Source organism: Nannobrachium achirus (assembly GCF_963921795.1).
Source record: "Nannobrachium achirus genome assembly, chromosome: 8".
Lineage (NCBI taxonomy): Eukaryota > Metazoa > Chordata > Actinopteri > Myctophiformes > Myctophidae > Nannobrachium > Nannobrachium achirus.
In genome coordinates this window covers 49,916,056-50,020,186 of record NC_137817.1, presented here as the reverse complement: position 1 = coordinate 50,020,186, position 104,131 = coordinate 49,916,056, and the positions used below count along the sequence as shown (strand labels likewise).

Below are 104,131 nucleotides of genomic sequence, written 5' to 3'. Positions count from 1 at the left end.
CGTAAAAAATGCAGACGACCGTATGTAAATGAAGGGGAGGAGCTTAGTCGACGTATGAAAATTGGGGGCGGTGCATGGTTTGGAAATGTGTGTGGGTGTGGTTTGCATAAATTATGCTAATGAGGCTGTTAAGTGGCGTTTCCCAGCGCGTAAAAAATGCAGACGACCGTATGTAAATGAAGGGGAGGAGCTTAGTCGACGTATGCAAATTGGGGGTGGGGCATGGTTTGGAAATGCGTGTGGGCGTGGTTTGCATACATTATGCTCGCATACATTATGCTAATGAGGGCGTTAAGGTGGGTTTTCCAGCGCGTAAAAAATGCAGACGACCGTATGTAAATGAAGGGGAGGAGCTTAGTCGACATATGCAAATTGGGGGCGGGGCATGGTTTGGAAATGTGTGTGGGCGTGGTTTGCATACATTATGCTCGCATACATTATGCTAATGAGGGTGTTAAGGTAGGTTTCCCAGCGCGTAAAAAATTCAGACGACCGTATGTAAATGAAGGGGAGGAGCTTAGTCGAAGTATGCAAATTGGGGGCGGGCATGGTTTGGAAATGCGTTTGGGTGTGGTTCGCATACATTATGCTCGCATACATTATGCTAATGAGGGTGTTAAGGTAGGTTCCCCAGCGCGTAAAAAATGCAGACGACCGTATGTAAATGAAGGGGAGGAGCTTAGTCGACATATGCAAATTGGGGGCGGGGCATGGTTTGGAAATGCGTGTGGGCGTGGTTTGCATAGATTATGCTCGCATACATCATGCTAATGAGGGTGTTAAGGTGGGTTTCCCAGGGCTTAAAAAATACAGACGACCGTAGTGAGCATTCGTTCCACGAACGCATTCATTCAATGAATGAATGAATAAATAAATAAAGTGCAAACGAACGAGCGAACGAACGAACGCACGTGCACGCACGCACACTTTATTATTTATTCATTCATTCACGCACGCACGCACGCACGCACGCACGCACGCACGCACGCACGCACGCACACTTTATTTTTTAATTAATTCATGAATACAGCCTGCGATATGCGTGAAATCTTGCAAGCACATTCCCACTAGGTCAAGGAACAGATGCCTCCCTTCTCACATTGGCCTGTTATAGCGCCACCAGCGGGTCAACTTTTGCATAACACATTTTTGGAACAAAATGCCTCAAATCATGCATGCAGCTAATTTCAGTAACGTCAAAGAGAGCACTGCCTGCGATCTTGACATTTTGTACTTTTATAGACATTGTTTTCTGGCTTGAAGCGAGCCCACAATTGTTTCGAAGGAACAATATTTTCTAGTTGTTGTTGTTGTTGTTGTTGTTGTTGTTCAAGCAATAAAAAGGTATTGCAAGTAAGAAATGACAGAACAATATGTCATGGTGTGAAAGAAAAAGACTGGGTGCTCAGAAGATTAAACAAAATGTGATGAAGGTGCTCTTTGGTAGAGAATTGAAGATGCTAAAGGAAAAAAAGGAAACCAAGGCACTCTTCTTTAAAAATTAAAAAGCCTTTATTATTTTGTGGCTAATTAGTAATTCATATTTCAAAATGAATGGTGGGATAACCCACTCTTTTAGGATGACAACAGCCTTCCTCAGGGTATGTCATGGTGTATTGAAGAATGTTATGTGTAGACTTGTGGAGTCAAAGAATATAGCCTATTCGTCCCCATTTCTTTCCTCAACATTGGAGGCAATGTTTGTTTTTAATTCAATGAAAACAGTCTGGCTATCTGTGTTGTGGTTGTCTGTTTTTATAGGCCTACATGTTTCTTTTTATATGGACCTATTCATTTGTGTCTGAAATAAAGTGGATCAATATATAATATTAAAGCAGTTATGTAAAAGAAAATGCACTACTTTATTTATTATGGGCAAGTAGCCTAAACATAATAATAAAGAAGTGAGCAATATACCAGGAAGTTAATTATACACCTTATCAGGTAAAAAAGAGAATGTACAAACCCATGGGGTGAATAAAACATGTAAAACAAATAGTTCTTTAAGTTACAGAGACATAACTCAAATCTGCAAACATTACAATGGTTTGTTGTACTTTTTTTGAATAACTTGAATTAAGCCCTGCTGCCCTGAGGTGTTGAAGGCTGACAGATCACTGACTGTGCAGTGTGCACAAAAGAAACACATTTGATTTTGATAGATAAAACTGTCCCGTAGATTACATTATACTGCCACCTCGTGGCCAAAATTGGTTACTTTTTTCAACTGTGTAAAGTGCAGAAGAGTGAAAATAAGGACACATTATACTGCATGAAAACAGCTTGTTGCAGTTCACAGACTTTATTTGTATGACAGTTTTGTATGTCAAAGCTTTTAGTAATAAAACCCTGTAAACATATGTTCTATATACATTCACGCATCTCTGATTCTCTGAACAGAAATGTACCCTCTTAAACAAGAAAAATAAGATCATTCATAATTGGAAAACATTTCCACATGATTAAAACCAGACAACTATTCCACAAAATGAAATTCACATTCTTCTTATTTTTGGAGCGGCTCCCCCCATAGTGGAGCTGGAGCAGATGTTTTTAGTGTGAGCACAGATGCAAACCAAGGACTTTGTAAAATTGTATGGCATGGCAAGATTCTCCTTTCAGAAAGCTTGGGGGAGCACTCTGTCTGGATAATATCCTGCATAAAGACTGTAATAAAGAAAGCAACATGGTTTCCTATTCCTACTGGAACACTACAAATACATACTCAGGGAAATGTCACATCTCATATCATGTCCCCTGCACAGTCTGGCACGAGTGACTAGATTGGCCAAAGTTGCTCCATCTCCAAACTGCACTCAAGTCTTCCTTAGTTGGCCTGTATCTTTAAACATGTCTGAGACAACTGACTCTCAAACTCTTATGACACCAAATTTACATTTTCTTTATTCTTAGACTTTTTTCATATTTCCTGACCTCTCAACTTTCAGTGCTTTTTCTGTAATCTGTAGTTTTATGAATAATTAGGCTCAGAAAGGTGAGTTCATTTGTCTCTGGATGTACGCATCATCATCCAGGGGAGGGTGTGGTTGTAGGGGAGGTTGTATCACTTGCTGTTACTTTACATTGTGCTTGCATCGGTCCAATGCACCATTTACCATTCACCACTTTAGTTTTGATAGTGAGCATTAGATACCTTTTATTACTTGACCACAAAAAAGCTATGGGATTGTATGTTGTTGTGCAGTTAAGTGAAAATGAAAATAAACACACAACATGAGCAGTTATAATGTAATAAACATTGAATGTATGTGTGATCAGAGCCACAGGTGGTACAGGGTAAATATCCACCCTGCACATGTGAGCAACAGGGAGCCATTGATTATGACTGACAGAGATACCATGATTCTGGTCCCACGAAATGATTTCTTTGCGACGATCCACTGTTCCAGTCCTTCTCTCACTGGTATGGTATGGCATGAGCATAGACATAAAAAGTAAGGCTGGGACTTTAACTGATTAATTGCGATTAATTAATTACAGAAAATTAACGTGATTAAAAAAATTAACTCATTTTAATCGCACATAGTTTTCGCACCACAGAACCTTCAGTTTCGGGCATACCGATCATAGCGATGCACCAACCAAGAAGAGACAACAAACGCAAAGGGAGAAGTAGCCGATCAGAGCGCTTTGCTTGGCCCAGTGGATGCAAAATTTAGATTAAAAAACCTCACTCGTTGATTCACTCGTACAACAAAAAGTGTTTTACTTGAAAACAATGCTTCTCAGGTCAAATATCGATGTGCGATTAAAATGTGATTAATTGCGATTAATTAATCACAGAGCCTGTAATTAATTAGATTAAAACTTTTAATCGCATCCCAGCCCTAATAAAAAGGTACGGTAGATGCCTCCTCAGACTCTGGGGCGTCTGTATCGCGTGCGCCATTTTAGGGAAGTCAAGCTTCCGAGTGTGTCACAGAAGGGGACTTTCTGTCGGCCAATAAGAGGCAGGTGGGGGTGGGTCTTTTCGTAAACCCAGGTTCGGAGACAGCCAGCAAGTGCAATGCTGTGCCCTCTGGTCTTTTGTTTATTCGAACGCACCCTAGATTCTGAGAAGTCCCGGAAAAGTGGTGCGCTGTGATTGGCCAGTAGTCACTTTGCGTGGCTGCGTGTCTTCCACTGGGATGGCAGCTGCGATATATCTTTTCGTATGCAGTCAGCCTCTAAGAACAGCTGAGCCACCCAATGCTGTGATTTGCCAGTAGTAAGTTTGACTGGCTTGGAGTTGTTGCACGTCGCTCCAATGAACTGCAGCGGCGGATGAGGTATCTAGCTTTTTATATCTATGATGAGAACCATGATATGATCATCAGCAGGTGGAGTGGAAGACCCCGCCCACCTTGACTCCCTGGCCGACAAGGTCGTTGTATTCGGCCACAGCCTTCTCAGTCTGCAGGACCCGGACCTCCACGCCTTTCTGTCTTACAAAGTCCAGAGTGAAGGAGGGGACCTGGAAGATCAGCAGACAGACCATTTCATTTCAATGAAACAATGTAGCTGAGGTAAAGATATTGGTATTTGTGGGAAGGTCAATGCCTCAACATCAATATTAACATAAGACCTCAATGTCATCACAGCAGCCAGTAACGACAGAATATGATTCAACATTTAAGTCTACACAGTTAATCAAAAATGCTTGTCTTAAAGGTGATACACCATGAAATTTCACTTTTCCTATTTTAAAACCTTTTTTTGGGGTCCCACTAGCACCTTCTATCCTCACAAAGTCCCATTTCTGACGGTTGTGTCTTTCTCTGGTTTTGAGAAGGCGAAGGTTAAAAGTATCCCACGGGTTCTCAAAACAGGCTATCCAGATTTGATGCCGATTGTGGCATCATCATTTTTTCAAAAAGATTTTGGGGGGGTGGCGCAGTTCAGGCCAAAGGTGGTACTGCAGCTGAAATGCTCTGAGAGCCATTCAAAAATGAGAGAGGCTCTCTATTCAGGAGTGGTAATTTAGCCTCAAACCTTTTGAAAAACGTTTTTGGGACATAAACAATATGACATAAATACTTTTTAAATGCATGGTGTATCACCTTTAAAGAATATAGAGCAAAACCCCCAAAGAGTGAAGAGATGAATTCCATTACCTGAAGCACCTCGTTCATTCCTCTGCCAATAACCAGTGTGTCGATTCCCTTCTGTAGAATCTCCTCCACATCAGTTGGCTGCACTCCTGGGGTATGCTGGGAGTGTGGGATAAAAATAAAAATGATTTATTTCATTATTCTTTTAATAATACCATATTTACTTATATAAATATTTTACACTTTGTCTATCAGTGTCATGCAACAACAATACAATAGATTAGCTATTAAGTCACACTTTTTTTTATGATTTCTGCCTATGACATCCATCCATCTTCAACCACTTATCCGGAGTCACCATGACCCGCCAGGAGTTCACTTCTGTTGTACCGGCTCATCCACCATAGTCCTTTAATTCTATTGCACATTTATGATTATGTACACAGAAAAAACCTGGAGTTACAACACAGGAGGAGATGCTAAAGTACTGTAAAATAACTGTTACATAACTGACAACATAACTGCCCAGAAGGTAATTAAGCAATATTATGATGTTGTCTAACCCTCATCACATTTCGTATTCCTCATTAATTCCGTACAATTTAAATGTGTGTTTCTTTTAGAGCTATGCTCCTGAAAGGAGCTAAGTTCCAATATCTGGCTTTGTCCGAGACGCGAAGCTTGGCCTAGATCTTTGCACAAAGCACCCAAAGTTTGTTGTACGCCCAGGGTCACAATTGCCAAGCTTTGCGGGATGCTTAATGAAATTAACTCATAAATAGCACCGCTCACTTCACACTAGGTGCGATTTTTTATTCCTTTTTTTCTCCTTTGTGATGTGTGAGCAAATGTAATGCCAATAGAACACCATTCATTCACATCCCTTTGAAATAGCTATTTATTTGTTGTAAAGACACAAAATAAATAATAATAAATAACCTTAAAACATTTAGCTAATGGGAAAAGGTTTTGAAAAATAATTTAGAAATTAGAAAATAGAATTTCACAAGGCAAATGAGAAAATACACAGCCAATAATCCATGTTCAGTTGGGAATCTGTGTGTATCCATCCTCTTTTGTGTCTGTCTGTCTGTCTGTCTGTCTGTCTGTCTGTCTGTCTGTCTGTCTGTCTGTCTGACTCACTCACCCGAGTTCCAGTCTCTCTCCAGTCCCATGCACGGCTGCCTCCAGGCCACAGCTTACAGTCCTTGTAGGTGGAGGAGCATCCCTTCACCTTCATCTGGCCCCAGGACAGAGACAAGATCTCTGGCGAGGACATGGTCCAGTTGCACCACCTGCTGGACAGATACGGCGAATAGAGTTGTAGCCAGGTTGTACTTTGTTGTTGTAGCCTCGTTTTGAGCTGACTAGGAACACTGACCATTGATAAAAACCCCTGGCATACAAACAGATTTCAAGCCAAATAGTCAGCTCAAACCCAAAACCATATGCAAAACTGATCAATCGCTTCACTTATTGTCACTTGATCAGTGATCATCATGGCTAGGCTACGTAAATGTTAGCTGGTTGGCTAAACAAGTTACAACCCTGGTGGTAATCAAAATGGAAATGGCCCATATTTAACAAATGTATTTGTGTCAGCCAGGCACCGAAAATAATAAAGTATTAAAAACACTTCAGACTTCAATAAGCACCATAGCTGGATTCAAAAAATCTGGACAGAAGAAAATGCAAGTTACTCACCTCAACAATGACGTCGCTGGTGTCTAGCCACGCCCCCCACAATTAATAACTCAACTCAAGTTATTTCAAATATTTTATTTATATAATATTCAAAGATGAAGACTGACAGTGTACGCAAAAGGTAAAGTAATATCATTTTATCACAAACACATCAAGCAGCCGTTTCGTACAAATATCCAGTTAGCTGTTTCTTACAAATATTGTTTTTAGAAATTCACATATGTCCACAAAAAGTAAATACAACAAACACAACGCTTTTTTTTGTTTGAGATGTTAGCTTAAACAAATGCACAAAAGGAGACCCCACAATATTCGACATCAACCATCATATTTGGAAAATACATGATGCAAGCATGGAAAACTGGTCTCTCTCACACACACATACAGTATACCAATGTAAAGAGTGCACCACATTAGATTGAGTATAAAACGTAGTCATGTAACATGTATTTCACACACAGGGCAACTGGAGTCTACAGCAGGTATTTTAAATGCATTGATATGTTATAAATCTCCCTGAGATTCCCAAGTAAACATCTATGTACAAGTGATAATATGTTAGTAGTTTGACATGAGAAAGAATACAGGCCTCAATACTGTAGGGCCTTTCCACAGCACCATAGAACGGCTAATAAAAGTGTGAAATTGTGTTTCCATTTGTGCACCAACCCCGCATTTATGGATTTACAGTATGGTGCTCAAAACATAGTGTGCCTGTTGGCGAGCTTAATGACATAAGTATTCAATAACCAAATAAAATCAAAGGGCATCCTCAGCATCAGACACCAATGCTACCTGACTAAGCAGCAAACTATGGTTGACTAATCTCTCACTTTTCTCTCTCCATCTCATGGATATTCTCTTGCACACACACACAGACACACGTCTCTTTCCTAGCACTACTTTCGTCATTCAAAAACTCAGGTTCACAGGAAATACCACACACAAAAAGAAAACAGTTGGAAATCTCACCCTGCATGCCAATATAGTACAGAGGATTTAACAGTGTAAAGTACCATGAATTAATTGTTACATTTTGTGGTATTCCCCTTTAACATGGTTTGAAAAATGGCAAAAAATTACATTTTCACAAATAACTAGTAGTGCAACTTGATGTTAGTACCTAGAAAAGTTCTATACAACGTATTAGCTCATGCAGAGTTTTTGCTTGTGCAACTAGTTTAGACAGCAGTTCAGAATCACACCCAGTATCACTGGGTTGTATTGGGGGCAAGTCCCTGTGACATACTAGCATCATGTCCAGGCCAGGGTGTACTAGCATACAAAGCTGCCTCAAGCTAAGGACCAGACACATGGCTTGTATACGGTTGGTTCCTTGGGCTAGTCAACTTCAGTGGATCACTTAGATTTTGACCAAATAGTTGCAAAACAGTGCCAATAACTTAACATTCTGCAGAATGCAGAATCATGGATCTATTCAGAGAACAAATTAAAGCAAAAAAAAAAGAAAGAAATCAGGCAAACTATCTCCCAACACAAAAAGGGTGGAAAATAAAATAAACATCCATAGCAATAACTGTGCAAAAATATTTAAATCCTAAGAATATTTTAGGATAAAAGAAAAAGAGAAAAACAATACATGCTGAAATGCATTTAACATTGTATGACAAAATATTTGGTTTCTGGATATCTCCCCATGTGGGCAACTGCCATCACATATACTGCAATGATTAAGGACAATGGGCAAATCAATCCGTTAATCTCTTCTATTAGTGCTCTGTTATCGGTCCGAGTCCGGTCTTCCTCTAAGGTGGATGTTGCGCTATGCAACATTCACAGAGTCAAGACAGGTCTGTGTCCAACGCTTGGCCAGCAGCCAATCAGACCACTCGATGGCGGACCTCTCCTCCTACTGCAGCCAATCAGACCACTCGATGGCGGACCTCTCCTCCACCTGTAACGTCACTGTTTCCTGGCAACAGAGGAGATAATTCTGGGGGCGAAAAGAAAAAAGATTTTTACACACAATTAGTCTTTGTTTTGAACTATATTATATTATATAAACCCTAATTAGGGCTGTCACAATTATTACATTATCGTCTAATCGTGATTTTTTTTTGACATAATCGTGATTATTTTTCATAATCGTCATAATCGTTTCCATGTTGAAAAATGTTCATATATTTTAAAAAAAGGTAAAAAATAGTGGAAATAGCAGATCTACAAGCTCACAACGCGTCGCATCGCGACGCGTTGTGAGCTTGTAGATCGGCTATTTCCACTATCAATGTTCTTTTTTAAAGTTATACTATGTAACTTTTTTTATAAAACATATCTTAAAATTGTCCTAACTATTAAATCGCTAAAGTTTTAGAACCCCCACTCTGTTAATTTCAGCTCCCAAAGCCTTTTCTTTATATGTGTTCTACTGAGCCCTGGTGGCCGTGACCGGGGCTGTTTTTCCCGGCAAAATTACGTCATATGCATCATTCTGTACACGTGTCTCCCTACCGGCCAATCAAAGCCCAGATCATACACTGCTGAGCTCTTCAGGAAGTACACTGCAGTGTTTACACTGGGCTAGGAGTCTAGCATATAACTCCCCAACCGAGGCTCGTAGAGGGACACGAAAGACCTCTATGGATAGGTCTCGGCGAGGCGAGGCGGACGCGGTGGTCTGAATGCCCGGTCCGCGGCGAAAAACGTCCGAAAAAAGCAGACGCGACCGCGGTTTGCTCTACTGCTACTGACCACTAGTTGAGCAACTTACACAGTATAGCTTTAAGTATAAAGTTGTCAAATATGTCTTCAATTTCTTTGTATATTTAGGTTATGTGTCATCTACCATGTACAACTTCAAAGCCTAAAAGCCAAACAGAAATGTAATTATCAATGACAAAAACACAATTAAATCGTTAATCGCCAATTATTTGAGTGACAATTAATCGTCTTGTAAAATGTCATATCGTGACAGCCCTAACCCTAATGTTCCTATTCTGGGCATGTTATAGTAAATAAGCCAGAAATCTGCAAATATAGGCAGACGTTCTGTGAAAATAGCAGATCTACAAGCACGCATTGTAAATTGGATTCCATAATGAGCCAAGACAGAGGCCAGTGTCTTAAGCAAAGTTTAGACCAAAGATTTTACAATTCTTATAATTTTAAGCTCAATTTATACTTTGTTGTACGACAGTCTAAGTACATAATATTCATAAATAAAAGGTTACATAGTGCCGCTTTAAGCATCTAAACAATGTTGCAAAGACAAAGTCCGATTTACCCCTTAAATACTGTGCCATCAACAGATACTCACTCCAAAACAAAAGCACAGATTTTCTGGGAAACTTCAACAAACATGAATATGATGAAATATAAATTATGTTGCATCATGCCTGTGCTTAGCAGAACATGTAATGATCCATGATGAGTTTTGTAAACCACATATTCAATATAAGTTCCTATTATAATTAAGTTATTACTGTCCTTCTCCACACTCACCCCTCGTCATCATCAAGCTTGTATCCGCCAGAGAAGGTGGCTTTGCACCATCGCTGCCATCTTTTGCAGCTCCAGTGTGGGCAGTGGTAGGACTCCCATTGGGGTTGGCAGGTTTAGCTTTAGACGGCGTCCGTTTCTTCCCATCCACAGTGTCAACCTTCACCTGGCAGAGGTTCTGCAGCAGCCCCATGAAGTCAAACTCCTCTCCTGAACACTCGCCTTGCCTTTTCAGCAACTCAAGCACCTGTTGTACACAACACAGAACAGTAGTTCACAACTGGGTTCCACACTGGGACACACGTTTAACTGTGGCTACAAGATGTAAAATATGCATGTATTCTTTTTGTAGAAAAGAATTGACATTAGAGCAGCTTGGACAATTAAATATTTGTTATTCTACAACTGCTGTTGTCCTGCTCCTGTGATGCACCAGGCTTGCCCTGTTTTGCTGAGGTGAAGCAGTAGACTCCCTTTCTTCTCATGTATTGCTTTTGTGTTTCTCTCTTAATCATTGTGAAATAGAGCCACTTGTGACAACACATAAAAAGAAACGTGGCCCGGGTGGGAAATCATCACTATCTACTTAAAACGTGGCTGACGATGTGTCTATTGAACCAGCCACACTGGCAGTCAACCATCATTCATTGGGCGGTCCTGCTGTAAATCCCATTTGGTATGTAAAACGTTGTAAGCGTGTGTGGTGAACTGTAAAGTCATACGAGCCACTGTGGCCTGTGTACACAGTAACGCCTGGATTTCTGCCCTGAAAGCGACACTGAGTAATTACGCGTGTTTCCTAAACCCACCAGGCTTGAGCTAAGACCCTCCTCGCGGAAACGCCTCTCTCAATAAGTTTCCGCGAGGCGGGACTTAACTCAAGCCTGGTGGGTTTAGGAAACACGCAGTAATTACACAGCCCATGTGTCCTGATTTTTAATCACTTTTAATCTGGTGTCCGTATTTTTGAGCATGTCATTATAAGTCGGTGACGTTTTTCAAATTTTATATTTTTTATTCATTTGTTTGCTTATAATCTGAGTGTTCTCGAATAAAGATTTAATCAAATCTATGTTTTTGGCGTGAAGATTTTGCACGTGGATACACAGACACACACCTTCATGTACTTGTAGGACTTGAGTTCGCTGAGGTTCTCCTGCAGGTAGAGCACGTACATGGCGAGGTCGTCCCATTGGCCGCCAGGGTGGGGCAGAACGTCCACAGTGGGCAGCAATTCGTACATTTTCAGGAAACTTGCGTAAGAATGGCAAAAGAGTGGACGGAAGCTGGCATAGATGACCACAGGGACGAGCGTAAGGTACACCACCAAGTTGACCAGGCTGAACATCAGAATCAAACAAAAGAGAAAGATCATAATTTCAACATCACCGTATATATCATATTGTTTGATTTTTAAACACTTTCAATCTTTTTCCTTTTCAATTTATTTTTTCAACATGTTTAATTAAAGTAGTAGTTCACCCCCAAAATTACCTTTTTTCTATTGATTAGTCACGCCATGGAGAGTAGAGTTATTTTTTGGTTTTTGTCACATTCCTAAGACAAAAATTTAATTCGAGTAGATTTACCCCCATTGATTCCGGATGGGGACCCGTTTCGAAACGGGTCCCCATCTGGAACGAATGGGGGTATATGTATTGTTATCATCACATTTTTGTCTTAGGAATGCGACAAAAAACTAAAAAATATTATTGAACTCTACTCTCCATGGCGTGACTAATCAATAGAAAAAAAGTCATTTTGGGGGTGAACTACTCCTTTAAAACTAATTTTGGGAGGGTGACTTGAAATATCACATGAGCAAGAAGACCCCAGACGAAAATGTTCAAACATTTGCAAAAATGCGCTAAAAGAACTAGCCTTAAAATGAGCAATTCTTCGCATTTTCCAAAAATGATAAAATAGGTCTCAAGTACCTGAGCAATGAGAAGACCCCGACAGCGATGAGCTTGCACTGGACCTTTTCGGGAACGGTGGAGTCGTTGACGAGCAGTCCGGTGCGCAGCGTGCATCCAAACTCATCGGTGACTGAGGCCAACTGGAGGTAGTAGCCCAGGTAGACACAGGCACACAGGAGGGTCAGCAGGGTCAGGCCACGACACAGCAGGTATCGAACCAGCAACACCCGCGAAAAACGCTTGGTCTTCAGGTAGTTCTCCATCAGGGGGTACATGAAGCAACCCTCAGTAGGGTCACTGGCCACAAGAGGGCAGGAGGGAGATGGAGTAAATTGTAAATGGTAAATGGTGCATTTATATAGAGCCTTTATCAAAGGCGCTTTACAGAGCTTGTGCATTACATTCACCCATTCACACACACACACACATTCATACACCGATGGCTGAGGAAACCATGCAAGGCACCAACCTGGTCACCGGGAGCAACTAGGGCTCACTCTTCGACACTAACTCTGGTGGAGCCCGGGATCGAACTCTGTGTTCTAATGTTTATCTACCCCTGAGCCACTGCCACCCGTGTATTTGAAGAAAACACAATTTGGCATTCTCTGTCATATTTCTGTTATGACTAACTTTACAAATACAATGTTCTTTTAAACAATAGAATATAGAAAGTGTGAAAAGCGAAACACAAAAAGTGTGATTCAGGGGTCTTACCTAGGGCTGTCACGATTATGATATTTTACATGACGATTAATTGTCACTAAAATAATTGCGATTAACGATTTAATTGTCTTTTTGATGTTGACAATCACGTTTCTGTTTGGCTTTTAGGCTTTGAAGTTGCACATGGTAGATATGACACATAACCTAAATATAGAAAGAAATTACTGACATATTTGACAACTTTATACTTAAAATCACACCCGTGTGAACTGAGCGGTGGTCGTGGAGGCTGTGCAACAGCACTACTGAGTGGGTGCAGCGGGGTTAGTGTGCTTTACAATGCTGTAGTTTCTTCACACACTCTAATTTATTTGACCCTAAAACATTCAGTTTGTTAATAATAATACTTGACCACACATGCTGACCCACCCTTCCCCCCTGTGTGTGTGTGTGTGTGTGTGTGTGTGTGTGTGTGTGTGTGTGTGTGTGTGTGTGTGTGTGTGTGTGTGTGTGTGTGTGTGATTTTTTCTTAGACATGAACGTTTTTCCAACATGGAAACGATTATGACGATTATGAAAGATAATCGCGATCATGTCAGATAATCGCGATTAGACGATTATGTAATAATTGTGACAGCCCTAGTCTTACCTGTCTAAGTGCGAGCTTGTAGATCTGCTATTTTTGAAAAATCGTGAAAATGAGTGCAAGTCTTTGAATATCTTTGACCCGATCTTTGACCCGACTTCTAAATCCTTCCTCTAAATCATGCTGTTCTCAAACCTTTTCTTGTCAAGGACCCCCAAAATTACAGGTATTTGGCCACGGACCCCCCATCTCAAAATATGTTGTCCCAGGGACCACCCAGAAGTAAATATTTGAGTTACAAATGTTCGCTTTTAAGTAGATATATTGAAAGACTTGGCAAAAAAAATCATGATTTTTCAAAAAATAGCAGATCTACAAGCTCGCAGCGCGGCACTCGGTGCCGCGCTGTGAGCTTGTATATCTGCTATTTTTCAATAGTTAAAGCAGTCAATAATCCTAGGCCTAAATGGGCCAATAGATATAGAAAGTGTGAAAAGCGAAACACACAAAAAGTGTGATTCAGGGGTCTTACCTGTCTAAAGAGGCAGTGGACAGGCTTGTGGTGGCCATGCGTTTGGCCAGGTTGACGGCCCGGTTGTAGCAGCAGTCCAGTTGTTCCATGATGAAGCCCAGGTCAGACTGCAGGATAGGAGCGGTGGAGAACCTCCAGAACAGAGCCGGGCCGTACATCATCACCGCCACCAGAAGCAGGATGTAGGGAAAGAACTGACAGGATAGTGGGGCCGAGGAAAGAGGGGTAGGCTGGGATTACTGGGGGAATTCAATACTGTACGTGATCAGGGTTCCCCAAAATTAGTTTTCCCCCAAGGGCCGAATCATGTCTAGGGTACCAAGCCGAGGGCCACAACATTGCTGGGGGGCGACGGTGGCGTTCCCACGACAGTTCAGATATCGTCGTTGTCGGGTGAAAATCTTGTATATCCAAAAAACGTTCGTTTTGCATTTATCATTTTAAAAATGATTTAAACTAGTGAAAACAGCCGATCTACAAGCACACAACGCCCGTTGTATGCTTGTAGATCTGCTGTTTTCACTACTTTTGTGCAACGGCCTTGTATGATTTGCGAAAGAACGTACACAACTACACATTTGGAGATACGAGATTTCCACCCAACAACGACTATATACTAGTGTTGTTGCTGCTCTTATACCACCATTATTACTGGGGTTGGTGGGGGCCAGACAGTAGCCCCCCGCGGGCCGCAAATGGCCCGCGGACCGCCTATTTGGGAACCCTGGTTTACTGTTTCTGATCATTTACTTCTGTCCCACCTTGAGATTCTGTTGGCAGATTATAAAGTTACACCTTGTCAGTGTTACTGAGTTTCTGTTTCAAGGAACAGGTTGTGGTCTCTTCATTTCCTGTCACAATGCTGATGTTCACAGACACCGCAACGGGAAATAAACATTACTAATTTAAGACTAATTTTATTTTGTCAAGTGTGGAAAAAGTCTACACCACCTCCTTCACTACAGCACACTATCAAGCATTGTAAAAAAAAAAAAAAAACCCTACCTGATTAACATGCCTGAAATATGTAAGAATTGTGAAATTTCATTTTGTCAAAAACTGTTACTTTTCAGGAGTTAAATTCCTAAGATAACCTGATGAAGGTCTAAACCAGGGGTGCCCAAAATGTAGATTGTGATCTACCAGTAGATCACAAAGGCTGTGCAGGTAGATCACATGAGATGCCCCTAAAATAGAATTTAAATATAAAGAAACAAATTTATAAACAAAAATCACAAAACCCCTATTTTTTGCAACTACCACTTGAATTAAGGTGACATGATTGATTGACATCAAAAATGACCTGTCAGTTACCTTCATGGTTTCTAAAGGCTACTAAAAGTAGCTCTCAAGTCAAAAAAGTGTGGGGACCCCTGGTCTAAACAGACCGGAACGTTGTTATTCCCATTGAAGCTTTATTCATTGCATTTGAAGACAGTATGAAGGAGCTTTCTCTTTCAGGATTCAAATGCCAAAATAGCAAACGAGGCAGATCAAAAAGCTCAAAACGCGGCGCGGCGCAAACTTTTTATGCTTTTGTGCAACGCTTTAGTATGATTAGGGCGTTAATTCACAAAAAAAAAGACAAAAGGTTAGAATATAGAGAAAGGAGGTTTCTGCCCGAACAGTGACTATATTACTGTATTGCATTAAAGAGGTGGTGCCATAGTTTTGTACTTTTTCTGTTTTTCATGTGTCTAGGAGGTTGAAAGTACTTCATTAGACCCCCTGATGTGTTTTTTTTTTTTTTTTTTTGGGAGAAATTATGTATTCTCTTAGTATTTGTTTGTTTTCTCTTGGAGGCTGCCTTGTGGCCAAAAGTGTCAGTTAAAAAACACAGATACTAAGGGTGTCACAGTATCAACTCCTCCCCAGTTGCCATTCACCCAACACTGTGGGGTGTGGCTATATCAGCTGGGTCACCACCCACCATGCCATCCATGCATACTTAATGAACTGGGGGTGTGGCCACATAAAAACCCAATTTTAACTCTTTCTGTATACTTTTTTGGAAAAAATCTTCCTCCTAGTATAATCATAATACCTGATAATCATGTTTTAGAGGGGGGGGGGAAATCATGGCACCACCTCTTTAATTCTGTATGAAGGCCACAGATCTGTGTCACTCAGTATCTTGTGGATGAGCAGATTGTTTTGGAACAGATTATAGGATGACGCAGGGTTTCATACAGGAGGAATAAGCCCCGTCATCCCAGCTCACAGGTGACTTTGCAGTATAATTACTCAACCTTGCGCAAGATGGACAGCAAAGTGCTCACTGCTAGCTGGAAGTACTGAGGCGCTCATCCAGAATTCATAGAGAGCACATTTATATTGCTGTTGGGCAAAAAACCTTTTATCTCCACATTGAAACTTTTCATGATTTTTTCCTGTGAATGAATGCCCTATACTTTGTCATACATTACAAAAGGGTCATGCAAAAGTAGCCCAGAGGTGAAAAAAGAAACTTCTGGGGATTAGATAAGAGGTAGTAGATCTGCCATTTTCTGAACATGTTTGAAAGTGGAAGTAAAAGGTGTTGTCTGTGATTGTCTGTATTATTTAAAATCTTGTGACTACATAAGAAATACATTGGAACACAAGTTCTTACTTCCATTTCCAAAGTCAAAGTTTGGACATGGTTTCCACCCTACAATTACTTGTTTTCCCTACAGATAACGTTTACAGGTTGCAAGAGGCCTGTCTCATATGATATCAAAGACCACAACATTACAGAAACACTACAAAAATATGTTTTAAAACGGACAAAAGATGACAGAAAAATAACTTTATTCAACAAAAACAATGACAAATATCATCATATCTTTCCTACATGGAAAATCCTTTGATAACTTAGTTTGCGGGTTGGGAGCAGATCAGTGAAAGTTGTATCGTACAGCATCACCTGGTAACTATGGTAACATTCCTCCCCTGGTCGCTATGGTTACTGGCTGTTTAACTGGGAGAGGGCGACAGAATTGCTCTGCACACACACACACACACACACACACACACACACACACACACACACACACACACACACACACACACACACACACACACACACACACACACACACACACACACACACACACACACACACACACACACACACACAGGTCCCCCCCTCTTTCTTCCCAGGCTTTAAACAGCCATAACTTCAGTTCCCAACATGCTACTGGTCTCAGTAAAATGAAAGAGAGCATTGCCTGGGACCTTGACACTTTTACTATTATTTTTTGGGGTTGGAAGCGAGCCCACACTGTTTCGAAGGAACAGTATTTCTAGTAGGACTTGTTATTGCATTGGGTTCCGCCCTCTGTTCAACTCAGTGAGTTGAGAATGGAAACACTGCCCTCATGTGGATTCTTTCATATCACACTGTAACACTGTTAGTGAACAAAGACTCGGTGGGAACGATTCCTGTCACAATATAGAGCCGTTTAACACTGTTACTGAACAAACACTCTATAGCAATGATTACTGTGACAACGTGGAGCAGTTTAACCCTGTTAGTGAACACACATACTGTATATAGATGAGTGATTCCTACCTCGAGGCAGCAGCAGCGCACACAGACTGGTGCACTGCACTTCCTGGTGTGTCAGGTGAGTGACTGGGGGAGAATTCCTTGGCTACAGCGCCGTCTATGGATGGGGACCTACTGATAGGTTCTAGAGGCATGCAGTCTACCGCACTTCCAGGGGGTTGGGGGGGGCAGCGGCCTTTGGCCGCTGCCTGGGCTCGCAAGTCCGGCTTGGTGCCGTCCCCCCACCTCGGCGCCTGACTCTGGCTGGAGCTTTACAAAAAAAAAAAGCCAGCTGCTGAGCTGACCTGCGCAGCGTGCGTGCGTTCGTTCAGTGCAATGTGAATGCATGTGACTTAGGAAGATAGATAGATAGATACGTAATAAACATGATTTGGTACAAGCTCAACTAAAAGGAGATCCTAGTAATGTTTTTGGCTTATTTCCACAGGGAAGTCATTCACGAATGAACTAATTATAGATATAGGACTGTCATAGGTATACAGTGTCATTGACAGTACAGTTCACTGGTACAAGCTCAACTAAAAGGTGATCCTAGAAAAGACTAAGTCAGGGGGAAAAAAGGGGGAAACAATTTAAAAACTAAAACAATAAAAACAGCCGATCTACAAGGCTGCATGTGGGCTTGTGGATCAGCTGTTTTGGGTAAATGTGGGTTATTTATCTAATGCGATAGGCAATATCTATTTATTTATTTACTTCCCGACTATGTTTCCGAGACTGATTATTTATTTATTTATTTATTTATTTATTTATAAATAGCTCAGGGGGTCCCCGGGACCTCCAGAGAACCAGGGACCACCTTTTGCATCCCAAACCCGAGTAGAGACACCCATCTGGGCCACTTTCCGCCCAGCACCAGCATACTCGACCACCTCCGGAGCTCCATGGCCGGGGGGGCAGCGCCGTCGCCGGCCTGCCCCACCGAGAGTGCCCCCCAGGTCGGCCTCGAGCGGCGAGGGGCCGCGCCGGCCCCTGGGCCCTGGAGCTCCGAGCTCCAGGCTCGTCATAGGGGGTGGATTGAGATTCCAGGGGGCGGATTGAGTCATTCTCATACTATCCAATAGCATCCCTCACACAATCCGCCCCCCTAATCTGTGGTCTGCAGACAAACCCACTTGTAAAATCACGCAAATCGCTACGCAGTCAGTATATATTAGGGAGTCTTACTGGTTTAATTATTTATTTATCTATTTATTTATTTACTTCCCGACTATGTTTCCGAGACTGATTATTTATTTATTTATTTCCCGACTGTTTCCGAGACTGATTATTTATGTAATTAATTATTTATTTATTTCCGCCCTGGACTCCGCCCCCCCCCCCCCCCCCCAGGCGTCTGCCTATCGATCGGCTGGGCTTTAAAGAGCCATAACTCCGCTTTGCAGCGTGCTACCGTCTCCAAACTCGCTGTCTGCTCGTGTTACTGGTATTAAATAACACATACAAGCTCACGGAAGCTCCATCCAACTTCTGCGCAATGCATTATGGGATGTTGGAAAGTTGTGGATACTAGCAACAGAGTATTTATTTAAATAAATAAATAAATAAATAAATAAATAATGAATGAACGAACACATGAATAAATAAATAAAAAAAGAAAGTGTGTGTGCATGTGTGCGTAACTACTGCCTCCTCGTTAAGAACCCCACACATTTAGGCAAATTCTTTCTTTCTTTCTTTCTTTCTTTCTGTCTTTCTTTCTTTCTTTCTTTCTTTCTTTCTTTCTTTCTTTCTTTCTTTCCTTCCTTCCTTCCTTCCTTCCTTCCTTCCTGCCTGTAAATGAGGCCGCATGACAAGCGTTCTCGTCACCGCGCTGACGTGCTAATTACACGCAAATACAAGGGGTGGAGTCGAACTTAACGAGTGGGCGTGGTTTCAACTACAAGCTCACAACGCGTCGCATCAAGACGCGTTGTGAGCTTGTAGATCTGCTATTAACGAGTGGGCGTGGTTTCAACAAGAGGGAGGAGTCTGACTTAACGAGGGGCCTAACGTAATGAGTTTTGTGGGCGTCGCACGCATTAATTATGTAAATTAAGCCGACTTATGCAAATGGGGGGGGCAGGGCATGGTTTGGAAATGCGTGTGGGTGTGTGGGCGTGGTGCGTGCGTGCGTGCGTGCGTGCGTGCGTGCCTCAATTAATTAATTAATTAATTAATTAATTGCCTCCTTGTTAAGAACCCCGTAAATTTAGGCAAATTCTTTCTTTCTTTCTTTCTTTCTTTCTTTCTTTCTTTCTTTCTTTCTTTCTTTCTTTCTTTCTTTCTTTCTTTCTTTCTTTCTTTCCTTCCTTCCTTCCTTCCTTCCTTCCTTCCTTCCTTCCTTCCTTCAATAAATAAATAAATAATTATGTTAATGAGGTTGGGGGCGTGGTCTGCGGTAATTATGTTATTGAGGGGCGTGGTCTGCGTTAATTATGTTAATGAGCAAAAAAAAGGAAAAGTAGTGGTCTGCGTTAATTATGTTAATGAGACTGCACAACATGCATTTGACGCACGTGTCTTGTTGCTAATTACACACGAATGCAGGGGGCGGAGCTAATTAGCCTAATTATTCAAAGTGGGGGGCGTGGTCTGCATTAATTATGCAAATGAGACGCACGCGTCTCATTTACATATTATTATGTAAATGAGGCTGCATTAATTATGTAAATGAGGCTGTTAAGTGGCGTTTCCCAGCGCGTAAAAAATGCAGACGGCCGTATGTAAATGAAGGGGAGGAGCTTAGTCGAAGTATGCAAATTGGGGGCGGTGCATGGTTTGGAAATGCGTGTGGGCGTGGTTTGCATACATTATGCTCGCATACATTATGCTAATGAGGGTGTTAAGGTAGGTTCCCCAGCGCGTAAAAAATGCAGACGACCGTATGTAAATGAAGGGGAGGAGCTTAGTCGACATATGCAAATTGGGGGCGGGGCATGGTTTGGAAATGCGTGTGGGCGTGGTTTGCATACATTATGCTCGCATACATTATGCTAATGAGGGCGTTAAGGTGGGTTTTCCAGCGCGTAAAAAATGCAGACGACCGTATGTAAATGAAGGGGAGGAGCTTAGTCGACGTATGAAAATTGGGGGCGGTGCATGGTTTGGAAATGTGTGTGGGTGTTGTTCGCATAAATTATGCTAATGAGGCTGTTAAGTGGCGTTTCCCAGCGCGTAAAAAATGCAGACGACCGTATGTAAATGAAGGGGAGGAGCTTAGTCGACGTATGCAAATTGGGGGCGGGGCATGGTTTGGAAATGCGTGTGGGCGTGGTTTGCATACATTATGCTCGCATACATTATGCTAATGAGGGTGTTAAGGTGGGTTTTCCAGCGCGTAAAAAATGCAGACGACCGTATGTAAATGAAGGGGAGGAGCTTAGTCGACGTATGAAAATTGGGGGCGGTGCATGGTTTGGAAATGTGTGTGGGTGTGGTTTGCATAAATTATGCTAATGAGGCTGTTAAGTGGCGTTTCCCAGCGCGTAAAAAATGCAGACGACCGTATGTAAATGAAGGGGAGGAGCTTAGTCGACGTATGCAAATTGGGGGTGGGGCATGGTTTGGAAATGCGTGTGGGCGTGGTTTGCATACATTATGCTCGCATACATTATGCTAATGAGGGCGTTAAGGTGGGTTTTCCAGCGCGTAAAAAATGCAGACGACCGTATGTAAATGAAGGGGAGGAGCTTAGTCGACATATGCAAATTGGGGGCGGGGCATGGTTTGGAAATGTGTGTGGGCGTGGTTTGCATACATTATGCTCGCATACATTATGCTAATGAGGGTGTTAAGGTAGGTTTCCCAGCGCGTAAAAAATTCAGACGACCGTATGTAAATGAAGGGGAGGAGCTTAGTCGAAGTATGCAAATTGGGGGCGGGCATGGTTTGGAAATGCGTTTGGGTGTGGTTCGCATACATTATGCTCGCATACATTATGCTAATGAGGGTGTTAAGGTAGGTTCCCCAGCGCGTAAAAAATGCAGACGACCGTATGTAAATGAAGGGGAGGAGCTTAGTCGACATATGCAAATTGGGGGCGGGGCATGGTTTGGAAATGCGTGTGGGCGTGGTTTGCATAGATTATGCTCGCATACATCATGCTAATGAGGGTGTTAAGGTGGGTTTCCCAGGGCTTAAAAAATACAGACGACCGTAGTGAGCATTCGTTCCACGAACGCATTCATTCAATGAATGAATGAATAAATAAATAAAGTGCAAACGAACGAGCGAACGAACGAACGCACGTGCACGCACGCACACTTTATTATTTATTCATTCATTCACGCACGCACGCACGCACGCACGCACGCACGCACGCACGCACGCACGCACACTTTATTTTTTAATTAATTCATGAATACAGCCTGCGATATGCGTGAAATCTTGCAAGCACATTCCCACTAGGTCAAGGAACAGATGCCTCCCTTCTCACATTGGCCTGTTATAGCGCCACCAGCGGGTCAACTTTTGCATAACACATTTTTGGAACAAAATGCCTCAAATCATGCATGCAGCTAATTTCAGTAACGTCAAAGAGAGCACTGCCTGCGATCTTGACATTTTGTACTTTTATAGACATTGTTTTCTGGCTTGAAGCGAGCCCACAATTGTTTCGAAGGAACAATATTTTCTAGTTGTTGTTGTTGTTGTTGTTGTTGTTGTTCAAGCAATAAAAAGGTATTGCAAGTAAGAAATGACAGAACAATATGTCATGGTGTGAAAGAAAAAGACTGGGTGCTCAGAAGATTAAACAAAATGTGATGAAGGTGCTCTTTGGTAGAGAATTGAAGATGCTAAAGGAAAAAAAGGAAACCAAGGCACTCTTCTTTAAAAATTAAAAAGCCTTTATTATTTTGTGGCTAATTAGTAATTCATATTTCAAAATGAATGGTGGGATAACCCACTCTTTTAGGATGACAACAGCCTTCCTCAGGGTATGTCATGGTGTATTGAAGAATGTTATGTGTAGACTTGTGGAGTCAAAGAATATAGCCTATTCGTCCCCATTTCTTTCCTCAACATTGGAGGCAATGTTTGTTTTTAATTCAATGAAAACAGTCTGGCTATCTGTGTTGTGGTTGTCTGTTTTTATAGGCCTACATGTTTCTTTTTATATGGACCTATTCATTTGTGTCTGAAATAAAGTGGATCAATATATAATATTAAAGCAGTTATGTAAAAGAAAATGCACTACTTTATTTATTATGGGCAAGTAGCCTAAACATAATATAAATAAAGAAGTGAGCAATATACCAGGAAGTTAATTATAATATACACCTTATCAGGTAAAAAGGAGAATGTACAAACCCATGGGGTGAATAACACATGTAAAACAAAGAGTTCTTTAAGTTACAGAGACATAACTCAAATCTGCAAACATTACAATGGAGTGAAATTGTGTGTTGTACTTTTTTGAATAACTTAATAGTTCATGAATTAAGCCCTGCTGCCCTTTGGTGTTGAAGGCTGACAGACACTGACTGTGCAGTGTGCACAAAAGAAACACATTTGATTTTGACAGATAAAACTGTCCCGTAGATTACATTATACTGCCACCTCGTGGCCTAAATTGGTTACTTTTTTCAACTGTGTAAAGTGCAGAAGAGTGAAAATAAGGACTCATTATACTGCATGAAAACAGCTTGTTGCAGTTCACAGACTTTATTTGTATGACAGTTTTGTATGTCAAAGCTTTTAGTAATAAAACCCTGTAAACATATTTTCTATACATTCACAAATCTCTGATTCTCTGAACAGAAATGTACCCTCACAAGAAAAATAAGATAATTCATAATTGGAAAACATTTCCACATGATTAAAACCAGACAACTATTCCACAAAATGAAATTCACATTCTTATTTTTGGAGCGGCTCCCCCCATAGTGGAGCTGGAGCAGATGTTTTTAGTGTGAGCACAGATGCAAACCAAGGACTTTGTAAAATTGTATGGCATGGCAAGATTCTCCTTTCAGAAAGCTTGGGGGAGCACTCTGTCTGGATAATATCCTGCATAAAGACTGTAATAAAGAAAGCAACATGGTTTCCTATTCCTACTGGAACACTACAAATACATACTCAGGGAAATGTCACATCTCATATCATGTCCCCTGCACAGTCTGGCACGAGTGACTAGATTGGCCAAAGTTGCTCCATCTCCAAACTGCACTCAAGTCTTCCTTAGTTGGCCTGTATCTTTAAACATGTCTGAGACAACTAACTCTCAAACTCTTATGACACCAAATTTACATTTTCTTTATTCTTAGACTTTTTTCATATTTCCTGACCTCTCAACTTTCAGTGCTTTTTCTGTAATCTGTAGTTTTATGAATAATTAGGCTCAGAAAGGTGAGTTCATTTGTCTCTGGATGTACGCATCATCATCCAGGGGAGGGTGTGGTTGTAGGGGAGGTTGTATCACTTGCTGTTACTTTACATTGTGCTTGCATCGGTCCAATGCACCATTTACCATTCACCACTTTAGTTTTGATAGTGAGCATTAGATACCTTTTATTACTTGACCACAAAAAAGCTATGGGATTGTATGTTGTTGTGCAGTTAAGTGAAAATGAAAATAAACACACAACATGAGCAGTTATAATGTAATAAACATTGAATGTATGTGTGATCAGAGCCACAGGTGGTACAGGGTAAATATCCACCCTGCACATGTGAGCAACAGGGAGCCATTGATTATGACTGACAGAGATACCATGATTCTGGTCCCACGAAATGATTTCTTTGCGACGATCCACTGTTCCAGTCCTTCTCTCACTGGTATGGTATGGCATGAGCATAGACATAAAAAGGTACGGTAGATGCCTCCTCAGACTCTGGGGCGTCTGTATCGCGTGCGCCATTTTAGGGAAGTCAAGCTTCCGAGTGTGTCACAGAAGGGGACTTTCTGTCGGCCAATAAGAGGCAGGTGGGGGTGGGTCTTTTCGTAAACCCAGGTTCGGAGACAGCCAGCAAGTGCAATGCTGTGCCCTCTGGTCTTTTGTTTATTCGAACGCACCCTAGATTCTGAGAAGTCCCGGAAAAGTGGTGCGCTGTGATTGGCCAGTAGTCACTTTGCGTGGCTGCGTGTCTTCCACTGGGATGGCAGCTGCGATATATCTTTTCGTATGCAGTCAGCCTCTAAGAACAGCTGAGCCACCCAATGCTGTGATTTGCCAGTAGTAAGTTTGACTGGCTTGGAGTTGTTGCACGTCGCTCCAATGAACTGCAGCGGCGGATGAGGTATCTAGCTTTTTATATCTATGATGAGAACCATGATATGATCATCAGCAGGTGGAGTGGAAGACCCCGCCCACCTTGACTCCCTGGCCGACAAGGTCGTTGTATTCGGCACAGCCTTCTCAGTCTGCAGGACCCGGACCTCCACGCCTTTCTGTCTTATAAAGTCCAGAGTGAAGGAGGGGACCTGGAAGATCATTGAAATGAAATGGTCTGTCTGACCATTTCATTTCAATGAAACAATGTAGCTGAGGTAAAGATATTGGTATTTGTGGGAAGGTCAATGCCTCAACATCAATATTAACATAAGACCTCAATGTCATCACAGCAGCCAGTAACGACAGAATATGATTCAACATTTAAGTCTACACAGTTAATCAAAAATGCTTGTCTTAAAGGTGATACACCATGAAATTTCACTTTTCCTATTTTAAAACCTTTTTTTGGGGTCCCACTAGCACCTTCTATCCTCACAAAGTCCCATTTCTGACGGTTGTGTCTTTCTCTGGTTTTGAGAAGGCGAAGGTTAAAAGTATCCCACGGGTTCTCAAAACAGGCTATCCAGATTTGATGCCGATTGTGGCATCATCATTTTTTCAAAAAGATTTTGGGGGGGTGGCGCAGTTCAGGCCAAAGGTGGTACTGCAGCTGAAATGCTCTGAGAGCCATTGAAAAATGAGAGAGGCTCTCTATTCAGGAGTGGTAATTTAGCCTCAAACCTTTTGAAAAACGTTTTTGGGACACGAAACAATATGACATAAATACTTTTTAAATGCATGGTGTATCACCTTTAAAGAATATAGAGCAAAACCCCCAAAGAGTGAAGAGATGAATTCCATTACCTGAAGCACCTCGTTCATTCCTCTGCCAATAACCAGTGTGTCGATTCCCTTCTGTAGAATCTCCTCCACATCAGTTGGCTGCACTCCTGGGGTATGCTGGGAGTGTGGGATAAAAATAAAAATGATTTATTTCATTATTCTTTTAATAATACCATATTTACTTATATAAATATTTTACACTTTGTCTATCAGTGTCATGCAACAACAATACAATAGATTAGCTATTAAGTCACACTTTTTTTTATGATTTCTGCCTATGACATCCATCCATCTTCAACCACTTATCCGGAGTCACCATGACCCGCCAGGAGTTCACTTCTGTTGTACCGGCTCATCCACCATAATCCTTTAATTCTATTGCACATTTATGATTATGTACACAGAAAAAACCTGGAGTTACAACACAGGAGGAGATGCTAAAGTACTGTAAAATAACTGTTACATAACTGACAACATAACTGCCCAGAAGGTAATTAAGCAATATTATGATGTTGTCTAACCCTCATCACATTTCGTATTCCTCATTAATTCCGTACAATTTAAATGTGTGTTTCTTTTAGAGCTATGCTCCTGAAAGGAGCTAAGTTCCAATATCTGGCTTTGTCCGAGACGCGAAGCTTGGCCTAGATCTTTGCACAAAGCACCCAAAGTTTGTTGTACGCCCAGGGTCACAATTGCCAAGCTTTGCGGGACGCTTAATGAAATTAACTCATAAATAGCACCGCTCCCTTCACACTAGGTGCGATTTCTTATTCCTTTTTTTCTCCTTTGTGATATGTGAGCAAATGTAATGCCAATAGAACACCATTCATTCACATCCCTTTGAAATAGCTATTTATTTGTTGTAAAGACACAAAATAAATAATAATAAATAACCTTAAAACATTTAGCTAATGGGAAAAGGTTTTGAAAAATAATTTAGAAATTAGAAAATAGAATTTCACAAGGCAAATGAGAAAATACACAGCCAATAATCCATGTTCAGTTGGGAATCTGTGTGTATCCATCCTCTTTTGTGTCTGTCTGTCTGTTTGTCTGTCTGTCTGTCTGACTCACTCACCCGAGTTCCAGTCTCTCTCCAGTCCCATGCACGGCTGCCTCCAGGCCACAGCTTACAGTCCTTGTAGGTGGAGGAGCATCCCTTCACCTTCATCTGGCCCCAGGACAGAGACAAGATCTCTGGCGAGGACATGGTCCAGTTGCACCACCTGCTGGACAGATACGGCGAATAGAGTTGTAGCCAGGTTGTACTTTGTTGTTGTAGCCTCGTTTTGAGCTGACTAGGAACACTGACCATTGATAAAAACCCCTGGCATACAAACAGATTTCAAGCCAAATAGTCAGCTCAAACCCAAAACCATATGCAAAACTGATCAATCGCTTCACTTATTGTCACTTGATCAGTGATCATCATGGCTAGGCTACGTAAATGTTAGCTGGTTGGCTAAACAAGTTACAACCCTGGTGGTAATCAAAATGGAAATGGCCCATATTTAACAAATGTATTTGTGTCAGCCAGGCACCGAAAATAAGAAAGTATTAAAAACACTTCAGACTTCAATAAGCACCATAGCTGGATTCTAAAAATCTGGACAGAAGAAAATGCAAGTTACTCACCTCAACAATGACGTCGCTGGTGTCTAGCCACGCCCCCCACAATTAATAACTCAACTCAAGTTATTTCAAATATTTTATTTATATAATATTCAAAGATGAAGACTGACAGTGTACGCAAAAGGTAAAGTAATATCATTTTATCACAAACACATCAAGCAGCCGTTTCGTACAAATATCCAGTTAGCTGTTTCTTACAAATATTGTTTTTAGAAATTCACATATGTCCACAAAAAGTAAATACAACAAACACAACGCTTTTTTTTGTTTGAGATGTTAGCTTAAACAAATGCACAAAAGGAGACCCCACAATATTCGACATCAACCATCATATTTGTAAAATACATGATGCAAGCATGGAAAACTGGTCTCTCTCACACACACATACAGTATACCAATGTAAAGAGTGCACCACATTAGATTGAGTATAAAACGTAGTCATGTAACATGTATTTCACACACAGGGCAACTGGAGTCTACAGCAGGTATTTTAAATGCATTGATATGTTATAAATCTCCCTGAGATTCCCAAGTAAACATCTATGTACAAGTGATAATATGTTAGTAGTTTGACATGAGAAAGAATACAGGCCTCAATACTGTAGGGCCTTTCCACAGCACCATAGAACGGCTAATAAAAGTGTGAAATTGTGTTTCCATTTGTGCACCAACCCCGCATTTATGGATTTACAGTATGGTGCTCAAAACATAGTGTGCCTGTTGGCGAGCTTAATGACATAAGTATTCAATAACCAAATAAAATCAAAGGGCATCCTCAGCATCAGACACCAATGCTACCTGACTAAGCAGCAAACTATGGTTGACTAATCTCTCACTTTTCTCTCTCCATCTCATGGATATTCTCTTGCACACACACACAGACACACGTCTCTTTCCTAGCACTACTTTCGTCATTCAAAAACTCAGGTTCACAGGAAATACCACACACAAAAAGAAAACAGTTGGAAATCTCACCCTGCATGCCAATATAGTACAGAGGATTTAACAGTGTAAAGTACCATGAATTAATTGTTACATTTTGTGGTATTCCCCTTTAACATGGTTTGAAAAATGGCAAAAAATTACATTTTCACAAATAACTAGTAGTGCAACTTGATGTTAGTACCTAGAAAAGTTCTATACAACGTATTAGCTCATGCAGAGTTTTTGCTTGTGCAACTAGTTTAGACAGCAGTTCAGAATCACACCCAGTATCACTGGGTTGTATTGGGGGCAAGTCCCTGTGACATACTAGCATCATGTCCAGGCCAGGGTGTACTAGCATACAAAGCTGCCTCAAGCTAAGGACCAGACACATGGCTTGTATACGGTTGGTTCCTTGGGCTAGTCAACTTCAGTGGATCACTTAGATTTTGACCAAATAGTTGCAAAACAGTGCCAATAACTTAACATTCTGCAGAATGCAGAATCATGGATCTATTCAGAGAACAAATTAAAGCAAAAAAAAAAGAAAGAAATCAGGCAAACTATCTCCCAACACAAAAAGGGTGGAAAATAAAATAAACATCCATAGCAATAACTGTGCAAAAATATTTAAATCCTAAGAATATTTTAGGATAAAAGAAAAAGAGAAAAACAATACATGCTGAAATGCATTTAACATTGTATGACAAAATATTTGGTTTCTGGATATCTCCCCATGTGGGCAACTGCCATCACATATACTGCAATGATTAAGGACAATGGGCAAATCAATCCGTTAATCTCTTCTATTAGTGCTCTGTTATCTGTCCGAGTCCGGTCTTCCTCTAAGGTGGATGTTGCGCTATGCAACATTCACAGAGTCAAGACAGGTCTGTGTCCAACGCTTGGCCAGCAGCCAATCAGACCACTCGATGGCGGACCTCTCCTCCACCTGTAACGTCACTGTTTCCTGGCAACAGAGGAGATAATTCTGGGGGCGAAAAGAAAAAGGATTTTTACACTTAATTGGGCTGGTAGTCTTTGTTTTGAACTAAACTCTAATGTTCCTATTCTGGGCACGTTATACTGTAGTAAATAAGACAGAAAATAGCAGATCTACAAGCACGCATTGTGAATTGGATTCCATAATGAGCCAAGATGGAGGCCAGTGTCTTAAGCCTAGTTCAGACCAAAGATTTTACAATTCTTACAATTTTAAGCTCAATTTATACTTTGTTGTACGATAGTGTAAGTACACATTATTCATTAAAAAAGGTTACATAGTTTAAGCATCTAAACAATGTTTTACCAAACAAACAAACAAAGTCTGATTTACCCCTTAACCACTCTGCCATCAACAGATACTCACACAAAAAAGAAAAGCAAAGATTTTTTTTTTTTTTAACCAACATGAAAATGATGAAATATAAATGATGTTGCATCATGCCTGTGCTGAGCAGAACACTTTTTAATTACGCCATATGGTTGACATGCTGGCTGTTTTTGTCATCTGAGGGAACCAGCCTGTAATGATCCATGATGTGTTTTGTAAACCACATATTCAATATAAGATCCTATTATATGATAATTCAGTTATTACTGTCCTTCTCCACACTCACCCCTCATAATCAAGCTTGTATCCGCCAGAGAAGGTGGTTTTGCACCATCGCTGCCATCTTTTGCAGCTCCAGTGTGGGCAGTGGTAGGACTCCCATTGGGGTTGGCAGGTTTAGCTTTAGACGGCGTCCGTTTCTTCCCATCCACAGTGTCAACCTTCACCTGGCAGAGGTTCTGCAGCAGCCCCATGAAGTCAAACTCCTCTCCTGAACACTCGCCTTGCCTTTTCAGCAACTCAAGCACCTGTTGTACACAACACATAACAGTAGTTCACAACTGGGTTCCACACTGGGACACACGTTTAACTCTGGCTACAAGAGGTACAATATACATGTATTCTTTTTGTAGAAAAGAATTGACATTGGAACAGCTTGGACAATTAAATATTTGTTATTCTACAACTGCTGTTGTCCTGCTCCTGTGATGCACCAGGCTTGCCCTGTTTTGCTGAGGTGAAGCAGTAGACTCCCTTTCTTCTCATGTATTGCTTTTGTGTTTCTCTCTTAATCATTGTGAAATAGAGCCACTTGTGACAACACATAAAAAGAAACATGGCCCGGGTTGGAAATCATCACTATCTAATTAAAACGTGGCTGACGATGTGTCTATTGAACCAGACACACTGGCAGTCAACCTTCATTCATTGGGCGGTCCTGCTGTAAATCCCATTTGGTATGTAAAACGTTGTAAGCGTGTGTGGTGAACTGTAAAGTCATACGAGCCACTGTGGCCTGTGTACACAGTAACGCCTGGATTTCTGCCCTGAAAGCGACACTGAGTAATTACGCGTGTTTCCTAAACCCACCAGGCTTGAGCTAAGACCCTCCTCGCGGAAACGCCTCTCTCAATAAGTTTCCGCGAGGCGGGACTTAACTCAAGCCTGGTGGGTTTAGGAAACACGCAGTAATTACACAGCCCATGTGTCCTGATTTTTAATCACTTTTAATCTGGTGTCCGTATTTTTGAGCATGTCATTATAAGTCGGTGACGTTTTTCAAATGTTATATTTTTTATTCATTTGTTTGCTTATAATCTGAGTGTTCTCGAATAAAGATTTAATCAAATCTATGTTTTTGACGTGAAGATTTTGCACGTGGATACACAGACACACACCTTCATGTACTTGTAGGACTTGAGTTCGCTGAGGTTCTCCTGCAGGTAGAGCACGTACATGGCGAGGTCGTCCCATTGGCCGCCAGGGTGGGGCAGAACGTCCACAGTGGGCAGCAATTCGTACATTTTCAGGAAACTTGCGTAAGAATGGCAAAAGAGTGGACGGAAGCTGGCATAGATGACCACAGGGACGAGCGTAAGGTACACCACCAAGTTGACCAGGCTGAACATCAGAATCAAACAAAAGAGAAAGATCATAATTTCAACATCACCGTATATATCATATTGTTTGATTTTTAAACACTTTCAATCTTTTTCCTTTTCAATTTATTTTTTCAACATGTTTAATTAAAGGAGTAGTTCACCCCCAAAATGACCTTTTTTCTATTGATTAGTCACGCCATGGAGAGTAGAGTTATTTTTTGGTTTTTGTCACATTCCTAAGACAAAAATTTAATTCGAGTAGATTTACCCCCATTGATTCCGGATGGGGACCCGTTTCGAAACGGGTCCCCATCTGGAACGAATGGGGGTATATGTATTGTTATCATCACATTTTTGTCTTAGGAATGCGACAAAAAACTAAAAAATATTATTGAACTCTACTCTCCATGGCGTGACTAATCAATAGAAAAAAAGTCATTTTGGGGGTGAACTACTCCTTTAAAACTAATTTTGGGAGGGTGACTTGAAATATCACATGAGCAAGAAGACCCCAGACGAAAATGTTCAAACATTTGCAAAAATGCGCTAAAAGAACTAGCCTTAAAATGAGCAATTCTTCGCATTTTCCAAAAATGATAAAATAGGTCTCAAGTACCTGAGCAATGAGAAGACCCCGACAGCGATGAGCTTGCACTGGACCTTTTCGGGAACGGTGGAGTCGTTGACGAGCAGTCCGGTGCGCAGCGTGCATCCAAACTCATCGGTGACTGAGGCCAACTGGAGGTAGTAGCCCAGGTAGACACAGGCACACAGGAGGGTCAGCAGGGTCAGGCCACGACACAGCAGGTATCGAACCAGCAACACCCGCGAAAAACGCTTGGTCTTCAGGTAGTTCTCCATCAGGGGGTACATGAAGCAACCCTCAGTAGGGTCACTGGCCACAAGAGGGCAGGAGGGAGATGGAGTAAATTGTAAATGGTAAATGGTGCATTTATATAGAGCCTTTATCAAAGGCGCTTTACAGAGCTTGTGCATTACATTCACCCATTCACACACACACACATTCATACACCGATGGCTGAGGAAACCATGCAAGGCACCAACCTGGTCACCGGGAGCAACTAGGGCTCACTCTTCGACACTAACTCTGGTGGAGCCCGGGATCGAACTCTGTGTTCTAATGTTTATCAACCCCTGAGCCACTGCCACCCCCGTATTTGAAGAAAACACAATTTGGCATTCTCTGTCATATTTCTGTTATGACTAACTTTACAATACAATGTTCTTTTAACTCTCAAATACCTGGAACGCGCCCGAGTCGTGTTAGATTTTAACCACTTTAACCATTATTTTATGCTTTAACTTTTGAAAAATAGCAGATATACAAGCTCACAGCGCAGCACCGAGTGCCGCGCTGCGAGCTTGTAGATCTGCTATTTTTGAAACATCGTGAAAATGAGTGCAAGTCTTTGAATATCTTTGACACGATCTTTGACCCGACTTCTAAATCCTTCCTCTAAATCATGCTGTTCTCAAACCTTTTCTTGTCAAGGACCCCCAAAATTACAGGTATTTGGCCACGGACCCCCATCTCAAAACATGTTGTCCCAGGGACCACCCAGAAGTAAATATTTGAGTTACAAATGTTCGCTTTTAAGTAGATATATTGAAAGACTTGCAAAAAAAAAATCATGATTTTTCAAAAATAGCAGATCTACAAGCTCGCAGCGCGGCACTCGGTGCCGCGCTGTGAGCTTGTATATCTGCTATTTTTCAATAGTTAAAGCAGTCAATAATCCTAGGCCTAAATGGGTTAAACAATAGATATAGAAAGTGTGAAAAGGAGAAACACAAAAAGTGTGATTCAGGGGTCTTACCTGTCTAAAGAGGCAGTGGACAGGCTTGTGGTGGCCATGCGTTTGGCCAGGTTGACGGCCCGGTTGTAGCAGCAGTCCAGTTGCTCCATGATGAACCCCAGGTCAGACTGCAGGATAGGAGCGGTGGAGAACCTCCAGAACAGAGCCGGGCCGTACATCATCACCGCCACCAGGAGCAGGATGTAGGGGAAGAACTGACAGGATAGTGGGCGAGAAAAGAGGGGTAGGCTGGGATTACTGGGGGAATTCAATACTGTACGTGGTGTCGGTTTCAGAATAGAGTACCGAAGTCCTGACGTCACTCGCTCATCTAGGGGTGGGCGATATGGTGATAATTATCGTGGAGACGATACAATGTCTCCACGATATGCCTTTTCAGATGTATCGTATATATCGTGATACATATGAGGGAGCCTTGTAAAAAATCCTGTTTAATCGTTAATACAGAGATTCATTGCAGAATTCAATTTAAACCTGCATTTTGGTCTAAATCAGTAGTTCTCAAACTTTAAAAATGTCAAGGTCTCCACTTAACTCTGACAGTATACAAATGAAACCAAATGGACCCGTAAGGGTCCATTTGGTTTCATTTGTATACTGTCAGAGTTACATACTTGTAAAGTTCAATTTAGACTTCCCAAAAGGAACCCGGAGACTGCGGAGAGTCTAGTTTTTGTCAAGTACCTTGAAAAAAAAAAAAAACATAAAAAACAACGTGAAAAAGAATCGTGATAAAATCGTGTATCGTGATACAGCTTGGGAAAATATCGTGATATTGTATTTTTCCATATCGCCCACCCCTACGCTCATCCCCTGGATCAAAGTACCCAGTCCCGCGAAATTCTCACGTGCGTGCTCGTTTCGTGCATGCGCTTGCGGACAGCAAGACTTGGATTGTGGTCACCTTTGTAATATCGGCCGGCGTTCACTCGCGGAGCGATTGTGTTGGCGTCTCCACCGCAGCGTGATCCCCGCTGATCCAAGCGAGAACGCCCGCATTAATAGTACCCCGTCTGAAACGGTCTATTTCATTTCCCCTTGGGATAGATGAGTCGATCATCTCCCGCTCCACCACAATCTCAAGGTGTAAGTGGATGTCTATGATTAGTGTCCAGTTTCTTTGCTATATGCACCTTCACAACCTCCTCCACCCCAAAGAGGGAGCAAGTTTTCCTGATTTTTTTTTTTTTTTCCAGTTTGCTCATGTTCCCGGCACTGATGCCCCCCCCCCCCTCCCCCAGCAGGCAATCGCAAAGAAGAGGGCACTCGCAACATGGAGCCAGAGGGACGGTGTGTGAGTGTGTACCACTCACCTTATGGAGCCACAGAGGGAGGGTGTGAGTGTGTACTGCTGCCCAACAGTACGAATCCACATAAGCACCCTGCTTCCAGGAGAAGTTAGCTGGGGCAAAGCAGCTGATCTGTGTACCTAGGACACATACAATGAGACTCATATTAATTATTTACGCACCGTAGGCACGCACACGCAATGACAAAGTTATGTGTTCGAACAAAGACATTTCTGTATTTTGATTCTGAATCTAAAATCTTGTCATTTAGAAAAACTCCTTTTTGAGTTATGAAAACACTGCTCTCCTCTCCCAGAAACAACCCCCGTGTTCATACTTTAAGTAGGTTGAAGAAAACGGCAATCCCCTTTTAGAGTCCAATGAATGGACCCTTTTCACAGCAGACATTACTGTGTCAGAGACATTACTGTGACTGTGTACAAACATCAAGTTAACTGTGCCGGGGTTTTCCATGCTGGTACACAGTAGCGCTTTGGGGGCCGGACGCGACCGGACGCCATGTGGCCGGAAATATTTCCCCACATGCACGCGCACGGACGGCACCGAATGGTGCACGAGCGTGTAAACGTGTGCATAGTCTGCATACCCCCCCGCGAGAGCTGCGACCCCCCACCCCGCGAATCCGCGATAACTACAAGCAATACTTTAATCAGTGGCTACAACTTTTCATAACAGGTTTCTAGTGGTGAATGTGTGAGCGTCCTCTATTCATATGGATACAGTATAGCCTACTTTAACACCTAGGTTTCCAGCTGTGACTGCATGTGTCGTGTGTGTGGGTGTCCTCATACATGGCTCCATTACTGTGGTATTTAGTGTTTGAGATTCGTTCAAGGCAAACTTTGTTTCTCTAGCCTACTGCAGCGCTGTATTTTCTAAATGAATTAAAAGAAAGTAGAACATAAAATCTTAAGTAACAATGCAAATGTAATTAAGACTAGAAAACTAGTCTTAATTACAAAACTATTGTTTTCCCACCATTAGATCTTCTGACATCCTTTCTATCTAAATAGCCTCTAGAGGTGCGTGCACGTGACGTCAATAAATGACCGTCCGCCCGGGAAAAAAAAATCCCAAAGCACCACTGCTGGTACAAACACCTAATTGAAACAGACCCATTTTAATTACCATTAAAATGTGTTTACATACAGTATGACATGTCAAAATGGCAGGGTCTAATCTGTTCCGATGCGAGTTCAAGTAGTTTGGCTGCTAAATATAGCAGTCAGTCTGGCCTGTGGTAGTAATAGACATACGTTCCTGCACTGTAAATTATTATTTACAGTGCTATACATTCGGTTGTACATTCAGTTTTAAACACCTCTGCTTTTATTATGCTCCAGAATAACACGCTTCATCCACCTGCTACTGTTTTGTTGCCTACAGCAGTGGTTCTCAACCTTTTCAAAAAATGTCAACACTTTTTTGTAAATAGCCGATCAGCTATTTTCTCTATTTTCTAAGAACACTGCAGACCACAGACCACCATAACTCTGAGTGTAGAATTGGAACCAAATGGACCCGTCAGGGTTTATTTGTACACTCAGAGTTATAGCCACACAACGGTGCATTTGGTTCCTAACTATCCATTATTTATCTGGGGACCCCCTGGAACCCCCTCAAGTGTCCCTGGACCCCACTTTTTAAGAAAAAAGAAAGACGCACCTGGACGTAGGGATGGGACGATAAGCGATATTATCGTTTATCGTGATTAAAAAAAAACCACTCACGATAATCGTATCGTGGAAATTTAATTTATCGTGAAATCGTCCTCCGTCATGCACTGGGATCAATTCACCTTTTATTTGCTGAGCAGCATGTCCGGTACCACTTAAACCAGGGGTGTCCAAACCTTTTTCAAAGCCACATTAGAAAAAAATATTAAAACGCCCAAGGGCCGACTTTCGGTCGGACCATAACAAAGTCACATACAATTAAATATTTTATTTAACTAGTATCATCATCAATATTTAATATCAATGGTCTTTTGTCAGGTGTGTGCTCTGAACAAAACACAAATAACTCACCAAATGATAATCAGACATGCAAGGTAAAAAATACAGCAAAATAGCCTTTCTTTGACCCCTTCAGATTGAGACGAAAGGGAACAAGGAATCCTGACAAATTATACTATAAAATATTCTTGTTTGACGATGCTGGCGGGCTATTTATAGTACAATTTAGGAATGAAGCAGCGGGCCATGTAAAATGTGTCATCGGGACGCATTTGGCCCACGGGCCGCACTTTGGACACCCCCTCTATTGGTAAAACATAATATACGTACTTGATACAGTCTTTTTTCCCACTCTACCAAATCTCTTTGCCAAAAAAATTGACGATCTACAAGCTCACAACGCGTGGATGTTGGGGATATTTGGATTATCACGATAATATCGTAAATAGCGATTTCTTTTGTCACAATAATCATGATAGTTTTCATATCGTCCCATCCCTACCCGGACGGCACCCATTGTTTTAAACCACAGTATAGGTGAGATGTCAGCTGTAGCAGCCTACAATAAGAGACAATTGTTTTTTTCACCTCGGTGAAAAAGTAATCCATGCCACAGTGCACTTTCATTCCACTGAGGTTTGTTTGATGCGTTTTGTGCTTGTGTTTCTCCTCTCGGCTCTCACTTTGTTGCACTGCAGTAATCTGAACACTGGTCAGTCAGTTTATCATAGGAGCACTTCGTTCTAGCACCCCAAGCTTAATTCACATCCACAGCAGGCATACACAGATCAACAAGTTGTTGTGTATTAGTTCGTCTGGCACCTAGTTGATCGAGTTACGTAGCCACTAGCCATAACAGAATGGTCATGGAAAGGCAGGCAGAGCATGCAGCCAATACACAACAACGCAGCGCAACACAATGGGAACGGCAGGGTGCTCGACCTTGCACCGGTCTGGGAAAATAAATAAATAAATACACCAGTCAATCGCGATACGTTCCGCCAACACAGTGGAGGTACATTCAGACCAGGGGTTCTCAAACCTTTTTAGGCCGTGACCCCCAAAATAATGATATATGAACTGGGGACCCCCACCCTGACAAGCACTTGGAATTGTAGGTATTACATCTAACAGATAAATATTGTAAAAATAGCAGATCTACATGCTCACAACGCCTCGAAGTGCGAGGCGTTGTGAACATTGTCGTGAGCTATTTTCACAATGTTCGCCTCTTGCTTACTTAATATTTGACAGTTTGGCCAGTTTGGCATTAAAACGGTCTTGGAAATCCTTAAATGTTCACTTTATAAATGTGCAGATACCAGATTTTTTTTTACATTAAGCTAATCATCTGGGGACAAGTTTGAGAACCACTGATTCAGACCCTTCTGACGACCCCTCCGGAGCAACTTGAACTCACCCACAGACACCTCCTGAGCGAAGGCCAGGGAGATGAGGAGGAGGGGAAGCCCCACGGCGACACACGTCACCATCATGTCCACGGCCAGCTCGGTGCGCACATTACGGTAGCGCTTCTGGTTGGGCTCCTTCAGCAGGAAGTCACTGAAGACGTACTCTGTAGCCACATGGGCGATAGCCATCTCTTCAGATAGATTTGCGCCTGGACTGGGCTGGGGGGGAACAGGAGACAAATGTATTTTATTTTACATTTACAACATGCTAAGTTCACAGCGTTAAGTGCTTGATAAAATTATCCAATTACATATTCCTCAGTGGTGTGTTCTAGCCAAGCGTAGCCAATCAAAAAGCGAAAGAGAAAGCGTATCTGATACATAGGAGGAGGTGCTGGGCAGCGAGAATGTGGACTTCAGCCTAGTCTGAGGTGAAGATCATATATGTGTGCTGGCTATTGTCTTTATTGAGGTGATAATGGCAGCTGGAGAACACACATTAAACAATAGACCTGTCACACTTCATAGTATTAAAACTTAATTCGCTGACCGCGGCACCTGCGTATGGGAGGGAAATATTATAGATGCCATCCAAAGAAATCTAGAACACACCACTGATATTCCTTTGCATCTACAAAACTAAGATATTCCAAAATGTTTTGTTTCTTTTTAGTTTTTTTTATGGGCTCAAACCTGTTCCATGCCTACATTCACAAATATATATTATTTCTCCCCTACCTCTGAAATCCTTGCAAACAGAGGGCTAGATGGCCCCTAAACCTCTTTGAGTGAGAGAAACTGAACGCAATAACCCCTGCCTGCAACATGCAGAATGGGGGGGGGGGATCAGAATGATATAGGCGGACTGGTCATCTGATGGCTGGGGGTATATCTTTCAACAGGTCTGGGCAGACATGGCTGCTCTATTTATGTGCTATGCTATGGTGTGTGCGTATCCTAATGACAGGCAAACAGCACCATCTGCAGGATGACTATGAGCAAAGAAATCTGCTCTCATATCAACTATATTATAATGAAAATTCATATTTTGTAAATGGTAAATGGTGCATTTATATATCGCCTTTATCCAAGGCGCTTTTCAGAGATTGTGCATTAAATTCACCCATTCACACACACATTCATACACCGATGGCGGAGGGGAAACCATGCAAGGCTCACAGAGAGCAACTAGGGCTTCGGGTCTTGCTCAAGGACTCTTCAACACTAACTCTGGGTTAGCCCTCTGTGTTCCAATGACGGTTTCTCTACCCCTGAGCCACTGCCGCCCAACAACAAATTCATTAAATGCATATATAGACTACATATATATTTATATATACTTACATTCATCCATACAACATTCCACTAAATAAATACATATATTACAAAGGTACATTGTATACCACATACACATGTGGTGTAATGTGTGGTATTACTAAGGTATGCACCTACACTTCAATATTTATATTATGTCATATATATAAGGGTTAGAAAATAAAATATATTAAACTGAACCAGAGAACTAATTAGTCATAGAAAGTCATAGTATACCATACCATATATCCTGTTTATTTTCCTAACACTGGAATCAATAAACTTGTATCTGATGTTAAAATAAAACCACTATGTCTTGCCTGCCCTGACTGTATGTAGCCTACAGTAAGTATGCCTGGTTGTATCTGTCTGCAAGAACACACCCAGACATATTAATACTTCAAAATCAAGTCTCGTCTTGCTCAATGTATTTTTAGAAATAAGAACAACATTCTTGTAAAGACAGGCTACCACCTAATAATAAAGTTAACAGGGGTTCATTTTTACAGTTTTCCTCTGGCAGTGGTCCATTATAAATATATTGGTGTAAAGTTAAGTACATTTACTTAAATAATGTACACAACTACACATGTTTACTTTCTTTTTACTTTCTTTTTTACTTTACTTGAGTATTTCCAATTTTCAGTAGGCCTACTATTACTTTTACTCCACTACATCTCAGATCCAAAAATGGTACTTTTATTCCACTACATTTGACAACTTTAGTTACTAGTTAGTTACTTTGTAGATTCTGATAATTATTACAAAACATACATTAACCGCTTCGGCCCTATACATTTCGGCCATTTGAGAATAGAAGATCTACAGGCTAACAATGCGTCGCATCATCTGCTATTTTAAAAAGATTTTACTACATTTGAAAACTTGTGAAATGGGACATTCTGCATAATGAGGACTTTTACTTTAAGTACATTTTGATACCAATACATTTGTCATTTTACTCAAATAAATGTAGAATTCCAGACTTTTACTTGTAAAAGAGTGTTAAGTAAAAAGTCTGAGTACTTTTTCCACCTATGACTGTTCATATCCCACTGAGCAATAGTCGTTTTTTACACGACTAGTTTTTTTTTAGCCTTAATTTCACCCGGCTAGATTCCGGTTATATTCACACCGAAAATATACTTTGCAATTTATTCCATGATTCGATAACAATTTATTAAAAAAAACAACAGTAAGGTGCTTAACTGATCTCCTAATATTGGACTAACATAATTATAATATCCGTTGATCATTATTAAGTATAGTTTAGATCTAGCCGAGATTTAGCCAACTAATTATAGTCGCCGTATCAACGTTTATATTTACACCGAATTTAGACAATTAGATTTAATCCATATTTCAATAAACATTTCTTTAAAAAAACAACTCCACGTTGCAGAACTGATCTCGAAATATTGGTGTAAAATGATTCCAATAGCCATCCGATCATTAAGCTATTTGTCTGGGTGTAGTCGTTGTATAGCCGGCTTTTCAACGCCTTTTTTTAAACCAATGTCAATATAAAGTCTTTAAAACAAAAATATACGATGAAATGAACTCCTCGTCTGTCAGTCAGACAGTGCAGTGCCGCGTGATTATGGATCCAACTGGGAAAGATGGATGGAAACGGCAAAGAGCGCTCGTTTTCAGTTATTGTCCACGACATTGCAAGCGGCCGGCGGAGCGCCGCGCGAGTTACGAAGCCGTGGTGAATGCAATCGTTGTATTTACGGCCTGGGCAAGCGCACGATAAACGCCATGATAATTGGGTTTTGGTGCACCTCGCGCGGTTCAAGTGACTACAACGGAGCGCTCCCTACGTCCGGTTCAGCCAATCACAAGCTTCAAAAATGAGTCCGGGGCGTGCGCACACACACACACACACACACACACACACACACACACACACACACACACACACACACACACACACACACACACACACACACACACACACACACACACACACACACACACACACACACACACACACACACACACACACACACAGGTCCCCCCCTCTTTCTTCCCAGGCTTTAAACAGCCATAACTTCAGTTCCCAACATGCTACTGGTCTCAGTAAAATGAAAGAGAGCATTGCCTGGGACCTTGACACTTTTACTATTATTTTTTGGGGTTGGAAGCGAGCCCACACTGTTTCGAAGGAACAGTATTTCTAGTAGGACTTGTTATTGCATTGGGTTCCGCCCTCTGTTCAACTCAGTGAGTTGAGAATGGAAACACTGCCCTCATGTGGATTCTTTCATATCACACTGTAACACTGTTAGTGAACAAAGACTCGGTGGGAACGATTCCTGTCACAATATAGAGCCGTTTAACACTGTTACTGAACAAACACTCTATAGCAATGATTACTGTGACAACGTGGAGCAGTTTAACCCTGTTAGTGAACACACATACTGTATATAGATGAGTGATTCCTACCTCGAGGCAGCAGCAGCAGTGCAACATGCATGTTGCTTGCCCAACAATTTCCAATCACGCTTCTCCAACACAGACTGGTGCACTGCACTTCCTGGTGTGTCAGGTGAGTGACTGGGGGAGAATTCCTTGGCTACAGCGCCGTCTATGGATGGGGACCTACTGATAGGTTCTAGAGGCATGCAGTCTACCGCACTTCCAGGGGGTTGGGGGGGGGCAGCGGCCTTCGGCCGCTGCCTGGGCTCGCAAGTCCGGCTTGGTGCCGTCCCCCCACCTCGGCGCCTGACTCTGGCTGGAGCTTTACAAAAAAAAAAAGCCAGCTGCTGAGCTGACCTGCGCAGCGTGCGTGCGTTCGTTCAGTGCAATGTGAATGCATGTGACTTAGGAAGATAGATAGATAGATACGTAATAAACATGATTTGGTACAAGCTCAACTAAAAGGAGATCCTAGTAATGTTTTTGGCTTATTTCCACAGGGAAGTCATTCACGAATGAACTAATTATAGATATAGGACTGTCATAGGTATACAGTGTCATTGACAGTACAGTTCACTGGTACAAGCTCAACTAAAAGGTGATCCTAGAAAAGACTAAGTCAGGGGGAAAAAGGGGGAAACAATTTAAAAACTAAAACAATAAAAACAGCCGATCTACAAGGCTGCATGTGGGCTTGTGGATCAGCTGTTTTGGGTAAATGTGGGTTATTTATCTAATGCAGTATTGATCCCTTTATCGAGTGATTGATTGAAGACTTTATGACAAGTTTCATGACAGTACAGTTCACTGGTACAAGCTCAACTAAAAGGAGCTTTATTAATTTATTGAATGAATTATTTCCCTGTCTCGGAGCTCCAGGGCCCAGGGGCCGGCCCCTCGCCGCTCGAGGCCGACCTGGGGGGCACTCTCGGTGGGGCAGGCCGGCGACGGCGCTGCCCCCCCGGCCCTGGAGCTCCGGAGGTGGTCGAGTATGCTGGTGCTGGGCGGAAAGTGGCCCAGATGGGTGTCTCTACTCGGGTTTGGGATGCAAAAGGTGGTCCCTGGTTCTCTGGAGGTCCCGGGGACCCCCTGAGCGTGTCTCCCCTGGGCCCTGGAGCTCCGAGCTCCAGGCTCCCTGGCTCAGTGCCCACTTTAAGCACTGACTAACACTAAAAGGCAGGGGCATGGGAGACAAGCTCAGGGGGTCCCCGGGACCTCCAGAGAACCAGGGACCACCTTTTGCATCCCAAACCCGAGTAGAGACACCCATCTGGGCCACTTTCCGCCCAGCACCAGCATACTCGACCACCTCCGGAGCTCGGTGGGGTACCTCCTGCCCCACCGAGAGTGCCCCCCAGGTCGGCCTCGAGCGGCGAGGGGCCGCGCCGGCCCCTGGGCCCTGGAGCTCCGAGCTCCAGGCTCGTCATAGGGGGTGGATTGAGATTCCAGGGGGCGGATTGAGTCATTCTCATACTATCCAATAGCATCCCTCACACAATCCGCCCCCCTAATCTGTGGTCTGCAGACAAACCCACTTGTAAAATCACGCAAATCGCTACGCAGTCAGTATATATTAGGGAGTCTTACTGGTTTAATTATTTATTTATCTATTTATTTATTTACTTCCCGACTATGTTTCCGAGACTGATTATTTATTTATTTATTTCCCGACTGTTTCCGAGACTGATTATTTATGTAATTAATTATTTATTTATTTCCGCCCTGGACTCCGCCCCCCCCCCCAGGCGTCTGCCTATCGATCGGCTGGGCTTTAAAGAGCCATAACTCCGCTTTGCAGCGTGCTACCGTCTCCAAACTCGCTGTCTGGCTTCTCGTGTTACTGGTATTAAATAACACATACAAGCTTACGGAAGCTCCATCCAACTTCTGCGCAATGCATTATGGGATGTTGGAAAGTTGTGGATACTAGCAACAGAGTATTTATTTAAATAAATAAATAAATAAATAAATAATGAATGAACGAACACATGAATAAATAAATAAAAAAAGAAAGTGTGTGTGCATGCGTGCGTAACTACTGCCTCCTCGTTAAGAACCCCACACATTTAGGCAAATTCTTTCTTTCTTTCTTTCTTTCTTTCTTTCTTTCTTTCTTTCTTTCTTTCTTTCCTTCCTTCCTTCCTTCCTTCCTTCCTTCCTTCCTGTAAATGAGGCCGCATGACAAGCGTTCTCGTCACCGCGCTGACGTGCTAATTACACGCAAATACAAGGGGTGGAGTCGAACTTAACGAGTGGGCGTGGTTTCAACTACAAGCTCACAACGCGTCGCATCAAGACGCGTTGTGAGCTTGTAGATCTGCTATTAACGAGTGGGCGTGGTTTCAACAAGAGGGAGGAGTCTGACTTAACGAGTGGGCCTAACGTAATGAGTTTTGTGGGGCGTCGCACGCATTAATTATGTAAATTAAGCCGACTTATGCAAATGGGGGGGGGCAGGGCATGGTTTGGAAATGCGTGTGGGTGTGTGGGCGTGGTGCGTGCGTGCGTGCGTGCGTGCGTGCCTCAATTAATTAATTAATTAATTAATTAATTGCCTCCTTGTTAAGAACCCCGTAAATTTAGTCAAATTCATTCTTTCTTTCTTTCTTTCTTTCTTTCTTTCTTTCTTTCTTTCTTTCCTTCCTTCCTTCCTTCCTTCCTTCCTTCCTTCAATAAATAAATAAATAATTATGTTAATGAGGTTGGGGGCGTGGTCTGCGGTAATTATGTTATTGAGGGGCGTGGTCTGCGTTAATTATGTTAATGAGCAAAAAAAAGGAAAAGTAGTGGTCTGCGTTAATTATGTTAATGAGACTGCACAACATGCATTTGACGCACGTGTCTTGTTGCTAATTACACACGAATGCAGGGGGCGGAGCTAATTAGCCTAATTATTCAAAGTGGGGGGCGTGGTCTGCATTAATTATGCAAATGAGACGCACGCGTCTCATTTACATATTATTACGTAAATGAGGCTGCATTAATTATGTAAATGAGGCTGTTAAGTGGCGTTTCCCAGCGCGTAAAAAATGCAGACGGCCGTATGTAAATGAAGGGGAGGAGCTTAGTCGAAGTATGCAAATTGGGGGCGGGCATGGTTTGGAAAAGCGTTTGGGTGTGGTTCACATACATTATGCTCGCATACATTATGCTAATGAGGGTGTTAAGGTAGGTTCCCCAGCGCGTAAAAAATGCAGACGACCGTATGTAAATGAAGGGGAGGAGCTTAGTCGACGTATGAAAATTGGGGGCGGGGCATGGTTTGGAAATGCGTGTGGGCGTGGTTTGCATACATTATGCTCGCATACATTATGCTAATGAGGGCGTTAAGGTGGGTTTTCCAGCGCGTAAAAAATGCAGACGACCGTATGTAAATGAAAGGGAGGAGCTTAGTCGACGTATGAAAATTGGGGGCGGTGCATGGTTTGGAAATGTGGGTGGGTGTGGTTCGCATAAATTATGCTAATGAGGCTGTTAAGTGGCGTTTCCCAGCGCGTAAAAAATGCAGACGACCGTATGTAAATGAAGGGGAGGAGCTTAGTCGACGTATGCAAATTGGGGGCGGGGCATGGTTTGGAAATGCGTGTGGGCGTGGTTTGCATACATTATGCTCGCATACATTATGCTAATGAGGGTGTTAAGGTAGGTTCCCCAGCGCGTAAAAAATGCAGACGACCGTATGTAAATGAAGGGGAGGAGCTTAGTCGACGTATGCAAATTGGGGGCGGGGCATGGTTTGGAAATGCGTGTGGGCGTGGTTTGCATACATTATGCTCGCATACATTATGCTAATGAGGGTGTTAAGGTAGGTTCCCCAGCGCGTAAAAAATGCAGACGACCGTATGTAAATGAAGGGGAGGAGCTTAGTCGACGTATGAAAATTGGGGGCGGGGCATGGTTTGGAAATGCGTGTGGGCGTGGTTTGCATACATTATGCTCGCATACATTATGCTAATGAGGGCGTTAAGGTGGGTTTTCCAGCGCGTAAAAAATGCAGACGACCGTATGTAAATGAAGGGGAGGAGCTTAGTCGACGTATGAAAATTGGGGGCGGTGCATGGTTTGGAAATGTGGGTGGGTGTGGTTCGCATAAATTATGCTAATGAGGCTGTTAAGTGGCGTTTCCCAGCGCGTAAAAAATGCAGACGACCGTATGTAAATGAAGGGGAGGAGCTTAGTCGACGTATGCAAATTGGGGGCGGGGCATGGTTTGGAAATGCGTGTGGGCGTGGTTTGCATACATTATGCTCGCATACATTATGCTAATGAGGGTGTTAAGGTAGGTTCCCCAGCGCGTAAAAAATGCAGACGACCGTATGTAAATGAAGGGGAGGAGCTTAGTCGACGTATGAAAATTGGGGGCGGTGCATGGTTTGGAAATGTGTGTGGGTGTTGTTCGCATAAATTATGCTAATGAGGCTGTTAAGTGGCGTTTCCCAGCGCGTAAAAAATGCAGACGACCGTATGTAAATGAAGGGGAGGAGCTTAGTCGACGTATGCAAATTGGGGGCGGGGCATGGTTTGGAAATGCGTGTGGGCGTGGTTTGCATACATTATGCTCGCATACATTATGCTAATGAGGGTGTTAAGGTAGGTTCCCCAGCGCGTAAAAAATGCAGACGACCGTATGTAAATGAAGGGGAGGAGCTTAGTCGACGTATGAAAATTGGGGGCGGTGCATGGTTTGGAAATGTGTGTGGGTGTTGTTCGCATAAATTATGCTAATGAGGCTGTTAAGTGGCGTTTCCCAGCGCGTAAAAAATTCAGACGACCGTATGTAAATGAAGGGGAGGAGCTTAGTCGACGTATGCAAATTGGGGGCGGGGCATGGTTTGGAAATGCGTGTGGGCGTGGTTTGCATACATTATGCTCGCATACATTATGCTAATGAGGGTGTTAAGGTAGGTTCCCCAGCGCGTAAAAAATGCAGACGACCGTATGTAAATGAAGGGGAGGAGCTTAGTCGACGTATGAAAATTGGGGGCGGTGCATGGTTTGGAAATGTGGGTGGGTGTGGTTCGCATAAATTATGCTAATGAGGCTGTTAAGTGGCGTTTCCCAGCGCGTAAAAAATGCAGACGACCGTATGTAAATGAAGGGGAGGAGCTTAGTCGACGTATGCAAATTGGGGGCGGGGCATGGTTTGGAAATGCGTGTGGGCGTGGTTTGCATACATTATGCTCGCATACATTATGCTAATGAGGGTGTTAAGGTAGGTTCCCCAGCGCGTAAAAAATGCAGACGACCGTATGTAAATGAAGGGGAGGAGCTTAGTCGACGTATGCAAATTGGGGGCGGGGCATGGTTTGGAAATGCGTGTGGGCGTGGTTTGCATACATTATGCTCGCATACATTATGCTAATGAGGGTGTTAAGGTAGGTTCCCCAGCGCGTAAAAAATGCAGACGACCGTATGTAAATGAAGGGGAGGAGCTTAGTCGACGTATGAAAATTGGGGGCGGGGCATGGTTTGGAAATGCGTGTGGGCGTGGTTTGCATACATTATGCTCGCATACATTATGCTAATGAGGGCGTTAAGGTGGGTTTTCCAGCGCGTAAAAAATGCAGACGACCGTATGTAAATGAAGGGGAGGAGCTTAGTCGACGTATGAAAATTGGGGGCGGTGCATGGTTTGGAAATGTGGGTGGGTGTGGTTCGCATAAATTATGCTAATGAGGCTGTTAAGTGGCGTTTCCCAGCGCGTAAAAAATGCAGACGACCGTATGTAAATGAAGGGGAGGAGCTTAGTCGACGTATGCAAATTGGGGGCGGGGCATGGTTTGGAAATGCGTGTGGGCGTGGTTTGCATACATTATGCTCGCATACATTATGCTAATGAGGGTGTTAAGGTAGGTTCCCCAGCGCGTAAAAAATGCAGACGACCGTATGTAAATGAAGGGGAGGAGCTTAGTCGACGTATGAAAATTGGGGGCGGTGCATGGTTTGGAAATGTGGGTGGGTGTGGTTCGCATAAATTATGCTAATGAGGCTGTTAAGTGGCGTTTCCCAGCGCGTAAAAAATGCAGACGACCGTATGTAAATGAAGGGGAGGAGCTTAGTCGACGTATGCAAATTGGGGGCGGGGCATGGTTTGGAAATGCGTGTGGGCGTGGTTTGCATACATTATGCTCGCATACATTATGCTAATGAGGGTGTTAAGGTAGGTTCCCCAGCGCGTAAAAAATGCAGACGACCGTATGTAAATGAAGGGGAGGAGCTTAGTCGACGTATGAAAATTGGGGGCGGTGCATGGTTTGGAAATGTGGGTGGGTGTGGTTCGCATAAATTATGCTAATGAGGCTGTTAAGTGGCGTTTCCCAGCGCGTAAAAAATGCAGACGACCGTATGTAAATGAAGGGGAGGAGCTTAGTCGACGTATGCAAATTGGGGGCGGGGCATGGTTTGGAAATGCGTGTGGGCGTGGTTTGCATACATTATGCTCGCATACATTATGCTAATGAGGGCGTTAAGGTGGGTTTTCCAGCGCGTAAAAAATGCAGACGACCGTATGTAAATGAAGGGGAGGAGCTTAGTCGACGTATGAAAATTGGGGGCGGGGCATGGTTTGGAAATGTGTGTGGGCGTGGTTTGCATACATTATGCTCGCATACATTATGCTAATGAGGGGGTTAAGGTAGGTTTCCCAGCGCGTAAAAAATTCAAACAACCGTATGTAAATGAAGGGGAGGAGCTTAGTCGAAGTATGCAAATTGGGGGCGGGCATGGTTTGGAAATGCGTTTGGGTGTGGTTCGCATACATTATGCTCGCATACATTATGCTAATGAGGGTGTTAAGGTAGGTTCCCCAGCGCGTAAAAAATGCAGACGACCGTATGTAAATGAAGGGGAGGAGCTTAGTCGACATATGCAAATTGGGGGCGGGGCATGGTTTGGAAATGCGTGTGGGCGTGGTTTGCATAGATTATGCTTGCATACATCATGCTAATGAGGGTGTTAAGGTGGGTTTCCCAGGGCTTAAAAAATACAGACGACCGTAGTGAGCATTCGTTCCACGAACGCATTCATTCAATGAATGAATGAATAAATAAATAAAGTGCAAACGAACGAGCGAACGAACGAACGCACGTGCACGCACGCACACTTTATTATTTATTCATTCATTCACGCACGCACGCACGCACGCACGCACGCACGCACGCACGCACGCACACTTTATTTTTTAATTAATTCATGAATACAGCCTGCGATATGCGTGAAATCTTGCAAGCACATTCCCACTAGGTCAAGGAACAGATGCCTCCCTTCTCACATTGGCCTGTTATAGCGCCACCAGCGGGTCAACTTTTGCATAACACATTTTTGGAACAAAATGCCTCAAATCATGCATGCAGCTAATTTCAGTAACGTCAAAGAGAGCACTGCCTGCGATCTTGACATTTTGTACTTTTATAGACATTGTTTTCTGGCTTGAAGCGAGCCCACAATTGTTTCGAAGGAGCAATATTTTGTAGTTGTTGTTGTTGTTGTTGTTGTTGTTCAAGCAATAAAAAGGTATTGCAAGTAAGAAATGACAGAACAATATGTCATGGTGTGAAAGAAAAAGACTGGGTGCTCAGAAGATTAAAAAAAATGTGATGAAGGTGCTCTTTGGTAGAGAATTGAAGATGCTAAAGGAAAAAAAGGAAACCAAGGCACTCTTTAAAAATTAAAAAGCCTTTATTATTTTGTGGCTAATTAGTAATTCATATTTCAAAATGAATGGTGGGATAACCCACTCTTTTAGGATGACAACAGCCTTCCTCAGGGTATGTCATGGTGTATTGAAGAATGTTATGTGTAGACTTGTGGAGTCAAAGAATATAGCCTATTCGTCCCCATTTCTTTCCTCAACATTGGAGGCAATGTTTGTTTTTAATTCAGTGAAAACAGTCTGGCTATCTGTGTTGTGGTTGTCTGTTTTTATAGGCCTACATGTTTCTTTTTATATGGACCTATTCATTTGTGTCTGAAATAAAGTGGATCAATATATAATATTAAAGCAGTTATGTAAAAGAAAATGCACTACTTTATTTATTATGGGCAAGTAGCCTAAACATAATAATAAAGAAGTGAGCAATATACCAGGAAGTTAATTATACACCTTATCAGGTAAAAAAGAGAATGTACAAACCCATAAAACATGTAAAACAAATAGTTCTTTAAGTTACAGAGACATAACTCAAATCTGCAAACATTACAATGGTTTGTTGTACTTTTTTTGAATAACTTGAATTAAGCCCTGCTGCCCTGAGGTGTTGAAGGCTGACAGATCACTGACTGTGCAGTGTGCACAAAAGAAACACATTTGATTTTGATAGATAAAACTGTCCCGTAGATTACATTATACTGCCACCTCGTGGCCAAAATTGGTTACTTTTTTCAACTGTGTAAAGTGCAGAAGAGTGAAAATAAGGACACATTATACTGCATGAAAACAGCTTGTTGCAGTTCACAGACTTTATTTGTATGACAGTTTTGTATGTCAAAGCTTTTAGTAATAAAACCCTGTAAACATATGTTCTATATACATTCACGCATCTCTGATTCTCTGAACAGAAATGTACCCTCTTAAACAAGAAAAATAAGATCATTCATAATTGGAAAACATTTCCACATGATTAAAACCAGACAACTATTCCACAAAATGAAATTCACATTCTTCTTATTTTTGGAGCGGCTCCCCCCATAGTGGAGCTGGAGCAGATGTTTTTAGTGTGAGCACAGATGCAAACCAAGGACTTTGTAAAATTGTATGGCATGGCAAGATTCTCCTTTCAGAAAGCTTGGGGGAGCACTCTGTCTGGATAATATCCTGCATAAAGACTGTAATAAAGAAAGCAACATGGTTTCCTATTCCTACTGGAACACTACAAATACATACTCAGGGAAATGTCACATCTCATATCATGTCCCCTGCACAGTCTGGCACGAGTGACTAGATTGGCCAAAGTTGCTCCATCTCCAAACTGCACTCAAGTCTTCCTTAGTTGGCCTGTATCTTTAAACATGTCTGAGACAACTGACTCTCAAACTCTTATGACACCAAATTTACATTTTCTTTATTCTTAGACTTTTTTCATATTTCCTGACCTCTCAACTTTCAGTGCTTTTTCTGTAATCTGTAGTTTTATGAATAATTAGGCTCAGAAAGGTGCACCATTTACCATTCACCACTTTAGTTTTGATAGTGAGCATTAGATACCTTTTATTACTTGACCACAAAAAAGCTATGGGATTGTATGTTGTTGTGCAGTTAAGTGAAAATGAAAATAAACACACAACATGAGCAGTTATAATGTAATAAACATTGAATGTATGTGTGATCAGAGCCACAGGTGGTACAGGGTAAATATCCACCCTGCACATGTGAGCAACAGGGAGCCATTGATTATGACTGACAGAGATACCATGATTCTGGTCCCACGAAATGATTTCTTTGCGACGATCCACTGTTCCAGTCCTTCTCTCACTGGTATGGTATGGCATGAGCATCGACATAAAAAGGTACGGTAGATGCCTCCTCAGACTCTGGGGCGTCTGTATCGCGTGCGCCATTTTAGGGAAGTCAAGCTTCCGAGTGTGTCACAGAAGGGGACTTTCTGTCGGCCAATAAGAGGCAGGTGGGGGTGGGTCTTTTCGTAAACCCAGGTTCGGAGACAGCCAGCAAGTGCAATGCTGTGCCCTCTGGTCTTTTGTTTATTCGAACGCACCCTAGATTCTGAGAAGTCCCGGAAAAGTGGTGCGCTGTGATTGGCCAGTAGTCACTTTGCGTGGCTGTGTGTCTTCCACTGGGATGGCAGCTGCGATATATCTTTTCGTATGCAGTCAGCCTCTAAGAACAGCTGAGCCACCCAATGCTGTGATTTGCCAGTAGTAAGTTTGACTGGCTTGGAGTTGTTGCACGTCGCTCCAATGAACTGCAGCGGCGGATGAGGTATCTAGCTTTTTATATCTATGATGAGAACCATGATATGATCATCAGCAGGTGGAGTGGAAGACCCCGCCCACCTTGACTCCCTGGCCGACAAGGTCGTTGTATTCGGCCACAGCCTTCTCAGTCTGCAGGACCCGGACCTCCACGCCTTTCTGTCTTACAAAGTCCAGAGTGAAGGAGGGGACCTGGAAGATCAGCAGACAGACCATTTCATTTCAATGAAACAATGTAGCTGAGGTAAAGATATTGGTATTTGTGGGAAGGTCAATGCCTCAACATCAATATTAACATAAGACCTCAATGTCATCACAGCAGCCAGTAACGACAGAATATGATTCAACATTTAAGTCTACACAGTTAATCAAAAATGCTTGTCTTAAAGGTGATACACCATGAAATTTCACTTTTCCTATTTTAAAACCTTTTTTTGGGGTCCCACTAGCACCTTCTATCCTCACAAAGTCCCATTTCTGACGGTTGTGTCTTTCTCTGGTTTTGAGAAGGCGAAGGTTAAAAGTATCCCACGGGTTCTCAAAACAGGCTATCCAGATTTGATGCCGATTGTGGCATCATCATTTTTTCAAAAAGATTTTGGGGGGGTGGCGCAGTTCAGGCCAAAGGTGGTACTGCAGCTGAAATGCTCTGAGAGCCATTCAAAAATGAGAGAGGCTCTCTATTCAGGAGTGGTAATTTAGCCTCAAACCTTTTGAAAAACGTTTTTGGGACATAAACAATATGACATAAATACTTTTTAAATGCATGGTGTATCACCTTTAAAGAATATAGAGCAAAACCCCCAAAGAGTGAAGAGATGAATTCCATTACCTGAAGCACCTCGTTCATTCCTCTGCCAATAACCAGTGTGTCGATTCCCTTCTGTAGAATCTCCTCCACATCAGTTGGCTGCACTCCTGGGGTATGCTGGGAGTGTGGGATAAAAATAAAAATGATTTATTTCATTATTCTTTTAATAATACCATATTTACTTATATAAATATTTTACACTTTGTCTATCAGTGTCATGCAACAACAATACAATAGATTAGCTATTAAGTCACACTTTTTTTTATGATTTCTGCCTATGACATCCATCCATCTTCAACCACTTATCCGGAGTCACCATGACCCGCCAGGAGTTCACTTCTGTTGTACCGGCTCATCCACCATAGTCCTTTAATTCTATTGCACATTTATGATTATGTACACAGAAAAAACCTGGAGTTACAACACAGGAGGAGATGCTAAAGTACTGTAAAATAACTGTTACATAACTGACAACATAACTGCCCAGAAGGTAATTAAGCAATATTATGATGTTGTCTAACCCTCATCACATTTCGTATTCCTCATTAATTCTGTACAATTTAAATGTGTGTTTCTTTTAGAGCTATGCTCCTGAAAGGAGCTAAGTTCCAATATCTGGCTTTGTCCGAGACGCGAAGCTTGGCCTAGATCTTTGCACAAAGCACCCAAAGTTTGTTGTACGCCCAGGGTCACAATTGCCAAGCTTTGCGGGATGCTTAATGAAATTAACTCATAAATAGCACCGCTCACTTCACACTAGGCGCGATTTTTTTATTCCTTTTTTCCTCCTTTGTGATGTGTGAGCAAATGTAATGCCAATAGAACGCCATTCATTCACATCCCTTTGAAATAGCTATTTATTTGTTGTAAAGACACAAAATAAATAATAATAAATAACCTTAAAACATTTAGCTAATGGGAAAAGGTTTTGAAAAATAATTTAGAAATTAGAAAATAGAATTTCACAAGGCAAATGAGAAAATACACAGCCAATAATCCATGTTCAGTTGGGAATCTGTGTGTATCCATCCTCTTTTGTGTCTGTCTGTCTGTCTGTCTGTCTGTCTGTCTGTCTGTCTGACTCACTCACCCGAGTTCCAGTCTCTCTCCAGTCCCATGCACGGCTGCCTCCAGGCCACAGCTTACAGTCCTTGTAGGTGGAGGAGCATCCCTTCACCTTCATCTGGCCCCAGGACAGAGACAAGATCTCTGGCGAGGACATGGTCCAGTTGCACCACCTGTTGGACAGATACGGCGAATAGAGTTGTAGCCAGGTTGTACTTTGTTGTTGTAGCCTCGTTTTGAGCTGACTAGGAACACTGACCATTGATAAAAACCCCTGGCATACAAACAGATTTCAAGCCAAATAGTCAGCTCAAACCCAAAACCATATGCAAAACTGATCAATCGCTTCACTTATTGTCACTTGATCAGTGATCATCATGGCTAGGCTACGTGAATGTTAGCTGGTTGGCTAAACAAGTTACAACCCTGGTGGTAATCAAAATGGAAATGGCCCATATTTAACAAATGTATTTGTGTCAGCCAGGCACCGAAAATAAGAAAGTATTAAAAACACTTCAGACTTCAATAAGCACCATAGCTGGATTCTAAAAATCTGGACAGAAGAAAATGCAAGTTACTCACCTCAACAATGACGTCGCTGGTGTCTAGCCACGCCCCCCACAATTAATAACTCAACTCAAGTTATTTCAAATATTTTATTTATATAATATTCAAAGATGAAGACTGACAGTGTACGCAAAAGGTAAAGTAATATCATTTTATCACAAACACATCAAGCAGCCGTTTCGTACAAATATCCAGTTAGCTGTTTCTTACAAATATTGTTTTTAGAAATTCACATATGTCCACAAAAAGTAAATACAACAAACACAACGCTTTTTTTTGTTTGAGATGTTAGCTTAAACAAATGCACAAAAGGAGACCCCACAATATTCGACATCAACCATCATATTTGTAAAATACATGATGCAAGCATGGAAAACTGGTCTCTCTCACACACACATACAGTATACCAATGTAAAGAGTGCACCACATTAGATTGAGTATAAAACGTAGTCATGTAACATGTATTTCACACACAGGGCAACTGGAGTCTACAGCAGGTATTTTAAATGCATTGATATGTTATAAATCTCCCTGAGATTCCCAAGTAAACATCTATGTACAAGTGATAATATGTTAGTAGTTTGACATGAGAAAGAATACAGGCCTCAATACTGTAGGGCCTTTCCACAGCACCATAGAACGGCTAATAAAAGTGTGAAATTGTGTTTCCATTTGTGCACCAACCCCGCATTTATGGATTTACAGTATGGTGCTCAAAACATAGTGTGCCTGTTGGCGAGCTTAATGACATAAGTATTCAATAACCAAATAAAATCAAAGGGCATCCTCAGCATCAGACACCAATGCTACCTGACTAAGCAGCAAACTATGGTTGACTAATCTCTCACTTTTCTCTCTCCATCTCATGGATATTCTCTTGCACACACACACAGACACACGTCTCTTTCCTAGCACTACTTTCGTCATTCAAAAACTCAGGTTCACAGGAAATACCACACACAAAAAGAAAACAGTTGGAAATCTCACCCTGCATGCCAATATAGTACAGAGGATTTAACAGTGTAAAGTACCATGAATTAATTGTTACATTTTGTGGTATTCCCCTTTAACATGGTTTGAAAAATGGCAAAAAATTACATTTTCACAAATAACTAGTAGTGCAACTTGATGTTAGTACCTAGAAAAGTTCTATACAACGTATTAGCTCATGCAGAGTTTTTGCTTGTGCAACTAGTTTAGACAGCAGTTCAGAATCACACCCAGTATCACTGGGTTGTATTGGGGGCAAGTCCCTGTGACATACTAGCATCATGTCCAGGCCAGGGTGTACTAGCATACAAAGCTGCCTCAAGCTAAGGACCAGACACATGGCTTGTATACGGTTGGTTCCTTGGGCTAGTCAACTTCAGTGGATCACTTAGATTTTGACCAAATAGTTGCAAAACAGTGCCAATAACTTAACATTCTGCAGAATGCAGAATCATGGATCTATTCAGAGAACAAATTAAAGCAAAAAAAAAAAAAAAAAAAATCAGGCAAACTATCTCCCAACACAAAAAGGGTGGAAAATAAAATAAACATCCATAGCAATAACTGTGCAAAAATATTTAAATCCTAAGAATATTTTAGGATAAAAGAAAAAGAGAAAAACAATACATGCTGAAATGCATTTAACATTGTATGACAAAATATTTGGTTTCTGGATATCTCCCCATGTGGGCAACTGCCATCACATATACTGCAATGATTAAGGACAATGGGCAAATCAATCCGTTAATCTCTTCTATTAGTGCTCTGTTATCTGTCCGAGTCCGGTCTTCCTCCAAGGTGGATGTTGCGCTATGCAACATTCACAGAGTCAAGACAGGTCTGTGTCCAACGCTTGGCCAGCAGCCAATCAGACCACTCGATGGCGGACCTCTCCTCCACCTGTAACGTCACTGTTTCCTGGCAACAGAGGAGATAATTCTGGGGGCGAAAAGAAAAAAGATTTTTACACACAATTAGTCTTTGTTTTGAACTATATTATATTATATAAACCCTAATTAGGGCTGTCACAATTATTACATTATCGTCTAATCGTGATTTTTTTTTGACATAATCGTGATTATTTTTCATAATCGTCATAATCGTTTCCATGTTGAAAAATGTTCATATATTTAAAAAAAAGGTAAAAAATAGTGGAAATAGCAGATCTACAAGCTCACAATGCGTCGCATCGCGACGCGTTGTGAGCTTGTAGATCGGCTATTTCCACTATCAATGTTCTTTTTTAAAGTTATACTATGTAACTTTTTTTATAAAACATATCTTAAAATTGTCCTAACTATTAAATCGCTAAAGTTTTAGAACCCCCACTCTGTTAATTTCAGCTCCCAAAGCCTTTTCTTTATATGTGTTCTACTGAGCCCTGGTGGCCGTGACCGGGGCTGTTTTTCCCGGCAAAATTACGTCATATGCATCATTCTGTACACGTGTCTCCCTACCGGCCAATCAAAGCCCAGATCATACACTGCTGAGCTCTTCAGGAAGTACACTGCAGTGTTTACACTGGGCTAGGAGTCTAGCATATAACTCCCCAACCGAGGCTCGTAGAGGGACACGAAAGACCTCTATGGATAGGTCTCGGCGAGGCGAGGCGGACGCGGTGATCTGAATGCCCGGTCCGCGGCGAAAAACGTCCGAAAAAAGCAGACGCGACCGCGGTTTGCTCTACTGCTACTGACCACTAGTTGAGCAACTTACACAGTATAGCTTTAAGTATAAAGTTGTCAAATATGTCTTCAATTTCTTTGTATATTTAGGTTATGTGTCATCTACCATGTACAACTTCAAAGCCTAAAAGCCAAACAGAAATGTAATTATCAATGACAAAAACACAATTAAATCGTTAATCGCCAATTATTTGAGTGACAATTAATCGTCTTGTAAAATGTCATATCGTGACAGCCCTAACCCTAATGTTCCTATTCTGGGCATGTTATAGTAAATAAGCCAGAAATCTGCAAATATAGGCAGACGTTCTGTGAAAATAGCAGATCTACAAGCACGCATTGTAAATTGGATTCCATAATGAGCCAAGACAGAGGCCAGTGTCTTAAGCAAAGTTTAGACCAAAGATTTTACAATTCTTATAATTTTAAGCTCAATTTATACTTTGTTGTACGACAGTCTAAGTACATAATATTCATAAATAAAAGGTTACATAGTGCCGCTTTAAGCATCTAAACAATGTTGCAAAGACAAAGTCCGATTTACCCCTTAAATACTGTGCCATCAACAGATACTCACTCCAAAACAAAAGCACAGATTTTCTGGGAAACTTCAACAAACATGAATATGATGAAATATAAATTATGTTGCATCATGCCTGTGCTTAGCAGAACATGTAATGATCCATGATGAGTTTTGTAAACCACATATTCAATATAAGTTCCTATTATGATAATTAAGTTATTACTGTCCTTCTCCACACTCACCCCTAATCATCAAGCTTGTATCCGCCAGAGAAGGTGGCTTTGCACCATCGCTGCCATCTTTTGCAGCTCCAGTGTGGGCAGTGGTAGGACTCCCATTGGGGTTGGCAGGTTTAGCTTTAGACGGCGTCCGTTTCTTCCCATCCACAGTGTCAACCTTCACCTGGCAGAGGTTCTGCAGCAGCCCCATGAAGTCAAACTCCTCTCCTGAACACTCGCCTTGCCTTTTCAGCAACTCAAGCACCTGTTGTACACAACACATAACAGTAGTTCACAACTGGGTTCCACACTGGGACACACGTTTAACTGTGGCTACAAGATGTAAAATATGCATGTATTCTTTTTGTAGAAAAGAATTGACATTAGAGCAGCTTGGACAATTAAATATTTGTTATTCTACAACTGCTGTTGTCCTGCTCCTGTGATGCACCAGGCTTGCCCTGTTTTGCTGAGGTGAAGCAGTAGACTCCCTTTCTTCTCATGTATTGCTTTTGTGTTTCTCTCTTAATCATTGTGAAATAGAGCCACTTGTGACAACACATAAAAAGAAACATGGCCCGGGTTGGAAATCATCACTATCTAATTAAAACGTGGCTGACGATGTGTCTATTGAACCAGACACACTGGCAGTCAACCTTCATTCATTGGGCGGTCCTGCTGTAAATCCCATTTGGTATGTAAAACGTTGTAAGCGTGTGTGGTGAACTGTAAAGTCATACGAGCCACTGTGGCCTGTGTACACAGTAACGCCTGGATTTCTGCCCTGAAAGCGACACTGAGTAATTACGCGTGTTTCCTAAACCCACCAGGCTTGAGCTAAGACCCTCCTCGCGGAAACGCCTCTCTCAATAAGTTTCCGCGAGGCGGGACTTAACTCAAGCCTGGTGGGTTTAGGAAACACGCAGTAATTACACAGCCCATGTGTCCTGATTTTTAATCACTTTTAATCTGGTGTCCGTATTTTTGAGCATGTCATTATAAGTCGGTGACGTTTTTCAAATTTTATATTTTTTATTCATTTGTTTGCTTATAATCTGAGTGTTCTCGAATAAAGATTTAATCAAATCTATGTTTTTGACGTGAAGATTTTGCACGTGGATACACAGACACACACCTTCATGTACTTGTAGGACTTGAGTTCGCTGAGGTTCTCCTGCAGGTAGAGCACGTACATGGCGAGGTCGTCCCATTGGCCGCCAGGGTGGGGCAGAACGTCCACAGTGGGCAGCAATTCGTACATTTTCAGGAAACTTGCGTAAGAATGGCAAAAGAGTGGACGGAAGCTGGCATAGATGACCACAGGGACGAGCGTAAGGTACACCACCAAGTTGACCAGGCTGAACATCAGAATCAAACAAAAGAGAAAGATCATAATTTCAACATCACCGTATATATCATATTGTTTGATTTTTAAACACTTTCAATCTTTTTCCTTTTCAATTTATTTTTTCAACATGTTTAATTAAAGTAGTAGTTCACCCCCAAAATGACCTTTTTTCTATTGATTAGTCACGCCATGGAGAGTAGAGTTATTTTTTGGTTTTTGTCACATTCCTAAGACAAAAATTTAATTCGAGTAGATTTACCCCCATTGATTCCGGATGGGGACCCGTTTCGAAACGGGTCCCCATCTGGAACGAATGGGGGTATATGTATTGTTATCATCACATTTTTGTCTTAGGAATGCGACAAAAAACTAAAAAATATTATTGAACTCTACTCTCCATGGCGTGACTAATCAATAGAAAAAAAGTCATTTTGGGGGTGAACTACTCCTTTAAAACTAATTTTGGGAGGGTGACTTGAAATATCACATGAGCAAGAAGACCCCAGACGAAAATGTTCAAACATTTGCAAAAATGCGCTAAAAGAACTAGCCTTAAAATGAGCAATTCTTCGCATTTTCCAAAAATGATAAAATAGGTCTCAAGTACCTGAGCAATGAGAAGACCCCGACAGCGATGAGCTTGCACTGGACCTTTTCGGGAACGGTGGAGTCGTTGACGAGCAGTCCGGTGCGCAGCGTGCATCCAAACTCATCGGTGACTGAGGCCAACTGGAGGTAGTAGCCCAGGTAGACACAGGCACACAGGAGGGTCAGCAGGGTCAGGCCACGACACAGCAGGTATCGAACCAGCAACACCCGCGAAAAACGCTTGGTCTTCAGGTAGTTCTCCATCAGGGGGTACATGAAGCAACCCTCAGTAGGGTCACTGGCCACAAGAGGGCAGGAGGGAGATGGAGTAAATTGTAAATGGTAAATGGTGCATTTATATAGAGCCTTTATCAAAGGCGCTTTACAGAGCTTGTGCATTACATTCACCCATTCACACACACACACATTCATACACCGATGGCTGAGGAAACCATGCAAGGCACCAACCTGGTCACCGGGAGCAACTAGGGCTCACTCTTCGACACTAACTCTGGTGGAGCCCGGGATCGAACTCTGTGTTCTAATGTTTATCAACCCCTGAGCCACTGCCACCCCCGTATTTGAAGAAAACACAATTTGGCATTCTCTGTCATATTTCTGTTATGACTAACTTTACAATACAATGTTCGTTTAACTCTCAAATACCTGGAACGCGCCCGAGTCGTGTTAGATTTTAACCACTTTAACCATTATTTTATGCTTTAACTTTTGAAAAATAGCAGATATACAAGCTCACAGCGCAGCACCGAGTGCCGCGCTGCAAGCTTGTAGATCTGCTATTTTTGAAACATCGTGAAAATGAGTGCAAGTCTTTGAATATCTTTGACACGATCTTTGACCCGACTTCTAAATCCTTCCTCTAAATCATGCTGTTCTCAAACCTTTTCTTGTCAAGGACCCCCAAAATTACAGGTATTTGGCCACGGACCCCCATCTCAAAACATGTTGTCCCAGGGACCACCCAGAAGTAAATATTTGAGTTACAAATGTTCGCTTTTAAGTAGATATATTGAAAGACTTGCAAAAAAAAAATCATGATTTTTCAAAAATAGCAGATCTACAAGCTCGCAGCGCGGCACTCGGTGCCGCGCTGTGAGCTTGTATATCTGCTATTTTTCAATAGTTAAAGCAGTCAATAATCCTAGGCCTAAATGGGTTAAACAATAGATATAGAAAGTGTGAAAAGGAGAAACACAAAAAGTGTGATTCAGGGGTCTTACCTGTCTAAAGAGGCAGTGGACAGGCTTGTGGTGGCCATGCGTTTGGCCAGGTTGACGGCCCGGTTGTAGCAGCAGTCCAGTTGCTCCATGATGAACCCCAGGTCAGACTGCAGGATAGGAGCGGTGGAGAACCTCCAGAACAGAGCCGGGCCGTACATCATCACCGCCACCAGGAGCAGGATGTAGGGGAAGAACTGACAGGATAGTGGGCGAGAAAAGAGGGGTAAAAATGTCAAGGTCTCCACTTAACTCTGACAGTATACAAATGAAACCAAATGGACCCGTAAGGGTCCATTTGGTTTCATTTGTATACTGTCAGAGTTAAATACTTGTAAAGTTCAATTTAGACTTCCCAAAAGGAACCCGGAGACTGCGGAGAGTCTAGTTTTTGTCAAGTACCTTGAAAAAAAAAAAAAACATAAAAAACAACGTGAAAAAGAATCGTGATAAAATCGTGTATCGTGATACAGCTTGGGAAAATATCGTGATATTGTATTTTTCCATATCGCCCACCCCTACGCTCATCCCCTGGATCAAAGTACCCAGTCCCGCGAAATTCTCACGTGCGTGCTCGTTTCGTGCATGCGCTTGCGGACAGCAAGACTTGGATTGTGGTCACCTTTGTAATATCGGCCGGCGTTCACTCGCGGAGCGATTGTGTTGGCGTCTCCACCGCAGCGTGATCCCCGCTGATCCAAGCGAGAACGCCCGCATTAATAGTACCCCGTCTGAAACGGTCTATTTCATTTCCCCTTGGGATAGATGAGTCGATCATCTCCCGCTCCACCACAATCTCAAGGTGTAAGTGGATGTCTATGATTAGTGTCCAGTTTCTTTGCTATATGCACCTTCACAACCTCCTCCACCCCAAAGAGGGAGCAAGTTTTCCTGATTTTTATTTTTTTTCCAGTTTGCTCATGTTCCCGGCACTGATGCCCCCCCCCCTCCCCCAGCAGGCAATCGCAAAGAAGAGGGCACTCGCAACATGGAGCCAGAGGGACGGTGTGTGAGTGTGTACCACTCACCTTATGGAGCCACAGAGGGAGGGTGTGAGTGTGTACTGCTGCCCAACAGTACGAATCCACATAAGCACCCTGCTTCCAGGAGAAGTTAGCTGGGGCAAAGCAGCTGATCTGTGTACCTAGGACACATACAATGAGACTCATATTAATTATTTACGCACCGTAGGCACGCACACGCAATGACAAAGTTATGTGTTCGAACAAAGACATTTCTGCATTTTGATTCTGAATCTAAAATCTTGTCATTTAGAAAAACTCCTTTTTGAGTTCTGAAAACACTGCTCTCCTCTCCCAGAAACAACCCCCGTGTTCATACTTTAAGTAGGTTGAAGAAAACGGCAATCCCCTTTTAGAGTCCAATGAATGGACCCTTTTCACAGCAGACATTACTGTGTCAGAGACATTACTGTGACTGTGTACAAACATCAAGTTAACTGTGCCGGGGTTTTCCATGCTGGTACACAGTAGCGCTTTGGGGGCCGGACGCGACCGGACGCCATGTGGCCGGAAATATTTCCCCACATGCACGCGCACGGACGGCACCGAATGGTGCACGAGCGTGTAAACGTGTGCATAGTCTGCATACCCCCCCGCGAGAGCTGCGACCCCCCACCCCGCGAAATTCGCGATAACTACAAGCAATACTTTAATCAGTGGCTACAACTTTTCATAACAGGTTTCTAGTGGTGAATGTGTGAGCGTCCTCTATTCATATGGATACAGTATAGCCTACTTTAACACCTAGGTTTCCAGCTGTGACTGCATGTGTCGTGTGTGTGGGTGTCCTCATACATGGCTCCATTACTGTGGTATTTAGTGTTTGAGATTCGTTCAAGGCAAACTTTGTTTCTCTAGCCTACTGCAGCGCTGTATTTTCTAAATGAATTAAAAGAAAGTAGAACATAAAATCTTAAGTAACAATGCAAATGTAATTAAGACTAGAAAACTAGTCTTAATTACAAAACTATTGTTTTCCCACCATTAGATCTTCTGACATCCTTTCTATCTAAATAGCCTCTAGAGGTGCGTGCACGTGACGTCAATAAATGACCGTCCGCCCGGAAAAAAAAAATCCCAAAGCACCACTGCTGGTACAAACACCTAATTGAAACAGACCCATTTTAATTACCATTAAAATGTGTTTACATACAGTATGACATGTCAAAATGGCAGGGTCTAATCTGTTCCGATGCGAGTTCAAGTAGTTTGGCTGCTAAATATAGCAGTCAGTCTGGCCTGTGGTAGTAATAAACATACGTTCCTGCACTGTAAATTATTATTTACAGTGCTATACATTCGGTTGTACATTCAGTTTTAAACACCTCTGCTTTTATTATGCTCCAGAATAACACGCTTCATCCACCTGCTACTGTTTTGTTGCCTACAGCAGTGGTTCTCAACCTTTTCAAAAAATGTCAACACTTTTTTGTAAATAGCCGATCAGCTATTTTCTCTATTTTCTAAGAACACTGCAGACCACAGACCACCATAACTCTGAGTGTAGAATTGGAACCAAATGGACCCGTCAGGGTTTATTTGTACACTCAGAGTTATAGCCACACAACGGTGCATTTGGTTCCTAACTATCCATTATTTATCTGGGGACCCCCTGGAACCCCCTCAAGTGTCCCTGGACCCCACTTTTTAAGAAAAAAGAAAGACGCACCTGGACGTAGGGATGGGACGATAAGCGATATTATCGTTTATCGTGATTAAAAAAAAAACACTCACGATAATCGTATCGTGGAAATTTAATTTATCGTGAAATCGTCCTCCGTCATGCACTGGGATCAATTCACCTTTTATTTGCTGAGCAGCATGTCCGGTACCACTTAAACCAGGGGTGTCCAAACCTTTTTCAAAGCCACATTAGAAAAAAATATTAAAACGCCCAAGGGCCGACTTTCGGTCGGACCATAACAAAGTCACATACAATTAAATATTTTATTTAACTAGTATCATCATCAATATTTAATATCAATGGTCTTTTGTCAGGTGTGTGCTCTGAACAAAACACAAATAACTCACCAAATGATAATCAGACATGCAAGGTAAAAAATACAGCAAAATAGCCTTTCTTTGACCCCTTCAGATTGAGACGAAAGGGAACAAGGAATCCTGACAAATTATACTATAAAATATTCTTGTTTGACGATGCTGGCGGGCTATTTATAGTACAATTTAGGAATGAAGCAGCGGGCCATGTAAAATGTGTCATCGGGACGCATTTGGCCCACGGGCTGCACTTTGGACACCCCCTCTATTGGTAAAACATAATATACGTACTTGATACAGTCTTTTTTCCCACTCTACCAAATCTCTTTGCCAAAAAAATTGACGATCTACAAGCTCACAACGCGTGGATGTTGGGGATATTTGGATTATCACGATAATATCGTAAATAGCGATTTCTTTTGTCACAATAATCATGATAGTTTTCATATCGTCCCATCCCTACCCGGACGGCACCCATTGTTTTAAACCACAGTATAGGTGAGATGTCAGCTGTAGCAGCCTACAATAAGAGACAATTGTTTTTTTCACCTCGGTGAAAAAGTAATCCATGCCACAGTGCACTTTCATTCCACTGAGGTTTGTTTGATGCGTTTTGTGCTTGTGTTTCTCCTCTCGGCTCTCACTTTGTTGCACTGCAGTAATCTGAACACTGGTCAGTCAGTTTATCATAGGAGCACTTCGTTCTAGCACCCCAAGCTTAATTCACATCCACAGCAGGCATACACAGATCAACAAGTTGTTGTGTATTAGCTCGTCTGGCACCTAGTTGATCGAGTTACGTAGCCACTAGCCATAACAGAATGGTCATGGAAAGGCAAGCAGAGCATGCAGCCAATACACAACAACGCAGCGCAACACAATGGGAACGGCAGGGTGCTCGACCTTGCACCGGTCTGGGAAAATAAATAAATAAATACACCAGTCAATCGCGATACGTTCCGCCAACACAGTGGAGGTACATTCAGACCAGGGGTTCTCAAACCTTTTTAGGCTGTGACCCCCAAAATAATGATATATGAACTGGGGACCCCCACCCTGACAAGCACTTGGAATTGTAGGTATTACATCTAACAGATAAATATTGTAAAAATAGCAGATCTACATGCTCACAACGCCTCGAAGTGCGAGGCGTTGTGAACATTGTCGTGAGCTATTTTCACAATGTTCGCCTCTTGCTTACTTAATATTTGACAGTTTGGCCAGTTTGGCATTAAAACGGTCTTGGAAATCCTTAAATGTTCACTTTATAAATGTGCAGATACCAGATTTTTTTTACATTAAGCTAATCATCTGGGGACAAGTTTGAGAACCACTGATTCAGACCCTTCTGACGACCCCTCCGGAGCAACTTGAACTCACCCACAGACACCTCCTGAGCGAAGGCCAGGGAGATGAGGAGGAGGGGAAGCCCCACGGCGACACACGTCACCATCATGTCCACGGCCAGCTCGGTGCGCACATTACGGTAGCGCTTCTGGTTGGGCTCCTTCAGCAGGAAGTCACTGAAGACGTACTCTGTAGCCACATGGGCGATAGCCATCTCTTCAGATAGATTTGCGCCTGGACTGGGCTGGGGGGGAACAGGAGACAAATGTATTTTATTTTACATTTACAACATGCTAAGTTCACAGCGTTAAGTGCTTGATAAAATTATCCAATTACATATTCCTCAGTGGTGTGTTCTAGCCAAGCGTAGCCAATCAAAAAGCGAAAGAGAAAGCGTATCTGATACATAGGAGGAGGTGCTGGGCAGCGAGAATGTGGACTTCAGCCTAGTCTGAGGTGAAGATCATATATGTGTGCTGGCTATTGTCTTTATTGAGGTGATAATGGCAGCTGGAGAACACACATTAAACAATAGACCTGTCACACTTCATAGTATTAAAACTTAATTCGCTGACCGCGGCACCTGCGTATGGGAGGGAAATATTATAGATGCCATCCAAAGAAATCTAGAACACACCACTGATATTCCTTTGCATCTACAAAACTAAGATATTCCAAAATGTTTTGTTTCTTTTTAGTTTTTTTTATGGGCTCAAACCTGTTCCATGCCTACATTCACAAATATATATTATTTCTCCCCTACCTCTGAAATCCTTGCAAACAGAGGGCTAGATGGCCCCTAAACCTCTTTGAGTGAGAGAAACTGAACGCAATAACCCCTGCCTGCAACATGCAGAATGGGGGGGGGATCAGAATGATATAGGCGGACTGGTCATCTGATGGCTGGGGGTATATCTTTCAACAGGTCTGGGCAGACATGGCTGCTCTATTTATGTGCTATGCTATGGTGTGTGCGTATCCTAATGACAGGCAAACAGCACCATCTGCAGGATGACTATGAGCAAAGAAATCTGCTCTCATATCAACTATATTATAATGAAAATTCATATTTTGTAAATGGTAAATGGTGCATTTATATATCGCCTTTATCCAAGGCGCTTTTCAGAGATTGTGCATTAAATTCACCCATTCACACACACATTCATACACCGATGGCGGAGGGGAAACCATGCAAGGCTCACAGAGAGCAACTAGGGCTTTGGGTCTTGCTCAAGGACTCTTCAACACTAACTCTGGGTTAGCCCTCTGTGTTCCAATGACGGTTTCTCTACCCCTGAGCCACTGCCGCCCAACAACAAATTCATTAAATGCATATATAGACTACATATATATTTATATATACTTACATTCATCCATACAACATTCCACTAAATAAATACATATATTACAAAGGTACATTGTATACCACATACACATGTGGTGTAATGTGTGGTATTACTAAGGTATGCACCTACACTTCAATATTTATATTATGTCATATATAAGGGTTAGAAAATAAAATATATTAAACTGAACCAGAGAACTAATTAGTCATAGAAAGTCATAGTATACCATACCATATATCCTGTTTATTTTCCTAACACTGGAATCAATAAACTTGTATCTGATGTTAAAATAAAACCACTATGTCTTGCCTGCCCTGACTGTATGTAGCCTACAGTAAGTATGCCTGGTTGTATCTGTCTGCAAGAACACACCCAGACATATTAATACTTCAAAATCAAGTCTCGTCTTGCTCAATGTATTTTTAGAAATAAGAACAACATTCTTGTAAAGACAGGCTACCACCTAATAATAAAGTTAACAGGGGTTCATTTTTACAGTTTTCCTCTGGCAGTGGTCCATTATAAATATATTGGTGTAAAGTTAAGTACATTTACTTAAATAATGTACACAACTACACATGTTTACTTTCTTTTTACTTTCTTTTTTACTTTACTTGAGTATTTCCAATTTTCAGTAGGCCTACTATTACTTTTACTCCACTACATCTCAGATCCAAAAATGGTACTTTTATTCCACTACATTTGACAACTTTAGTTACTAGTTAGTTACTTTGTAGATTCTGATAATTATTACAAAACATACATTAACCGCTTCGGCCCTATACATTTCGGCCATTTGAGAATAGAAGATCTACAGGCTAACAATGCGTCGCATCATCTGCTATTTTAAAAAGATTTTACTACATTTGAAAACTTGTGAAATGGGACATTCTGCATAATGAGGACTTTTACTTTAAGTACATTTTGATACCAATACATTTGTCATTTTACTCAAATAAATGTAGAATTCCAGACTTTTACTTGTAAAAGAGTGTTAAGTAAAAAGTCTGAGTACTTTTTCCACCTATGACTCTGTTCATATGAGTCTGTTGTTGATTTATGAAATCGCAGTTTCATTGTTGTGACGTGATTGACCACAGTTATTACCACAACAAACAAAGGAAATGTGTTTTTTAACTTACCTACTGCTTATCACGAACACATCACTCTTCATGGAGACTTCACACTTTTATTCCATTTGTCAAAAGTCAAAGATCATTGTCTGTTGAGCCACAACAAAGAAAATAACATGAAAATCGCTCCACAACAGGCGCAAAAAATAAAATAAAACTTGTGGCAAACTGGAACTTCTTCCGGAGTAGCAGGGTAGTGTCGACAATTTCTTCCTCCCTTCTCCATGCGTTGTTAGCATAGAATAATAGTATCAGGTAGCTTCATTAGCTTGTAGATGGGTTATTTCTGGCAAGCAACATAACAGGACCAGGGACAATACAAACTTTCCCCCAAAATCTCTAGAAAAATGTTGTTTTCTAGCGGTCCGTTTTGAACAGACATTGGTGACCTGTCGAATTCTGTGACTCGACACGCCCCTGCTACCGGGATAAACGGAATTCGATAAGTCACCAGGTTGGATGTAACAATAAGAGGCGTACCGGCTCCCGCCCCATTGAAACTAGTACACGCCCCCTCCGGCCAAGCCAAGCACTCCATCCAATCAGACGTCTTTATTTTTATTTTCATTTTTTTAAACATCCAATCAGAAGTCGTGTTTCAACCGGCAACATGTACATCATCACCGGTCAAGGCTTTTCAGAATAATAAGTGGTCTAATAATTTCAGCGCAAAATGACTAAAATACAGCTTTCCCCCTTCTTCATAATAATAATACATAATTATGTTTACTGTATATTCAAACAACAATTATTTTTCACCTGAACTACTTTTTTACAAATAGAATGACTGAATAAATCACTGAATAAGATCTTGCACGTTGACGCAGCGAAATGTTTCATAATAACCACATTTGGATAAAATAAAATAAAGCACAGATCTACAAGCAAATGAAGCAATCCACGCTCTGCGCATCATCCAGAAACGACGCGTTGACAGTGTTGGGCAATATTAGGCTACTCAGGACAGGACATATTAGTCCTTAAAAAGTAATAATAGCCTATTATATATGATATGACATTATAATACATAATACTACTAATAAAATAAATAGATTGTTTAGCCAGCTCTTTTTAGAACTGAATACATATATTTTTTTAATAACCACAATAATAAGAGTCAACAATCAGCCAAAAAGCTATAAAAATAAAGCAGCAATCTCTCTTGACCTTTTAAACGAAACGAAATGTATAGGCCTAATAATATTACTGTTTTTGGCAGAGTAAAGTTCTACACTACTCATCATTACTGGGTAAACTGGTAAAGTAATGATATTACAGTAATTACTAAGTTACTGCCCAACACTGCACGATTGATAGCTTGTAGGTGTGTGTGTGTGTGTGTGTGTGTGTGTGTGTGTGTGTGTGTGTGTGTGTGTGTGTGTGTGTGTGTGTGTGTGTGTGTGTGTGTGTTGCGCGCGCGCGCGCGCGTGCGTGCGTGTGTGTGCCAGCCAGGCAGCCAGCGTGAGACCCGTCCCGTCGCATCGAGCTCACTCACGAACGATGCTCCCCATGTTGTAGCGCGCTAAATTGTGGGCACTTTTCACAGCGTGAGAGTGTGTGTGTGACTGTGTGTGTGTGTGCGTGCGTGCGTGTATGTGTGCGTGCGTGCCCCTCTCTCTGGTCCTCCCAACTTCACATCATCCTCCAACAACCCTCTCTCTCTCTCCCAGTCCCTCCTCCTCCTCCTCCTCCTCCTCCTCCACCTCTCTCTACTCTCTCACTGGGAAAATGGCTGCTTCGGCGGCGGAGGCGGCGGTGAAGAAGAAGAGCGCAGCAGCGGGACCCGGGCTGTGCCCGAGCTTCGCGGTGGTGTGCTCCTTCATGGAGCGCTACGGCGCCCAGCTGGACCTGCCCGACATGACGTTCCCCCAGATGGAGAGGTATCTGCGGGAGACCAAGACAGGTGAGGACTGGTCTGGACGGGACTGGAGAGGCAGCATGAAGGCAAGGCAAAGGAGGGCTGCTGCTGGGGCTGGCTGTGGCTGTGAGGCAGGGTATGGAGATTGGAGAGAGAGGGGTAGTAGGATAGGAAGGAGAGGGCCGGCCTGGAGCCTGAGAGAGAGAGAGAGAGGGAGAGAGAGAGAGGGGGGGAGATGGGGAGAAGGAGAGAGAGGGGGGAGCAGAAAGAAAGCTGCGACACTTGAAACCTTAGCAAGGAGAGAAGGAAAGGGGGGCCTGTACTGTAGCCTACTGTACTACCAGCATCATCATCATCATCATCATCATCATTTACTGTGTGTGTTGTTGGGGGGGGGGGGGGGGGGGGGGGTTACAGGTAGAGAAGCACTACCTTGTTGGGGTCTTTCAGTGCCTGTGGATGTGGATCTGGGTGATGTGTATATAAAACATGATGACACACTTTAAGTATGGAAGCCATGATGCAGTATCCACACACACAACAAACACACACACACAACACACACACACACAGAGGAGTCAGGACTCAGGACACAGCTAGCTAGTATAGCCACTGCTCTAGCTTAGCTGTGCGCGCGTGCGTGCGCGTGTGTATGTGTGTGTGTAGTACAGTAGTAGTAGGCTGCTAGTGTATGTCATGTATGGAAGCCATAATGCAGTAACACCACACGCTCTCTCACTCTCACACACACACACACACACACACACACACACACACACACACACACACACACACACACACACACACACACACTGCTAAGCTAGCTACACAGATTGTTGTCAGGTGTAATTTTTCCACCGGTCTGGCCTTATGGAATCACAATTTGGGGGGGGGGGGGAGCACACAAACACACACACACACACACACACACACACACACACACACACACACACACACACACACACACTCACTCACTCACTCACTCACTCACACTTTTATATTTTGGGGCCCTTTAGGTAGCATATCTCGCGAGGTTTGTTCATTATTATGATATAATAAAAGCAGTGGATGTTTTTTTTTTTTTTTTTTTGTACATTAACGTTGGTGGGTGGCTGTCAACTCGGCGCATGCGCGTTGTGGGCTTGTGTTATTACTGTGTAAAATGTTAGCTTGTGTTGGCTAACTTACGTTAGCCTCGCGTTCTATCAAACCTTATTGCATCGTTATTAACGGAACGCAGTGTGCTTTTCATTTCGCACTGCCATAATGAGCCATTAAAGGGTCGTTTCTCGGCGTGTGACTGGTGTTTGGGGTTTAAAAGTGTCGTTTTGTGTCTTTAGCCTCGTTGTCATTAATGCTCTCTAGCTAGCAGAGTTTTACACCATAGTAAAGTACAGTAATATCGCGAGAGGGGGGTCTATTACCAAAAAGATAGTGAGCAGTGGTGGAAAAAGTACTCACTTTTTTTTTACTTGGTTGAGTAAAAGTATCAATACTGCAATGTAAAAATACTGTTACAGGCAAAAGTCTAGGTTAAAAATGTACTTGAGTAAAAGTACGAAAGTATTGGCATCAACATATAGCCTACATATAGCACCAAAAGTAAAAGTACAAAATATTTGAAAATAGCAGATCTACAAGCTCACAGCGCGTCACAATGTGAAGCGTTGTGGGCTTGTAGACTGGCTATTTTCAAAGTAACTAGTAACTAAAGGTTTCAAATAAGAGTAAAAGTACAATATTTGCATCTGAGATGTAGTGGAGTAGAAATAAAATTATTGAAAACTGGAAATAGTCCAGTAAAGTAAAAGTACCTCAAGTGTTTTTAATTTGGAGATCCCCTCAGTTCAGTATGCATATTAGGCCACGGACTGTGACCCCAATGAGAGTTATGGGGGTTGGAACCAAACAGAACCAAATGGGCCCGTAATGGTGCATTTGATTTTTGATTGGTTCCATTTATAGTTACCATTACAATAATTAAGCTTGGAAACCCCCCTAGTACCCCTTGGGCGGGGGCTGGACCCTTCCTTACCTTGAGTACCCACTAGTTGTTGTTTATGAAATTCACTGAAATGTGCTGGGGTCTCATGTGCGGATGGGGATGATGACGATGACAGGTGAGAAAGGGCATTTAAAATAGATTAATTCAGTATATAAAGTAAACTCCTCCTTTCTCCCACGAGTATTCCCAAATGTATGAAAGCAAACAAATGAAAATGTTGTGTCTCATCTGTAGTTCCAAAGCCCCTGGTGGAGCTTCACGTGAAGCTGCTCAGAAAGCTGGGGAAGTCTGTCACTCCTGACCGCTGGGAGAAGTACCTGGCCAAGGTGAGTTGACTGGACCTGTGTAAAGCAGGGGTTTTCTTTTTTTTTTTTTTTTTTGACTCAAGGCACCCCTGTAAATAACTTTTCATCCACAGCACCCCTGAGTTACACTGTTAATGTTTTAGAATCTTATATCATATCGTCGTTGTCAGGTGAAAACCTTGTATGTCCAAAACCGTTCGTTTTGTATGGGGCTTTTAAGCCGTGACATCATTTTGTAGGCAGAGGAGAATCTGCCCCCAGAGCATTTTCTGTCCCTCGCTATTTAAAAAAACAACGACTAAAAAATAACGACTAAAGTATAATTCTAACACTTTCCTTTCAACAACAAAGAGAAGAAAAATGTGTAAATAGTAAAAATAGTAAAAAGATTCACGGAAACTGGGGGCAGAAATTCTCCTCTGCCTACAAAATGATGTCATACTTAACAGCCCCATTCATCATTCTAAAAATGATCTAAACTAGTGAAAATAGCCGATCTACAAGCGAAAATAGCCGATCTACAAGCACACAACGCCTCGCACCGCGAGGCGTTGTGTGCTTGCAGATCGGCTATTTTCACTAGTTTTGTGCGACAGTCTTGTATGATGAAGCAAGGCTTTGCTTTACGAAAAAAACGTTCACATTTGAAACTTGGAGATACAAGGTTTTCGCCCGACAGTGACGATATTACGCTTGGTAAATATGCACATCTTTCCACCTGAGATACGGTATGTCACAGATAAATATCCGTTTCCATTAGAGCAGATTGAAAATAACTTTTATTCTTGACGTTTAACCATGTGAATCCCAACATCCCTATTCTGGGGGTAAGGTTCAAAATTAGCCGATCTACAAGCTCACAACGCGTCATGTTGTGACGTGTTGTGAGCTTGAAGATCTGCTGTTTTTGGTGAGGAGAGTTGAGGTAGATGGAAAAATAACTCATCAAGTACAGTGCAAATCAGGTCTGTTTTACTAAGCATAGAGGGTCTAATACTCTAAGTGGTTAAACTGAAGTGATATTGATGCACCCCTGGACTGCATGGCATAACGGCACCCTAGGTGCCACGGCATCCACTTTAGGGAACCCTGGTGTAAAGATTAGGGTTAGGATCCAGAACCAGATTCAACATTGAAGAACCTGGAATGGGTTCCATCACATTTTGGAATCGTTTCCGGAACCGGTTTATCACACAGTCAGAGCTGGTACCGTATGTGGACCTCACGTCTGCTATACACAGTTACAGTTCTTAAAGTCTTTATTTATTTCAAGGACGACCTTAACTCCTTTTGGAACATCCTAATGAGATCCGATTAGGATTTGAACCATTAAGAGGGAAATCGTTAAGGAACCGTAATCGTTAAATGACGATTTTTATAATGACACCATTCACTTTGAAACACAGAGACAGTTATCTGATCAATGTTGTGTTGTTTTCTAGTGGTCGCCTATGTTTTCAGAGTATGCCAATCCAAACTACAGTGTACACATACACATGAATCACTAACCAATTAGGATACCGGTAACAACTCTAGGTGTTATAATTGTTGTGAGTTACAGTAGCTGTTTGAGTTAGAATTATATAATATACTTTTAATTATTCGTATTATTTATAAAACACATCCAGTAATGTGCTGCTGCTGCTGCAGTATCACATGGTCATTCTGTTTTCAGTTTGAATTCAACACATTGTTATAAAAGTGCTTTATTCTACCTAATGTGGGCTGCACACTGATTTCTATATCACAGTGTGGTATGCACTCTCCAGAGCCACATGGCATTATTAGTCCAATAACTTAATCCTCTTGGATGTGTTCAAAATTTGTACTAGACTTTCTATTTATATAAATCAAACAAAATGCTTTTCTCTAAAGCCATACTGTAGCTGATAAGGAGACGACTAGGAAACCACAAGGCAATGGAAAAATTTCCAGAAGGACAGATGATGGTTTAATTGTATTTGGATGGTTTTCAGTCCATGATGAGAAGGTTGGCATCGTTCACTGCTTTCATACACTGAAGTCAGATGCACTACGTACTGTATTTGATACAGCTGTTGTGTCCAAGGCTCGTGATGTGCACTGCAATGTTAATTTGTTTAAACATGACATCATGTTACATTTCTCAAGTGTACACGTTTTGAAAGAAGATATCCAGAAACGCCCATCCCTAACACAACACTCTGTTCAAAATATTAAGATTTATTTGTGGCAAACCTTAGGAACCACTCATGACTAGGAATACATTCTGTCAAAGCCTCCATGCACGGGAGGCTTTGCTACCGTTTCAATGAAATACTAATGCAAGTGGTGAGCCCGCACACGCCTGTGTACTTTATGTCAGGGGTTCCCAAACCTTTTTGTCTCAGGGCACCCCATAAATATTGTTTTAATCCGAGGCACCCCTACATTATAATTTTCACTCCGAGCACCTTATATTTATAGCATATCGTCGTTGTCGGGTGGAAACCTTCTATGTCCAATACCGTTTGTTTTGTATCTATCATCTATAAAATATACTGAACTATGCGATGCGAGGTGTTGTGTGCTTGTAGATCGGCTGTTTTCACTAGTTTTGTGAGACAGTCTTGTATGATGAAGCAGGGCAAAATACGTACACATTTGAAACTTGGAGATAAAAGGTTTCTGCCCGACAGTGACGATATCTTAGTGATTATGTTGCGAGGAAAACGTTGAGATAATAGCCATTTTGGTTAGAACTGACTGAAAATAACTCTGTACTTCAATTTTTAAATGATACTAAATATTTTTTCAAGTGTCCAAATAAATTCCAAATATTTCCAAATATTATCAAATTATCTCATGGCACCCCTGGACTGCCGTCGCGGCACCCCAGGGTGCCCCGTCACCCACTTTGAAAACCCCTGCTGTATGTGACTTAATATAATCATTTTTCCTCCAGGTATGCCAGGATCTGAACAGCACCTGGGCATGGGAACTGGAACAAAAAGGCTACCAGGAAATGACCATGGAGTGCAAGTCGACTATCCTCAAAGTACGACTAGCACAAAATAACACAATATTCCTTTCATTGAAGTTATTACAAACTAATGTTGAAACAACTTAGTTCTTTTGGGTCCTGAACTACTGGCCAACTATCTGTTTAAAGTAAACCTTCAGGATTTAGATTTAGTATCGTTATCTATAGTGACTGCAGCCGTCGTGATCTTCTCTCTCCATTCCTCCACTACTTTCTCTCCCTTACCCCCAACCTCCTCTCCTCTCCCCTCCCCTGCCCTAACCATTCTCTCACTCCCTCCATACACCTCCTGGAACTTTCATCCTCCTTTTTCCATCTCTCTTCTCTTCCCCTCCTCTCTGGCGTGCAGTATCTCTGCGAGTGTCAGTTCGACGACAACCTGAAGTTCAAGACGGCAATCAACGAGGAGGACCCAGACAAGATGCGTCTGCAGCCGATCGGGAAGGACCAGCAGGGCCTGATGTACTGGCTGCAGCTGGACCAGGAGCAGAACATCAGGCTGTACACGGAGGAACAGGACGACCTGGACGGATCCACGTGGAGGTGTATCGTCAGGTATGTGCCTGTCCTGAGCGTTGTTTTGTTACGTTTAAGAATACGATGTAGGGGTGCCTGGGTGGCGCAGCGGTAAATTCCCTGCGCACCACCACAGAGGTCGTGGGTTCAAATCCACCGTGGTGCATCCATCTTTGTGTGAGCGTCTCTGCGAAGGGAAGCCGGGCGATAGGATGAATTGTCACTGCAAGTAATTCACCTGTCATTGTTTGGCGGGAGGAGTAGAATGAAGGCTCCATGTTCTCCCGGTGAGTTAGTAGGATACAATAGCAGTGACAACGCAGAAATAATAAAGTTCCATTCTATTCTAGTACAGTAACACTAAAGGTGTCTCGTTGTCAGATACTATTATCAACTAATGTATCCCTTTGTTCTAGTTTATAGTATAGACAAACCTATTCATTCATTCATTTAGTATTTTATTCATGTTAAGTAAGCAACTGTACTTTATTTACAGTTACAGGGTTGTAGTTCTCAATTTGTTTATATAGTATAAAAAATGAACATCCCATTCCCCTATATGCCATTCCCAGTGTTCCTCTTGTTCGACGTCCCCACGACTGGTGTAATGCTGCTGTGGCCCATGGTCGAGACACACAGTTCTAGTGTAGGCTAACCTCACGTCACCGGACTTTCCACCTCGGAGGAAAGCCTGGTTCTAAAACTAAGAATGTGGTTCCGGTGGTTGTTTCCAGCCGTCTGATGACAACAAACTACATGACGTAACGTTATTTCCATAATAATGCGAATCACTTAGTTTATTCTCACTAGTCACTCTACAAGTTATAATAAAACATGAACATACCAAGAGAAACCAAATGGTTACCGGTATACAAATTGTAAACATTTTGAAGGTGCACGGCAGCGGTGGTTCCGGTCAGTGGTTCCGACCGCCTGCACTCCGCCTGATGACTACAACATGACGTAAAGTTATTTCCTCTCCCAGCCAGATCAGAAACCCGAATGAAAGAATGAATGGTATTGATCCCAGGCTAAGTGTAGGCAGCTGGAAGGTTGGCTGCTGTGGCCCATGGTCGAGACACACAGGTTTAGTGCAGTGGTTCTCAACCTGTGGGTCGGGTCCCCAAATTATTTTGGAGGGTCCCCAGATGATGAACTTAATGTGAAACATTGTTTTCTCACTCACCAGTAAACAAACCACCATAAAGTTTAAGCGTATAGACTGAGCATACATGGGCAACTGGCGGCCCGGGGGCCACATGCGGCCCCCACCTTCACTTAATGCGGCCTGCAGGTTAATATCTGAATACTGATATATTATTGATTTCAGCTGTTCCAATTCCAAACATGACCTGCTTTAATTCTGTCTACATTAGTAGCTTAATGACTAGCATATTAGTATTAAAATGTATTTCTTTTAAGGCTGGGACTTTAACTGATTAATTGCGATTAATTAATTACAGAAAATTAACGCGATTAAAAAAATTAACGCATTTTAATCGCACTTAGTTTTAGCACCACAGAACCTTCAGTTTCGGGCATACCGATCATAGTGATGCACCAACGAAGAAGAGACAACAAACGCAAAGGGAGAAGTAGCCGATCAGAGCGCTTTGCTTGGCCCAGTGGATGCGAAATTTAGATTTAAAAAACTCAATCGTTGATTCACTCGTACAACAAAATGTGTTTTACTTGAAAAACAATGCTTCTCAGGTCAAATATCGATGTGCGATTAAAATGCGATTAATTGCGATTAATTAATCACAGAGCCTGTAATTAATTAGATTAAAATATTTAATCGCATCCCAGCCCTAATTTCTTTATGTCCATTGTATTTGTATTTAGGTTCATAAAGTTAACATGAGTATATAACTAAATGTGTTTGAAATTAAATCAAAATATTACATTTCAGGATTCCAATTAAAAAATAACAAAAAATAATTCAGGATTCCAATTCAAAAGAAGCAAAAATAGCCGATCTACAAGCTCAAAACGCATCGCAGCGCGATGCGTTTTGAGCTTGTAGATCTGCTATTTTTGCTTCTTTTGTATGAGATACTAGAATGATGAAGTAGGACGTAGCAATATGCAATGTGGCCCTCTTGAGTGAAGGTGGAAATATAGTGGCCCTCGCCATCATCAAAGTTGCCCACCCCTGGTATAGAGGGTATCTGCACATTTCTAAAGGCTGGAGGAAGGTCGGTAGAGAATCCGGCACTGACCCCAGACCATGTCTTCCTCCTCAGGACCCGTAATGACCTGGCGGAGGCTCTGGAGCTGCTGAAGGCCCAGGTGACCCCGAACCAGGACCCCAGTGCCTCCACTGGCGCCAGCCCCTCAGAGAGAGAGGGGCGGACGGATAAAGACACAGGTGAGACACAGGGAGGTTGATGCACGATTGTTGTTTTCTTCATATCCGCGATGAGCTGCAACTTGAAAAGTGTGTGTACACTGACCAACGGCGTCTAATACTAGCTGCATAGTTGCAACAAAAGAGAGAAAAGGCAGCTGGGCGTTAAAGGAGTAGTTCACCCCCAAAATGACTTTTTTTTCTATTGATTAGTCACGTCATGGAGACTAGAGTTCAATAATATTTTTAGTTTTTTGTCGCATTCCTAAGACAAAAATGTGATAACTATAAATTTACCCCCATTCGTTCCGGATGGGGACCCGTTTCGAAACGGGTCCCCATCCGGAAACAATGGGGATAAATTTACTCAAATCAAATTTTTGTCTTAGGAATGTGACAAAACCCAAAAAATATTATTGAACTCTACTCTCCATGGCATGAGTAATCAATAGAAAAAAAGTCATTTTGGGGGTGAACTACTCCTTTAAGTGGTTTAAAGTTAATAGCAAATAAATACATTGATGAATACAAAAATAAATGTATAGATAGACACCTTTTTCTTTTACTATTATTATTATTTACGTTTTGTTTTTTATCACAGTTTGTATTTATAATTGGATGGATAGGTGCAATGAAGAGACCGTTTCAACTTAAATCACAGACGGATGCAAGCATAGATCAGTTGGGAAATGTGCTTTGAATCATGGATGGATGCTTCACAACGAGCACAGAGGTGTTTAGAATCATTGTCTCTGAAGAACACCTTTACAGTATGCAAACTGTTGTTGTTTTTCTAGAGGAAACAGGAGCTCTGAAGAAGCCTGACGCAGATGATGAGAGCTCAGAGAACGAGGCCGCTAGCAGAGACAGGACCACGGTCACTTCTGACCAACAGTCTTCCGAGGCCACAGAGGAACACACGGACTGCAAGATGGCTGCCGATGTAAAGGAAGAGGAACCTCTGGAACCCCTGAGTAAAGGTAATGAAATGATATATGTTGTTGAAAGCCCTGTATCTCACAGTTAATCAGTGGTTCAACTCTGGTCCTGGGGCTCCAGACTGCTGCTAGTTTGCTATTTGTACCTATCATGTACTGCTTCTGGAGCCTAGATTGAGAACCAACAGTTCTCTGGCTTCTTAGGACTGAATATGTGAACCATTTCTCCACATAGGACTAGAACTGAATTGAAGAACAAGGGAATTAAAGTCGGATAACAAGTTAACACCTTTCTGTACTTCTTACTCCAAACAGGCCTCCTTATTGTCTGAAGCTCACAGACTTGAACTCTCCTTACATTTTCCTTTTTTGTGTGTGTCTTATAGTGATAAAACAGGAAGAGGTGGAGCCTGTAGAGAAGGAAAACATCTCAGCTGAAGTGAAAGAAGAGCAGAGCGAGCCCAAAACGGAGTGTAAACTCCAGGAGCCGCCGCCAGTCATCGACAACCGCGTGAGCACGATCACGGCAATTGTCAAATCAGAAACCAGACCAGACGCGGACGCCCCCAGCAATGCTGTGTCCGTTGTCAAGGCGCCCAGTTCGGTGGCGGCGAAACAGGGCACGAACAGGGAAGAGGAAGTCGCCCACGCCGTCGTCAGGAGTAACCAGCAGGCCAAGATACCGCTGAAGAAGAGAGACCTCAAGCTTGACGAGGGCTTCCAAGGGAACCGGCACCACGGGAGCAACCATCTCGCCAACAACAACAGTAGCAGTATCATTGTTTGTAATCCCCTGGTGATGCAAAGCAAGGAAGGCCAGGGGAGAGAGGAGAAACGTCCAAACTCACTAGCGCCCCCTCTCAGCCCGGCCGCCCAACAGCAGCAACGGCAGCAACCAGCGGAAACGTCCAGTCAGGAGCTGACCAACGGGAAGGCTCCTCTCGTCACATCCCTCCTGCTGCAGCACAAGGAAGGACAGAACGGCGTGGTAGGGGTCTCAGGTCAGGTCGGAGTCATAGGTCACGTGGGGGTCATCCGAAGCCCCCTGGAGCGGCAGCGCCCGCCCGCCTCGGAACCCCAGGAGCGAAACGGTCCAAGTGTGGAGCACAAGAACCTGCCGAGCGAGGAGGGGGAGCGCAACAGAGTGAAGAGACGGGAGGGAGGAGAGAAAGTGCCGGAAAAGGAGTTGTGCCGTCAGTCGGTGCTGGTGAGGAAGGGCCCTGTTGGAGGGGACAAGGCCCCTGCAGTGCCCGGAGCGATGCCCCCTAGTGTGCTGGTGGAGAACCAGACAGCCAGGCCCTCCTCACTGTCCTCAGACTCCAGCAAAGTCGCTGAGGTGGTGGAAAAACCTGACGAGAAACCCTCAAGTTGCGTTTCATCTGCGTCGCAGTCTACAGAGACAAAGGAGGACGTTGAAAGCCCCGCGGAGGCCCGCTTACAAAAGCCCGGGTCCGGAATCCGTGGCAAGGACGACGAAGACCAGAAAGAAAAGGGTAGAGAGGAATCCGAGGCAGAGGTAGAGAGAAAGGATGACGCAGAAGAGCGAAAGAGCCCCTTGGGAAAGACGGAGAGCGATTCAGAGACGGCTCTCGAAGCTCCCAAAGCACAGCAGCAGGAGACGGAGGAGTGCCAGGCGGAGGGGGACGAAGAAGCAGCCCAGGTTAGGGCGAAGGGCGCGGGGCAGGGTGCGGAGGACAGGCAGGGTCCACGGGAAAAGGCCTCCTCGGAAGTCCAGAAGGAAGGAATCCGACTGAAGATCAAGATTCCGCCGCACAGGAGGAGGAGCAAGCACAGAGGAAGAGAGGAGAAGGATGAGGAGAAGGAGAAGGAGGAGGAGGACAAAGAGGAGGAGACCCAAGAGGAGGGCAGGTCCCTGAGGAGATCTACAAGGATAAGCAGGTATGGGAGAGACTCTGTGCATTTTTTGTGTGGGTGTGCAATGCATGCCTTGATAGATTTTCTCATATTTCATATGGCATGCACCTTCGCTTTTGTGCAAAGTAAAAGTATGAATAGAACCCGTAACCATAGCACCGTTCTAACCAATGCTCTACTAAGCTATGTTCATAAAAGATACCCTTTCATGCTTCACATTAGTTTTTTGAATAGCACACCATTTGTGCCTAGCATTGGTTCGGAAACTTTGTTTCATGATATTTAAGTTGTCCTCATAGCCTTGCAAAGCTGGCCCTGAAAAGTCGCTTCTCCAATTGTTGTCTGGCAAGGCTCAATAGGTTTTTGCAGTTGTTTTGTAGGCAATTGGACCAGCCTTTAACAAATGTGTCTTGACTATATTTTCCAGAGTTTTGTGTGTCATTCACTTCCATTCACTAATCGCTTCCATTTCATTCCCATCCGCTCTCTTGAAGATCTTCTGCTTTGCCGATCTGCAGGCCCAGCTCCAAGGTGGCTGAGAGCCAGAGCAGAAAAGCAGACAGGAAACCAACATCGCCTCCTAGGACGAAGGGCGAGGAGGAAGAAGAGGAGGAGGAGGAGGAAGAGGAAGAAGGGAGGCAAAAGGTAGCGGTAAAGAAAGACGGCACCGATGGACCCACTAGGAAACCCAAGGTACATTGGCTGATTGTTATAGTGTGAGCACATTCTCAACCCAGTGATCATGCTAAAGGAGGATTTCGGTCCAAAACGGCTATCTTACCTTTAAAAGTATACTCTTGGTCCCCAAAATGATGGTCCAGGTGTTGGTTTTTCAAGGGTTTGGGAGGGTTAGGGATGCAATATATTCCATTTTGCATCGATTTGTCCTACCCAACCAGGGCTTCATACAGGAGCGAGTGGATAAATCGTTAATCTGTGTATTTATCTCGCTACATGTCTGCGGCAGATAATGCCTCGAGCCTAAATCCATTGTTTGTTTTCATCCAGCCCCGCCATTATTGCCGTAAAGGTGTGAATTTTGACTACTTTGGTTGCATTGCAAGTGAATGAGCTCCAGAAGTAACGTGAGACACGAGATTAACATTATCGCAGATTAACAATTTATCCACTCTGAAGCCCTGTTTGGGTAAGACAAATCGACGCAAAATGGAATATATTTCAACTTTTGGAAAATCCAACACTTGGACCATCACTTTGGGGACCAAATAAATACTTTTAAAGGTAAGATACTGTAGCCGTTTTGGATTCTGAATTCTCCTTTTAACAATAAAGTTTACCGTGATCAAACGTTGTTTAATAAAATGTGTTGCCCGTTCAGGGTAAACGGAGGCACCGGCGCCCCCGGTGGTCGAACATCCGGACCAAGAGACGCAAACTGAACGAGGGAGGACAACCGGAGGACGGGGACGAGGAGGGAGGAGGGAAGGAAGGGAGGGAGGACAGCGGAGGAGGAAGTGACTCCGATTCCAGCCAATCAGAGGGGATCCCCAACGAGGACGCCTGCTCCCACTGTGGCCTCCCGAACCACCCTGAACTGGTGAGGTTCCTCTGTGTGCTGATGACCAAAATATAGCTTTTAGTAAGGCACAGGTCCATTCTGACTGAATTATATATTGTTTAGAATCATCTGGTACAGTGTTTCTCAAATGGGGGTACGTGTACCCCTAGGGCAGGGGTCCTCAATAGGCGGACCGCGGTCCATGTCCGGACCCAGGCGCACCTCCGTCCGGACCGCGGCACATTTCTGAGAAATCTCCGCACAGTTGTATCTGACGATCGGACTGACTGTGTGTGATTTGTGTTTGTGTGTGCGTGGGTGTGTATATGTGCTCATTCGCTCAAACACATACACAGGCTCACAAGACACACCCCTACGCCAATTTGCAAGCCCACAAAGCGTAGCGGGTGCAACGTGCTGTGGGCTTGTAGATCAAAGGTTTTCCTTCCCTCCGAAGGAGCGCTCTCCATGCTGCTCCCCCCTCCCCTCCCATCTCCACACACTCATGCCGCTCGCTGCCTGAAAAAGTTGCTAAAACCTCTTGGAAACCATTGCTCCCACTGGATTAATAACTTAGAGATCTTCTACCTTTGGCTGTTCAATTGGAGAGGACAACAGCAACACATTAATATCCACGATGTAAGGCTCCAACTGCTTGCATTAGACGAGAAATGGTCGCGAAACTCGCGATGCGTGATCATGCGTCTTTAACAATGTGATGTGTCGTCGCATATTATTGCCAGCTATCCTAGGCTGTGTTAGGTTAATAACTATGACTCGTTGACCCTGATTTGACTGGCCATTTGACATAGGCAACCAGCACAGTCTGGCTTGTGCAGTACGTGTGTCAACTGAATGTCAAGTAATCCTCTCCCCCTCACGCTAAGTTTCACTTTATTTTCCATTCTGAACGACAAGCCTAATATTGCATTCATGCTCTTTAGTTTCCAATAATTAAACTATAAGCCAGTGTTTTATTGCTACACAATAAATGTAAATAATGTAGCCTACTCTACATGCATAAATAATTATCCATTCATCCATCCATCCATCTTCAACCGCTTATCCAGCATCGGGTAGCAGGGGTAACAGTTCCAACTGAGATTTCCAAAGTTCCAAATAATAATAATAATAATTAAAATAAACCATTCTAATGATTATAATAAACATACATACATACAGTACATACTGTATAAATGTATCCGCCTTATTTCGCCTTCGCCTTTTTTTTCGGACCCGGACCCGTTTCAAAAAAATATTTCTGGACCTTCAAGATTTGTATTTGAGGACCCCTGCCCTAGGGGTATGCAGAGGTACTACTGGTAACATGTCATTAGGTGAACACCCTTTAGATCGACCACCAAACTCTAACCCAAACCCTAATCCTAACCTCAGTAAAACTATGCCTAACTCTAACTCTAACCCTAACCCTAAACCTAACCTCAGTAACCGTGATGCGGGTGATTATCTAACCTGCCGATACTTGCGGGTGATTATCTAACCTGCCGACGCTGTTTGACCCAAAGGGAGTTCAACCTATGGGGCAGTCTCCGGTACTACTACAGGGGGTACTTGAGAGTAAATGGAAATATTTATTTTGCTTTCATGTTTAATGATAAAACATACGTGAACGTGCTGCTCTATAAAGCTTTAGTTTAAACCAAATTAAGTAATCATTTTGACCAACTGAATAGAAAACAATGTCAGTATTTTGTAATCAAAATGTTGTCGATTAAAAGGAGCACTTGGATTCAGCAATCAGGAAAGGGGGGTACTAAAGCCCAAAAAGTTTGAGAACCACTGATCTGGTCTCAACGTTTTTACACCAAGTACCACCTCAGAAATGATCTGTAAGTACCATGATAACTGATTGTGCGTAGACCTACCCCATCCTATTCAGCTATGCACAGTTAACACAGGAGGCCAATTCATTACTTGAATTCATGTTTTTTAAGCCAATAATTTGATGACCGTGTCATCGACCAGATGTATCTACTACGTTGAACCTCCCGTACCTGTAGTATATCAATATTTCACTATTTTGGGAGACTCCTCTGTGTACACCAGAGCGGGGCTCAAGAGAACCACTGTTCTAAAATATAAGTGCAGTTATGGTGATATCGTCATCCTAATATCCTATTTTTGTTCCCAAGTGAAATGTTCCCAACACTTGTGTCTGTGTATCTCTCTCTCTGTCTCTTCTCCACAGATCCTGCTGTGTGACTCCTGTGACAGTGGCTACCACACTGCCTGCCTCCGGCCTCCTCTCATGATCATTCCAGATGGGGAGTGGTTCTGCCCTCCCTGTCAACATGTAAGAGAGAGCATGTTTTATCCAGGGGAGACCCGTTGAGAGCAGTACAAGATGATCACAACAACATAGCCTATACAAAAAGCAACCGTTTTAAATAAAGTGGAATATATTGAACAAACCTACCTGTATAGTTCTTAAAACCATCATAATGGAGATACATAAGGGGCTACTCACAAAGCAGGTGCAGTCCTTTATGTAATGCATCCTCATGTAGTACCTGGCTAAATGTCTCTATAGAGACCAATTTATCCAGTTTGTTCCATTCCTCTGGGGCATAAAAGATGAAAGCAGTCTTTTTCCTGTTCACTGTTCATTCGTGGGAGTGATGAGTCTTAATCTGTGTCTTTGAGCGTGTTTGATATCCCATAGTTTTTGGCTCTAAAAATTAAGATAAATACAATAGGAGGGCCTTATAAATAAATAAATGAGAGATGCTGCTGAATAGCAATGGTCTGTTGGTTGCTTAAAATTAGGGATGCATATTGATATGCATATCTTCTCTTGTGATCAATAATTAAGTATTGATGAGTCCAAAAAGAAAACTGATGTCATCAGTATCATGCACCAGCAATGGTTTCAAAATGCTTGAAGGAGAGGAGAACCTGCCACATGTTGCGACTCCCTTTTTGGTTGAAACAAAATGATTTGGTTTTGAAAATCGTTTCAAATTCAGTCAGTTCTTTCTGGGAATGTAAGACGAGAACAAACGTTTTCCTACGGATAGCGAACATGTTTAATTTTATTCTTTGGACTTGAACAAAGATGGTACAATAGCTGTGTTTTCTTTTTCATTTTTTCTTCTGTAGAAGCTGTTGTGTGAGAAGCTGGAGGAGCAGTTACTGAATCTGGACAGCGCTCTGAAGAAGCGAGACAGAGCTGAGAGGAGGTACAAACACATTAATAAATCATATTTAAAGAGAACTGAGATTAGCTAAGGACACATACTGTACAACTGTAAAACAGTACATTGATAGTTTGTGTCCTTCCTTTCTCCCTGTCTCTTCAGGAGGGAGCGGCTGGTGTACGTTGGAATCAGCGTAGAGAACATCATCCCTGTAAGTAGATGATTATGTATCAGGGCTCTGCGATATGACATCAATGTCACCATTATTTAACCTTTGCCCCGATTAATGACTATTGAAAAAATATATATATTTCAAAGAAATTGTGAACATAGCAGATGTGAGCTTGTAGATTGGCTTTTTCCGCTATTTTTGTATGCCAGTACACTATAGGGATAAGTGGTTAATCAGATAATGTAATAATCGATTTAGTTGATAATAAAAGATACCATACCTGCTTCTTGATTATTTGATTAACCTACATGAGCAAGATTAAATTGGTTATTGGTTCTGAATGTCGGTTTCGATATATTCTCGTGGTGTATGTAGGTCTGTTATACTAATGAGAATGCTAATGTTTGAAATGCTGAAAATTACCTTTTCAGGAGGGAGACGAGGAAGAGGAGAAATCGGAGACGACGAAGAAGAAAGATCCCAAGAAGAGTAAAAACCTAGGCAGGAGATCAACCCGAAGCAGGAAGTGCATCAGCTACAGGTAGGGGGTTGGTAGTCTTGCGTAGCCAGGCAACTATTCCACAAGCTCCGAATGTCTGGAACGACAGCTCCTGAACGGCCAGTATCGGAAGTAGTCACTGCTGCTCGGAACTGTAGTCCCATTGGAAACATAACACAGAAACACACTTGCACAGACAGAGTCATTCGAGCGGCATATTCTTGTTATGCGTGTATAGCTTAAGAAAAATTCGAAAACATCATGGAACTAACCCTAACCCTAACCCGAGCCCACGGCATCTCACCCCTGGAAGTAACACCAACAACACCAGAGAAAGACAAAATAACGCCCCAAAAAATATTGATAGGAGACATAACGCTTCCAGTAGGACTTGTTATCGCTACTGCACCAAGGGAGCGGTGCGTCACATCCACTTTATCCCATACTCATCATTAGACTTCCGTTGCCCCAGACTGGAGCATGACTGGAGCATTTGCAAATGACGGTAGTCAACAGTCTGGCCAAGCGAGACTAGGGCGTTGGGCACTGAAATTCAGTGCCATTATGGCAACGTTTCCTATGATGTAGGTCTAGTACCTACTGGAGAACCCAATCACAACGCAGATTCCAGTAGTGTTGATTTTGACATCAAAGTTTGATTTAGTTTTAGTCATAGACTTTTGAATAAAATTATTTTTGCCGTGATGGCATCAAAAAGGTAGATTCTTTACTTGGCTGCATGCCGAAAATAGCCGATCTACTATCTCAAGATCTGCTTTTTTCTGTCTGTGACACCCGCGCTCACCCATGGTGTCTTTTAGTTCTACTGGATCTCCTCTCCACCAGTCCCTCCCTAATATTTTAAGTCTAGTTTTTATTTGTTGACGAAATTGTTACTATATTTAATCTTAGTTTTAGTCTAGCTTAGTTTTTACTTAGACTTCATTCCGTTTTCGTCAGTGAAAAAAGCTTGTCAACTGCCATTTTTCGTCATAGTTTCAGTCGACGAAATCAACACTGGATTCCAGTGCTTCAGTGCGGCCACACAGACCGGTTCAGTCTATTATTTTTTTATTATTTTTGAGCTTTTGTGAGCCTCTTTTCACGGCTGTGCAGCTGCCTCTTAAATACAACATTAGACAGCAGAATAATTACAGCCGTGTCTGTCTACCGTTTGGTGCACCAACTCCTGTCCTCTGGCGAGCCGCAATGCAAGGTGTTGTGAGTGTGTAGATTAGACTGGCCATTTACAGCGAGCTGCACTGTTGTATGGCGGGTGTATAGATGAAGCATGCAGCTGACAGCAACCGTACTCAGTACCACTGTGACAGAACAGTTGTGAAACTTGCAATTCTGGGAAATTGCAAGTGTGGTACTCTGGTTGCACTGACGCGAGTCACAAGGAATTAGGGCATTCACGAATAGTGATTTTTAGTATTCGAATTATTCAACCTCAAAGTATTCGAAGTCGAATATTCGACAGGACTCGCCAAACTGTCAAATATTAAGTAAGCAAGAGGCGAACATTGTGAAAATATCCGATCTACATGTGAGCATGTAGATCTGCTATTTTCACAATATTTATCTGCGGAACCGAGTCACATTAAATGTAATACCTACAATTCCAAGTGCTTGTCAGGGTGGGGGTCCCCAGTTCATATATGTTTATTTTGGGGGTCACGGCCTAAAAAGGTTTGAGAACCCCTGGTATAGAGCATTAACAAATTCATCCACCAGGAGCATTGACAACTCATTCTTATGACTTCCTATCTAGCCAAGCTTTATAAACTATATATATTTTTAAAGAGAAAACAATAAAAAAATAAAAAAATAATAAGCGAATATTCGACTTAGGTGAACAACGTCGAATAGTGACTTTGATATTCGAATATTCGAATATTTGGTGAATGCCCTACAAGGAATCCACTGGGAAATTAATTACCATTTATATTATATATTGTTATGTTAGGTGAAGCATGACCACTCCTGTCTGATTGGACATTACAGGTATATGGTCCAAGATGTGTGGCCTTACAACCCGGATAACTTCAGTTAAAAACAAGCAGGTTTGCTTTGGCTGGCATAAAAGTAATGTAAGGAACTGCCGATCTTTGGTGTTGTTTATTTTTCAATATCAGATTCTTAGACTGACAGGACCTGTGTGTTTTTGTGCCACAGGTTTGATGACTTTGATGACGCTATTGATGAGGCGATAGAGGAGGACGTCTCAGAGGGTTATGGAGGAGGTGAGAGCACCAGGATGGAGGAGAAAAAGAAACGCTTGATTTGGTGGATTCATGAAAACCTTCCTGTGTCAGAGACTGCCCATTTAGGCCCACACTATGGACTAGGTCAGGGGTTTTCAACAGGGGGTCCGGGACCCCCAGAGGGTCCTCAGAGCTACTACAAGGGGTCCTCCAAATCTTTGAGTGATAGAATCTTTCTTTTCTCCTTTTTTATATGAACCACTTGAACCCCTATAGAGTCCATATTCTGAGAACTTTAGCCAAAAATAGCAGATCTACAAGCTCACAACGGGCGTTGTGAGCTTGTAGATCGGCTATTTTGGCGTAGAGGGGAAAAAGAGCAGACTAAGTACAGAGTGAAAGGTCAAGTGTTTTAAGTATTGACGGTTCAAGTGGTTAAATATCTGAAAACACAAATTTACATCAATCCAAAATACACTGATGATTGTGCTGTCAAACGATGAAATATATGGAATCTATGATAAGGTTGCTTCATCTCTCAACTAAGGGGTCCTTGGCCTGAAAACGTTGAAGACCCCTGGACTAGGTGGTAGGCAACAGGCGGCCCGCCAGCGATGATACCTGGCCTGGCAAATTATTTTGTAAATCATTTACAATACAGTCTGCAGGTGGAACAAATAATTATATTTCACATTCTTTGAAAGTTATGTTTTCACTTTCAACTTCCTTCCACCTTTGGATGAAAAACTTCTCTAACGTTTTAAAAACAACCCAAAGCTGTGTTTCACATGCCTTAAATTACATTGTTTCTCTCTGGTCTTCTAAGAGACCTTGAACCATGAAAGGATGACTCTCTGTCTTCAGATAAAATGTTCTTTTTAAACTCGTTGATGAACTAAATATCCTCAAAGTGCTACATTCAAGGATGGGGGCTGCACACAAAGCACTACACAAGCATGTCTGATTGTCTGTGTGCACCTGTGACATTTGATTCCTCGTTCATTTCTATCAATCGTTATACCACACACATCTTTATTTATTAACTTTTATAACAACGTAGGTTGTTCGTTTCAAGTTCCTGGTCCTAAATTAGCCATTGATTGATTGTGTTCTGGCCCATCCTCTAATGTCTTAGAAGAAAATTGGCCCAAAGCCAAACTTACTTGCCGACCCCTGGACTAGGTCAGCCATGAGGATATTACAAGTGGGCCCCTAAATAATTGGCAAAACACTATGATTCTGTTGATAATAAGAAAAAATAATAAAATGAGTCGTGGAATTCTTTCTTTAAAAAAGAGTTTCCCTCATGAAATTAAAGTATGCTGCGTTAGTGTCCCAAGCTGGAACGCAATTGATTGATGTGAAAATGCACACAGCCCACTCATCTCATCTGACCACCTAAAGCCCCTATCATAGTAGGCACCGCGGTGATAAGCTATCCACCGCGGTGTAGTCTTTTTAAGTCATAAAACTACAACATTGCGTCATTACTCGCGAACCCCGACACATCTTTCTGTCTTTACTATCAGACAGATCGGCCCATCACCCCGTTCACTGATTGGTCGATCTAGACCAGTCAGTCACAGTGATAGGACTTCACCGTGACTGACTATGATGACCTCCACTTGTTTTCTCACTTTAGGTGGATAGCTTTACACCTAAAATCTGCGGTGAATAGCTCTTCACCCTGGACTCTGATAAAGGCTTAACATGGCAGCTGACTGGAACAAAAAACAATGCTCCGTCGGCGTCGCTTAAGGAATGATGACTCTGTTGACTTTGTGGCACAGTCTTTGGCAATAGATTAACGACCACTTTGCTCATTTGTAGGTACGGGGCGAGGCAAAGACATGGCCAACATCCTATCAGAGGATGGGAAAGAGCGGCCACAGGCCAGGACCCAGGCTCGCCGCCCCATGAGCAGGAAGAGGCGGAGACTCAACGACCTGGAGAGTGACAGCTCAGCCGCCGAGAGCGAAGACGAGTTCATGCTCAGCAACAGGTAACGTGGACTGCACGGAGGCTGAGAGGGCAGAGACCATACGGGCACAACAGGAGAGTTCATTTACTGGTTGAAAGACGTCAGTGAATTGGGTCGGAAATTGTGGTTGAAACACTTCCATGACTGTGATGCTTGTGCATTCATTTTAGGCCTAGAATTATTGAATGCTTTAACCAGTCAAAAATAGCAGATATACAAGCTCACAGCGCGGCACCGAGTGCCGCGCTGCGAGCTTGTAGATCTGCTATTTTTGAAAAAAAGTCGTGAAAATGTGTGCAAATCTTTGAATATGTGTATTTTCAAAGCGAACGTTTGTAACTCAAATTTTGCTTCTGGGGGGTGCCTGGAACTAAATATTTTGAGATTTTGGGGGTCCTTCACATGAAAAGGTTTGAGAACCACTGACATAGTAGTCTCTCAAGAACAGACTAACTGAGCTCCAGTTAAGTGAAAAGGACCTTTTCTTTGACGATGGCTAGCCAGATTGCTGACATAGAAACATAGGGTTTTCAAAAAATCTTCAAAGACACTTATAGAATCAGGTTAAAATTCTAATTTTCACGATTTTTCAAAAATAGCAGATCTACAAGCTCGCAGCACGGCACTCAGTGCCGCGCTGTGAGCTTGTATAGCTGCTATTTTTCAAAGGTTAAAGCATAAAATAATGATACACAATAATGTGTACCTGTTCTAAAAGGGTTAAAGGTGATACACCATGAAATTTCACTTTTCCTATTTTAAAACCTTTTTTTGGGGTCCCACTAGCACCTTCTATCCTCACAAAGTCCCATTTCTGACCATTGTGTCTTTCTCTGGTTTTGGGAAGGCGGAGGTTAAAAGCATCCCACGGGTTCTCAAAACAGGCTGTCCAGATTTGCTGCCGTCGCTGACGTCAGCAACGGCCGTTTTTGAAGAAAAATATATATATTTCTTTTTTGGGTTGTTGGCTAGTGCTCGAAACGTTGTCAATAAAATCCACTCATTTGGAGCAGAGTGTGCGGGTTTCTTTTCAATAATAGCAGATCTACAACCTTTGTAGAAATCCAATGTGTCCCCACATGGATCCACCGCCGAGCCACACGTCCGTACCAATCTCTAGATAATTTGTGAATGAGTCGGAACCCCTCCTCCTCTCATTCACAAATCGCCAACTGCAGTGCACAGGGGATACACATCGCCGCATAATACAAAGATACAGATAATGCCAGTAATAATAATAGTAATAATAATAATGAAGGCCCCTGGCCGTAACACGCCCTCTTAAACAGTTTGCCTCCAACTCTTCTCTTCTCCTCGCAGCTCCGAGGAGGATGACTTTGTCGTATCAGGGGTGGAAGACGATGACGACGACGAAGACATGGCCAGCGATGCGGGCAGCTCGGCCAGCGGGGTCCGTGCCCGGCGGCCACCGGGACGGCCGCCCAAGCGGGGGCGACCCGCCGGGACCAAACAGCACAAGACACGCAAACGGCTGAGGAGACGAAGGAGACGCTCTTCTGAAGAGGAGGAGGAGACCGAGGAAGAGGATGGTGAGTCGGAGCAGAGACGTTGTGACCGAAGATGTGTATACGTGCAGATACCGCCCGCACCTGACGGGCCAATGCTGTTCGTTCGGAAAATAGTTCAAAGCTTCCTAATGAACTGTACGGGGTTCCCACGGTCATGAAATTCCTGGAAATATTTTTAAATTAGAACAATGTTTTTTCCAGTACTAGAAAAGTTTTGGAATTTATCAAGGGTCCTGGAAAAAATAGCTATGCATTGTCTGTGGTTATTGATTTTGTTAATACCTCCGAAATGACAAATTAAACATGGGCCAAATTGTCAAATATTAGAGGCAGAAATTGTGAAAATAGCCGATCTACATGCTCACAACGCCAGGCGTTGTGAGCATGTAGATCTGCTATTTTCACAATAGAACCGTGGTATACAAAATTCCTTAACTCTTAGTGCTTGTCAGGGTGCCGGGGTCCCCAGTTAAAACATGATTATTTTGGGGGTCACGGCCTGAAAAGGTTGAGAACCACTGGCATACACTACCTGTCTTTGGGCACTGCGCATAGGAGTAAGGTTAAATATTTTTGGAAGGTTTTGGAGAATTAATAGGTAAAAAATGTGTGTGAACCCTGACTGTATGTCTGTTGAGGCATGTGGGTTCTCATACATGGATATTACATAGATATTAGTGGTGTCAACAATAATCGATTCAGCGATGCATCGGAGGACATCAAAATAAGAGCTTTGTTGAATTATGGGAAAGTAAGAGTCTTGTCTGTGGAATGTAAAATTACAGCACTGTTGACCTAATGTGCTGTTTTGACTGTTGGTACAAATAGAAAATAACAAGTGTGAACCCATAAATTCATAGCTATTTAGATATTTGGCATAAATATTGTATTAAGTAAGTATATCTGACTGCTTGTATTGACCGATGAAAAATGTACTATGTTGTGCAATAATATAGAAAGATTTGATGCATCGCAATGCATCGTATAATCACATCGGATCGTTACCTGGTGAATCGAATCGAATCGTGAGGGCAGTGCCAATGCACACCTCTAATAGATATTATTGTAATTGTAATAAAACTGAAATTAGCTTTTGTCTCTGGGTTAGATATATACCTTCCCAAACGTTCTTTCTCGCAGTGAATGTGTGGCAAGTTGATCAGACTAATATGGCAGCAGCAAAAGTTAAAACATCGGGTTCCACTTTTAAAGTGGTTAAAATGTAAACTGACATAGATGCTCTCCAGGTCTAAATGGGTAAAAACTAATTTGCCTAGCTTTCTCCTCCCTGTGCTCCCCTCTCCAGACTCTGAGTTCTCCAGCTACATGACTGACAGCGACGTGGACAAGAAGAGGCGGGGCCTGAGGCGGGGCCAGCGACAGCAGGTCAACTACCGCGAGACCGACTCGTCCGACAACTCCCAGGCCTCCGCCAGCCGGGACAAGGACAAGGACAAGGACAAGGACAAGGCCCTCGGCACCAAGCGCAAACGACATCCCTCCAGCGACTACAGCAACGGTCAGTCTAGGGCAGGGGTTTTCAAACTTTTTGGACTCACGGCACCCCATGTAAATAAACCTTTCATCCACGGCACCCATGAATTACACTGATCATTTTTAGATTCTTACATCATATTACGCTACATGAATAGGCACATCTTTCCACCTGAGATACGGTAGGCCAGGGTTCCCCAATTAGTTTTCCCCAAGGGCCGAATTATGTCTAGGTTACAAAGCCGAAGGCCACAATATTGCAGGGGGCGACGGCGGCGTTCCTGCTACTCCAGCGACAGTTCAGATATCGACGTTGTCGGGTGAAAATCTTGTATGTCCAAAACCGTTTGTTTTGAATTTATAATTTTTAAAATGATTTAAACTAGTGAAAACTGTTTTCACTACTTTTGTGCGACAGCCTTGTATGGTTTGCGAAAAAAACGTACACATTTGGAGATACGAGATTTCCAGCCGACAACGACGATGTACTAGTGTTGTTGCTGCTCTTATACCACCATTATTACTGGGGTTGGTGTGGGCCAGACAGTAGCCCCCCACGGGCCGCAAATGGCCCGCGGGCCTCCTATTGGGGAACCCTGCGGTAGGCTATGTCACAGAGAAATATCCGTTTCCACCAGAACTGACTGAAAATAATTTTATACCTCTTGAACCCCAGCATCCATATCCTGGGTTCACCTTTGGTTCACCAAAAATCTATCTACAAGCTCAAGTTGTGAGCTTGTAGATCAGCTATTTTTGGTGAAGAGAGTTGGCCGTAGAATAGATGGAAACAATAACTCAGGTGTGTTTTACTGAGCTTAGTGAAGGGATATTGATGTAGTGATATTGATGAATTCCAAATATGATCAGATTATTCTGAGGCACCCTTGGACTGGCATCACGGCACCCTAGGGCGCCACGTCACCCACTTTGGGAAACCCTGGTATAGGGATCTAATTTAACCTCTTTACCTGGCGTCCCTATTGTGAGAATGTTATTGTTTCCAAACCTTTTTAAACGATTTTAAAAAGGTTGTACCTTGATTTTATTCCTTAGTCTTAACCCTTTCTTAGTGTTTTCTCCCCTAGTAAAGTTGTTTTTCTTTTGTTGTTTTCTCTAATGCAACACAACGTGACACTGATTTATGTGCCCCGGTGGCATTTGGAGATGTAGTCCTTTTCTAAGCCTAGTCCATTTGTAGGCAGCCATTTATTTTCTTACCGTAGACTTTTATTTTCGTTACTCTTTGGATAAATGTGTACTTTTTCACAGTCGGTTGATGCTTCATAACAATATGCAGGGGTTGACACTAAGGTCTCAGAGGCACTTGTCCGTTGGGAAAGTACAGGTTATGTTCTACTTGCTTCCCCACTCAAACACACTTGCCCCGTCGGGTAATCTGAAAGCATTAGTGTCAACCTCTGTCATATGACTAAAATGGCTGGGCTTATTTCATTATTTAATTTCTTTAACTCTTTTACCGCTTCGAACGTTAACGCTCGTCCCAATTCTGAACGCGCCTCAAAGCCAATACGAACGCTCGTTCTTTTTTTTTTTTAAACAATATGTTTATTTTGTGTTTTTTTCATACTTTTTTAACACAACTAGTGCCTCTTAATCTGAAGGTTGCTTGTTGCCTTGGTGCCGTGTCGTTTCCTCCGTCGGCCGCCGCTATTATTTTGAAGGGCTGGAAGGGGGTTGTTTTTGTTTTTTTGGATTATCACTTGACGGCAACGATTACGTCATCTAGTCACATGACAGTGTGAGCCCAGAAGAGAATCATGGCTGCGCCCTGCTTTGTGTATTGTTTACATTAGATCTGGCTCAAAATGGCTCAAAATGTCCCTTTTGGATTAAATGAAGTTTCTTTATGGGCCTCTCCATTGACTTAACATGGAGGAGCTTCACTTCGCGTGCACGCCCAACGTGCGTTTTAAACAAATCGCGGACATTACCGATGCGGCCGCGACCGGAGCGACATTAAGTAAGTATTAATACATTTACTGTAAATACAGTAAGATTGACGGTGAGCGCTGTCAACGGCGTCATGTAGTCACCGATTTGAATGACGGTGAGGATCGTCTACAGCAGCAGAACAGTTAAGATATATAAGACATATAAGACAACAAATACAGTACAATAAAAAGCTACATTCAGACAAAACAAAAAAGAATACAACATTAAAAAAAAACTAAAAACCAAATACCTGACATAACACGACACAAGAATATTAAATAATTATGAAACAAAGAGCACATATACCATTAACATCCAAAGTCCTATGCCACAAGGCCGTACCAGTGACTGTAGAGGGAAAGCAGCTACCCTACTCCCGTTTCCTCCATCAAATAAGAAAGGTCGTTGCCCTTGACATACTGAATAAAATTCCCCCATATTTTGTCAAATAGCTCTTGTTTGTTTTTGAGAGTGTATGTGATTCTTTCTAAAGGAAGGCACAAAGATAGTTCCCTAAACCACTGAGCGATGCTAGGTTTACCTGACTTTTTCCATGAAAGGGCGATAACCCTTTTACCTTGTTTGATGACTGTAAGCTGATGAGGGGTCGCACGGGTGTGTACAGTAAAAACATCTCCCGTAATGCTGCTTTCAAATCTCCACCACACGTAAACATCAATGATGTCCAATTCACTTCCTGGCTGTTCTCTGTGGATCTGATCTAGATTATGCATTTCTATGCTCTGAACAACGGAAAGAGGGGAGGGCCATTTCACATCCATTCTTTGCATAAGGCTGCCCTCTGCCGCCAGCTTGGCTAAAGTACACATATAATAGGTCCAATGAAAAAGAAATCTTTGGAAATAATCAATAGATCTTTTTCTATAACATCGCAAATGTAAGCTGCTTTTTGCTGGCACCAGCCCCAATAAATAAATCATAAATCTGGCAGTAAAACTGTTAATGATTTTGAATTGCGGGTGGGATCTTCTAATATGTGTTTTCTTGGGTTGACACGGCGCGTGTTTTGTCTTTTGTCCAACACAGCGTCCGGCGCCTCTTCCAAAGACTCAGAGGACGACGAGGACTTTGAGGAGGAAGAGGAGGACGAAGACGGCCGCCGGAGGAGAGCGAAGAGGCGACGGGGCAGGAGAGAAGCCCAGGACCTCCGGAGGAGGGTGAAGAGGAGGCGACGGGAGGACGAGGAGGCGGAGGAGGAGGAGGAGGAGGAGGACGCGGGGGAGAGGAGGAGGCGGCGGATGAAACGGAGGCTGGCGCAGGCGGAGGACGAGAAGAGAGAGAGGCGCCGGAGGCTGATGAAGAAGAAGAAGAAGAAGGAGGAGGAAGAGGACGACTTGGAGGTAGGGCATTCACCAAATATTCGAATATCACTATTCAACGTTGAATATTTGCTTATTTTTATTTTCTCTTTTAAAAAGATATAGTTTATAAAGCTTATAGATAGGAAGTCATAAGAATGAGTTGTCAATGCTCCTGGTGGATGAATTTGTTAATGCTCTATACCAGGGGTTCTCAAACCTTTTTAGGCCATGGCCCCCAAAATAAACATATATTTGAACAGGGGACCCCCACCCTGACAAGCACTTGGAATTGTAGGTATTACATTTTATGTGACTCGGTTCCGCAGATAAATATTGTGAAAATAGCAGATCTACATGCTCACAACGCCTCGCGTTGCGAGGCGTTGTGAGCATGTAGATGGGCTATTTTTACAATGTTCGCCTCTTGCTTACTTAATATTTGACAGTTTGGCCAGTTCTGTCGAATATTCGACTATTCGAATACTTTGAGGTCGAATAATTCGAATACTAAAAATCACTATTCGTGAATGCCTTACTTGGAGGTATGGTTGAATGAGAAACAAGTCCAACTTTAGGTAGTCTGGCGTGCCCAAAGAAGTCTTATGATGAGTATGGGATAAAGTGGATGTGACGCAACCGCTCCCTTGGTGCAGTAGCGATAACAAGTCCTACTGGAGGCGTTATGTCTTCTCTCAATATATTTGGGGGCTTTATTTCGTCTTTCTCTGGTGTTGTTGGTGTTACTTCCATTATGTTTTCAAATGTTTTCTTAACTCGTTAAGTGCTAAAACCGAACAATTTCGGTTCTTTTTTTCAATTCAATCCAATATTTTTTTTGCTATTTTACTTAAAAGCCGATAGCTAACTGTTAGCTCTCTTCACCCGGGTCATTCATAACACTGTTCACAGTGAAATGACAATCCACTTCTGCGTTGGTATGTTATAGTGGTGGCCTACGAGGGAATGTCTGGCACTTTAGCGGCCTCTTGTGGCCCTTGGCAATCATCGTGTTAAACTGTATACACACATAACAAGAATATGCCGCTCGAATGACTCTGTCTGTGCTAGTGTGCTTCCAATGGGACTACAGTTACATGCAGCAGTGACTACTTCAGATACTTGCCGCTCGGGAGTTGTCGTTCCAGGCTCTATATAGCATTCAGAGATTGTGGAATAGTTGTCTGGCTACGCAAGACTAAACTCGAGGTGAATCTGAACCTGCTGACTCTGAGTCATGAGAAGAGCTGGCGACTAACCTTTGTCAGATAGCTGAAGAGAAGCTTCAACTGGAAACTTGCTTGAATCAGTTAATTAAAGAGACGTTTGTAAAAAAAAAAATAAAAAAAAACGTATTAGTCCCTAAAAGACCTTTCTCTATATATTGCTGAAGAACTATCTTCATGAACTGACTTGTAATTGTATTTATTAACTCATCTACTGCCATTTTTAATGCCATTTTTTACTGATATCCCGCCATAGGTCTCCATAGACTTACATGTAATTTATAGTGCACAGATCATGCACGCCCATGCACAGATCATGCACCATGTTTGTGTAGTTTGTTCACAGCTTTCAAACAAAAAAATCCGATTGGAAATCCGTTCAGGCATTCTTGAGATAATAGCCATTATGTTTTACATGTTATGTAAGCAAAGATGGCTGCCCTGTATGAAAGATGGGGTTGTATGGGGGTGGAACATGCAAAATCGCGATTGAAATCATGTTTACTAGATTTAATGGGGTCCAAAAATAATTTTTCAAAAAAAGAAAATTCAAAAAAGAAAATGTTTTTTTTTTTTTTTCTTTTTTTTCAAACTCGTCATACTCGTCATAAGCGGAGTGGACACATAAATATAACTCGTCAAACTAGTCATAAGCAGTGCATGAGTTAAGTGGTGTTTTTTAGGGATTTAGTATTGTAGTATTTTAAGATTATTTTAACTATGAGTAGTTCCAAGTAAGCCAGTGAAACAAAATTTATGCATTTCATGTATATGTTGACATACCGGTACCTGTATGACAATAAAGCTATCTGTCTATCTATCTATCTAGAAGATGGGCCGGGGGAGGAGGCGGGAGATCCTGACGCAGCAGCGGCGCAAGCGGCTCGCCCAGATGCTGAAGAAGCGGCGGCCCTCCACCGAGGACGAGTCCGAGGACGAGTCCAAGGAGTCGGAGGAATCGTCGTCGTCGGAAGAGGACCGGCCCATCCGGAAAAGACTCAACCGCATAGACTCCGATGATGAGGATGACGATGACGATAAAGAGGAGGAAGAGGAGGAGGAGGTGGAGGAGGAGGAAGAACGGAAAACGACGACCAAAAAGTCTTCATCCGGGGAGAAGAATTCTCGCGTCGCCAGGGGCGACGACGACGACGGCGACAACAACGAGGAGGAGAAGGATGGTGAAGAAGAAGGAGATGACGACACTCAGGAAAAGGAGAAGGCTGATGGCCGCAGCCGGTCTCCAGTAAACGGACACCGGGCCTCCAGAGGCGGCACGAGGAAGCCTGGGGCTGGGAGTCCAGCCAAGCCCAGGGACAGTGTGGGGTCGGGCGGGCAGAGCAGGCACAACGGCCCTTTACCTCCGGAGGACGAGGAGAAGGAGGAGGAGGAGGAGGAGGAGCAGACAGACTCTACAAACTTGGTCCACAACAACAGTCCACAGTCGTGATGGCTGTGTCAGTGTGAATAAAGCTGGCTTTTTTTTCCCTTTCTTTCTTTTTTCTTTTTTTATATACTCATGCCTTTCACCAGTAGTTCACCTTTTTAATTTGGACCTCTCGCTGTCTCTCTCTCTCTCCCCTCGTTCTCGCACTCCCTTTGTCGGGCGTTTTCTCTGCCTCTTCCCATTCCGCCATCTTTCCGTCTTCCTTTCCTCTCCTCTTTAACCTACCTACCCGCCTCGCCCCGCCCCCATGTGGCTGTGGTAGAGTCATGACCATGACACATCCACAGAGGCCCAGTACAGCCCGGTCTCTTCCTATACTGTACATCCTGGCAGATTGTGACTGCCAACAAGCTGGGCCAAAAGCACCTTTAACCCACAACACCCCACCCCCAGATTGGCAGCGCTTCACATTTGGACAGACTAACGTACACGGACATTAGTATACGGTATATATATATATACAGTACAGTACACACACACACACACACACACACACACAACCAATCAGAGGTTTCGGCTGATTGTCCCTGAGCTCTAAATTAGTATTGGGTCAGGATACAAAACATGTCACACTTCTGTTTCTGAATGGCAACTAGAATACTAATGAGCCAGAGTCCTAGAGAAGGAACTAACTCCCCCATCCTCCCCCTGAAAGCGAGAGAGCCTCTGGTTTCTTTGGACATGTCGGTCCATTTGGTCACGTCGTACCTCATTCTAAAGCACTTCATCATTCTTATGGCACTTAATGTCCTGCCTCCAGGGACTGTGATTCGGTCCGAGCTCAAACCCCAACAACGTTGTCCACTCAGAACCCTCTGGAAAGCCGAAACGCGTCACAGGTTATACGCTCAACAAAAAACGTCCCGTTGCGAGTGTCCGTTTAGCGAGACACTGACCCTCCCTGCCTGCTGACTCGACCGCAAGTTGTTCTGCAATAAAAGCAGGGAGTCGCTGTTGGGCTGAAGCCCTGTATGTCCAAAAGGAATTTAGGAAATGGGGGTGGGAAAAGAACCTGCGTTTGCAGTTGGATCCAGTGTCGTCATTATTCAGTCTCAAGCTCTTGTTGATACTTTTTCATTGAAATACCTTTCAATTTTTTGCTACTTGTGCGGGGCATTAATTTATGAAAAAGAAAAGGAAAAAAGTTGAAATATGGAGATACAAGGTTTCTGTACGACGACAACGACAACAGGGGGCTGAAATGCTTGATTATAAAATGACCTAGCGTAGGGTTCCCCAATTAGTTTTCCCCAAGGGCCAAATTATGTCTAGGGTACCAAGCCGAGGGCCAAAACATTGCAGGGGGCTGACGGTGGCGTTCCCACTACTCCAGTGACAGTTCAGATATCGTCGTTGTCGGGTGAAAATCTTGTATGTCCAAACCCGTTCGTTTTGCATTATTCATTTTAAAAATGACTTAAACTAGTGAAAACAGCCGATCTACAAGCACACAACACCTCGCACCGCGAGGCGTTGTGTGCTTGTAGATCTGCTGTTTTCACTACTTTTGTGCGACGGCCTTGTTTGACGAAGCAGGGCTTTACTTTGCGAAAGAACGTACACATTTTGAGATACAGGTTTTCCACCCGACAACAACGACATACTAGTTTTGTTGCTGCTCTTATACCACCATTATTACTGGGGTTGGTGGGGGCCAGACAGTAGCGCCCTGCAGGCCACAAATGGCCCGTGGGCCGCCTATTGGGGAACCCTGACCTAGCGACTGATGGCCGAGTAGGCAGATGGCGTTTCGGTTTGAGATCGGGTCCGCACTCACAGAGCCCCATGCAGGTGAGCACATGTTTGCTGTATATACTCTGCCTGTATACCGTTCTTTGTAAGATAATAGATGTTCTTGTTCTTTTAGTCCTCTTGTAAAATATAGTGTTCTATTTTCTATATGAAGGAGAGGAGGATAGATGCTGCTCCGAGCGACGTGCGTGCGTGTGTGTGTGTGTGTGTGTGTGTGTGTGTGTGTGTGTGTGTGTGTGTGTGTGTGTGTGTGTGCGTGCGTATCGATAGGTTTTTTGGTCATGCGTTTCATTGCTTTTGTCTTGTAGAATAACGACCGGCATGGAGCCTCTATACCGGGGGCCTCATTCATAAAAGGTTCCGATTTTTAAAAACCCCAAGCAGAGCAGTTTTAACAATAACTTATAGACGGATGTTTTGATCTATCGATTTTATTTGTTTTTTGGTGATCCAAGAACCAAACCAATATATTTTAATTGTTTTTTGTTTTTTGTTTTTGCTTTTTTTTTTTTTTTTTTATCTGATGCTTTAAAGTAATCGTATAATACAAGTTGTGAAGTAAGAACACTTTTAATATGAGGCCCCATGGAGTGCAATGATTACAGGACGTTACAAAGAACTGAATACTGTCCATATTCAGCCCTATGTGTTCTTTCTTAACTAAAGGTTTTTATTGTTACTCATTCCTGCTAAAGACCCCCCCCCCCCCCCCCCCCCCCCCCCCCAGTTGACAGGTTGTGTTGGGAGTTAATAAGGAGGAATGGAGCTATGTTTTGTGTATTAAAAAAAACAAGCAAACAAAAAGAAAACGTGGTTCTCAACTCCTGCTCCCAGGAACTCGGATGTCAATAAAGTTTATTTGAAAGCAGACGGCACCACCGGTTTTGACCATGCATCTTTAAGGCAACACATAACAATTATTACAGACTGTATAGCTTATTAGTTGCTGTTTTTTTAGTGTACCCAGAGACCCAGATCACATGTCATGGGACAGGCGTGGGGAACGCGAAGGACCCCCAAAATGGTATGTATTTGGCCACGGACCCCCATCTCAAAATATTTAGTTCCAGGGACCCCCCAGAAGCAAAATTTAAGTTACAAATGTTCGCTTAAAAAAATACATATATTCAAAGATTTGCACACATTTTCAAGACTTTTCAAAAGAGCTGGTATATCTGCTATTTTTCAATAGCTAAAGTATGTGACGCCCCTGACAGCACCTTACGTCAAATATGTAAATCTTTCCCCCTACGACACAGTATGTCACCAGGAAAACTTGAGACAATAATCTGTTTCCATTATTATAGGACCCATCAAAAAATAACTTTTATATTTGACGTTTTAACCTCTTGAACCCCAGCATCCCTATTCTGGAGGGAACATTCACCAAAAATAGACAATCTCACGTTGTGAGCTTGTAGATCGGCTATTGAGATTTGTGTATAGGCTGAAAAAGAACGCACCAAGTACAGTTTAACACAGGTCCATTTCACATAAGTCTAGACTAGAGGTCTAAGACTGGATTTACACTGGCAGCCAAATCCAGCCTGAATCAGATCTGTGTCACATCCAGATTGGAATCTGATTTGTTCCATGTGAACATGTGACCATTTAAACCAATCGGATTCCAATCTGGATGTGGCACAGATCTGATTGAGGCTGGATTTGGCTTGTAGTGTAAATGGGCCCCATGGTTAAACTGAAGTGAATACTGATGAATACCAAATATTATCAAAGTGTTTTGAGGCACCCCTGAACTGGCATTACGGAACCCACTTTGAGATATCCTGGTGTACACTGAAGCCAGCAGTAGTCTGGGTGCACACAGGACCTGAGTTGAGAACCACTTATGTTTGGTAGTCTTGCATTTTAACTTATGTACAGTATAATTTCAGTTTGTTCATTTGTTCATAGTCTCGCATCAATCAACATGGCTGAAATACACGTATTTACAATGTTAAAGGACAACTTTGTTTTTGGTTTTCCAACAAGGGTTCATATTTTAGATTGTAATTAGAGAAAAGAAAAGATGGGTGTTAAAATGTTTTCATTTACTGCTTTCTATCGTAGCGATTTCAGCTATTTTGAGTTCAGTGGGTGGGGGCATGCGTACAAGTCTTTTTCGGCTTTTGGAATTGATATTATCCTAGATAAAGTACTATGTTCTATCCGTCTGTCTTTCAATGTTATATGAGATACTTAAATTGTGGTTCCTGTGGAAATAAGCCTCGGCTTTCTAGGATCTCCTTTTAGTTGACCTTGTACCAGTGATTTGTACTGTCATGAAACTGTACTTTTTTCTATTGTAAACTTCTAAAACATTCTTCAATCAATCAATCAATACACAATAAGCCCATTCCCAAGATGCATCACAATCGTTCATGGGCAGATGTGACTTTTGGGGGATAGTAGTATAAATAGTAATAAAGAAATCACCAGCTTATTTATTGTGTCTACAAAGGGATATTTAGCCACGTGCACGCATGCCCCCAACCACTGAAATCAAAATCTAAAATGGCTTTTCTTTTCTCTAATTACCATGAACCCTTGTTGTAAAAAAAAACTAAGTTGTCCTTTAAAGAGGAGTAAAAAAAGATGCATAGGAAGAACAATATAAAGTAAAGGAGAAAGAAAAATACATTTCAAACCTATAAAGAGGAGATCATGATGGGTCAGATCTTTCTTTGCCTTCTGTCATAATAAGGTCTGGCTGCAATGTGCAAGAAGGACTGTAGGTGGCGCTGCTTGTTCCTGGCATTGGGTAAAGCACTGGTTCCCAAACAGTGGGTCGGGACCCATATGTGGGTCGCGGACCAATTTTTATGGGTCGCCTGTAAATATCTATTACATCTATATTCTTTTTTTTTTCTTCTTTTTTTTATTATTTCAAATTATTCAAAAGAATCCTCAAAAATATAAATAAAATCATGAATTAAAAACGAATTTAGAACGTTTTCTAAATCATTTCTTGAATAAATACCAAAAAGCCTACGAAATTCTAGTGAAAATAGCTGATCTACAAGCTCACAAACCGACGGGTTGTGGGCTTGTAGCAAACGTCTAATTCCTCTTTTGGGTCTCGAGCTAAAAGGTTTGGGAACCACTGGGGTATAGAGAAGAGAAGTGTTGTTTCTCGTTACCTGTGCTGCATAGTGTGATTGAAAAGGCAGGCATGCATGCAGAGGGTGGGGGTGGATGGGTTCATGTCTTTTAAGCCAGTGGTTCTCAACCTGCGGCTCGGGACCCCCAGGGGGATCCCCAAAATATTTTGGAGGGGTCACCTGATGATTGACTTAATGTGAAACATTGTTTTCTCACTCAACTGTAAACAAACCATCCAACATAAAGGGTATCTGCACATTTCTAAAGTGACAATTTAAGGACCTTTTAATACATCTAAAATGACAAATTAAACATTGGCCAAATTGTCAAATATTGGAGTCTGAAATTGTGAAAATAGAGATCTACAAGCTCACAATGCCTCGCAATGTGAGGTGTTGTGAGCATGTTAGATCGGCTGTTATACAAAATGTAATGCCTCAACTCTTCAGGGTGGGGGGTGGGTCCCCAGTTCAAATATGATTATTTGTGGGGTAGCAGCCTGAAAAGGTTGAGAACTACTGTTTTAAGCCCTGTGTTCCTCCTCCTCCTGTATCAAACCAGAGAGTCCATACCAAGGTTATTATAGTTTGGAAATCTTCTTTATTTACAATTTTATATACATATATTGTTTTTCCTTTTTTGTTTTCAAATTCAGTTTAGTTTTCATTAGTTCTCAAAATGGTTTGCTAGTTTTGCTTTTACTTTTTTTGAAAAAGGTTTGTTATGTTGAGTTTTTATTAGTTTTAGAGTTATTTCTATTTTTATTTATTGTAATATGGATTAGTCAGGGGCAAAACTCAACAAGCTCGGGGAAAAAAAAAACGCAAAAATGACAGATCTACAAGCTCACAATAGTTGCACCGTGCT

The 104,131-nt window shown here is 42.5% G+C and overlaps 7 protein-coding genes across 7 annotated transcripts; 1 reads left to right on the top strand and 6 right to left on the bottom strand.

Annotated features, from left to right (window-relative positions):
* Positions 1 to 4,333: 4,333 nt before the first annotated feature.
* Positions 4,334 to 6,330, bottom strand: LOC308289758 (mth938 domain-containing protein-like; the record flags this gene model as incomplete). The annotated part of the gene is made up of 3 exons (XM_080731509.1): positions 4,334 to 4,474; positions 5,115 to 5,210; positions 6,199 to 6,330. The coding sequence occupies 3 exons, from the start codon at positions 6,328 to 6,330 to the stop codon at positions 4,334 to 4,336; spliced, it is 369 nt and encodes a 122-aa protein (XP_080587635.1).
* Positions 6,331 to 8,638: 2,308 nt separating this feature from the next.
* LOC308290182 (pannexin-1-like) lies at positions 8,639 to 15,237 on the bottom strand (the record flags this gene model as incomplete). The annotated part of the gene is made up of 6 exons (XM_080731957.1): positions 8,639 to 8,709; positions 10,218 to 10,461; positions 11,332 to 11,554; positions 12,152 to 12,430; positions 13,918 to 14,111; positions 15,232 to 15,237. 6 exons carry the CDS (start codon positions 15,235 to 15,237, stop codon positions 8,639 to 8,641), a joined length of 1,017 nt encoding a protein of 338 aa, XP_080588083.1.
* A 9,495-nt stretch (positions 15,238 to 24,732) lies between these two features.
* On the bottom strand, positions 24,733 to 26,719 carry LOC308289368 (mth938 domain-containing protein-like; the record flags this gene model as incomplete). Its single annotated transcript, XM_080731063.1, is given in 4 exon segments — positions 24,733 to 24,797; positions 24,800 to 24,872; positions 25,528 to 25,623; positions 26,588 to 26,719. Coding segments are annotated over 4 exon segments (366 nt in total).
* Positions 26,720 to 28,985: 2,266 nt separating this feature from the next.
* Positions 28,986 to 37,703, bottom strand: LOC308290181 (pannexin-1-like; the record flags this gene model as incomplete). The annotated part of the gene is made up of 7 exons (XM_080731956.1): positions 28,986 to 29,056; positions 29,730 to 29,925; positions 30,796 to 31,018; positions 31,616 to 31,894; positions 32,838 to 33,031; positions 34,151 to 34,266; positions 37,523 to 37,703. 7 exons carry the CDS (start codon positions 37,701 to 37,703, stop codon positions 28,986 to 28,988), a joined length of 1,260 nt encoding a protein of 419 aa, XP_080588082.1.
* Positions 37,704 to 51,227: 13,524 nt separating this feature from the next.
* On the bottom strand, positions 51,228 to 53,209 carry LOC308290503 (mth938 domain-containing protein-like; the record flags this gene model as incomplete). The annotated part of the gene is made up of 3 exons (XM_080732362.1): positions 51,228 to 51,368; positions 52,009 to 52,104; positions 53,078 to 53,209. 3 exons carry the CDS (start codon positions 53,207 to 53,209, stop codon positions 51,228 to 51,230), a joined length of 369 nt encoding a protein of 122 aa, XP_080588488.1.
* A 1,909-nt stretch (positions 53,210 to 55,118) lies between these two features.
* On the bottom strand, positions 55,119 to 67,182 carry LOC308289304 (pannexin-1-like). Its single transcript, XM_080730952.1, has 8 exons — positions 67,069 to 67,182; positions 64,610 to 64,820; positions 61,238 to 61,353; positions 60,213 to 60,406; positions 58,991 to 59,269; positions 58,171 to 58,393; positions 57,060 to 57,300; positions 55,119 to 55,548 (listed from the first exon to the last, which is right to left on the bottom strand). Exons 2-8 carry the CDS (start codon positions 64,788 to 64,790, stop codon positions 55,478 to 55,480), a joined length of 1,305 nt encoding a protein of 434 aa, XP_080587078.1. The 5' UTR covers positions 64,791 to 64,820; positions 67,069 to 67,182; the 3' UTR covers positions 55,119 to 55,477.
* A 1,601-nt stretch (positions 67,183 to 68,783) lies between these two features.
* Positions 68,784 to 99,787, top strand: rsf1a (remodeling and spacing factor 1a; the record flags this gene model as incomplete). The annotated part of the gene is made up of 20 exons (XM_080731955.1): positions 68,784 to 68,958; positions 71,153 to 71,244; positions 74,147 to 74,239; positions 74,574 to 74,779; positions 76,987 to 77,111; positions 77,888 to 78,070; positions 78,415 to 79,927; positions 80,398 to 80,596; positions 81,243 to 81,461; positions 83,632 to 83,736; positions 84,543 to 84,622; positions 84,743 to 84,791; positions 85,184 to 85,293; positions 87,430 to 87,497; positions 89,289 to 89,460; positions 90,760 to 90,989; positions 92,275 to 92,487; positions 95,466 to 95,596; positions 95,699 to 95,779; positions 97,793 to 99,787. The coding sequence occupies 20 exons, from the start codon at positions 68,784 to 68,786 to the stop codon at positions 98,411 to 98,413; spliced, it is 4,665 nt and encodes a 1,554-aa protein (XP_080588081.1). The 3' UTR covers positions 98,414 to 99,787.
* Positions 99,788 to 104,131: the final 4,344 nt, after the last annotated feature.

What these genes read in the sequence shown, in the direction of transcription:
- LOC308289304 (XM_080730952.1), bottom strand. Translation starts at nt 64,790, where the DNA reads ATGGCTATCGCCCATGTGGCTACAGAGTACGTCTTCAGTGACTTCCTG. An exon ending in AGTCCTACAAGTACATGAAG is followed by an intron (nt 57,301 to 58,170) that starts GTGTGTGTCTGT and finishes TGTGTACAACAG; the next exon opens with GTGCTTGAGTTGCTGAAAAG. An exon ending in TACAAGCTTGATGATTAGGG is followed by an intron (nt 55,549 to 57,059) that starts GTGAGTGTGGAG and finishes TTTCGCCCCCAG; the next exon opens with AATTATCTCCTCTGTTGCCA.